The following is a 144,179-nucleotide window of genomic DNA, read 5'->3' as shown; positions in this document are numbered from 1 at the left end:
AAGGGCTACACTTATAGACCATGTCGTGAACCATGGTCTCTCATTGAGAGAGGCAGGGTTGAGGGTGCAACCCAATCTGCAAAGATCCACAGTGGCATCTGTAATGCGAATTTTCCATCATGCAAACAGGTGATAGTTACATCCTTACAGTAAATGAAAACATTACAGGAATCTATTTTGTATTGCAATTATATAATATTTACACAGATATATATTACAGTAAGTTTGACTGTAAAATATATTTTTTACAACAGGACCCAAAGGCTGCCCCCAACAGGGGAAAGAGGAAAAATATTTTCAGATGCGCAGGAAAATGCTATTGTTGACATGGTTGTTGTCAACAATGCAATAAAACTGCGGGAGATTCAAGATAGAGTGCTGGCTGATAATGATATATTTGAAAATGTTAATTCTGTCAGCACAACAACTATTGCTCGAGTCCTAAAGAAACACAAAGTTACAATGAAACAGTTATACACTGTACCGTTCGAGAGAAACAGTGAACGGGTAAAAGAGCAAAGATACCAATATGTCCAGGTAAGACGTCTGAGGTTACGTACACAGCTATACAAAATATTTACAGTAAAAAAAACACTAGCATTTCTACAGTACAACTGTGCACTTACTGTTTTACAGAGAGTAATGGAGGTGGAAGCACTGGAAAGACCACATTCATTTGTATTTATCGATGAAGCTGGATTTAACCTTGCCAAAACACGGCGCAGAGGAAGGAATGTTATAGGTCAAAGGGCCACTGTGGAGGTTCCAGGCCAAAGGGGGGGAAATATCACCATGTGTGCTGCAATGGCCAATGATGGTTTGCTTCTCAACACACCACTCATTGGCCCATACAACACAGAAAGGCTTATAGCTTTCCTATAACTGCTCTATGCTCAGCTAGTGACAGCAGAACAGGGGGAGCCAGTAAGAAACCCCCAAGTTTTTGTCATAGTTTGCGATAACGTTGCTTTTCACCACTCTGCAGCTGTCACAGATTGGTTTGCAGCACATCACAGATTTATGGTTTTGTATCTGCCTGCATATTCACCCTTCCTCAACCCAATAGAGGAGTTTTTCTCTGCCTGGAGGTGGAAAGTGTTTGGTCACCACCCACATGACCAAATGTCTCTTTTGGAAGCCATGCGTGCCGGATGTGAGGACACGAGTCCAGAGGACTGCCAGGGATGGATAAGGCACTCCAGAAGGTTCTTCCCCAGGTGCATGGCAAGAGAAAACATTAGATGTGATGTTGAAGAAAACCTGTGGCCTGATGCTAGAGAGAGGCAGGATATGCCCCTCATCTATTTGTTTGAATTACAGTATGTACTTTTAGTTTCTACCTTTTTTTTCTCATTACTGTAATTCCGTAAATTACAACATACTATTGAAGCAAACTGCTAATTTTCATTTACCTTAAAGAATTGTTATGTTCTAAAAAAATATATAAATCATGTGAACGAATGTCACTCTTTTCTTTGAAGAAAATATTACTTTGTATGAAGTCACTGAAATTGTTCAAACTATAAAGATGAAAAGTTTGTATTTTCTGTATTGGTGTTTGATGCTAGTGTTTTTACTCTCAGTGTGTTCTGAGTGACAGTGTGTGTTATCTCAGTGAGGGTTGTGCATAGTGTTTGGCTGCACTGAGCGTGTTTTGAGCCATGTGTTAAGAGTTGTGTTGCTTGGAATGAGTTTTGCAGGTGATGTGAACTGTTTAGCTCAGGTGACTGTTGGTAGTGCAGACTGTAGTTAGAGTTTTGCACATGTGACTCCAGTTGTGCCCACTGTCGTTTAGCAATCGAAAAAAACTGTAAATTATTCCCCAGAGTAAGAGTTACACTCTTCATTTCATAGCTTTCCTCTTGGTTGCACTGCTTCCAGCCCCAGGTTGAGATTTGGAGGGCTGGTCTTTATGTTAGATCTTTTATCCAATCATATTCAGCCATCATGAGTTGCCAGGGGTCTAAAATCTGCCCTCAGGCCTTCAGAATCAGAATCGCTTGTAGCTTGAAGTGAATGGAAATGAAAATTTAGTGTCAACCAATCAGCTTTAGAGTTGGCTATTGTACGCTTTGCTGGCTGGCTCCAGTGTTACACAGGGGCCAGCTAGCAGGCGTAGTGCGTGCACGTCTTTTGATTGGATAACCAATATTGAGAGGCAGGTCCTATGGGCAGGTCTATGCAGAACCTCAGAACTAGGAAACTGAATTTGATAAACAAATTAATTTGCGTACTACTAAGCTGTTTTTTCAACCCACAATGGCGGAAGGAGGAGAAGATATCGATTTGGTCAAGGATATAATTTAACGCCATTCTCAAGACGAACTTTTCAAGAAAAGTTAGACATTGTAAGGAGAGGTCGCCCGACGCCGACGCTACAAAGCCTGTCACAGGCGGGAAAGGGGTTCGTTCGCCAATTTCAAAGTTCCAACTACGAGCGCTATCAATGGCTCACAGGCTCCAAGAAGCACTGTAAACTGTACTGCTGGGAAGGCCTATTATTTGCAAGTGATGAATTTGGTGTTTGGAGCCACACTGGCTTTGCAAACTTGAGTTGTCTAACCAAGGCAGCAACGAGACACCAAAGTACGGCTGGGCACTTACAAGCAATGGTGCTTTTGAAAACTTTTGGGGACACCCGAGTGGATCTACAGCTCAACGAACAAGCGCTCAGGGCAACGGAGCCGCACAATGATTGTGTCATGTTTTTGGGTGACGCCTGGTTATATTTTTGGGTGACGCCTGGTTATACTGCGTTTCTGTCTAAATGTATAGTGTCTAGAGCCATGGCATCATAATGATGGTAATAAGAGGTGGATTAATTCGGGTGGGACTGGGTAGGACCTCACTGAAGGCCCAGGCCTCAGGCCCACGGCACGCCACTGCCCAAGTGGGACCGTATGGGCCCCTGGTCAAAAGTAGTGTCCTAGAAAGGGGAATGGGTTGCATTAAGGAAGCTGGTACTGTTGTGTTCTGGGGACAATAATAACGGTGTTATTGTCCAGTGGAAGGTGTTCCCGTGACTTCTCTGGTTACAGGACTGACCGTTAGATCCTCTCAGGACGGTTGAAGGTGTTCCCGTGACTTCTCTGGTTACAGGACTGACCGTTAGATCCTCTCAGGACGGTTGAAGGTGTTCCCCTGACTTCTCTGGTTACAGGACTGACCGTTAGATCCTCTCAGGACGGTTGAAGGTGTTCCCGTGACTTCTCTGGTTGCAGGACTGACCATTAGATCCTCTCAGGACGGTTGAAGGTGTTGCCGTGACATCTCTGGACCATTAGATCCTCTCAGGACGGTTGTAAACCATACCTCTCCAGTGGCAGGCTATTAGCATATTCTGAAAAGCTATTTTCTCCTCTCCAACTGACATCTGTCAGTCTACTGTAGTACTGTGTATTGAGTCCATCTGCCAGTCTCCTGCAGTACTGTGTATTGAGTCAATCTGCCAGTCTAATGTAGTACTGTGTATTGAGTCCGTCTGCCAGACTAATGCATTGAGTCCATCTGCCAGTCTCCTGCAGTACTGTGTATTGAGTCAATCTGCCAGTCTAATGTAGTACTGTGTATTGAGTCCATCTGCCAGTCTACTGCAGTACTGTGTATTGAGTCCATCTGCCAGTCTAATGCAGTACTGTGTATTGAGTCCATCTGCCAGTCTACTGTGTATTGAGTCCATCTGCCAGTCTACTGCAGTACTGTGTATTGAGTCCATCTGCCAGTCTACTGCAGTACTGTGTATTGAGTCCATCTGCCAGTCTACTGCAGTACTGTGTATTGAGTCCATCTGCCAGTCTACTGTAGTACTGTGTATTGAGTCCATCTGCCAGTCTAATGCAGTACTGTGTATTGAGTCCATCTGCCAGTCTAATGCAGTACTGTGTATTGAGTCCATCTGCCAGTCTACTGCAGTACTGTGTATTGAGTCCATCTGCCAGTCTACTGTAGTACTGTGTATTGAGTCCATCTGCCAGTCTAATGCAGTACTGCGTATTGAGTCCATCTGCCAGTCTAATGCAGTACTGTGTATTGAGTCCATCTGCCAGTCTACTGCAGTACTGTGTATTGAGTCCATCTGCCAGTCTAATGCAGTACTGTGTATTGAGTCCATCTGCCAGTCTAATGCAGTACTGTGTATTGAGTCCATCTGCCAGTCTACTGCAGTACTGTGTATTGAGTTCATCTGCCAGTCTACTGCAGTACTGTGTATTGAGTGTTGTGTATAATACTATTGGATTATGGAGAGCAATGGACAGGGATATGATTGTTTAAAAAAAAAATATTTTACCTTTATTTAACTAGGAACAAATTCTTATTGACAATGAGGGCCTAGGAACAGTGGGTTAACTGCCTTATTCAGGGGAAGAACGACAGTCTACCTTGTCAGCTCGGGGATTCGATCTTGCAACCTTTCGGTTACAAGGCCAAACGCTCTAACCACTAGACTACCTGCTGCCCCAATTGATGGGGTGAGTGACAACATTCGCCTATGATGGGGTTTAGGGTGCCACTGGATTCAACTAAAGGGACGAACTAATGATCTTTTATTCACCCATTACTCTGTTGGTTGGTGTCATTACCTTTATTCTCCTGTCTCTGTTGGTTGGTGTCATTACCTTTATTCTTCTGTCTCTGTTGGTTGGTGTCATTATCTTTATTCTTCTGTCTCTGTTGGTTGGTGTCATTACCTATATTCTTCTGTCTCTGTTGGTTGGTGTCATTACCTTTATTCTCCCATTACTCTGTTGGTTGGTGTCATTACCTTTATTCTTCTGTCTCTGTTGGTTGGTGTCATTATCTTTATTCTTCTGTCTCTGTTGGTTGGTGTCATTACCTTTATTCTTCTGTCTCTGTTGGTTGGTGTCATTACCTTTATTCTTCTGTCTCTGTTGGTTGGTGTCATTATCTTTATTCTTCTGTCTCTGTTGGTTGGTGTCATTATCTTTATTCTTCTGTCTCTGTTGGTTGATGTCATTATCTTTATTCTCCCATTACTCTGTTGGTTGATGTCATTACCTTTATTCTTCTGTCTCTGTTGGTTGGTGTCATTACCTTTATTCTCCCATTACTCTGTTGGTTGGTGTCATTACCTTTATTCTTCTGTCTCTGTTGGTTGGTGTCATTACCTTTATTCTTCTGTCTCTGTTGGTTGGTGTCATTACCTTTATTCTTCTGTCTCTGTTGGTTGGTGTCATTACCTTTATTCTTCTGTCTCTGTTGGTTGGTGTCATTACCTTTATTCTTCTGTCTCTGTTGGTTGGTGTCATTATCTTTATTATCCTGTCTCTGTTGGTTGGTGTCATTACCTTTATTCTCCTGTCTCTGTTGGTTGGTGTCATTATCTTTATTCTCCTGTCTCTGTTGGTTGGTGTCATTACCTTTATTCTCCTGTCTCTGTTGGTTGGTGTCATTATCTTTATTCTTCTGTCTCTATTGGTTGGTGTCATTACCTTTATTCTCCCATTACTCTGTTGGTTGGTGTCATTACCTTTATTCTCCCATTACTCTGTTGGTTGGTGTCATTATCTTTATTCTCCCATTACTCTGTTGGTTGGTGTCATTACCTTTATTCTCCCATTACTTTGTTGGTTGGTGTCATTATCTTTATTCTTCTGTCTCTGTTGGTTGGTGTCATTACCTTTATTCTCCCATTACTTTGTTGGTTGGTGTCATTATCTTTATTCTTCTGTCTCTGTTGGTTGGTGTCATTACCTTTATTCTCCCATTACTTTGTTGGTTGGTGTCATTATCTTTATTCTTCTGTCTCTGTTGGTTGGTGTCATTACCTTTATTCTCCCATTACTCTGTTGGTTGGTGTCATTATCTTTATTCTTCTGTCTCTGTTGGTTGGTGTCATTACCTTTATTCTCCCATTACTCTGTTGGTTGGTGGCATTACCTTTATTCTCCCATTACTATGTTGGTTGGTGTCATTACCTTTATTCTCCCATTACTCTGTTGGTTGGTGGCATTACCTTTATTCTTCTGTCTCTGTTGGTTGGTGTCATTATCTTTATTCTTCTGTCTCTGTTGGTTGGTGTCATTACCTTTATTCTTCTGTCTCTGTTGGTTGGTGTCATTATCTTTATTCTTCTGTCTCTGTTGGTTGGTGTCATTACCTTTATTCTTCTGTCTCTGTTGGTTGGTGTCATTACCTTTATTCTTCTGTCTCTGTTGGTTGGTGTCATTATCTTTATTCTTCTGTCTCTGTTGGTTGGTGTCATTATCTTTATTCTTCTGTCTCTGTTGGTTGGTGTCATTATCTTTATTCTTCTGTCTCTGTTGGTTGGTGTCATTACCTTTATTCTCCCATTATTCTGTTGGTTGGTGTCATTACCTTTATTCTCCTGTCTCTGTTGGTTGGTGTCATTATCTTTATTCTCCCATTACTCTGTTGGTTGATGTCATTACCTTTATTCTTCTGTCTCTGTTGGTTGGTGTCATTATCTTTATTCTCCTGTCTCTGTTGGTTGGTGTCATTATCTTTATTCTTCTGTCTCTGTTGGTTGGTGTCATTACCTTTATTCTCCCATTACTCTGTTGGTTGGTGTCATTATCTTTATTCTTCTGTCTCTGTTGGTTGGTGTCATTACCTTTATTCTTCTGTCTCTGTTGGTTGGTGTCATTACCTTTATTCTCCCATTACTCTGTTGGTTGGTGTCATTACCTTTATTCTTCTGTCTCTGTTGGTTGGTGTCATCCGTCAACGTCTCGGTTTAAGTTGTGTCAAATGTTATGTTGGCATGGTTACGGTAATATTATGGGATACTGATACACTGACTACCTAGTGTCACAAGCAGCAGGGTCTGTAACAATGAAGACCATGCAGGTTATCTCCCCTCTCATTGGTCTGTAACAATGAAGTCCATGCAGGTTATCGCCCCTCTCATTGGTCTGTAACAATGAAGTCCATGCAGGTTATCTCCCCTCTCATTGGCCTGTAACAATGAAGTCCATGCAGATTAACTCTCTGTCTCCCCTCTCATTGGTCTGTAACAATGAAGTCCATGCAGGTTATCTCCCCTCTCATTGGTCTGTAACAATGAAGCCCATGCAGATTAACTCTCTGTCTCCCCTCTCATTGGTCTGTAACAATGAAGTCTATGCAGGTTAACTCTCTCTCTCCCTTCTCATTGGTCTGTAACAATGTAGTCCATGCAGGTTATCTCCCCTCTCATTGGCAGTGACTGTATGGACATGTGGGAGGTGTGAGGAGACAGCTCTTTATTTAGCAGCAGTGACTGTATGGACATGTGGGAGGTGTGAGGAGACAGCTCTTTATTTAGCAGCAGTGAAAAGTTGCACTCACTGAATGCTAGAGGTCGGAGGTCAGAGGGGTATTTCAAGACTTGCTTGATAGTGATTCCTTTTTATAAGAATAGCCGGTTATTACCTCTCTCTAGCATCTGACACCATCTTGGAGAATAGACAGCTATTACTTATCTCTCTATCATCTGACACCATCTGGGAGAATAGGTGGTTATTACCTCTCTCTCTAGCATCTGACACCATCTTGGAGAATAGACAGCTATTACCTCTCTCTCTATCATCTGACACCATCTGGGAGAATAGGTGGTTATTACCTCTCTCTAGCATCTGACACCATCTGGGAGAATAGACAGCTATTACCTCTCTCTCTATCATCTGACACCATCTGGGAGAATAGGTGGTTATTACCTCTCTCTCTATCATCTGACACCATCTTGGAGAATAGACAGCTATTACCTCTCTCTCTATCATCTGACACCATCTGGGAGAATAGGTGGTTATTACCTCTCTCTAGCATCTGACACCATCTGGGAGAATAGACAGCTATTACTTCTCTCTCTATCATCTGACACCATCTGGGAGAATAGGTGGTTATTACCTCTCTCTCTAGCATCTGACACCATTTTGGAGAATAGACAGCTATTACCTCTCTCTCTATCATCTGACACCATCTGGGAGAATAGGTGGTTATTACCTCTCTCTAGCATCTGACACCATCTGGGAGAATAGACAGCTATTACCTCTCTCTCTATCATCTGACACCATCTGGGAGAATAGGTGGTTATTACCTCTCTCTCTGGCATCTGACACCATCTTGGAGAATAGACAGCTATTACCTCTCTCTCTATCATCTGACACCATCTGGGAGAATAGGTGGTTATTACCTCTCTCTAGCATCTGACACCATCTGGGAGAATAGGTGGTTATTACCTCTCTCTCTAGCATCTGACACCATCTTGGAGAATAGACAGCAATTACCTCTCTCTCTATCATCTGACACCATCTGGGAGAATAGGTGGTTATTACCTCTCTCTAGCATCTGACACCATCTGGGAGAATAGGTGGTTATTACCTCTCTCTCTAGCATCTGACACCATCTTGGAGAATAGACAGCTATTATCTCTCTCTCTAGCATCTGACACCATCTGGGAGAATAGGTGGTTATTACCTCTCTCTAGCATCTGACACCATCTGGGAGAATATGTGGTTATTACCTCTCTCTCTAGCATCTGACACCATCTTGGAGAATAGACAGCTATTACCTCTCTCTCTAGCATCTGACACCATCTGGGAGAATAGGTGGTTATTACCTCTCTCTAGCATCTGACACCATCTTGGAGAATAGGTGGTTATTACCTCTCTCTAACATCTGACACCATCTGGGAGAATAGGTGGTTATTACCTCTCTCTAGCATCTGACACCATCTTGGAGAATAGGTGGTTATTACCACTCTCTATCATCTGACACCATCTTGGAGAATAGGTAGTTATTACCTTTCTCTCTATCATCTGACACCATCTTGGAGAATAGGTGGTTATTACCTCTCTCTCTATCATCTGACACCATCTGGGAGAATAGGTGGTCATTACCTCTCTATCTATCATCTGACACCATCTGGGAGAATATGTGGTTATTACCTCTCTTTAGCCTCTGACACCATCTTGGAGAATAGGTGGTTATTACCTCTCTCTAGCATCTGACACCATCTTGGAGAATTGGTGGTTATTACCTCTCTCTAACATCTGACACCATCTGGGAAAATAGGTGGTTATTACCTCTCTCTAGCATCTGACACCATCTTGGAGAATAGGTGGTTATTACCTCTCTCTCTATCATCTGACACCATCTTGGAGAATAGGTAGTTATTACCTTTCTCTCTATCATCTGACACCATCTTGGAGAATAGGTGATTATTACCTCTCTCTAGCATCTGGCACCATCTGGGACATTTCCACAGGTGTCCAGGCAGCAAAGGCTGCCATTTATTTAGCAGTAATTATAATTAGCATCAGGGCTTGTTGGTTTCAGTATGCCAGAGTGCCAGTCAGGACAATAATATCCAAGATATTTGTTGGATGGGTTTGTTTGGGGTTTCACACATTGCAGTCTGGGATTTAAAAGCACCACAGCTTGGTTTTAGCTCAGTGCTTAGTTGACACCAGTTATTTTCCTTCATAAACTCATCTCCAGTGGAGCTGTGCTGTGCACTCAGAGGAATGCATTTGAAATATATGATCTCTCCCAGAATAGACAGGACAACCAGAGAGAGGTAGGCTGGAATAGAGAGACAGCCAGAGAGAGGTAGGGTGGAATAGAGAGACAGACAGAGAGAGGTAGGGTGGAATAGAGAGACAGACAGAGAGAGGTGGGGTGGAATAGAGAGGTAGGGTGGAATAGAGAGACAGCCAGAGAGAGGTAGGCTGGAATAGAGAGGTAGGGTGGAATAGAGAGGTAGGCTGGAATAGAGAGGTATGGTGGAATAGAGAGGTAGGGTGGAATAGAGAGAGTTAGGGTGGAATAGAGAGGTAGGGTGGAATAGAGAGGTATGGTGGAATAGAGAGGTAGGGTGGAATAGAGAGGTAAGGTGGAATAGAGAGGTAGGCTGGAATAGAGAGGTGGAATAGAGAGGTAGGGTGGAATAGAGAGGTAGGGTGGAATAGAGAGGTAGGGTGGAATAGAGAGGTAAGGTGGAATAGAGAGACAGCCAGAGAGAGGTAGGGTGGAATAGAGAGACAGACAGAGAGAGGTAGGGTGGAATAGAAAGACAACCAGAGAGAGGTAGGGTGAATAGAGAGACAACAAGAGAGAGGTAGGGTGGAATAGAGAGACAACCAGAGAGAGGTAGGGTGAATAGAGAGACAACCAGAGAGAGGTAGGGTGGAATAGAGAGACATACAGAGAGAGGTAGGCTGGAATAGAGAGACAGACAAAGAGAGGTAGGGTGGAATAGAGAGACAACCAGAGAGAGGTAGGGTGGAATAGAGAGACATACAGAGAGAGGTAGGCTGGAATAGAGAGACAGCCAGAGAGAGGTAGGCTGGAATAGAGAGGTAGGGTGGAATATAGAGACAGCCAGAGAGAGGTAGGGTGGAATAGAGAGACAGCCAGAGAGAGGTAGGGTGGAATAGAGAGACAACCAGAGAGAGGTAGGGTGGAATAGAGAGACAGACAGAGAGAGGTAGGGTGGAATAGAGAGACAGCCAGAGAGAGGTAGGCTGGAATAGAGAGGTAGGGTGGAATAGAGAGACAGACAGAGAGAGGTAGGCTGGAATAGAGAGGTAGGGTGGAATAGAGAGACAACCAGAGAGAGGTAGGGTGGAATAGAGAGACAGACAGAGAGAGGTAGGGTGGAATAGAGAGACAGACAGAGAGAGGTAGGGTGAAATAGAGAGAGGTAGGGTGGAATAGAGAGACAGACAGAGAGAGGTAGGCTGGAATAGAGAGGTAGGGTGGAATATAGAGACAGACAGAGAGAGGTAGGGTGGAATAGAGAGACAGACAGAGAGAGGTAGGCTGGAATAGAGAGGTAGGGTGGAATATAGAGACAGACAGAGAGAGGTAGGGTGGAATAGAGAGACAGCCAGAGAGAGGTAGGGTGGAATAAAGAGACAGCCAGAGAGAGGTAGGGTGAAATAGAGAGGTAGGGTGGAATAGAGAGACAACCAGAGAGAGGTTGGGTGGAATAGAGAGGTAGGGTGGAATAGTGAGGTAGGGTGGAATAGAGAGGTAGGGTGGAATAGAGAGGTAGGGTGAAATAGAGAGGTAGGGTGAAATAGAGAGGTAGGGTGGAATAGAGAGGTATGGTGGAATAGAGAGGTAGGGTGGAATAGAGAGACAGCCAGAGAGAGGTTGGGTGGAATAGAGAGGTAGGGTGGAATAGAGAGGTATGGTGGAATAGAGAGGTAGGGTGGAATAGAGAGGTAGGGTGGAATAGAGAGGTAGGGTGGAATAGAGAGGTAGGGTGGAATAGAGAGGTAGGGTGGAATAGAGAGGTAGGGTGGAATAGAGAGGTGGGGTGGAATAGAGAGGTAGGGTGGAATAGAGAGGTAGGGTGGAATAGAGAGGTAGGGTGGAATAGAGAGGTAGGGTGGAATAGAGAGGTAGGGTGGAATAGAGAGGTAGGGTGGAATAGAGAGGTGGGGTGGAATAGAGAGGTAAGGTGGAATAGAGAGACAGCCAGAGAGAGGTAAGGTGGAATAGAGAGGTAGGGTGGAATAGAGAGGTAGGGTGGAATAGAGAGGTAGGGTGGAATAGAGAGGTAGGGTGGAATAGAGAGGTAGGGTGGAATAGAGAGACAGCCAGAGAGAGGTTGGGTGGAATAGAGAGGTAGGGTGGAATAGAGAGGTTGGGTGGAAGAGAGAGGTAGGGTGGAATAGAGAGGTAGGGTGGAATAGAGAGGTAGGGTGGAATAGAGAGGTAGGGTGGAATAGAGAGACAGCCAGAGAGAGGTAGGGTGGAATAGAGAGACAGCCAGAGAGAGGTAGGGTGGAATAGAGAGGTTGGGTGGAATAGAGAGGTAGGGTGGAATAGAGAGGTATGGTGGAATAGAGAGGTAGGGTGGAATAGAGAGGTAGGGTGGAATAGAGAGGTAGGGTGGAATAGAGAGACAGCCAGAGAGAGGTAGGGTGGAATAGAGAGACAGCCAGAGAGAGGTTGGGTGGAATAGAGAGGTAGGGTGGAATAGAGAGGTAGGGTGGAATAGAGAGGTAGGGTGGAATAGAGAGGTAGGGTGGAATAGAGAGACAGTCAGAGAGAGGTAGGGTGGAATAGAGAGACAGCCAGAGAGAGGTAGGGTGGAATAGAGAGACAGCCAGAGAGAGGTTGGGTGGAATAGAGAGGTAGGGTGGAATAGAGAGGTAGGGTGGAATAGAGAGGTAGGGTGGAATAGAGAGGTAGGGTGGAATAGAGAGGTAGGGTGGAATAGAGAGGTGGAATAGAGAGGTAGGGTGGAATAGAGAGGTAGGGTGGAATAGAGAGGTAGGGTGGAATAGAGAGGTAGGGTGGAATAGAGAGGTAGGGTGGAATAGAGAGGTAGGGTGGAATAGAGAGGTAAGGTGGAATAGAGAGGTAGGGTGGAATAGAGAGGTGGAATAGAGAGGTAGGGTGGAATAGAGAGGTAGGGTGGAATAGAGAGGTAAGGTGAAATAGAGAGGTAGGGTGGAATAGAGAGGTAAGGTGGAAAACATACTGTAGAGCAACACGGTGAAACACCCTCCTCAACCGGGTCCTTCTGTCTCTCTCAGTTCAATTCAATTCAAGGGGCTTTATTGGCATGGGAAACATGTGTTAACATTGCCAAAGCAAGTGAGGTAGATAATATATAAAGTGAATATATAAAGTGAACTAAACAATAAAAATTAACAGTAAACATTACACATACAGAAGTTTCAAAACAATAAAGACATTACAAATGTCATATTATACATATGTATATATACAGTGTTGTAACAATGTACAAATGGTTAAAGTACACAAGGGAAAATAAATAAACATAAATATGGGTTGTATTTACAATGGTGTTTGTTCTTCACTGGTTGCCCTTTTCTTGTGGCATCAGGTCACAAATCTTGCTGCTGTGATGGCACACTGTGGTATTTCACCCAGTAGATCTTTGTGGGTCTGTGTAATCTGAGGGAAATATGTATCTCTAATATGGTCATACATTGGGCAGGAGGTTAGGAAGTGCAGCTCAGTTTCCACCTCATTTTGTGCCTGTCTTCTCTTGAGAGCCAGGTCGGTCTACGGCGGCCTTTCTCAATAGCAAGGCTATGCTCACACTCTCTCTCTCTCTCTCTCTCTGTCTCTGTCTCTGTCTCTGTCTCTGTCTCTGTCTCTGTCTCTGTCTCTGTCTCTGTCTCTGTCTCTGTCTCTCTCTCTCTCTCTCTCTCTCTCTCTCTCTCTCTCTCTCTCTCTCTCTGTCTCTGTCTCTGTCTCTCTCTCTCTCTCTCTCTCTCTCTCTCTCTCTCTCTCTCTCTCTCTCTCTCTCTGTCTCTGTCTCTGTCTCTGTCTCTGTCTCTGTCTCTGTCTCTGTCTCTCTCTCTCTCTCTCTCTCTCTCTCTCTCTCTCTCTGTCTCTCTCTCTCTCTCTCTCTCTCTCTCTCTCTCTCTCTCTCTCTCTCTCTCTCTCTCTCTCTCTCTCTCTCAATTCAGTTTAAGGGCTTTATTGAAACACAGGTTTTCATTGCCAAAGCAAGTGAAATAGATAATAAACCAAAGTTAATTAAACATTTTTTAAAAATTCAGTAAACATTACACTCACACAAGATCCAAAAGAATAAAGACATTTCAATGTCATATTACGTATATATACAGTGTTGTATTACGTATATATACAGTGTTGTTCTGACCTTAGTTCCTTTGTTTTGTCTTTGTTTTAGTATGGTCAGGGCGTGAGTTGGGGTGGGTGCTCCCGCCTGTCCAGTGCTGTCAGAGCCTTCCTCCTCTCCAGCGCTGCCAGAGTCTCCCGTCTGTCCTGAGCTGCCAGAGTCTCCCGTCTGTCCTGAGCTGCCAGAGTCTCCCGTCTGTCCTGAGCTGCCAGAGTCTCCCGTCTGTCCTGAGCTGCCAGAGCCGCCAGTCTGTCCTGAGCTGCCAGAGTCTCCCGTCTGTCCTGAGCTGCCAGAGCCGCCAGTCTGTCCTGAGCTGCCAGAGTCTCCCGTCTGTCCTGAGCTGCCAGAGTCTCCCGTCTGTCCTGAGCTGCCAGAGTCTCCCGTCTGTCCTGAGCTGCCAGAGTCTCCCGTCTGTCCTGAGCTGCCAGAGCCGCCAGTCTGTCCTGAGCTGCCAGAGTCTCCCGTCTGTCCTGAGCTGCCAGAGCCGCCAGTCTGTCCTGAGCTGCCAGAGTCTCCCGTCTGTCCTGAGCTGCCAGAGTCTCCCGTCTGTCCTGAGCTGCCAGAGCCGCCAGTCTGTCCTGAGCTGCCAGAGCCGCCAGTCTGTCCTGAGCTGCCAGAGCCGCCAGTCTGTCCTGAGCTGCCAGAGCCGTCAGTCTCTCCTGAGCCGTCAGTCTGTCCTGAGCCGTCAGTCTGTCCTGAGCCGTCAGTCTGTCCTGAGCCGTCAGTCTGTCCTGAACATTATGGACACTTACCACGCTGCGTTTTGGTCCTCCGATCCTTCTCACTTCTCCTCCTCAGAAGAGGAGGACGAGGTTCGTTACATTGTAACAATGTACAAATGGTTAAAGTACAAAAGGGAAAATAAATAAACATAAATATGGGTTGTATTTACAATGGTGTTTGTTCTTCATTGGTTGACCTTTTGTTGTGGCAACAGGTCTCTCTCTCGGTCTCTCTCTCTCTCTCGGTCTCTCTCTCTCTATCGGTCTCTCTCTCTATCGGTCTCTCTCTCTATCGGTCTCTCTCTCTATCGGTCTCTCTCTCTCTCGGTCTCTCTCTCTCGCTATCAGTCTCTCTCTATCGGTCTCTCTCTCTCTCTATTGGTCTCTCTCTCTCTATCGGTCTCTCTCTCTCTATCGGTCTCTCTCTCTCTCTATCGGTCTCTCTCTCTCTATCGGTCTCTCTCTCTCTATCGGTCTCTCTCGCTCTATCGGTCTCTCTCTCTCTCTCTATCGGTCTCTCTCTCTCTCTATCGGTCTCTCTATCGGTCTCTCTCTCTCTCTATCGGTCTCTCTCTATCGGTCTCTCTCGCTCTATCGGTCTCTTTCTATCCCTATCGATCTCTCTCTCTCTCTCTCTCTCTATCGGTCTCTCTCTCTCTCTCTATCGGTCTCTCTCTCTATCGGTCTCTCTCTCTATCGGTCTCTCTCTCTATCGGTCTCTCTCTCTATCGGTCTCTCTCTCTATCCTGTGTTTACGGAGCGGTGGCTGGCATGGACACTGCATATCTGTACCTTGTCAAGGATGCTCCCCTCAATATCCCCTTTCAGGATGGGGTTTCAAGAGGGAACAGCTGGTAACGGGTCAGACAGACAGACGGACCGGATGGGTTGGAGACATTCGGCCACAGCAATGCCTGTGGGACAGTGACAACGGCAGGATTAGGGACGAGGACACAGGACACAGGATGCTGCCACCGTCCGAACCGGGTTGGATTGACAGTTTGGGAGGGGGGAGGTAGGGGTCAGCTGTGACCGGCTCCATCCTCAGGGGACTGTCTGTTACTTCAGCCCGGTGTTGTTCAGGAGGGTTTAGTCCAAGCAGAGGACCGGCGTGTCTGTGGTCTGTGTCTGTGGTCCGTGGTCTGTGGTCTGTGTCCATGGTCTGTGTCTGTGGTCTGTGGTCTGTGTCTGTGGTCTGTGTCTGTGGTCTGTGGTCTGTGGTCTGTGTCTGTGGTCTGTGTCTGTGGTCTGTGTCTGTGGTCTGTGTCTGTGGTCTGTGGTCTGTGGTCTGTGGTCTGTGGTATGTGGTCTGTGGTCTGTGTCTGTGGTCTGTGGTCTGTGTCTGTGGTCTGTGTCTGTGGTCTGTGGTCTGTGGTCTGTGTCTGTGGTCTGTGGTCTGTGGTCTGTGTCTGTGGTCTGTGTCTGTGGTCTGTGTCTGTGGTCTGTGTCTGTGGTCTGTGGTCTGTGGTCTGTGGTCTGTGGTCTGTGGTCTGTGTCTGTGTCTGTGGTCTGTGGTCTGTGTCTGTGTCTGTGGTCTGTGTCTGTAGTCTGTGGTCTGTGTCTGCAGTCTGTGTCTGTGGTCTGTGTCTGTGGTCTGTGTCTGTGGTCTGTGTCTGTGGTCTGTGTCTGTGGTCTGTGGTCTGTGTCTGTGGTCTGTGTCTGTGGTCTGTGTCTGTGTCTGTGGTCTGTGGTCTGTGGTCTGTGTCTGTGGTCTGTGGTCTGTGTCTGTGGTCTGTGTCTGTGGTCTGTGTCTGTGGTCTGTGTCTGTGGTCTGTGGTCTGTGGTCTGTGTCTGTGGTCTGTGGTCTGTGATCTGTGGTCTGTGTCTGTGGTCTGTGTCTGTGGTCTGTGTCTGTGGTCTGTGTCTGCGGTCTGTGTCTGCGGTTGTGTCTGCGGTCTGTGTCTGCGGTCTGCCAGGCTCAGTGCTTGGCTCAGTCAGTCGTAGTCACAGAGAGAGAGAGGGAGGCTAAAACAAGGCAGCTACTTCCTCCAACCTCCCAACAACCAAACCACAGACACACAAACACACACGCTGGGCAGCATCCCATCCCATATCAGTGGTTAGCAGGGTAACATGGGCAGGCAGCTGCCAGTAGCCTAGACAGGAGCTGTCAGTCAATAAACACGCCTCCATTCTGCCAACACTCATTAAGACTGGGGCTCATGTTCACCCTTCACAACAAACCACAAACCTCGGTCCACAGACTCACACACACACACACACACACACACACACATCTTCTCATGTACCTCGAGCCGTGGCACAGGCCAGACAGGCCCCGTGTGACATGTTTTTCCTGGTATCCATCCACCACGTTACAATCTGACTCAGAGCGGTGGATAGATGGGCGTGTCCAGACCTCAGAGCGGTGGATGGATGGGGGCGAGAGCAGACCTCAGAGCGGTGGATAGATGGGGGCGTGTCCAGACCTCAGAGCGGTGGATAGATGGGCGTGTCCAGACCTCAGAGCGGTGGATAGATGGGCATGTCCAGACCTCAGAGCGGTGGATAGATGGGCGTGTCCAGACCTCAGAGCGGTGGATAGATGGGCGTGTCCAGACCTCAGAGAGGTGGATAGATGGGGAGCGTGTTCAGACCTCAGAGAGGTGGATAGATGGGCGTGTCCAGACCTCAGAGAGGTGGATAGATGGGGCGAGTCCAGACCTCAGAGCGGTGGATAGATGGGGGCGTGTCCAGACCTCAGAGCGGTGGATAGATGGGCGTGTCCAGACCTCAGAGCGGTGGATAGATGGGCGTGTTCAGACCTCAGAGCGGTGGATAGATGGGCGTGTCCAGACTTCAGAGCAGTGGATAGATGGGCGTGTCCAGACCTCAGAGAGGTGGATAGATGGGGAGCGTGTTCAGACCTCAGAGAGGTGGATAGATGGGCGTGTCCAGACCTCAGAGCGGTGGATAGATGGGGAGGCGTGTCCAGACCTCAGAGCGGTGGATAGATGGGGGGGCGTGTCCAGACCTCAAAGCGGTGGATAGATGGGCGTGTCCAGATAGATGGGCGTGTTCAGATAGATGGGCGTGTCCAGACCTCTGAGAGGTGGATAGATGGGCGTGTCCAGACCTGATGTTTTTCCTGGTATCCATCCACCACGTTACAATCTGACTAAGAGCGGTGGATAGATGGGGCGAGTCCAGACCTCAGAGCGGTGAATAGATGGGCGTGTCCAGACCTCAGAGCGGTGGATAGATGGGCGTGTCCAGACCTCAGAGCGGTGGATAGATGGGCGTGTCCAGACTTCAGAGCAGTGGATAGATGGGCGTGTCCAGACCTCAGAGAGGTGGATAGATGGGGAGCGTGTTCAGACCTCAGAGAGGTGGATAGATGGGCGTGTCCAGACCTCAGAGCGGTGGATAGATGGGGAGGCGTGTCCAGACCTCAGAGCGGTGGATAGATGGGGGGGCGTGTCCAGACCTCAGAGCGGTGGATAGATGGGCGTGTCCAGATATATGGGCGTGTTCAGATAGATGGGCGTGTTCAGATAGATGGGCGTGTCCAGACCTCTGAGAGGTGGATAGATGGGCGTGTCCAGACCTCAGAGCGGTGGATAGATGGGCGTGTCCAGACCTCAGAGAGGTGGATAGATGGGCGTATCCAGACCTCAGAGCGGTGGATAGATGGGGGCGTGTCCAGACCTCAGAGCGGTGGATAGATGGGCGTGTCCAGACCTCAGAGCGGTGGATAGATGGGCATGTCCAGACCACAGAGCGGTGGATAGATGGGCGTGTCCAGACTTCAGAGCGGTGGATAGATGGGCGTGTCCAGACCTCAGAGAGGTGGATAGATGGGGAGCGTGTTCAGACCTCAGAGAGGTGGATAGATGGGCGTGTCCAGACCTCAGAGCGGTGGATAGATGGGGAGGCGTGTCCAGACCTCAGAGCGGTGGATAGATGGGGGGGCGTGTCCAGACCTCAAAGCGGTGGATAGATGGGCGTGTCCAGATAGATGGGCGTGTTCAGATAGATGGGCGTGTTCAGATAGATGGGCGTGTCCAGACCTCTGAGAGGTGGATAGATGGGCGTGTCCAGACCTGATGTTTTTCCTGGTATCCATCCACCACGTTACAATCTGACTCAGAGCGGTGGATAGATGGGGCGAGTCCAGACCTCAGAGCGGTGGATAGATGGGGGCGTGTCCAGACCTCAGAGCGGTGAATAGATGGGCGTGTCCAGACCTCAGAGCGGTGGATAGATGGGCGTGTCCAGACCTCAGAGCGGTGGATAGATGGGCGTGTCCAGACTTCAGAGCAGTGGATAGATGGGCGTGTCCAGACCTCAGAGAGGTGGATAGATGGGGAGCGTGTTCAGACCTCAGAGAGGTGGATAGATGGGCGTGTCCAGACCTCAGAGCGGTGGATAGATGGGGAGGCGTGTCCAGACCTCAGAGCGGTGGATAGATGGGGGGGCGTGTCCAGACCTCAGAGCGGTGGACAGATGGGCGTGTCCAGATATATGGGCGTGTTCAGATAGATGGGCGTGTTCAGATAGATGGGCGTGTCCAGACCTCTGAGAGGTGGATAGATGGGCGTGTCCAGACCTCAGAGCGGTGGATAGATGGGCGTGTCCAGACCTCAGAGAGGTGGATAGATGGGCGTATCCAGACCTCAGAGAGGTGGATAGATGGGCGTGTTCAGATAGATGGGCGTGTCCAGACCTCAGAGCGGTGGATAGATGGGCGTGTCCAGACCTGAGAGCGGTGGATAGATGGGCGTGTTCAGATAGATGGACGTGTTCAGACCTCAGAGAGGTGGATAGATGGGCGTGTCCAGACCTCAGAGAGGTGGATAGATGGGCGTGTCCAGACCTCAGAGAGGTGGATAGATGGGCGTGTTCAGATAGATGGGCGTGTCCAGACCTCAGAGCGGTGGATAGATGGGCGTGTCCAGACCTGAGAGAGGTGGATAGATGGGCGTGATTGGTCCACACTGTAACACTGTCTCCTCCGTCCCCCCCGGTCTGACTGGTCCACACTGTAACACTGTCTCATCTGTCCCCTCTGGTCTGATTGGTCCACACTGTAACACTGTCTCCTCTGTCCCCCCCAGTCTGACTGGTCCACACTAACACTGTCTCCTCTGTCCCCCCCAGAGCGGTGGATAGATGGGCGTGTCTCTAGTAGTTCCTGAAGGTGTTTTGAGTGTATGTGATTCCTCTATAGAATAGAACACGCTGGGGGGGTTTATATATTATTGGCCTGGTTGAAATCCCACCATGTGATGGACACAATCATCAGAGGTGTGTATGGTGGATCAATCAGACCAGGGGGACAGAGGAGACAGTGTGGACCAATCAGACTGGGGGGGACAGAGGAGACAGTGTGGACCAATCAGACTGGGGGGGGAGAGAGGAGACAATGTGGACCAATCAGACCGGGGGGGACAGAGGAGACAGTGTGGACCAATCTGACCAGGGGGGACAGAGGAGACAGTGTTAGTGTGGACCAATCAGACCAGGGGGGACAGAGGAGACAGTGTTAGTGTGGACCAGTCAGACTGGGGGGGACAGAGGAGACAGTTTGGACCAATCAGTCCAGGGGGACAGAGGGGACAGTGTGGACCAATCAGACCAGGGGGACAGAGGAGACAGTGTGGACCAATCAGACTAGGGGGACAGAGGAAACAGTGTGGACCAATCAGATGGGGGGACAGAGGAGACAGTGTTAGTGTGGACCAGTCAGACTGGGGGGGACAGAGGAGACAGTGTTACAGTGTGGACCAATCAGACCAGAGGGGACAGATGAGACAGTGTTACAGTGTGGACCAGTCAGACCGGGGGGGTCGGAGGAGACAGTGTTACAGTGTGGAAAAATCATACCAGGGGGGACAGAGGAGCCAGTGTGGACCAATCAGACCGATGGGGTCAGAGGAGACAGTGTGGACCAATCAGACTGGGGGGGACAGAGGAGACAGTGTGGACCAATCAGACCGGGGGGGGCAGAGGAGACAGTGTGGACCAATCAGACCGGGGGGGGGGGGGCAGAGGAGACAGTGTTACAGTGTGGACCAATCAGACCAGCGGGACAGAGGAGACAGTGTGGACCAATCAGACCAGGGGGGACAGAGGAGACAGTGTGGACCAGTCAGACCAGGGGGGACAGAGGAGACAGTATAGACCAATCAGACCAGGGGGGACAGAGGAGACGGTATAGACCAATCAGACCAAGGGGGACAGAGGAGACAGTATAGACCAATCAGACCAGGGGGGACAGAGGAGACAGTGTTAGTGTGGACCAATCAGACCAGGGGGGACAGAGGAGACAGTGTTAGTGTGGACCAGTCAGACTGGGGGGGACAGAGGAGACAGTGTGGACCAATCAGACCAGGGGGACAGAGGAGACAGTGTGGACCAATCAGACCATGGGGACAGAGGAGACAGTGTGGACCAATCAGACCAGGGGGGGACGGAGGAGACAGTGTTACAGTGTGGACCAATCTGACCAGGGAGGACAGAGGAGACAGTGTGGACCAATCAGACCAGCGGGACAGAGGAGGAAGTGTGGACCAATCAGACCAGGGGGGACAGAGGAGACAGTGTGGACCAATCAGACCAGGGGGGACAGAGGAGACAGTGTAGACCAATCAGACCATGGGGGACAGAGGAGACAGTATAGACCAATCAGACCAGGGGGGACAGAGGAGACGGTATAGACCAATCAGACCAGGGGGGACAGAGGAGACAGTATAGACCAATCAGACCAGGGGGGACAGAGGAGACAGTGTTAGTGTGGACCAATCAGACCAGGGGGGACAGAGGAGACAGTGTTAGTGTGGACCAGTCAGACTGGGGGGGACAGAGGAGACAGTGTGGACCAATCAGTCCAGGGGGACAGAGGAGACAGTGTGGACCAATCAGACCAGGGGGACAGAGGAGAAAGTGTGGACCAATCAGACCAGGGGGACAGAGGAGACAGTGTGGACCAATCAGACCAGGGGGGACAGAGGAGACAGTGTAGACCAATCAGACCATGGGGGACAGAGGAGACAGTATAGACCAATCAGACCAGGGGGGACAGAGGAGACGGTATAGACCAATCAGACCAGGGGGGACAGAGGAGACAGTATAGACCAATCAGACCAGGGGGGACAGAGGAGACAGTGTTAGTGTGGACCAATCAGACCAGGGGGGACAGAGGAGACAGTGTTAGTGTGGACCAGTCAGACTGGGGGGGACAGAGGAGACAGTGTGGACCAATCAGTCCAGGGGGACAGAGGAGACAGTGTGGACCAATCAGACCAGGGGGACAGAGGAGACAGTGTGGACCAATCAGACCAGGGGACAGAGGAGACAGTGTGGACCAATCAGACCAGGGGGGACAGAGGAGACAGTGTTAGTGTGGACCAATCAGACCAGGGGGGACAGAGGAGACAGTGTTAGTGTGGACCAGTCAGACTGGGGGGGACAGAGGAGACAGTGTTACAGTGTGGACCAATCAGACAAGAGGGGACAGATGAGACAGTGTTACAGTGTGGACCAGTCAGACCGGGGGGACGGAGGAGACAGTGTTACAGTGTGGACCAATCAGACCGGGGGGGACAGAGGAGACAGTGTGAACCAGTTAGACCGGGGGGGACAGAAGAGACAGTGTTACAGTGTGGACCAATCAGACCGGGGGGGACAGAGGAGACAGTGTGGACCAATCAGACTTGGGGGGACAGAGGAGACAGTGTGGACCAATCAGACTTGGGGGGACAGAGGAGACAGTGTGGACCAATCAGACCGGGGGGAGGCAGAGGAGACAGTGTTACAGTGTGGACCAATCAGACCAGCGGGACAGAGGAGACAGTGTGGATCAATCAGACCAGGGGGGACAGAGGAGACAGTGTGGACCAGTCAGACCAGGGGAGACAGAGGAGACAGTATAGACCAATCAGACAAGGGGGGACAGAGGAGACAGTATAGACCAATCAGACCAGGGGGGACAGAGGAGGCAGTGTTAGTGTGGACCAATCAGACCAGGGGGGACAGAGGAGACAGTGTTAGTGTGGACCAGTCAGACTGGGGGGGACAGAGGAGACAGTGTGGACCAATCAGTCCAGGGGGAAAGAGGAGACAGTGTGGACCAATCAGACCAGGGGGACAGAGGAGACAGTGTGGACCAATCAGACCAGGGGGACAGAGGAGACAGTGTGGACCAATCAGACCAGGGGGGACAGAGGAGACAGTGTTACAGTGTGGACCAATCAGACCAGAGGGGAGAGATGAGACAGTGTTACAGTGTGGACCAGTCAGACCGGGGGGGACGGAGGAGACAGTGTTAGTGTGGACCAATCAGACCAGGGGGGACAGAGGAGACAGTGTTAGTGTGGACCAGTCAGACTCGGGGGGACAGAGGAGACAGTGTTACAGTGTGGACCAATCAGACCAGAGGGGACAGATGAGACAGTGTTACAGTGTGGACCAGTCAGACCGGGGGGGACGGAGGAGACAGTGTTACAGTGTGGACCAATCAGACCGGGGGGGACAGAGGAGACAGTGTGGACCAGTTAGACCGGGGGGGACAGAAGAGACAGTGTTACAGTGTGGACCAATCAGACCGGGGGGGACAGAGGAGACAGTGTGGACCAATCAGACTGGGGGGGACAGAGGAGACAGTGTGGACCAATCAGACCGGGGGGGACTGAGGAGACAGTGTTACAGTGTGGACCAATCTGATCAGGGGGGACAGAGGAGACAGTGTGGACCAATCAGACCAGCAGGACAGAGGAGACAGTGTGGACCAATCAGACCAGGGGGGACAGAGGAGACAGTGTGGACCAGTCAGACCAGGGGGGACAGAGGAGACAGTATAGACCAATCAGACCAGGGGGGACAGAGGAGACGGTATAGACCAATCAGACCAGGGGGACAGAGGAGACTGTGTTACAGTGTGATAGAAGATCCTCCTCTTGTTATGACCAGTGTGATAGAAGATCATCCTCTTTCTATGACCAGTGTGATAGAAGATCCTCCTCTTACTATGACCAGTGTTACAGTGTGATAGAAGATCCTCCTCTTGCTATGACCAGTATTACAGAAGATCCTCCTCTTGCTATGACCAGTGTTACAGAAGATCCTCCTCTTGCTATGACCAGTGTTACAGAAGATCCTCCTCTTGCTATGACCAGTGTTACAGTGTGATAGAAGAACCTCCTCTTGCTATGACCAGTCTGATAGAAGATCCTCCTCTTGCTATGACCAGTCTGATAGAAGATCCTCCTCTTGCTATGACCAGTGTTACAGAAGATCCTCCTCTTGCTATGACCAGTGTTACAGTGTGATAGAAGAACCTCCTCTTGCTATGACCAGTCTGATAGAAGATCCTCCTCTTGCTATGACCAGTATTACAGAAGATCCTCCTCTTGCTATGACCAGTGTTACAGTGTGATAGAAGAACCTCCTCTTGCTATGACCAGTCTGATAGAAGAACCTCCTCTTGCTATGACCAGTATTACAGAAGATCCTCCTCTTGCTATGACCAGTGTTACAGAAGATCCTCCTCTTGCTATGACCAGTGTTACAGAAGATCCTCCTCTTGCTATGACCAGTATTACAGAAGATCCTCCTCTTGCTATGACCAGTGTTACAGAAGATCATCATCTTGCTATGACCAGTCTGATAGAAGATCCTCCTATGACCAGTGTTACAGTCTGATAGAAGATCCTCCTCTTGCTATGACCAGTGTGATAGAAGATCCTCCTCTTGCTATGACCAGTGTGATAGAAGATCCTCCTCTTGCTATGATCAGTGTGATAGAAGATCCTCCTCTTGCTATGACCAGTGTGATAGAAGATCCTCCTCTTGCTATGACCAGTATTACAGAAGATCCTCCTCTTGCTATGACCAGTGTTATAGTGTGATAGAAGATCCTCCTCTTGCTATGACCAGTGTGATAGAAGATCCTCCTCTTGCTATGACCAGTATTACAGAAGATCCTCCTCTTGCTATGACCAGTGTTATAGTGTGATAGAAGAACCTCCTCTTGCTATGACCAGTCTGATAGAAGATCCTCCTATGACCAGTCTGATAGAAGATCCTCCTCTTGCTATGACCAGTGTTACAGTGTGATAGAAGAACCTCCTCTTGCTATGACCAGTGTGATAGAAGATCCTCCTCTTGCTATGACCAGTGTTATAGTGTGATAGAAGAACCTCCTCTTGCTATGACCAGTGTTATAGTGTGATAGAAGAACCTCCTCTTGCTATGACCAGTGTTATAGTGTGATAGAAGAACCTCCTCTTGCTATGACCAGTGTTATAGTGTGATAGAAGAACCTCCTCTTGTTATGACCAGTCTGATAGAAGATCCTCCTATGACCGGTGTTTTATTTTTGCGGTGACATTTTTTTGGGTGGCTTGAATTACACATCAACAGACTCTGAAAACGGACTTCATTTAACTGTGTCGGCTACAGACTGGAAGCAGAGAGAGCTACCTTTGAATAATGCATGACGGTGTTCTGACCAGGAAAGGGGTTTTTTCAACCTCTACTTTACCCACCCACCCAGAAACACTCAGAAATGGTCTGATTTTGCTGGAACAATGTTGAGAGCACATCAACACACAACTAATGTAAAACTGAAGGGCTTTATGATTGCATGTCAAGTAGTTGTTGAGAAGGATACTTCATTATGACATCAGCTGTGAGGGAAATGAAGAGACTATAAGGAACCACTTAGAGTACAGAGAGAAAGAGAGAGAGAGATTTCGAAAACAAACCCAATTTTGATAAACTCCCATATCTATTAGGTGAAATACAACAGTGTTGCATCACAGCAGCAAGATTTGTGACCTGTTGAGACAAGAAAAGGCCAACCAGTGAAGAATAAAACACCATTGTAAACACAACCCATATTTATGTTTATTTATTTTCTCCCTTTTGAAAATATTTGCACAATCAGAACAACGTTTACTCACCACGAAATGGTAGAAGCATTTTCCTTTAACGAGTCCGACGAGTCCCAGGTGAAGGATATACTGCTTCCCCGGGAAGAGGCCCACATTCCCGTCATTTGCTTGAAGAGAAAAAGGTGGGTAGGAGGGTCTGCCTTCTGAGAATTAGTAGGCGAGCGAGTAAACCCCCACTGCCATCCGTTCTATTGGCAAACGTGCAATCATTGGAAAATAAAATCTTTAACCTACGAGCAAGATTAAACTACCAACAAGACATTAAAAACTGTAATATCTTATGTTTCACTGAGTCGTGGCTGAACGACGACATGAACAACATACAGCTGGCGGGTTTTACACTGCCTCGGCAAGATAGAACAGCAGCCTCTGGTAAGACAAGGGGTGGAGGCCTATGTATATTTGTAAACAACAGCGTCTTGAGGTTTTTGCTCACCTGAGGAAGAGTATCTCATGATAAGCTGTAGACCACACTATCTACCTAGAGAGTTTTCACCTGTATTTTTCATAGCTGTCTATATACCACCACAGACTGATGCTGGCACTAAGACCGCACTCAATGAGCTGTATTCCGCCATGAGCAAACAGGAAACCGCTCATCCAGAGGTGGCGCTCCTAGTGGCCGGGACTTTAATGCAGGGAAACTTTAATCAGTTTTACCAAATTTCCACCAGCATGTTCAATGTGTAATTGAAGGGAGAGAAAGACTCTAGACCACCTTTACTCCACACACAGAGACACGTTCAAAGCTCTCCCTCGCCATCCATTTGGCGAATCTGACAATAATTCTATCCTCCTGATTCCTGCTTACAAACAAAAATTAAAGCAGGAAGCACCAGTGACTCGGTCAATAAAAACGTGGTCAGATGCTAAACTACTTTTTGCTGTTTTGCTATCACAGACTGGAATATGTTCCGGAATTCTTCCAATGACATTGAGGAGTACACCACATCAGTCACTGGCTTCATCAACAAGTGCAATGATGACGTCGTCCCCACAGTGACTGTACGTACATACCCCAACCAGAAGCCATGGATTACAGGCAACATCCGCATTGAGCTAAAGGGTAGAGCTTCCGCTTTCAAGGAGCGGGACTTTAACCCAGAAGCTTATAAAAAAATCCCGCTATGCCCTCCGACGAACCATCAAACAGGCAAAGCGTCAGTACAGGACTAAGATCGAATCGTACTACCCGGCAAGTAACTCTGAAACATGCATGAGAGCATCAGCTGTCCCGGGTGACTGTGTGATCACGCTCTCTGCAGTCGATGTGAGTAAGACCTTTAAACAGGTCAACATTCACAAGGCCGCTGGACCAGAAGGATTACCAGGAAGTGTACTGCGAGCATGCGCTGACCAACTGGCAAGTGTCTTCACTGACATTTTCAACCTCTCCCTGTCCGAGTCTGTAATACCAACATGTTTTAAGCATACCACCATAGTCCCTATGCCCAAGAACACTAAGGTAACCTGCCTAAATCACTACCGACCCGTAGCACTCACGTCTGTAGCCATGAAGTGCTTTGAAAGGCTGGTCATGGCTCACATCAACACCATTATCCCAGAAACCCTAGACCCACTCCAATTTGCATACCGCCCTAACAGATCCAAAGATGATGCAATCTCTGTTGTACTCCACACTGCCCTTTCCCACCTGGACAAAAGGAACACCTACGTGAGAATACTATTAATTGACTACAGCTCAGCGTTCAACACCAAAGTGCCCTCAAAGCTCATCACTAAGCTAAGGACCCTGGAACTAAACACCTCCCTCTGCAACTGGATCCTGGACTTCATGACGGGCCGCCCCCAGGTGGTGAGGGTAGATAACAGCACATCCGCCACGCTGATCCGCAACAGAAAAAGTTCTGCAGCTGCACCATGCTACTCTCTGTTATTATCTATGCATGGACACTTTAATAACTCTACCTACATGTACATATTACCCTCAATTTACATAGAGAGAGAGAGAGAGAGAGAGAGAGAGAGAGAGAGAGAGAGACAGAGAGAGAGAGAGAGAGAGAGAGACTATTACAGTTGGATCAATCAACACCTCAGTGCGTCTTGGGCTGGTGTGTTTTGATTAAAACCCAGAATGCAGTTGGGTTGGGGGGGGGGTCAACCATGGTAGGTGGTGGGGGTTATGAGGTTGTAATGGTGGTGATGTTAGATGTAAATCACATGGGTTTGTCTCTCAGTGTAACTCCCAAGCAGAGTGAGTGGGAGGGATGTGTTCTGTTGTTATGACTGTTGTCACGCCAACCTGCATGTTGGCAGGGGCCTCTGTTGTCACGCCAACCTGCCTGGTGGAAGGGACCTATGAGGGGCAGGGAACTCCCAACATCAAAAGGAACAGCAGAACTGGTTAGCATCCCAAATGCCACACTCTTCCCTGTACAGAGTGCACTACTTATGACTAGGTCCCATATGGTTTTAGCCTAAACTATTGCACTATGTAAGGAATAGGGTGCGATTTGGGGCAAAGACCTGATGATCTCTGTGTGGTATTTTACAGAACAGAATCCAACAGAATCCAACTGATGGGCCTGCTTCACGAACTGAGAAACATCTCTGTGTGGTATTGTTGTGACAGACAACAATATCAGTGTCACATATCTCTACACCTGTCATCATTCAGCATTTTGTCTCTGTAGAAATGAATGGGAAGAATTCTCCCCGAGGACATCTCTGTCAACCACATTATAATAACACACTGTACCAGGAAGATCCAGAAACGATTTATAATAGACCAGCTAGCGACCTCAAACTCCTTATTGCAACACGGTGACAAGGACAAGGTTTTTACAACACAGTAACAGTAACTGTATCAGTGCCTAAACAGACTACCACTCTCCGAGAAATAGATTCCATAGAATTGAAATAGATTCCATTGAATTTGGATTTATTTATTCCTTATTTTTCCAGGTAAAATGACTGAGAACATATTCTCGTTTACGGCAACAACCTGGGGATTAGTTACAGGGGAGAGGAGATATATTAGCCAATTGGAAGCTGGGGATGATTAGGTGATGAGGGTCAAATTAGGAATTTAGTCAGGACACCGGGGTTAAAACCACTTCTCTTATGATAAATACCATGGTATCTTTAGTGACCACAGAGTCAGGACACCCGTTTAACATCCCATCTGAATGGAAGCAACCTACACAGGGCAATGTCCCGAATCATTGCCCTGGGATATTTCTTTTTTTTAGACCAGAGGAAAGAGTGCCTCTCTTCCAGCAGCATCTGGTCTCCCCCATCCGTGGACTGACCAGGACCAACCCTGCATAGCTGCAAGCCAGCAGTGGGATGCAGGATAGTGTGCTGCTGGCAGAGAACTAAAATAGATTCCATAGAACTGAAATAGATTTCATAGAACTGAAATAGATTCCATAGAACTGAAATAGATTCCATAGAACTGAAATAGATTCCATAGACCTGAAATAGATTTCATAGAACTGAAATAGATTCCATAGACCGGAAATAGATTCCATAGAACTGAAATAGATTCCATAGAACTGAAATAGATTCCATAGAACTGAAATAGATTCCATAACTGAAATAGATTCCATAGAACTGAAATATATTCCATAGAACTGAAATAGATTCCATAACTGAAATAGATTCCATAGAACTGAAATAGATTCCATAGAATTGAAATAGATTCCATAGAACTGAAATAGATTCCATAGAACTGAAATAGATTCCATAGAACTGAAATAGATTCCATAGAACTGAAATAGATTTCAATGAATTGAAATAGATTCCATAGAACTGAAATAGATTCCATAGAACTGAAATAGATTTCAATGAATTGAAATAGATTCCATAGAACTGAAATAGATTCCATAGAACTGTAATAGATTCCATAGAACTGAAATAGATTCCATAGAACTGAAATAGATTCCATAGAACTGAAATAGATTCCATAGAACTGAAATAGATTTCAATAAATTGAAATAGATTCCATAACTGAAATAGATTCCATAGAACTGAAATAGATTCCATAACTGAAATAGATTCCATAGAACTGAAATAGATTCCATAGAACTGAAATAGATTCCATAGAACTGAAATAGATTCCATAACTGAAATAGATTCCATAGACCGGAAATAGATTCCATAGAACTGAAATAGATTCCATAGAACTGAAATAGATTCCATAGAACTGAAATATATTCCATAGAACTGAAATAGATTCCATAACTGAAATAGATTCCATAGAACTGAAATAGATTCCATAGAATTGAAATAGATTCCATAGAACTGAAATAGATTCCATAGAACTGAAATAGATTCCATAGAATTGAAATAGATTCCATAGAACTTAAATAGATTTCAATGAATTGAAATAGATTCCATAGAACTGAAATAGATTCCATAGAACTGAAATAGATTTCAATGAATTGAAATAGATTCCATAGAACTGAAATAGATTCCATAGAACTGAAATAGATTCCATAGAACTGAAATAGATTCCATAGAACTGAAATAGATTCCATAGAACTGAAATAGATTTCAATGAATTGAAATAGATTCCATAACTGAAATAGATTCCATAGAACTGAAATAGATTCCATAACTGAAATAGATTCCATAGAACTGAAATAGATTCCATAGAACTGAAATAGATTCCATAACTGAAATAGATTCCATAGAACTGAAATAGATTCCATAGAACTGAAATAGATTCCATAGAACTGAAATAGATTCCATAACTGAAATAGATTCCATAGAATTACTCCCCTCAAACACAGCATTGCATATACATGATGTACTGAAGAAGCATGGAACTGACCCATTTCCCTGAAGATCAGGTTTAGAATAGTGCCCGTTGAATCAGAAGCATTTCCTCTCCTCTGCCAATGATTTGTTTTGTTGGGAGAGTTATTTCTGCTCCCCAGACGGGATTATTTCTCCTTTCCTGTGATGATTCAGACAGAGAGAGTGGGAGAGAAACTCTGTTTCTGCATCTCTCTCCTCCCCCTCTCTCCTAATCTGGTGATGGATGGTCCCTCACATGTGTTGACTAATCACTGCAGAAGCCTGCAGCGCAGCACAGGGAGAAGATTAAGAGCCCCGATGAGATCAATACAGACAGACTTCAGTCCTTCTCTCTGATAGAGAACCAACCTGAACCAACCACTGTGTGTGTGTGTGTGTGTGTGTGTGTGTGTGGGGGGGGGGGGGGGGGGGGTGTGTGTGTGTGTGTGTGTGTGTGTGTGTGTGTGTGTGTGTGTATATCTATTGTGTCTACATGTGTCTCATATTGGAAGATCCCTCTATTTAAGTCCTTACACATTTTAACTGGACTGTGGAAGTTGAGCGCTGCCTGATCACGGGGCGCCCCGCCAGACCTGCATGGCCCTGACAGAGATCATTGTGACACGGTCAGCATTTTTTCATGCTGCGGGCGGGAGCGGGGCGGTCAGACAGACTACTTTAGGACGGAAATAGTTTTGTTGTCCCGCATATTATTTGGAAAGGTGATCTTTCTGCTTAGTATGCGTTAGCCTACATATGGTATTAAAATCACATGTTTTGTCGCATTATTCACACGCTCAGAATTCGCTTGTTTCAACTTCAGTAGCCTACCTCTCCTCTCCTAGTTGGACGTGTGGTCTCATTGAAATAGAGTAGGCTGCATACACGGGCGGAGAATCACGTAGCAGTTAACTTCAATATGGAATTAACTTAAATATGATTCGACTGTAGTGTACTACTCTGTAAATAAATATTGATAATGGAAAGATGTGGAGGGCGATCAAACAACGTGAGTCAAAGTGCAATCCCAAATATATATCATAATTGAAAAGGAAAAAGGCACAACGTGCACATAGGTTAGCTTACTATGGTGAGCTAGCTTTGTGCCTTTTCATTTTCAATAAGAACTGATTACCCATTTATTTTTTCTCTTCCTGCAAATCGTCCTCCTATATCCTATATGCAAAACGTCATTTTTCTAGATGATTAAAGTTCACTAGTCATATCTGCGATATCAGGTGTGAGTGTCGTCTGAATCGAATAGAGCTGGCTATAGAGTAGAGTAGACTACAGACAGACCCCTTTCTGTGTTTGCAAACATTATAGGACGAGGGCGATGCGCGCCAGTTGGTGGCACTCTTAAAAGGTAGGCTATAAAAATAGCTCAAGAGAAAGTCTCTCCAACTTTGCTCTCTTCAAAATACTATTCATCTACCATATTGGCTGACGTAGCCCAGTAATACAGATAACCTAATGTGGCCACGCGAGAATCTCTGGTGGTTTAACCCATTTCTGAACGTATTTTTCCCCGTTTGATATTGCCTGTAGGGCACAAAATTGCTGGGACCATGGCTGGCAACTGAGCTGTGTCACATAAGCCTAAAATAACATTGCTGGGACTGCGGTTCGGTTTGGGACCAGTTCTTGTGGTAGAGGGGGGGGAATCGGACAGAAAGCCAGCTGGGCCTGGGAGGTGTGCAGGGAGAGGGACCAGTTCTTGTGGTAGAAGGGGGGGAATCGGACAGAAAGCCAGCTGGGCCTGGGAGGTGTGCAGGGAGAGGGACCAGTTCTTGTGGTAGAAGGGGGGGAATCGGACAGAAAGCCAGCGGGCCGGGGAGGTGTGCAAGAAGAGGGACCAGTTCTTGTGGTAGAAGGGGGGAATCGGACAGAAAGCCAGCTGGGCCTGGGAGGTGTGCAGGGAGAGGGACCAGTTCTTGTGGTAGAAGCGGGGAATCGGACAGAAAGCCAGCGGCCGGGGAGGTGTGCAAGGAGAGGGACCAGTTCTTGTGGTAGAAGGGGGGGAATCGGACAGAAAGCCAGCGGGCCGGGGAGGTGTGCAAGAAGAGGGACCAGTTCTTGTGGTAGAAGGGGGGGAATCGGACAGAAAGCCAGCGGGCCGGCGGGCCGAGGAGGTGTGCAGGGAGAGGGACCAGTTCTTGTGGTAGAAGGGGGGAATCGGACAGAAAGCCAGCAGGGAGGAAGACACCAGTCCTGCCCAGACCTCCATCTGGAAAGTCATTATAACTGATGGTGATCTGTTTTGATGCTGCTATGTGATGTGATTGTTCTTGTACATCTGGACTCATTACAATATGTCACAGTGCAGTGGAAGAAATCAAATCAAACAGCCACCGCAGAAACATTCACTCCTTCACTGAAGACAACACAGTGGCATTACTGGGATGGTACCTCTGCTGGGAAAAATGCTTAGGCTGGTCACCAGCACTCACTGTGTTTTAGGCACTGGTGACCAGCATTTATTGTGTTTTGGAAACTGGTGACCAGCTTTCGTTGTGTTTTGGACCACATGGTGAACCATCTGTTTTGGACACTGGTCACCAGCGGAGCAGTGTTTTTGCTGGTTACCAGCCTTCGCTTTGGACAATGGTGACCAGCATACCGAAATGTGTTTTGGACAATGGTCACCAGCATACCGAAATGTGTTTTGGACAATGGTGACCAGCATACCGAAATGTGTTTTGGACAATGGTGACTATGTATCAAGACTCAGGATGACCCAGATGCAGACACAGGAGGCGGATAGCACAGTTCTCAGATAATTTATTATAAACACGGGGCAGGTAAAGGACAGGTCGAGGAGGACAGGCAGAGGTTCGTGATCAGGTCAGAGTCAGGTAGGCAGGCAGGTCAGAACCAGGAATAACTAGGAAACAGAACTTGAGAAACAGGAAGACGGGAAAGCATGCTGGTAAGACCTGACAAAACGAACTGGCCACGGACAAACAGAGAACACAGGTATAAATACACAGGGGATAAATGGGCAGATGGGTGACACCCGGAGGGAGGGGGGGGGGGGGGGGGGGTGGGTGGAGACAAGCACAAAGACAGGTGAAACAGATCAGGGTGTGACAGTATGAAATAAATAAACTACTGAGCTATATTGTATGCAAAAAAAAAAGAAAACTGGGAACATTTTATACCAATACAATTTCTCATTGAAAGAGAATTTGTAATCAAGTACTAAAAAAAGCTAAAGATGTTTGCTAGCTTGACCAGCAACCCCAAAATGACTCAGTATATATGTCTGTTCTCAGAGCAGCATTAAAACCAGTTGATACAAACTGGTCAACATCTTTAGCTGGCTAGTTTTTTAACCTAAGGCTTGTTAAACTGTTGGCTGGCTAACATGATAGACTTAGAGAAACTAATTGCTAGCCAACTAAGGTTCGTTTAGCTAGCTAACACCCCAGATCATAATTTACTCAGTAGCCTCCTCCTTTACACTCCGCATGCAAAGGCTCCCCAATAACTTTACCCAGTTGCACAGCATGACTGCGCAGTTTACCTCAACATAATTAAGGATTGTTTTTTTGTGAACCACAGCAACGTTTTTATGACCTGTCTTGCCTGTGCCAAACTGAGCCTCGTCTGGGCCTCGTTTGGTTCATGCACTTCTAAAATCAGCCACTAGATGGCGTCCTAAACCACCTGATGTCCCCAAAACATCTCTGTGAAAAAGTGCCACTTAACGTGATACCATAGAGCGGCCTTTCTTTAAAGCATGGGTCGCAACGTGTGAGAGTAAATTAATATTTTTGTTGATTAATTACTGCAATTGATTTGGTCAAGTGCAATTAAACTCTCTGCTCAGTTTGGCAGCTGCACGAGTTTCGGCAGTTTCCTTCACTCCGCGACTCTCAGGCTGCAGTACTGTCGTTCTGCAGCAGATGAAGCGCTGCCAGTCATTTGTCGCGTTCAAAACAACTGGGAACTCGGAAAAATACGAGGTCAGTAAACAATACATTTGAAGAGGAAACATGATCAGACCTACTGTGCATTTTACTGTAGAAATTACTGTTGAAAACACGTCTTGGTGGGAACTGTTGCTCTTAAAATACTCGTAATATGTTTTGTTCTGAACTGGAATAAATTGATTGAAGCAAGATTATTTTTGAGGAAAACACTCACACAGTTCTGGGTAGCTCCTCTACAGCAGGAAGCGGTCTCCTGCCTGACTGAGAAAGCAGTAGATGTTCTGGTCCAGTTTGGCAACACATACCTATGTGAGTCGGGGTTCTCAACTCGGTTGTACTTGAAAAACAAGTTTAAAAAAAAACTTCAACCAGTCACACACCTCTCATTAGGACTGTGTGTGTGTGTGTGTGTGTGTGTGTGTGTGTGTGTGTGTGTGTGTGTGTGTGTGTGTGTGTGTGTGTGTGTGTGTGTGTGTGTGTGTGTGTAATGCCTCAAAAAGCATCTTGCTATAATCAGTTTATTCCAGTTCAGAATGAACATGATTTATTGTATTTTAGCAGCAACATTTCCAACCTAGACAGATATGTAAGAGTGTTTTTAATGGGGGGGGAAATAAACATGAATAGCTATTTATATGGGTATTTAATTTCATCGTTATTTGTCTGTATTGTATTTGGTTTAGGTACAAGGGAAATTAAATGTACTGATGTTTCCATAAGCTTGAGTCCCAGGAAAACACAGAATTTCTCATTTGGGTCCCAGGCTGAAAACGTTTAAGAACCCCTGCCAGAGAGATTAGAGGAGTCCTCTGTGCATCTGTCCCATTAGGGCGTCTGGGAGCGCTTTGGGTAGCGTCATGAGCCCATCTCCATTCTGAAGTAGCCCATTTTCTTCTTCTACTACTTCTATGAGTTGGTAAACAAACTGAAAGGGTGCACACTGCCCCCTGGAGGGTGTTGTTGGAACAGGTGTAAAGCCAAGGTTGGAGATTTACTGCCACCTGCTGTTATGGAATGTTTGCTCACGACTATAATTCATTGGCTGATCCTGATGACCTGGATGGAATCATGTGATCCTTCCTTAACCAATAGGAAGTCCCACCCAGTTGACTATTACTCATGGGCTGACTAAAATTCATTGGCTGATCCTGATGACCTGGATGGAATCATGTGATCCTTCCTTAACCAATAGGAAGTCCCACCCAGTTGACTATTACTCATGGGCTGACTATAATTCATTGGCTGATCCAGATGACCTGGATGGAATCATGTGATCCTTCCTTAACCAATAGGAAGTCCCACCCAGTTGACTATTACTCATGGGCTGTTTATAATTCATTGGCTGGTCCTGATGACCTGGATGGAATCATAAGACCCATAGGAAGTCCCGCCCAGTTGACTACTTCAAAATGGTGGAAGCTTTCAATGGCAATATCCATGCACAAATTGGTTTAATCCATCTTGAGGCAGCTATAATTCTCTATGTGCAATACAGAAGACCAGTGGTTCATGTATTTCTAACAAAGATGGTGGATAAATCAAGATAATTCACTCAGGCCGTTGCCCATTGAAAATAATGGTCAGTTCCGTTCTGCTTAATCGGGCGTGGGGGACTCTCCCAAAGACACCAATGTGATAGCAGCTGGGTCTGGTCTGCTTAGTTCACGGACTTCCATTGAACCAGAAAGAAATGAGGGAGTGGGATGTCTGGCTTCCTCTTCCGTCTCGGCCTCCAATAACATTTTGCTCTGCCCGCAGCACCTCCTTATGTGTTAGTTCAACCAATCATTTGGCCTATGTTCTTATGAGGCTTCCCTATTGGACAGGTAGGACCTTTCAGAGGAACATCACTAAGTACCAGTCATCAATCTGTCTGTTGCCCATGGAGATGGAAAGATGTCGTAACCTTATATCCATCCAATTATGGCCTCCGTGAGCACATGGGCAGCGCCATTGAGCGCCATCTCCATTTTGAAGTAGTCCATTTTCATCTTCACGATTGGCTGAACCCTCCTGATGACCAGGTTGGACATGATGACTCCAACAGGGTCACCAGGAGGGCTCAGCCAATGGGGTTGGAAGTCCCACCCAGTTGATTACATTCAAAATGGTGGAAGCCCTCAATGGTAATGTCCATGCAAAACCAGGTTATTTCCCAGATATGACCTCTTTCCATCTCTGTGCTGTCAGCCCATAAAAGAGCAAACCAAACACCCAGGTGGGAAGACTGCCTTGACTGGGGTCCTGTGCGCCATGTGCTGAGATTTTCACTAAAAAAAGGATATAGCTTTAAATCAGATTTGACATTTCATTAGCAGGTTAGGATCATTAACGTGTCAGGCTAAAACAAATACTTTAAGGTCAGGAAAAGAGTTTGGGTTAGCTAAAATGCAAATAAAAAAATAAAAAATTACCTTCTGATTTAAATTTGACAAAAGCTGTATCCATTCTAGCCATGGCCATGTGCTGTTTGAAGGGTGCATGTGCTGTTTATTCCCAGTGTTTAATCAAAGGTATTCCTTGTTTTAACTGCTATTTGCAATTCAACAACAACAGATAATGAAACAAACCAAATGAATGTAATGTTCGTTTTTATTATTTCTACATGCTACATTCTATTCCGGTGTACTTTGGAAAAACATGAAGCTGATGAGAACTAATTGTTACACACAATGGCTGTATTAACACCGGCAGCCCAATTCGGATCTTTTTGCAATTGGGGGATTGTCGTCTAACATCGCAACACTTCAACACTTGGAGAAGTAGCTGGAGGCCACCGTGGCGACACATTCCTTCTGGAAGAGCAGGTTGATCCTACAAGATAATTAAAATGTCCATATTCAGTTACAGCCCTAGAGGTGCTCGCATACATTCACTAAAAGGACATCCTAAATAAGCTAAAATACATTCTAAATTCACTGAAGAACATTCTAAATTCACTGAAGAACATTCTAAATTCACTGAAGAACATTCTAAATTCACTGAAGAACATTCTAAATTCACTGAAGGACATTCTAAATTCACCGAAGAACATTCTAAATTCACCGAAGAACATTCTAAATTCACTGAAGGACATTCTAAATTCACTGAAGGACATTCTAAATTCACTGAAGAACATTCTAAATTCACTGAAGAACATTCTAAATTCACTGAAGAACATTCTAAATTCACTGAAGAACATTCTAAAATCACTGAAGGACATTCTAAATTCACTGAAGGACATTCTAAATTCACTAAATTCACTGAAGAACATTCTAAATTCTTTAAATTCACTAAAGTACATTCTAAATTCACTAAAGGGCATTCTAAATTCACTAAAGGACATTCTAAATTCACTGAAGAACATTCTAAATTCTCTAAATTCACTAAAGGGCATTCTAAATTCACTAAAGGACATTCTAAATTCACTAAAGGACATTCTGAATTCACTAAAGGACATTCTGAATTCACTAAAGGACATTCTGAATTCACTAAAGGACATTCTAAAGTGACATTCTCATAGAATGTTTCACTCATTTAAAAACATTGAATGCGAACCAATAAACTCCCGTTGATAAGATGGAAATAAAATGCATTTACAAAATGTAAAATACAAATTTTTTATTTGCACACTTACATTCTCTTTCGAGCCTTTGTTTGTTGACCGCGACCACTTTCCCTGTTTGAATGGAGAGAGAAAAACACAGTGTAAAAGTGAATAAGAATTGCTGCGCTGAAACACAGTATGTTAACACAATAAGAAACTGGAGGGAGTACATTCACCTCAAAACACCAAAACACTTACATTGTCTGTTTGATAGTCTTCACACAGTTAAAGTCATCACTTATGTCGTCGTCAATCAAAGCTTGAGAGAAACAAAAAGCCCAACAGAGATCAATAACTGACACTGTCACACAGCCATTTTAGAGATGCATAACTGACACTGTCACACAGCCGTTTTAGAGATGCATAACTGACACAGCCATTTTAGAGATGCATAACTGACACTTTCACACAAGCCATTTTAGAGATGCATAACTGACACAGCCATTTAGAGGTGCATAACTGACAGCCATTTTAGAGATGCATAACTGACACAGCCATTTAGAGGTGCATAACTGACAGCCATTTTAGAGATGCATAACTGACAGCCATTTTAGAGATGCATAACTGACACTGTCACACAGCCATTTTAGAGATGCATAACTGACACAGCCATTTAGAGGTGCATAACTGACAGCCATTTTAGAGATGCATAACTGACACTGTCACACAGCCATTTTAGAGATGCATAACTGACACAGCCATTTTAGAGATGCATAACTGACAGCCATTTTAGAGATGCATAACTGACACAGCCATTTAGAGGTGCATAACTGACAGCCATTTTAGAGATGCATAACTGACACTGTCACACAGCCATTTTAGAGATGCATAACTGACACAGCCATTTTAGAGATGCATAACTGACACAGCCATTTTAGAGATGCATAACTGACACTTTCACACAAGCCATTTTAGAGATGCATAACTGACAGCCATTTTAGAGATGCATAACTGACACTGTCACACAGCCATTTTAGAGATGCATAACTGACACAGCCATTTAGAGGTGCATAACTGACAGCCATTTTAGAGATGCATAACTGACACTGTCACACAAGCCATTTTAATCTAACATCCACCTACTCTATCAATGATCCTGTTGTGCATCTTTAGCACGTTAATACATAGAGTTTTTCCGACAGGTCAAACACATTGAACTCACCACTGCAGTTCATCTGGCAAAGGTTCAACGATGGAGTTGAGCCTGAGGAACAAATCACACGATCGCTCAGCTGGAACAAGCCGTAAAGGGTCCCCATGGTCTCTTCTTCGCTGGAGCTTTCCTCTCCTGAGGTAAAGTGATTCCCAGCGTGTCTCTTACCTCTCTTAGGAGGCTGCTCAGGGCGGGTAGGAAGGGTAAGGCGGGTAGGGTTGTTAGGGCGGGGAGGACGGGTAGGATGGTTATCATTGTTAGCAGGGTGGGTAGGGTCAACATCATCCCCAGCGTGTCTCTTACCTCTCTTAGGAGGCTGCTCAGGGCGGTTAGGAAGGGTAAGGCGGGTAGGGTAGTTAGTGCGGGGAGGACGGGTAGGGTGGTTATCATTGTTAGCAGGGTGGGTAGGGTCAACATCATCCCCAGCGTGTCTCTTACCCCTCCTAGGAGGGGGCTCAGGGCGATGGCGGTCATTAACCTTGGCAGGGCGGGTAGGGAGTACATCAGGGCCGTCATCATCCCTCCAAGCAGTCACAAAACTGGTGTTGAAACCGGAGGCCTTCTCCACGTGGCAGACGACTGGAAGAGGCAACAAACACATAGTGTTACTTCAATCCCACACAGATTTAGACGAGTCTTGGAATAAAAAGTAATTTCAATTGAGAATCTCGATAAAAACAATTTTTTAAAGTAATTCTTAGTCCAGGATTAGGCTTAATCTGTGTTCTGGGAAACCAATCCACATCATTTAAGAAATAATTCCTATTTTTTTAAGGAAAAAAAAACCCATTGGGTTTATGTAATGTAACTTACTTTTAGCCACAAAATCGTTGTTTGTCAGGTTCTTCACTCCGGCTCCCCCAGTCATGTTGAATTTGAGGGCCTCCTTCTCCAACAAGTTCTTCAGCTCACATTTGGAAAGGATCCGTCCCTCAGACAGACTCGGGACCAAGGCTGCTACAGCCAACACCACCAACATCTGCATCTTCATGTTGTCTCTGTCCGGCTTGTCTTTCCTCGATTGAGACGAGAAGATTACAGTGCACAGTAAATATACTCTTGGTGCCCCAAGAGCATCTTGGGAGTGACGTGACCAAGACTCGTACTTACCTTTTGTTTTCTTTCTCTCTAAAGTAAGGCTGGCTCTCTGAAATATGTCAAAGGACTACGTCAATGTAACAAAACTCCACCCAATATTTTGTTTCACCACTCAGTTCAGACCCTCCAAGGGAAATGCTTTAAAAACGGCCTTGTGATGGTACAACAAAGGGTTTTCCTTTGTTAAAGAAGTTACACCGTGACCTACTGAAAACGGAGGTTAGGCTTTAGCTTAGACTTTAGACACACAATAAGGACAAACAACTCTCACGGGTATCTCACGACCACACGACTGCAATCACCAGGTAACTTCAATCGCAGTGAGCCACACCTAATAACACCACTTATGTGTCCAGAGGTAATCTCTCGAAACGGAGAGAAAACCCGAAACAAGAGCTAAAAATAGCATTCTTTTCATTGTCCTGTTCTGACATGACGTATAGAGTAACGTGAGGCCCATCAATGCGGTTGGGTTGCATGCATTGTATTCCTCTGTACTGTTCATGTCAGGGAACACCGTGTTTGCAGATGGATAACACGTCTGGAATGGAGCGACACAAAAGGTACCATGTCAATGACAGAAACGTCCCTTTTTCAGGACCCCGTCTTTCAAAGATAATCTGTAAAAATCCAAATAACTTCACAGATCTTCATTGTAAAGGGTTTAAACAACGTTTCCCATGCTTGTTCAATGAACCATAAACAATTAATGAACACGCACCTGTGGAACGGTCGTTATGACACTAACAGCTTACAGACGGTAGGCAATTAAGGTCACAGTTATGACAACTTAGGACACTAAAGAGGCCTTTCTACTGACTCTGAAAAACACCAAAAGAAAGATGCCCAGGGTCCCTGCTCATCTGCGTGAACGTGCCTTAGGCATGCAGCTAGGAGGCATGAGGACTGCAGATGTGGCCAAGGAAATAAATTGCAATGTCCGTACTGTGAGACGCCTAAGACAGGAAGACAGGACGAACAGCTGATCGTAAGGCAGGTCCTCACCAGACATCACCGGCAACAACGTCCTCTATGGGCACAAACCCACCAGTGCTCTTCACTGACAAGTCGCGGTTTTGTCTCACCAGGGGTGATGGTCGGATTCGTGTTTATCGTCAAAGGAATGAGCATTACACCGAGGCCTGTACTCTGGAGCGGGAGCCTTTAACTCTGGGTAGTTGTAGGAGAGGATGTTGTCTCTAGGAAGCCTTTAACTCTGGGTAGTTGTAGGAGAGGATGTTGTCTCTAGGAGGCCTTTAACTCTGGGTAGCTGTAGGAGAGAATGTTGTCTCTAGGAGGCCTTTAACTCTGGGTAGCTGTAGGAGAGGATGTTGTCTCTAGGAGGCCTTTAACTCTGGGTAGCTGTAGGAGAGGATGTTGTCTCTAGGAGGCCTTTAACTCTGGGTAGCTGTAGGAGAGGATGTTGTCTCTAGGAGGCCTTTAACTCTGGGTAGTTGTAGGAGAGGATTCCTTTTCTAGGATAGGTTTATTTTTGTTTGAAATTTTGTTTCTGCAGCCTCCCTCAAGGTCTTCCCCTCCACCCCTGATGCAGCCTCCCTCAAGGTCTTCCCCTGATGCAGCCTCCCTCAAGGTCTTCCCCTCCACCCCCGATGCAGCCTCCCTCAAGGTCTTCCCCTCCACCCCTGATACAGCCTCCCTCAAGGTCTTCCCCTCCACCCCTGATGCAGCCTCCATCAAGGTCTTCCCCTCCACCCCTGATGCAGCCTCCCTCAAGGTCTTCCCCTCCACCCCTGATGCAGCCTCCCTCAAGGTCTTCCCCTCCACCCCCGATGCAGCCTCCCTCAAGGTCTTCCCCTCCACCCCCGATGCAGCCTCCCTCAAGGTCTTCCCCTCCACCCCCGATGCAGCCTCCCTCAAGGTCTTCCCCTCCACCCCTGATACAGCCTCCCTCAAGGTCTTCCCCTCCACCCCTGATGCAGCCTCCATCAAGGTCTTCCCCTCCACCCCTGATGCAGCCTCCATCAAGGTCTTCCCCTCCACCCCTGATGCAGCCTCCCTCGAGGTCTTACAACATATAAACGTGGTGTCACTGTGCTTCATCTAATAACCTAATGACCTGGGTTGTAGTTGAGATTACATTAACAAGTACACAATGCAAGTGATCAATGCTGTTGTAGATTCCTGACGGATAATTAGAGCCCATTGTGAAGATCTCCACAGACCTGTGATGACCTCTGACCTGCCACCTGGAACGAGCACGCTCTATAAGATTACACACGAAGAAACGTATCCAGGTAGTTACTGTAGGCTCAAAATGTGACCATGGATGTTATTCATTTAAAGGTTGAATGTTACATTAGTTTGTAAAACTTAACTTTAGTCTATTTGCTGGATTACAAAAGTAATATTGATTTCTGTTTGGCTGCAGACGTAACCAGATATTAACATTTATAGGAGATGTATCTACTGGTTGGATAGTTCCATCTGAACCACTGGCTTCATCCCATTCTTTATCTTCTGGTTGGATAGTTCCATCTGAACCACTGGCTTCATCTCATTCTTTATCTTCTGGTTGGATAGTTCCATCTGAGACACTGGCTTCATCCCATTCTTTATCTTCTGGTTGGATAGTTCCATCTGAACCACTGGCTTCATCTCATTCTTTATCTTCTGGTTGGATAGTTCCATCTGAGACACTGGCTTCATCCCATTCTTTATCTTCTGGTTGGATAGTTCCATCTGAGACACTGGATTCATCCCATTCTTTATCTTCTGGTTGGATAGTCCCATCTGAACCACTGGCTTCATCCCATTCTTTATCTTCTGCTTGGATAGTTCCATCTGAACCACTGGCTTCATCCCATTCTTTATCTACTGGTTGGATAGTTCCATCTGAGACACTGGCTTCATCCCATTCTTTAACTTCTGCTTGGATAGTTCCATCTGAACCACTGGCTTCATCCCATTCTTTATCTTCTGCTTGAGCAGGAGGCAGGTTATAATGCTATTTATTCTATTTCAAAAGTGATATTGAATTGTTTTTGGTTCATTAATTTAAATACAGGAAAGTATTCATGTGACCTTTGCCACATTTTTTACGTTACAACCCTTTTCTAAAACGGATCCCCTAAATCTACCCACAATGCCCCATAATGACAATGCAACACACAGGTACTTATAAAAATATAACATTTACGTAAGAATTCAGACTCTTTACTCAGTACTTTGTTGTAGCACCTTTCACAGCGATTACAGCCTCGAGTCTTCTTGGGTATGATGAAACACGCTTGGCACATCTGTATTTGGGGAGTTTCTCCCATTCTTCTCTGCAGATCCTCTCAAGCTCTGTCAGATTGGATGGAGGGCGTTGAGATATTCGTTCGTTCGGGTTCAAGTCTGGGCTCTGGCTGGGCCAACAGTCTGATGGCCTTGAGATAGAAGCTGTTTTTCAGTCTCGGTCCCAGCTTTGATGCACCTGTACTGATCTCGCCTTCTGGATGATAGCGGGGTGAACAGGCAGTGGCTCGGGTGGTTGTTGTCCTTGATGATCTTTATGGCCTTCCTGTAACATCGGGTGGTGTAGGTGTCCTGGAGGGCAGGTAGTTTGCCCCCGGTGATGCGTTGTGCAGACCTCACTACCCTCTGGAGAGCCTTACGGTTGCCGTACCAGGCGGTGATACAGCCCGCCAGGATGCTCTCGATTGTGCATCTGTAGAAGTTTGTGAGTGCTTTTGGTGACAAGCCGAATTTCTTCAGCCTCCTGAGGATGAAGAGGCGCTGCTGCGCCTTCTTCACGGTGCTGTCTGTGTGGGTGGACCAATTCAGTTTGTCTGTGATGTGTACGCCGAGGAACTTAAAACTTGCTTCACCGTATGAATGCACTGTATAAGGGGGAAATGCTCCATATCCCATGGAATGAAACAACATTTGACCTTATTTTTCAGTGCATCCCGCAACACCATAGAATTACTGATAACGGTCTTGTCCAAATGTTGTTGTATTGTGTGTCTGTCTGGTTAAGTATCGTCCTGTCAATCATCCTCCATTTGTTATGGTCTTGTCACTGTCATTATCATGTTGTTGTATTGTGTCTGTGTCTGGTTAAGTATTGTCCTGTCAATCATCCTCCATTTGTTATGGTTGTCTTGTCACTGTCATTATCATGTTGTTGTATTGTGTCTGTCTGTCTGGTTGAGTATTGTCCTGTCAATCATCCTCCATTTGTTATGGTTGTCTTGTCACTGTCATTATAATGTTGTTGTATTGTGTCTGTCTGTCTGGTTGAGTATTGTCCTGTCAATCATCCTCCATTTGTTGTGGTTGTCTTGTCACTGTCATTATCATGTTGTTTTATGGTTGTTTTATGGTTTATTTTGGTAAATATTTTTCTTAACACTTCTTGAACTGCATTGTTGGTTAAGGGCTGGTCAGTCAGCGTTTCCATGGTAAAGTCTACACTGTTGGTTAAGGGTTGGTCAGTCAGCGTTTCCATGGTAAAGTCTACACTGTTGGTTAAGGGCTGGTCAGTCAGCGTTTCCATGGTAAAGTCTACACTGTTGGTTAAGGGCTGGTCAGTCAGCGTTTCCATGGTAAAGTCTACACTGTTGGTTAAGGGCTGGTCAGTCAGCGTTTCCATGGTAAAGTCTACACTGTTGGTTAAGGGCTTGTAAGTCAGCGTTTCCATGGTAAAGTCTACACTGTTGGTTAAGGGCTTGTAAGTCAGCGTTTCCATGGTAAAGTCTACACTGTTGGTTAAGGGCTGGTCAGTCAGCATTTCCATGGTAAAGTCTACACTGTTGGTTAAGGGCTTGTAAGTCAGCGTTTCCATGGTAAAGTCTACACTGTTGATTAAGGGCTGGTCAGTCAGCGTTTCCATGGTAAAGTCTACACTGTTGGTTAAGGGCTGGTCAGTCAGCGTTTCCATGGTAAAGTCTACACTGTTGGTTAAGGGTTGGTCAGTCAGCGTTTCCATGGTAAAGTCTACACTGTTGGTTAAGGGCTGGTCAGTCAGCGTTTCCATGGTAAAGTCTACACTGTTGGTTAAGGGCTTGTAAGTCAGCGTTTCCATGGTAAAGTCTACACTGTTGGTTAAGGGCTTGTAAGTCAGCGTTTCCATGGTAAAGTCTACACTGTTGGTTAAGGGCTGGTCAGTCAGCGTTTCCATGGTAAAGTCTACACTGTTGGTTAAGGGCTGGTCAGTCAGCGTTTCCATGGTAAAGTCTATACTGTTGGTTAAGGGCTGGTCAGTCAGCGTTTCCATGGTAAAGTCTACACTGTTTGTTAAGGGTTGGTCAGTCAGCGTTTCCATGGTAAAGTCTACACTGTTGGTTAAGGGTTGGTCAGTCAGCGTTTCCATGGTAAAGTCTACACTGTTGGTTAAGGGCTGGTCAGTCAGCGTTTCCATGGTAAAGTCTACACTGTTGGTTAAGGGCTGGTCAGTCAGCGTTTCCATGGTAAAGTCTACACTGTTGGTTAAGGGCTGGTCAGTCAGCGTTTCAATGGTAAAGTCTACACTGTTGGTTAAGGGTTGGTCAGTCAGCGTTTCCATGGTAAAGTCTACACTGTTGGTTAAGGGTTGGTCAGTCAGCGTTTCCATGGTAAAGTCTACACTGTTGGTTAAGGGCTGGTCAGTCAGCGTTTCCATGGTAAAGTCTACACTGTTGGTTAAGGGCTTGTAAGTCAGCGTTTCCATGGTAAAGTCTACACTGTTGGTTAAGGGCTGGTCAGTCAGCGTTTCCATGGTAAAGTCTACACTGTTGGTTAAGGGCTGGTCAGTCAGCGTTTCCACTGTAAAGTCTACACTGTTGGTTAAGGGCTGGTCAGTCAGCGTTTCCATGGTAAAGTCTACACTGTTGGTTAAGGGCTTGTAAGTCAGCGTTTCCATGGTAAAGTCTACACTTGTTGTATTTGGCCACAAATAAAAGTTTGATTTGATTTTGAAGTCGATAAACAATAAAAATGTAACAGTAAACATGATACTCACAACAGTTCCAAAAGAATAAAGACATTTCAACATTTTTGGGTTGGAGGATTTGTATTTTGTCCTGTAATTCATTCAAGGTAATTGGATAATCCAGTGGGTTCAGTGGGTATTTGTATTTTGTCCTGTAATTCATTCAAGGTAATTGGAGAATCCAGTGGGTTCAGTGGGTATTTGTATTTTGTCCTGTAATTCATTCAAGGTAATTGGAGAATCCAGTGGGTTCAGTGGGATTTGTATTTTGTCCTGTAATTCATTCAAGGTAATTGGAGAATCCAGTGGGTTCAGTGGGATTTGTATTTTGTCCTGTAATCCATTCAAGGTAATTGGAGAATCCAGTGGGTTCAGTGGGATTTGTATTTTGTCCTGTAATCCATTCAAGGTAATTGGAGAATCCAGTGGGTTCAGTGGGATTTGTATTTTGTCCTGTAATCCATTCAAGGTAATTGGAGAATCCAGTGGGTTCAGTGGGATTTGTATTTTGTCCTGTAATCCATTCAAGGTAATTGGAGAATCCAGTGGGTTCAGTGGGATTTGTATTTTGTCCTGTAATCCATTCAAGGTAATTGGAGAATCCAGTGGGTTCAGTGGGATTTGTATTTTGTCCTGTAATCCATTCAAGGTAATTGGAGAATCCAGTGGGTTCAGTGGGATTTGTATTTTGTCCTGTAATTCATTCAAGGTAATTGGAGAATCCAGTGGGTTCAGTGGGATTTGTATTTTGTCCTGTAATCCATTCAAGGTAATTGGAGAATCCAGTGGGTTCAGTGGGTATTTGTATTTTGTCCTGTAATTCATTCAAGGTAATTGGAGAATCCAGTGGGTTCAGTGGGTATTTGTATTTTGTCCTGTAATTCATTCAAGGTAATTGGATAATCCAGTGGGTTCAGTGGGTATTTGTATTTTGTCCTGTAATTCATTCAAGGTAATTGGAGAATCCAGTGGGTTCAGTGGGTATTTGTATTTTGTCCTGTAATTCATTCAAGGTAATTGGAGAATCCAGTGGGTTCAGTGGGATTTGTATTTTGTCCTGTAATTCATTCAAGGTAATTGGAGAATCCAGTGGGTTCAGTGGGTATTTGTATTTTGTCCTGTAATTCATTCAAGGTAATTGGAGAATCCAGTGGGTTCAGTGGGATTTGTATTTTGTCCTGTAATCCATTCAAGGTAATTGGAGAATCCAGTGGGTTCAGTGGGATTTGTATTTTGTCCTGTAATCCATTCAAGGTAATTGGAGAATCCAGTGGGTTCAGTGGGATTTGTATTTTGTCCTGTAATTCATTCAAGGTAATTGGAGAATCCAGTGGGTTCAGTGGGTATTTGATCCTATATTTGTTTTTACAGTTTGTTCTTTTTTTTCTTCTTTTTTTTTTAGAGCCAAAAAGAGAAGTGGTTTATACATCTCTGTTTGTCTTGTTTGTTTAGGGTTTTCCAGAAGGAAAAAGAAAGAAAGAAAGTCAGTCAGTCAGTCTGTCCGTCCCTCACTCTCTCTCTCTCTCTCTCTCTCTCTCTCTCTCTCTCTCTCTCTCTCTCTCTCTCTCCCTCACCCTCTCTGTCTCTCTCTCTCTCCCTCTCTGTCACTGTCCCTCTGTCTCTCTGTCACTGTCCCTCTGTCTCTCTGTCACTGTCCCTCTGTCTCTCTGTCACTGTCCCTCTGTCTCTCTGTCACTGTCCCTCTGTCTCTCTCCCTCACCCTCTCTGTCTCTCCCTCTCCCTCACCCTCTCTCCCTCACCCTCTCTGTCTCTCTCCCTCACCCTCTCTGTCTCTCTCCCTCACCCTCTCTGTCTCTCTCCCTCACCCTCTCTGTCTCTCTCCCTCTCCCTCTCTGTCTCTCTGTCACTGTCCCTCTGTCTCTCTGTCACTGTCCCTCTGTCTCTCTCCCTCTGTCTCTCTCCCTCACCCTCTCTGTCTCTCTCCCTCTCCCTCACCCTCTCTCCCTCACCCTCTGTCTCTCTCCCTCACCCTCTCTGTCTCTCTCCCTCACCCTCCTCTCTGTCTCTCTCCCTCACCCACTCTGTCTCTCTCCCTCACCCACTCTGTCTCTCTCCCTCACCCACTCTGTCTCTCTCCCTCACCCACTCTGTCTCTCTCCCTCACCCACTCTGTCTCTCTCCCTCACCCTCTCTGTCTCTCTCCCTCACCCACTCTGTCTCTCTCCCTCACCCACTCTGTCTCTCTCCCTCACCCACTCTGTCTCTCTCCCTCACCCACTCTGTCTCTCTCCCTCACCCACTCTGTCTCTCTCCCTCACCCACTCTGTCTCTCTCCCTCACGCACTCTGTCTCTCTCCCTCACCCTCTCTGTCTCTCTCCCTCACCCTCTCTGTCTCTCTCCCTCACCCTCTCTGTCTCTCTCCCTCACCCTCTCTGTCTCTCTCCCTCACCCTCTCTGTCTCTCTCCCTCACCCTCTCTCTCCCTCACCCTCTCTGTCTCTCTCCCTCACCCTCTCGGTCTCTCTCCCTCACCCTCTCTCTCCCTCACCCTCTCTGTCTCTCTCCCTCACCCACTCTGTCTCTCTCCCTCACCCTCTCTGTCTCTCTCCCTCACCCTCTCTGTCTCTCTCCCTCACCCTCTCTCTCCCTCACCCTCTCTGTCTCTCTCCCTCACCCACTCTGTCTCTCTCCCTCACCCTCTCTGTCTCTCTCCCTCACCCTCTCTGTCTCTCTCCCTCACCCTCTCTGTCTCTCTCCCTCACCCTCTCTGTCTGTCCCTCACCCTCACCCTCTCTGTCTCTGTCTCTCTCCCTCTCTGTCTCGCTCCCTCTATAGGATGCACAGTCACAAACACAGACGCACGCACGAGCACACACACACACAGTGGTTGTTTGAGGTTCATTAGAGGTGTGTTGTGCCTGGTCTAGCAGACATCCCAGTTCACAGTAGTCCAGTAGCGCCCTCTAGTGGTGTTCAGTTGAATCTCATGACATGACGCTGGTGTTTCCACCACTACTGTCCTGGTAGTTCTAGTTAGGGACCTTTAACATGGATTCATCCCAGTTAACCACTATTAGACCATGGTTACATCTCAAAAGGAACCCTATATAGTGCACTACATTAGACCAGAGCCCTATTCCCTATATAGTACACTACTATAGACCAGGGCCCTATTCCCTATATAGTGCACTACTTTAGACCAGGGCCCTATTCCCTATATAGTACCCTACTTTAGACCAGAGCCCTATTCCCTATATAGTGCACTACTTTAGACCAGAGCCCTATTCCCTATATAGTGCACTACTTTAGACCAGAGCCCTATTCCCTATATAGTGCACTACTTTAGACCAGAGCCCTATTCCCTATATAGTGCACTACTTTAGACCAGAGCCCTATTCCCTATATAGTGCACTACTTTAGACCAGAGCCCTATTCCCTATATAGTGCACTACTTTAGACCAGAGCCCTATTCCCTATATAGTGCACTACTATAGACCAGAGCCCTATTCCCTATATAGTGCACTACTTTAGACCAGAGCCCTATTCCCTATATAGTGCACTACTTTAAACCAGAGCCCTATTCCCTATATAGTGCACTACTTTAAACCAGAGCCCTATTCCCTATATAGTGCACTACTTTAAACCAGAGCCCTATTCCCTATATAGTGCACTACTTTAGACCAGAGCCCTATTCCCTATATAGTGCACTACTTTAGACCAGAGCCCTATTCCCTATATAGTGTACTACTTTAGACCAGAGCCCTATTCCCTATATAGTGCACTACTTTAGACCAGAGCCCTATTCCCTATATAGTGCACTACTTTAGACCAGAGCCCTATTCCCTATATAGTGCACTACTTTAGACCAGAGCCCTATTCCCTATATAGTGCACTACTTTAGACCAGAGCCCTATTCCCTATATAGTGCACTACTTTAGTCCAGAGCCCTATTCCCTATATAGTGCACTACTTTAGTCCAGAGCCCTATTCCCTATATAGTGCACTACTTTAGACCAGAGCCCTATTCCCTATATAGTGCACTACTTTAGTCCAGAGCCCTATTCCCTATATAGTGCACTACTTTAGACCAGCCCTATTCCCTATATAGTGCACTACTTTAGACCAGAGCCCTATTCCCTATATAGTACACTACTTTAGACCAGGGCCCTATTCCCTATATAGTGCACTACTTTAGACCAGAGTCCTATTCCCTATATAGTGCACTACTTTAGACCAGAGTCCTATTCCCTATATAGTGCACTACTTTAGACCAGAGCCCTATTCCCTGTATAGTGCACTATTTTAAACCAGAGCCCTATTCCCTATATAGTACACTACTTTAGACCAGAGCCCTATTCCCTATATAGTGCACTACTTTAGACCAGAGCCCTATTCCCTATATAGTGCACTACTTTAGACCAGAGCCCTATTCCCTGTATAGTGCACTACTTTAGACCAGAGCCCTATTCCCTATATAGTGCACTACTTTAGACCAGAGCCCTATTCCCTGTATAGTGCACTAATTTAGACCAGAGCCCTATTCCCTATATAGTGCACTACTTTAGACCAGAGCCCTATTCCCTATATAGTGCACTACTATAGACCAGGGCCCTATTCCCTATATAGTGCACTACTTTAAACCAGAGCCCTATTCCCTATATAGTGCACTACTTTAGACCAGAGCCCTATTCCCTATATAGTGCACTTTAGACCAGAGCCCTATTCCCTATATAGTGCACTACTTTAGACCAGAGCCCTATTCCCTATATAGTGCACTACTTTAAACCAGAGCCCTATTCCTTATATAGTGCACTACTTTAGACCAGAGCCCTATTCCCTATATAGTACACTACTTTAGACCAGAGCCCTATTCCCTATATAGTGCACTACTTTAAACCAGAACCCTATTCCCTATATAGTGCACTACTTTAGACCAGAGCCCTATTCCCTATATAGTGCACTACTTTAGACCAGAGCCCTATTCCCTATATAGTGCACTTTAGACCAGAGCCCTATTCCCTATATAGTGCACTACTTTAGACCAGGGCCCTATTCCCTATATAGTGCACTACTTTAGACCAGAGCCCTATTCCCTATATAGTGCACTTTAGACCAGAGCTCATAAGGCCTACCCTGCTCCATACACTCCCAACCTAGCCCTGTTGAAGGGGCCCACCATACACCCTACACCTCCCACCCTAGCCCTGTTGAAGGGGCCCACCCTACACCTCCCACCCTAGCCCTGTTGTAGGGGCCCACCCTACACCTCCCACCCTAGCCCTGTTGTAGGGGCCCACCCTACACCTCCCACTCTAGCCCTGTTGTAGGGGCCTACCCTACACCTCCCACTCTAGCCCTGTTGTAGGGGCCTACCCTACACCTCCCACTCTAGACCTGTTGTAGGGGCCCACCCTACACCTCCCACTCTAGCCCTGTTGTAGGGGCCCACCCTACACCTCCCACCCTAGCCCTGTTGTAGGGGCCCACCCTACACCTCCCACCCTAGCCCTGTTGTAGGGGCCCACCCTACACCTCCCACTCTAGCCCTGTTGTAGGGGCCTACCCTACACCTCCCACCCTAGCCCTGTTGTAGGGGCCCACCCTACACCTCCCACTCTAGCCCTGTTGTAGGGGCCTACCCTACACCTCCCACCCTAGCCCTGTTGTAGGGGCCCACACCCTGTCCCTGTTTTAGTCAGGAATGTAGAGAATGTTGTGTCCGCAGTAGGGGGCCTTTCTCCCAGGCCCCGGGAGACCGGTCTGCTGGCTAATGACTGACCAGACTATCAGAGTGTTAAACCTGGGATTGACTCCAGGGTCTGTGTTGCTGAAAACCCAGCTCATTCTCCCTCCCTCCCCCCCTCCCTCCCTCACTCCCTCCCTCCCGAATTATTGCTTATATTGCCAACATATAATGTCCATTTTAGTCCATTGAAGTGAATGTTTATTTCTTCAATAGAGAAAATCGTAAAGACACATTTTAGTGAATGCTGGTTAAGAAACCGTTGTCGCAATTCAACACATGGAAATATAAGGGGGGGGGGGGGTACATATTACAATGGTAATATAATAATCAGCATACAGAATAAGATGGTGCTCTCCAAAATATAGGATTTGTCGAGAAAACAACAACTACAAAAACATCATGCATTGACAGAGTGATCTTCACAAGCCAACTTGTCAGAGAGAGAACAGAATGTAGCAGCTAACTACACAGGACATAGAGAACAGAATGTAGCAGCTAACTACACAGGACAGAGAGAACAGAATGTAGCAGCTAACTACACAGGACAGAGAGAACAGAATGTAGCAGCTAACTACACAGGACAGAGAGAACAGAATGTAGCAGCTAACTACACAGGACATAGAGAACAGAATGTAGCAGCTAACTACACAGGACAGAGAGAACAGAATGTAGCAGCTAACTACACAGGACATAGAGAACAGACATAGAGAACAGAATGTAGCAGCTAACTACACAGGACAGAGAGAACAGAATGTAGCAGCTAACTACACAGGACAGAGAGAACAGAATGTAGCAGCTAACTACACAGGACAGAGAGAACAGACAGAGAACAGAATGTAGCAGCTAACTACACAGGACATAGAGAACAGAATGTAGCAGCTAACTACACAGGACAGAAAGAACAGAATGTAGCAGCTAACTACGCAGGACAGAGAGAACAGAATGTAGCAGCTAACTACACAGGACAGAGAGAACAGAATGTAGCAGCTAACTACACAGGACAGAGAGAACAGAATGTAGCAGCTAACTACACAGGACAGAGAGAACAGAATGTAGCAGCTAACTACACAGGACAGAGAGAACAGAATGTAGCAGCTAACTACACAGGACAGAGAGAACAGAATGTAGCAGCTAACTACACAGGACATAGAGAACAGAATGTAGCAGCTAACTACACAGGACAGAGAGAACAGAATGTAGCAGCTAACTACACAGGACATAGAGAACAGAATGTAGCAGCTAACTACACAGGACAGAGAGAACAGAATGTAGCAGCTAACTACACAGGACATAGAGAACAGACATAGAGAACAGAATGTAGCAGCTAACTACACAGGACAGAGAGAACAGAATGTAGCAGCTAACTACACAGGACAGAGAGAACAGAATGTAGCAGCTAACTACACAGGACAGAGAGAACAGACAGAGAACAGAATGTAGCAGCTAACTACACAGGACATAGAGAACAGAATGTAGCAGCTAACTACACAGGACAGAAAGAACAGAATGTAGCAGCTAACTACGCAGGACAGAGAGAACAGAATGTAGCAGCTAACTACACAGGACAGAGAGAACAGAATGTAGCAGCTAACTACACAGGACAGAGAGAACAGAATGTAGCAGCTAACTACACAGGACAGAGAGAACAGAATGTAGCAGCTAACTACACAGGACAGAGAGAACAGAATGTAGCAGCTAACTACACAGGACAGAGAGAACAGAATGTAGCAGCTAACTACACAGGACATAGAGAACAGAATGTAGCAGCTAACTACACAGGACAGAGAGAACAGAATGTAGCAGCTAACTACACAGGACAGAGAGAACAGAATGTAGCAGCTAACTACACGGGACAGAGAGAACAGAATGTAGCAGCTAACTACACAGGACATAGAGAACAGAATGTAGCAGCTAACTACACGGGACATAGAGAACAGAATGTAGCAGCTAACTACACGGGACAGAGAGAACAGAATGTAGCAGCTAACTACACAGGACAGAGAGAACAGAATGTAGCAGCTAACTACACAGGACAGAGAGAACAGAATGTAGCAGCTAACTACACAGGACAGAGAGAACAGAATGTAGCAGCTAACTACACAGGACAGAGAGAACAGAATGTAGCAGCTAACTACACAGGGCATAGAGAACAGAATGTAGCAGCTAACTACACAGGACATAGAGAACAGAATGTAGCAGCTAACTACACAGGACATAGAGAACAGACAGAGAACAGAATGTAGCAGCTAACTACACAGGACATAGAGAACAGAATGTAGCAGCTAACTACACAGGACATAGAGAACAGACAGAGAACAGAATGTAGCAGCTAACTACACAGGACATAGAGAAAAGAATGTCACAGCTAACTACACAGGACATATATTTTTACAGACATTACAGTCTTGTCACAGCTAACAAACAACTCTCACACCACTACAACCAACGTCAATGACTATAGATCCGGCCATGACTGAGTCCCTATTTCGTGTAGAGTTGCATTACCTCTGACAAGAGCCCTATGGGCCCTGTATAAGGATAGTGTTCTATTTAGGAGGCATGCCTTGTCTCTGTGGTGTCTGGACTGACCATGCTGTGTGTTTTCGGATGGTGCTCGTCTCAGCAGACCAGGCCGTAGCAATCCTCTGTATAGCTAAAACAATTATCCTCCTTATTAGCAGTGCTGAAGGCAGAGTCCCCCAGGGCTGTGTCTCGGCGCCCCTAAAGATTGACGGTTCCGTGGTAGAACAGGCCTGTAGAGTGACGGTTCCGTGGTAGAACAGGCCTGTAGAGTGACGGTTCCGTGGTAGAACAGGCCTGTAGAGTGACGGTTCCGTGGTAGAACAGGCCTGTAGAGTGACGGTTCCGTGGTAGAACAGGCCTGTAGAGTGACGGTTCCGTGTTAGAACAGGTCTGTAGAGTGACGGTTCCGTGGTAGAACAGGCCTGTAGAGTGACGGTTCCGTGGTAGAACAGGCCTGTAGAGTGACGGTTCCGTGGTAGAACAGGCCTGTAGAGTGACGGTTCCGTGTTAGAACAGGTCTGTAGAGTGACGGTTCCGTGGTAGAACAGGCCTGTAGAGTGACGGTTCCGTGGTAGAACAGGCCTGTAGATTGACGGTTCCGTGGTAGAACAGGCCTGTAGAGTGACGGTTCCGTGGTAGAACAGGCCTGTAGATTGACGGTTCCGTGGTAGAACAGGCCTGTAGATTGACGGTTCCGTGGTAGAACAGGCCTGTAGATTGACGGTTCCGAGTTAGAACAGGCCTGTAGATTGACGGTTCCGTGGTAGAACAGGCCTGTAGATTGACGGTTCCGTGGTAGAACAGGCCTGTAGAGTGACGGTTCCGTGGTAGAACAGGCCTGTAGAGTGACAGTTCCATGTAAAACAGACCATCTATCTATGCTGAATGTCTGTTCTTACTGTGTGAGTGAAGGAGGGGGAGCTTGGGGGAAGGAGTTGGTCTGGTCATGGGGATTCTGGGTAGAGCCCCTCCTGGACCCTGAGATCCAGACAGCTGCACGGTATGGGCTGGCAGAGTACTGCAGGGGGTCTGGAGGGTATGCACCTGAGGAACCTGGGACATTACCTGTCTGGCTGCGGGTCTGTCTACCTGTCTGTCTATACTGTCTATCTACCGGTCTGTCTACCTGTCTGTCTACCTGTCTGTCTACCTGTCTGTCTACCGGTCTGTCTACCTGTCTGTCTATACTGTCTGTCTACTGTTCTGTCTGTCGGTCGGTCTGCCTGTGTGTCTATATGGTCTCCCTCTGAGGCCTTCTCCAGGAGCTGAGCCAGGGGGGTGGGGGGGTGGAGAAGCTGGCGACAGAGGTGCTCTTTGAACCCTGTAAAGGATTCCAGTAACTGAGGCTGGACTGGGACCGGGGGTGGGACACACCCCTCCTCCTCCTCCCACAGACACCCCAACGTCGTCCCCCGTCTCCCCCAGTCCCTCAGCCTCCTTGTGTTGGAGATGGGTAGTCTCAGGGCTGGTTTCAGGGGACAGATGGGGTAACGCTGGAGCTGAGACTGGGACTGTCTCAGGTTGCTGCTGTTCTCAGCCTTGGACCATGTGATGCTCAGTCTGATCAACAGCATCTCTCCCCTCCCCTGGGTTGGAGCCCTTGGTTCAGTCCACTCAGTCCTTCCTTGGGTTAAAGCCTTTGGATCGGTCCACTCAGAGGAGTATGGAGGGGGGTTATCTCTCAGAAGGTGTGGCTGGAATCTGTATACTTTCTCAGGACCGATGGTGTTAGATATAGCGCAGGTGGATGTAGAAGAGAGGACTCTGGGATACGGGGGTTTTCTATCTTCCACTGGCTTCCTGGTTTGCGTTTCGTTGTCAGGGGTTATCGGGTACATGGCCTGCAGCGCGGGGCTGTGGAACGTGATGCGTTGGGTCTCAGTTGGAGGTGGATCAGAAATTATCTTGGACATGGTCACAACAGGTACTTTGAGGAGGTCCTCATTATTAAAACTCTTCTTCAGACCAACAGTCTTCTTCTCTGGTAGTCCAGAGGGAACATCTCCCTGCTTCTTCAGACCAACAGTCTTCTTCTCTGGTAGTCCAGAGGGAATATCTCCCTGCTTCTTCAGACCAACAGTCTTCTTCTCTGGTAGTCCAGAGGGAACATCTCCCTGCTTCTTCAGACCAACAGTCTTCTTCTCTGGTAGTCCAGAGGGAACATCTCCCTTCTTCTCAGGCCTACAACAACAGGTGATAGACAAAATGTGAATAGAGACTGAGAATTCAGTCTTACCATCATGCAAAGCAGAGACATACAGAGACATGTAGGTGCTCTGATTTCTAACATGTTTTAAAAGGGATTTCATGTTTACTCTTTCTCTCTGTGAAAAATGGCTGGCATTTCGAGTATAATATGTTGTACATTGACATGAACACAGCAGCACGGTGTATTCTCCTGAACAAGCTCGTGTTTTATACCCCTGGAGAGATCCATCCTCGGTTTTAGGACTTGTTCTGAATCTTCTCATTATCGTGTCAGGGGTGGATAATCTCAATTCAATAAAACACCAATTCAATAGTTGAATTGCAGTTTGCAGTTTGTTCGTTCCACTAATGATGCTTTGACATTTTAACTTTATCCAAAAAAGAACACCGAAACTCCAATATCACTTATAGTAAATTGATTATTTGGGGCAAATATGGAAACACAATGAAATTTACTCAGGTAAATCCGAGGTGGTGTAGATAGTATTAAATGAAGAACCTAATTTCAGGCTGTTTAACAAAAAGCTAGCCCTCCTATTGGCTGTTTGACAGAAAGCTAGCCCTCCTATTGGCTGTATTCGACAGAAAGCTAGCCCTCCTATTGGCTGTATTCGACAGAAAGCTAGCCCTCCGTATTGGCTGTTGGACAGAAAGCTAGCCCTCCGTATTGGCTGTTTGACAGAAAGCTAGCCCTCCTATTGGCTGTTTAACAGAAAGCTAGCCCTCCGTATTGGCTGTTTGACAGAAAGCTAGCCCTCCGTATTGGCTGTTGGACAGAAAGCTAGCCCTCCGTATTGGCTGTTGGACAGAAAGCTAGCCCTCCGTATTGGCTGTTGGACAGAAAGCTAGCCCTCCGTATTGGCTGTTGGACAGAAAGCTAGCCCTCCTATTGGCTGTTTAACAGAAAGCTAGCCCTCCGTGTTGGCTGTTCAACAGAAAGCTAGCCCTCCTATTGGCTGTTTGACAGAAAGCTAGCCCTGCGTATTGGCTGTTTGACAGAAAGCTAGCCCTCCGTGTTGGCTGTTCAACAGAAAGCTAGCCCTCCTATTGGCTGTTTAACAGAAAGCTAGCCCTCCTATTGGCTGTTGGACAGAAAGCTAGCCCTCCTATTGGCTGTATTCGACAGAAAGCTAGCCCTCCGTATTGGCTATATTCGGCAGAAAGCTAGCCCTCCGTATTGGCTGTTGGACAGAAAGCTAGCCCTCCGTATTGGCTGTTTGACAGAAAGCTAGCCCTCCTATTGGCTGTTTAACAGGAAGCTAGCCCTCCGTATTGGCTGTTTGACAGAAAGCTAGCCCTCCGTATTGGCTGTTGGACAGAAAGCTAGCCCTCCGTATTGGCTGTTGGACAGAAAGCTAGCCCTCCGTATTGGCTGTTGGACAGAAAGCTAGCCCTCCTATTGGCTGTTTGACAGAAAGCTAGCCCTCCGTGTTGGCTGTTCAACAGAAAGCTAGCCCTCCTATTGGCTGTTTGACAGAAAGCTAGCCCTCCGTATTGGCTGTTGGACAGAAAGCTAGCCCTCCTATTGGCTGTTTGACAGAAAGCTAGCCCTCCGTAATGGCTGTTTGACAGAAAGCTAGCCCTCCGTATTGGCTGTATTCGACAGAAAGCTAGCCCTCCTATTGGCTGTTGGACAGAAAGCTAGCCCTCCTATTGGCTGTTTGACAGAAAGCTAGCCCTCCTATTGGCTGTTTGACAGAAAGCTAGCCCTGCGTATTGGCTGTTTGACAGAAAGCTAGCCCTCCGTGTTGGCTGTTCAACAGAAAGCTAGCCCTCCTATTGGCTGTTTAACAGAAAGCTAGCCCTCCTATTGGCTGTTGGACAGAAAGCTAGCCCTCCTATTGGCTGTATTCGACAGAAAGCTAGCCCTCCGTATTGGCTGTATTCGACAGAAAGCTAGCCCTCCGTATTGGCTGTTGGACAGAAAGCTAGCCCTCCGTATTGGCTGTTTGACAGAAAGCTAGCCCTCCTATTGGCTGTTTAACAGGGAGCTAGCCCTCCGTATTGGCTGTTTGACAGAAAGCTAGCCCTCCGTATTGGCTGTTGGACAGAAAGTTAGCCCTCCGTATTGGCTGTTGGACAGAAAGCTAGCCCTCCGTATTGGCTGTTGGACAGAAAGCTAGCCCTCCTATTGGCTGTTTGACAGAAAGCTAGCCCTCCGTGTTGGCTGTTCAACAGAAAGCTAGCCCTCCTATTGGCTGTTTGACAGAAAGCTAGCCCTCCGTATTGGCTGTTGGACAGAAAGCTAGCCCTCCTATTGGCTGTTTGACAGAAAGCTAGCCCTCCGTAATGGCTGTTTGACAGAAAGCTAGCCCTCCGTATTGGCTGTATTCGACAGAAAGCTAGCCCTCTGTATTGGCTGTTGGACAGAAAGCTAGCCCTCCGTATTGGCTGTTTGACAGAAAGCTAGCCCTCCTATTGGCTGTTTAACAGAAAGCTAGCCCTCCGTATTGGCTGTTTGACAGAAAGCTAGCCCTCCGTGTTGGCTGTTCAACAGAAAGCTAGCCCTCCTATTGGCTGTTTGACAGAAAGCTAGCCCTCCGTATTGGCTGTTTGACAGAAAGCTAGCCCTCCGTGTTGGCGGTTTGACAGAAAGCTAGCCCTCCGTGTTGGCGGTTTGACAGAAAGCTAGCCCTCCGTGTTGGCGGTTTGACAGAAAGCTAGCCCTCCGTGTTGGCGGTTTGACAGAAAGCTAGCCCTCCGTATTGGCTGTTGGACAGAAAGCTAGCCCTCCTATTGGCTGTTGGACAGAAAGCTAGCCCTCCTATTGGCTGTTTGACAGAAAGCTAGCCCTCCGTGTTGGCGGTTTGACAGAAAGCTAGCCCTCCGTGTTGGCGGTTTGACAGAAAGCTAGCCCTCCGTGTTGGCGGTTTGACAGAAAGCTAGCCCTCCGTGTTGGCTGTTTGACAGAAAGCTAGCCCTCCTAATGGCTGTTTGACAGAAAGCTAGCCCTCCGTGTTGGCGGTTTGACAGAAAGCTAGCCCTCCGTGTTGGCGGTTTGACAGAAAGCTAGCCCTCCGTGTTGGCGGTTTGACAGAAAGCTAGCCCTCCGTGTTGGCTGTTTGACAGAAAGCTAGCCCTCCGTATTGGCTGTTGGACAGAAAGCTAGCTCTCCTATTGGCTGTTTGACAGAAAGCTAGCCCTCCTATTGGCTGTTTGACAGAAAGCTAGCCCTCCGTATTGGCTGTTGGACAGAAAGCTAGCCCTCCATGTTGGCTGTTCAACAGAAAGCTAGCTCTCCTATTGGCTGTTTGACAGAAAGCTAGCCCTCCTATTGGCTGTTTGACAGAAAGCTAGCCCTCCTATTGGCTGTTTGCATTCCAGAAGCACTTCTTCCTTTTTATTTCATACATATTGAGCCACTTTACGCCCATTTTACTAGTCCACCTGCGTTCCATGCTAGGGGTGATTGTGGTGTGTGTGTGTGTGTGTGTGTGTGTGTGTGTGTGTGTGTGTGTGTGTGTGTGTGTGTGTGTGTGTGTGTGTTTGTATGAGTGTGTAATCTGCATGGCCCTCACAACTCTCCAGTTCAGCTCAGGCTCTTAACCTCTCTCTCCAACTGCTCTCTCCCTCTCTCCAACTGCTCTCGTACCAGATAGTTAAATGAATGTCTCAGAGTTCCTCTCCTCCTGCCTCCCCCCCGTTCTCCTCCTGCCTCAGGCAGCAGACTAACCAGCCTTTAAATCATTAATAAGCAGAAAATGAGACCGCGTGTGTCTGCTGCCGGAGATATTGACGAGGCACTTCTTTCTCCTCTTCACCTCTCTTTTCATTTGTTGCCATGAATTTAACGAACAAGACACTCATATTTAGAGTAGCTAAAGCTGTGAAAATAGATTACTGTACGTAGACTACACCTGGGGAGGGATGATTGTTGTGTGAATATAGACTATGATTGCTGTATGTAGACTATACCTGGGGAGGGATGATTGCTGTATGTAGACAATACCTGGGGAGGGATGATTTCTGTATGTAGACAATACCTGGGGAGAGATGATTGCTGTATGTAGACTATACCTGGGGAGGGATGATTGCTGTATGTAGACTATACCTGGGGAGGGATGATTTCTGTATGTAGACAATACCTGGGGAGAGATGATTGCTGTATGTAGACTACACCTGGGGAGGGATGATTGCTGTATGTAGACTATACCTGGGGAGGGATGATTGCTGTATATAGACTACACCTGGGGGGGAGAAGCGTGAGACTCCATTATTAGCAGTACTGTGGCGGGGTCTCCCAGGGGTGTGTCCTGACGCCCCTGTAGAGTTACTGTGTGAGTAGCTTCTCTTCCTCACATTGGGCCGTGAGTAATTAGTTAGAACCTACATTGAGAAAGGTACCTGTACCCAGCTGGACCTGGGGGTCTTTCCTGGTGCAGAGGCTCATGGGTTCTGGTAGATTTGATGATGGGTGGAAGTCTGGAACATCTCAGGTAGCCAGTACCCCTCAATTCCAGACTGGCTCTATGACAAACATAAAGACACATGTACTGAGTGATAAAATATTAGGAACACCTGCTCTTTCCATGACATACTACAGACTGACCAGGTGAAAGTTATGATCCCTTATTGATGTCACCTGTTAAATCCACTTCAATCAGTGTAGATGAAGGGGAGGAGACAGGTTAAAGAAGGAGTTTTAAGCCTTGAGACAATTGAGACATGGATTGTGTATGTGAGCCATTCAGAGGGTGAATGGGCAAGATAAAATATTTAAGTGCCTTTGAACAGGGTATGGTAGTAGGTGCCAGGCGCACTGGTTTTTGTCAAGAACTGCAAAGCTGCTGGGTTTTTCACTCTCAGTAGTTTCCTGTGTGTATCGAGAGCGGTCCACCACCCGAAGGACATCCAGCCAACTTGACACAACTGTGGGAAGCATTGGAGTCAACATGGGTCAGCATCCCTGTGGAATGCTTTCAACACCTTGTAGAGTCCCTGACGAATTGACGCTGTTCTGAGTGCGAAAGGGGGGGTTGCAACTCAATATTAGGTTCCTAATGTTTGGTGTACTCTGTGTATACACATGGGGTCGTATTGACTCATACAGACATGGGGTCATATTGACTCATATAGACATGGGGTTATATTGACTCGTACAGACATGGGGTTATATTGACTCGTATAGGCATGGGGTTATATTGACTCATACAGACATGGGGTTATATTGACTCATACAGACATGGGGTTATATTGACTCATACAGACATGGGGTTATATTGACTCATACAGACATGGGGTTATATTGACTCATACAGACATGGGGTCATATTGACTCATACAGACATGGGGTCATATTGACTCATATAGACATGGGGTCATATTGACTCATATAGACATGGGGTCATATTGACTCATATAGACATGGGGTTATATTGACTCATATAGACATGGGGTTTTATTGACTCCAGTTCAATCCAAAGCATTTTCCCTCAGGGACAGGAAGTGTTGCATGTTGAGGAGTGGCCTTGATCGAAACATGTCAATGAAAGAAGTGAGGAAGTACCTGGGGTCAGGATGAATCTTAGTAACATGGGGCAGTCTGAGCTCGGGGATGGTGTGTCTCTTCGGGAAGCCCCGTGACCTTTTCACCTTTGAGGCGTGACTCAGGGTGCTTCTCATACTGGGCATGCTCCGTAGGCTCAGCGTCTCTTCCTGGTCTTCCTCATCCAGGGCTCCTCTTCTCGTTGCACCAGGCAGCGGGGCCAGATCTCTAGTCACATCCTGAACCAAATGAAAACACAGAGGGGGGTTGTGTTCATATGATGCTCTGTCTGAAACCCCTATCTGATCTTTCCAGATCTACAGGAAGGGCGTAGAGGGTCGAAGACAGGGGGGGGGGGGGGGTCAATTTGGGATCTAACAAATCAACCACTGTGTATTGATCATTTCAAGAAGCCTGTGCTTTCCCTAAACCCTATTCCAGAGTGTTAGAAGAGAGGATAGCATCTGTATGAAGATGCCTTACTAACTGCTGTTCCTGTACTCTACCTTACGGTGCTGCAGGTAGGCTGGCTCTGAGTAGTATGGGTGTTAGGAGAGAGGATAGCATCTGTATGAAGATGCCTTACTAACTGCTGTTCCTGTACTCTACCTTACGGTGCTGCAGGTAGGCCGGCTCTGAGTAGTATGGGTGTTAGGAGAGAGGATAGCATCTGTATGAAGATGCCTTACTAACTGCTGTTCCTGTACTCTACCTTACGGTGCTGCAGGTAGGCCGGCTCTGAGTAGTATGAGAGGACAGGGGAAACGGTCTCTCTGTGGGGTGACTGGGTTCTCTTCGTGATCCTGGGGAGGTGCATCATCTTAAGGAAGTGCTGCTGATCCGAGGGCCTGTCCACAAGACACATGGATGTTTCCTCACAATGGACGAGGAAACAGGGTTATATAGATCGTTGGTACCTATGAAGCTATACGTTGTACCAGTTTTATAGAGAAAAACAATGTCAATAAACAACTTGAAACTATCTGCAGCATCAAGGAATATCCAATCCTGATATTGTGTAGTATGTGTTCAACTTCCCTAGAGATAAAGAAACGTTGTTTATCCTCAACGTATATACAATCCTGATATTGAACAATTTCTTTAGAGACATAAAAACTCATAACTTAAAAAGCATCAATATATTGTAAACCCACTCACCAGCCTCTTGTTCCTTTCCATGAAGTGTTTCTTTGTCAGCTCAGGATGCTGCTGTTGTCCTCATATCTACTGTAGAAGAGCCGGGAGACAGAAAATAGCTTTTAAAAACCTTTAAATGACGTTTCCAAACTGAGAATGAATCTAAACATTCCTATTCATTAGAATGAGTCTTTCTGTTGTTATGGTAATTATTCAGTCTTTCAGCCAGCAGCACCGGTAAGATTCTATTAGTGCGGGAAGCTATTTATTTATTTATTATTTATATTTGCATATAAATAGCATTTTGCTGCTTTAATTCCAGCTCTGGGCGGAGGAAAACCATGTTTAATGATTGCTTGGATGGTAATCTGACAAAACTGATTCAAGAGAAGTCTTTTAAAATTAACCCGCTTAGTGTTTTTAAGGTTAAATTGTTGATTAAGTTTAAAATTTGCCATGAAATAACCTGGTTGTATCGGGTCCACTCCTGTCTCTCTGCCAAAACACAACCTCTGAAATACTCAAGTCATTTCAAGTGGTCCTTAACCCTCACATGAACTCGGGAATGCTGCCTATAACATCGTGGTAATGATGAGTATTCGGACAAAATCAAAATCACTTCATCACACGTCAGACCTTTCTTGAGTTGAAGAACAAACTCAAACGTGTTTAGTGTTTCTGCAGAATAAAACTTATAGCGTACATCTTACCTCAAAAGACACGGAGTTACGTGATCGTGTAAAGTTCAGTAGTGAGTCGTACCTGAGTGCTGGTCATGTCGGCCGTCGAGCAGGGTGGCTAGTGGGAGGTAGAGTGTTGAGGAGGCTCCTGAGTGCCTGCCTCTGCCCCCTCCTACCTCTTGCAGAGGGACACCGGGAACTAACACGGGGGGGATAGGTCAGCTCTAAAGTCCCAGTTAAGCCAGCCCACTGCTGCTGATGGGTTCTTCTATGGGGACGGACAAAGAAAACTTCCGGAACCTGTTTTTTTTTTATTTCTAAGAATGTAGCTGTCTATGACATCATAAGCTTCTTAGAACCTGTTTTTTTTCTTCCTAAGAGTGTAGCTGTCTATGACATCATAAGCTTCTTAGAACCTGTTTTTTTTCTTTCTAAGAGTGTAGCTGTCTATGACATCATAAGCTTCTTAGAACCTGTTTTCTTTATTTCTAAAGAGTGTAGCTGTCTGACATCATAAGCTTCTTAGAACCTGTTTTCTTTCTTCCTAAGAGTGTAGCTGTCTATGACATCATAAGCTTCTTAGAACCTGTTTTCTTTATTTCTAAAGAGTGTAGCTGTCTGACATCATAAGCTTCTTAGAACCTGTTTTCTTTCTTCCTAAGAGTGTAGCTGTCTATGACATCATAAGCTTCTTAGAACCTGTTTTTTTTATTTCTAAAGAGTGTAGCTGTCTGACATCATAAGCTTCTTAGAACCTGTTTTCTTTCTTCCTAAGAGTGTAGCTGTCTATGACATCATAAGCTTCTTAGAACCTGTTTTCTTTATTTCTAAGAGTGTAGCTGTCTATGACATCATAAGCTTCTTAGAACCTGTTTTTTTTCTTTCTAAAGAGTGTAGCTGTCTGACATCATAAGCTTCTTAGAACCTGTTTTTTTTCTTCCTAAGAGTGTAGCTGTCTATGACATCATAAGCTTCTTAGAACCTGTTTTCTTTCTTTCTAAGAATGTAGCTGTCTATGACATCATAAGCTTCTTAGAACCTGTTTTCTTTCTTTCTAAGAGTGTAGCTGTCTATGACATCATAAGCTTCTTAGAACCTGTTTTTTTTCTTCCTAAGAGTGTAGCTGTCTATGACATCATAAGCTTCTTAGAACCTGTTTTCTTTCTTTCTAAGAATGTAGCTGTCTATGACATCATAAGCTTCTTAGAACCTGTTTTTTTTCTTTCTAAGAGTGTAGCTGTCTATGACATCATAAGCTTCTTAGAACCTGTTTTTTTTCTTCCTAAGAGTGTAGCTGTCTATGACATCATAAGCTTCTTAGAACCTGTTTTCTTTCTTTCTAAGAATGTAGCTGTCTATGACATCATAAGCTTCTTAGAACCTGTTTTTTTTCTTTCTAAGAGTGTAGCTGTCTATGACATCATAAGCTTCTTAGAACCTGTTTTTTTTCTTCCTAAGAGTGTAGCTGTCTATGACATCATAAGCTTCTTAGAACCTGTTTTCTTTCTTTCTAAGAATGTAGCTGTCTATGACATCATAAGCTTCTTAGAACCTGTTTTTTTTCTTTCTAAGAGTGTAGCTGTCTATGACATCATAAGCTTCTTAGAACCTGTTTTTTTTCTTCCTAAGAGTGTAGCTGTCTATGACATCATAAGCTTCTTAGAACCTGTTTTCTTTCTTTCTAAGAATGTAGCTGTCTATGACATCATAAGCTTCTTAGAACCTGTTTTTTTTCTTTCTAAGAGTGTAGCTGTCTATGACATCATAAGCTTCTTAGAACCTGTTTTTTTTCTTCCTAAGAGTGTAGCTGTCTATGACACCATAAGCTAACCATATCAGGGCTATGGGCTGGCCGTACTCCTTCAATAAGACCCCACACAAAACAGGGACTACTCAGTCTGAAGGAACAGGGACTACTCAGTCTAAAGGAAGAGGGACTACTCAGTCTAAAGGAACAGGGACTACTCAGTCTAAAGGAACAGGGACTACTCAGTCTGAAGGACCAGGGACTACTCAGTCTAAAGGACCAGGGACTACTCAGTCTAAAGGACCAGGGACTACTCAGTCTAAAGGACCACTCAGTCTGAAGGACCAGGGACTACTCAGTCTGAAGGACCAGGGACTACTCAGTCTGAAGGACCAGGAACTACTCAGTCTGAAGGACCACTCAGTCTGAAGGACCAGGAACTACTCAGTCTGAAGGAACAGGGACAGTTGATTGCATCAGAATAGATTTAGGCTACCATCATCTAGATTTATAGGATTTTACCTTGAGGTTTGAAATGATTTTGCCCTTACAGTATGTGTTTTTTCCCTCCAGGTAGACCATTATCACTGATTAACAGAACAGAACATTACCTTAGACTATGAACTGATTTCCTCTGACTGGTATCCAAAGCCAACCTGAGTTGAGCACTATGTTTATGACATCTGTGTTTGAGAGATCTGTGAGTTGAGCCCTGTGTTTGAGAGATATGTATTTGAGAGATCTATGAGTTTACCCCTGGGGGTGAGAGAATTGTGAGTTGAGCCCTGTGTTTGAGAGGAGACATGTGAGTTGAGACTTGTTTGAGAGATCTGTGACCTGAGCCCTGTGTTTGAAAGATATTTGAGTTGCGCCCTTTGTTTAAGAGGAGACCTGTGAGTTGAGCCTTGTGTTTGTGAGAGCTGAGTTTGAGAGATCTGTGTTTGAGATGAGATCTGTGATTTGAGCCCTGTGTTTGAGAGATATGTAAGTTGAGCCCTGTGTTTGAGAGATATGTAAGTTGAGCCCTGTGTTTGAGAGATATGTAAGTTGAGCCCTGTGTTTTAGAGATATGTAAGTTGAGCCCTGTGTTTGAGAGATATGTAAGTTGAGCCCTGTGTTTGAGAGATATGTGGGGAGCCCTTGTGTTTGTGATTAGATATTAAAAACTCTAGCTGCGTCGGGGACCCCCACCTGATTCAACTTGTCAACTAATCACCAAGCCCTTGAATAGGTGAATCAGGTGAGCTAGTTGAGAGCTACAACAACAATGTGAAACGTCTGGGGGACCCCGAAGGGAGGGTTGAGAAACACGGCTTTAGAGGTGGCTCAGTGGACTGTGAACATTCCTATCAGCAAAAACACAGAGGAGATAACAGAGAGGACCAGCCTGGATACTTTCTACATTGTCCCGGCTGGTCCTCTCGGTTACTTCCTCTTCTACTAGAAAGGAGGTAACAGAGAGGACCAGCCTGGTAGGTAACAGAGAGGAGAGCTCTCCTATCAGACCACACCAGAGGGACTAAGCCCCACCTACAGTGTTCTCTCAGAGTAGAGCTCTCCTATCAAGCCACACCAGAGGGACTAAGCCCCACCTACAGTGTTCTCCCAGAGGAGAGCTCTCCTATCAGGCCACACCAGAGGGACTAAGCCCCGCCTACAGTGTTCTCCCAGAGGAGAGCTCTCCTATCAGGCCACACCAGAGGGACTAAGCCCCGCCTACAGTGTTCTCCCAGAGGAGAGCTCTCCTATCAGGCCACACCAGAGGGACTAAGCCCCACCTACAGTGTTCTCCCAGAGGAGAGCTCTCCTATCAGGCCACACCAGCATCACACATTCCAGACACTACAATCATTAGCTCCCTCACATAATCCACACAGAGCACACACTCACCAAGCATAGAGCTGCTGCTGCTAGTTCCAGCATATATAGACCATTTACAAGGACTATACAATGAAGTGGGACCTAAATACCTGATAGTCTTTATCATTGTTTGGTTTTAGTTGCAGTTTCAGAGATAAGTTCATGTTGTTTGGAGAGACAGAACACCAGTTCAGTTCATGTTGTTTGGAGAGAGAGAATACCAGTTCAGTTGATGTTGTTTGGAGAGAGAGAATACCAGTTCAGTTGATGTTGTTTGGAGAGATAGAATACCAGTTCAGTTGATGTTGTTTGGAGAGATAGAATACCAGTTCAGTTGATGTTGTTTGGAGAGATAGAATACCAGTTCAGTTGATGTTGTTTGGAGAGAGAGAATACCAGTTCAGTTGATGTTGTTTGGAGAGATAGAATACCAGTTCAGTTGATGTTGTTTGGAGAGAGAGAATACCAGTTCAGTTGATGTTGTTTGGAGAGATAGAATACCAGTTCAGTTGATGTTGTTTGGAGAGAGAGAATACCAGTTCAGTTGATGTTGTTTGGAGAGAGAGAATACCAGTTCAGTTGATGTTGTTTGGAGAGATAGAATACCAGTTCAGTTGATGTTGTTTGGAGAGATAGAATACCAGTTCAGTTGATGTTGTTTGGAGAGAGAGAATACCAGTTCAGTACATGTTGGAGAGAAGTCATTTTTACCTTTATTTCACTAGGCGAGTCAGTTAAGAACAAATTCTTATTTACAATGACGGCCTAGGAACAGTGGGTTAACTGGTCTAGGAACAGTGGGTTAACTGCCTTGTTCAGGGGAACAGTGGGTTAACTGCCTTGTTCAGGGGAACAGTGGGTTAATTGCCTTGTTCAGGGGAACAGTGGGTTAACTGCCTTGTTCAGGGGAACAGTGGGTTAACTGCCTTGTTCAGGGGAACAGTGGGTTAACTGCCTTGTTCAGGGGAACAGTGGGTTAACTGCCTTGTTCAGGGGAACAGTGGGTTAACTGGTCTAGGAACAGTGGGTTAACTGGTCTAGGAACAGTGGGTTAACTGGTCTAGGAACAGTGGGTTAACTGGTCTAGGAACAGTGGGTTAACTGCCTATTCAGGGGCGGAACGACAGATTCTATTTGATGCAGCAACCTTCCAGTTACTGGGCCCGATGCTCTAACCACCTGCCACCCCACGTAGCCTAGTGGTTAAATAAAACCAGTTCCCTTCCAGTTACTGGCCCCGATGCTCTAACCACCTGCCACCCCACGTAGCCTAGTGGTTAAATAAAACCAGTTCAGAAATATTGTTTGGCTTGAATCTATAATATTTACTGGTGACCACTGCTCCCTACTGGTCAATGGCAGAGTGAAGTCAGTCCAAGGACCTCAACGGAGTCAAAGGCTGCATCCCAATTGACCTTCCTTCCCCTGGAAGTGTGTACACACCAGTGTAAACATGCATACTTCAGGGGAAGGGTGGAGAATGGGGACACAACCTGAGGTAAAGATGTCCACTCCACTTCTCCTCCTTAATGAGCTAATTAAATGATCCTTCAAACCTTCCAAAGCTTATTATCAGCCCTCTAATTGGCCCTCCACGTTAATTAATTAATTAGCTTACTTGCTCGCGTGGAACATTAGATTCCCCCCTTTTCATCTGATCAGCAACAAATTGGGGACAAGTGAGACATACGTTGAGGAACTTTACAAAAGTTACATTCTGATTCTGAAGTGACATGTAACCTAGCGGTTAAAGAGCTGGTCCAGTAACTCAAAAAGTAGCCGGTTCGAAGACTTGAGCAGACGATGTGAGAAAAATCTGTCGATGTGCCCTTGAGCAAGGCACTTCGTCTCAATTTGATCTAGGTGTGCCGTACTACTATGGCTACACCCTGTGAAACCGTTTCACTGACCTATCCTGGTGTGTGTGTGTGACAATAAAACATTTTTTTATTTTGATGATCTGGCATGTCCCTGCCATCTTTGGCGCGTATACAATGCTGATAGGTGTACTTGTTAGGACTATAAAACTGAACAGACATGGACCAGTCGTTTAGCGTCGAGTATCTAGTGACCTTTACAGAGATAGATTTTCTATGATGAACGTCATCTTTAAAAGGTTTGGGTTTTCATCAACTGGACGTATTATCTATGTTGGGTTATGAGGCTCGCTGCAGTCAGCTAACACAGAAAAGGTTTGGGTTTTCATCAACTGGACGTATTATCTACGTTGGGTTATGAGGCTCGATGCAGTCAGCTAACACAGAAAAGGTTTGGGTTTTCATCAACTGGACGTATTATCTACGTTGGGTTATGAGGCTCGATGCAGTCAGCTAACACAGAAAAGGTTTGGGTTTTCATCAACTGGACGTATTATCTACGTTGGGTTATGAGGCTCGCTGCAGTCAGCTAACACAGAAAAGGTTTGGGTTTTCATCAACTGGACGTATTATCTACGTTGGGTTATGAGGCTCGATGCAGTCAGCTAACACAGAAAAGGTTTGGGTTTTCATCAACACAAAGCATTATGGAACTGGCCTGCTGCTTGGAGGGTAGCATTATGGAACTGGCCTGCTGCTTGGAGGGTAGCTTTATGGCACTGGCCTGCTGCTTGGAGGGTAGCATTATGGAACTGGCCTGCTGCTTGGAGGGTAGCTTTATGGCACTGGCCTGCTGCTTGGAGGGTAGCATTATGGAACTGGCCTGCTGCTTGGAGGGTAGCATTATGGTACTGGCCTGCTGCTTGGAGGGTAGCATTATGGCACTGGCCTGCTGCTTGGAGGGTAGCATTATGGCACTGGCCTGCTGCTTGGAGGGTAGCATTATGGAACTGGCCTGCTGCTTGGAGGGTAGCATTATGGAACTGGCCTGCTGCCTGGAGGGTAGCATTATGGTACTGGCCTGCTGCTTGGAGGGAAGCATTATGGCACTGGCCTGCTGCTTGGAGGGTAGCATTATGGAACTGGCCTGCTGCTTGGAGAGTAGCATTATGGCACTGGCCTGCTGCTTGGAGGGTAGCATTATGGCACTGGCCTGCTGCTTGGAAGGTAGCATTATGGCACTGGCCTGCTGCTTGGAGGGTAGCATTATGGAACTGGCCTGCTGCTTGGAGAGTAGCATTATTGAACTGGCCTGCTGCTTGGAGGGTAGCATTATGGAACTGGCCTGCTGCTTGGAGGGTAGCATTATGGCACTGGCCTGCTGCTTGGAGGGTAGCATTATGGCACTGGTCTGCTGCTTAGAGGGTAGCATTATGGAACTGGCCTGCTGCTTGGAGGGTAGCATTATGGCACTGGCATGCTGCTTGGAGGGTAGCATTATGGAACTGGTCTGCTGCTTGGAGGGAAGCATTATGGCACTGGCCTGCTGCTTGGAGGGTAGCATTATGGCACTGGCCTGCTGCTTGGAGGGTAGCATTATGGAACTGGCCTGCTGCTTGGAGAGTAGCATTATTGAACTGGCCTACTGCTGCCTGCTGCTTGGAGAGTAGCATTATTGAACTGGCCTGCTGCTTGGAGGGTAGCATTATGGAACTGGCCTGCTGCTTGGAGGGTAGCATTATGGCACTGGCATGCTGCTTGGAGGGTAGCATTATGGCACTGGCATGCTGCTTAGAGGGTAGCATTATGGCACTGGCCTGCTGCTTAGAGGGTAGCATTATGGAACTGGCCTGCTGCTTGGAGGGTAGCATTATGGCATGAATTACATGTTTACATAGGCAGACCAATTATGCATGTTTCTTTCTCACTCACTGGTCTTTTGACCAATTGGATCAGCTCTGAAAAAGATCTGTGATTGGTCAAAAGACCAATTAGTAGAAAAAAAATATCAGAATTGTTCTTCCAAACACAACCATGTTTTCACACTTGTAACTGCAACAACATTTTTGCTCAGGGCCCCGAAAAGGCTAGAGCCGGCTCAGTTTGCATTTCTGGGTATGATTAGGGCCCCTAAAAGGCGAGGGCCGGCTCTGGCTGGATATGGATAGGGCCTCGAAAAGGCCAGGGCCGGCTCTGGGTGCATGTCTGGGTATGGATAGGGCCCCTAAAAGGCCAGGGCCGGCTCTGGGTGCATGTCTGGATATGCACGTGGGTACGCAAACCCACGAGCCACTGCGGGCTTTCATGTTATGTTCAGATGTTTTGTGGCCCCCATCAAATGTGCCTATCCCTGCACTAGAGGGATCATGAATGACAGCATTAATTCAGGCAGAAATGGACCTCTTTATTTGGGCATTGTTCCATAGATGGATTTATTTACCTCATAACACCTGAACTCTCAAGAGCAAGAAATACTGAGCTTTACATACAGCTGAAGTCAGAAGTTTACATACACTTAGGTTGGAGTCATTAAAACTTGTTTTTCAACCACTCCACACATTTCTTGTTAACAAACTATAGTTTTGGCAAGTTGGTTAGGACATCTACTTTGTGCATGACACAAGTCATTATTCCAACAATTGTTTACAGATTATTTCACTGTATTACAATTCCAGTGGGTCAGAAGTTTCCATACACTAAGTTGACTGTGCATTTAAACAGCTTAGAAAATTCCAGAAAATTATGTCATTGCTTTAGAAGCTTCTGATAGGCTAATTGACATCATTTGAGTCAATTGGAGGTGTACCTGTGGATGTATTTCAAGGCCTATCTTCAAACTCAGTGCCTCTTTCCCATGACATCATGGGAAAATCAAAAGAAATCAGTCAAAAATGGTAGACCTCCACAAGTCTGGTTCATCCTTGGGAGCAATTTCCGAACCCCTGAAGGTACCACGTTCATCTGTACAAACAATAGTACACAAGTATAAACACCATTGGACCACTCAGCCGTCATACTGCTCAGGAAGGAGATGTGTTCTGTCTCCTGGAGATGAACGTACTTTGGAGCGAAAGGTGCAAATCAATCCCAGAACAACAGCAAAGGACCTTGTGAAGATGCTGGAGGAAACAGGTACAAAAGATTCTATATCCACATAACCTGAAAGGCCGCTCAGCAAGGAAGCCGCCACTGCTCCAAAACCGCCATAAAAAAGCCAGACTACGGTTTGCAGCTGCACATGGGGACAAAGATCGTACTTTTTGGAGAAATGTCCTCTGGTCTGATGAAACAAAAATAGAACTGTTTGGCCATAATGACCATCGTTATGTTTGAAGGGAAAGGGGGGAGGCTTGCTAGCCGAAGAACACCATCCCAACCGTGAAGCACGGGGGTGGCAGCATCATGTTGTGGGGGTGCTTTGCTGCAGGAGAGACTGGTGCACTTCACAAAATAGATGACATCATGAAAAGGAAAATTATGTGGATATATTGAAGCAACATCTCAAGACATCAGTCAGGAAGTTAAAACTTGGTCACAAATGGACAATGACCCCAAGCATACTTCCAAAGTTGTGGCAAAATGGCCTAAGGACAACAAAGTCAAGGGATTGGAGTGGCCATCACAAAGCCCTGACCTCAATCCTATAGCAAATATGTGGGCAGAACTGAAAAGGCGTGTGTGAGCAAGGAGGCCTACAAACCTGACTCAGTTACACCAGCTCTGTCAGGAGGAATGGGCCAAAATTCACCCAACTTATTGTGGGAAGCTTGTTGAAGGCTACCCGAAACGTTTGACCCAAGTTAAACAATTTAAAGGCAATGCTACCAAATCAAATTGAGTGTATGTAAACTTCAGACCCACTGGGAATGTGATGAAAGAAATAAAAGCTGAAATAAATAATTCTCTCTACTATTATTTGACATTTCACATTCTTAAAATAAAGTAGTGATCCTAACTGACCTAAGACAGGACATTTTTACACAGATTAAATGTCAGGAATTGTGAAAAACTGAGTTTAAATGTATTTGGCTAAGGTGTATGTAAACTTCCAACTTCAACTGTATCTATACATGTAAACCTATAGCTTCTTATATCTACACATATAAACCTGTAGTCAGTGTATAAGCTATACTCCTGCACCTTCCTCTGTCGTGCACATGGAGCTCACATCAACAGCAGCCACGTCGGAGCCCTTACTGTTACGGTTCCCTTTCTCAGTTCCTCCAGGAAGGACTGTCTCTCAGTGGGGGATATCAGACTGATGGAAGGACTGCCTCTCAGTGGGGGGACATCAGACTGTCTCTCAGTGGGGGGATATCAGACTGATGGAAGGACTGCCTCTCAGGGGGGGGACATCAGACTGCCTCTCAGTGGGGGGGACATCAGACTGATGGAAGGACTGCCTCTCAGTGGGGGGACATCAGACTGCCTCTCAGTGGGGGGACATCAGACTGATGGAAGGACTGCCTCTCAGTGGGGGGACATCAGACTGCCTCTCAGTGGGGGGACATCAGACTGATGGAAGGACTGCCTCTCAGTGGGGGGGACATCAGACTGTCTCTCAGTGGGGGGACATCAGACTGATGGGACTGAGCTCTCAGTGGGGGACATCAGACTGATTGATCATTTTGTTGAAACAGATAAGAGAGCATCCTGAAAAAGGTTAACCTTTCTTCCCCCTCCAAAGCAGTGCACTATATAGGGAAGAGGGAGGCATTTGTGACTCACCTGACAGGATAAGGAATAGAGCAGTAACATCGGCTCCAGGTCCCCCCCCACCCCCCCCAAAAAAAAATAATGTAATGAGATGTTTCACTATTGGCTGTTTTAACTTCTGTGTTTACTCATAACCTCTGTACATTAGTGAGGGTAGAGACCAAGGAATACATAACGTGAGGCTTGTCAGTTTAAACTGTAAGGTCTACAGCCGTTGTATTGGGCGCGTGGGACAAATACAATTTGCTGTTGCTGGATCGGGAGGCTAAGAAATCAGTTCACGCTTTTTATTCACAAAATGTACTTCTGTCCACATACAGAGAGGTCTGTTCCTAATGCTGGGCTTTCACCCAAGGTACGTTGCTGCCCTGTCGAAGACACACTCCTTCCCTTATCGGGTTGTTTTGAACATGCTAATGGAGTCAAAAGGTCAAATGACCTCTGCTCAACCAACCACCAGTCGACGCAAGAGACATGTACGAATTAAAAATGAGGCCCCCCCCCCAAAAAAAATGTCTAAATATTTATCCACTTATTCAACAGAACACCCTGTCCTGACCATGTCTCTCACACCTCTTTAATAGAAGATTTCTGAACACAATTTTAAACATCACCTCTTCTGATTGTGTGAATCTCCCCCCCACCAACCAAGCTTGGTTCTAACCAACAGCCGACAAGACAAATAAAACACAGATAATGACATTCAATTCTTGCAATAACAAAAACAAAATAAACCCCCCCCCCCCCCCCCCATTAAATTCAACCCAATCTGATCCGGTAAGAACCATGGTAACAAACTCAAAAAATAAACCCTCCCCCATTCAATTCAACCCAATCTGATCTGGTAAGAACCATGGTAACAAAAACCCCAAAAAAGTGAACGTCCAGAAACCATAGAACTCAATATGCTGTAATTTTATTGATTTAACCCCTGTAGATCCCATGTTAGTCAAGCCTCCTGTCTTGTATGTTAGGAGCCGTGTGTATGTATATGTATATATATATATATATATCCCATCGTTCGTAGAGTGAAGCTGTAGGCAAGTCAGTCCGTTTCCATTTAAGTCAGTTCATATGTCATCATCTCAGCATTAAACAGTCACTCTGCAGCAGCATCCAAAATCTGCATGGAGGAGGTACCTGTGGAATTCAGGAATTATTATAAAACCCAAAACAAAAACTAAAAATAAGGAACGATGGAACAAACCAAAAACTGATTTATTTCGTGTTTGTTTAAAGATAAACTTTCTTCTACTTGTATTTTTTGTTTGACATTTTGTTGTGTTTTAAAAGTTCAATTAATTTTTATTTTCTCCTATAACTGTTGCTGATTCAGTGCAATGCATCATGGAACGATTGATAAAAGGGTCCCCCCCCCCCCCCCTCCCAGGTATTTTTTGTTGCTGTTGCGGCATCATGTTTTGGGAATGAAAGGAAGAAGAGGGGGATTGTGGGAGAGTCATAGTTTAGCTGGTGTCCATGGACTCCATGTTAGCGGAGGACGAGTCTCTCTGGATGTTTTCAAAGATGGCAGCCAGCTCGGGGTTGGAGGAGATCTGGGACTGGAACTCGCTCATCAGGGGACTCTTCTCCGCCTCGGGGATGGTGAGGAGGGCGACCACCGCCCGCATGGCTGAACGCTTCAACTCATCCTGCTTCTCAAACTCCTGCTTCACTGAGTTGGCCTTCACCTGGGGCAGAGAGACAGAGGGAGATAGAGAGACAGAGAGAGAGAGAGACAGAGAGAGACAGAGAGAGAGACAGAGAGAGAGACAGAGAGAGAGGGGTTGACATACTGTATGTAGGTGATTGTTGGAGAGAGATGGGACTCTAACACATCCCTGAATGGTACTATACCAGGGACCGTGTGTCTGGTCTCTGTGAATGGTACTATACCAGGGACAGCGTGTCTGGTCTCTGTGAATGGTACGATACCAGGGACCGTGTGTCTGGTCTCACCTTGGTGGTGCAGGTGGCACGTAGCGGCTCAACCAGTCTGTCCAGCCTCTGTAGCACAGCACTGGGACACAGAGTGGAGAGTCTAGCCAGCATCAGGAACGTCAGCATCTGATAAACAACAACATCCCCATTATCTTCCAACCCCATAAACCAACACTCCTCAATACAGGCCCTGTGATGCATTATACAGCCTGCCCTTTAAATCATACAGACCTCCCTCTCTCCTGTTGTCTGATCTACCTCCCTCTCTCCTGTTGTCGGATCTACCTCCCTCTCTCCTGTTGTCGGATCTACCTCCCTCTCTCCTGTTGTCGGATCTACCTCCCTCTCTCCTGTTGTCGGATCTACCTCCCTCTCTCCTGTTGTCTGATCTACCTCCCTCTCTCCTGTTGTCGGATCTACCTCCCTCTCTCCTGTTGTCGGATCTACCTCCCTCTCTCCTGTTGTCGGATCTACCTCCCTCTCTCCTGTTGTCTGATCTACCTCCCTCTCTCCTGTTGTCTGATCTACCTCCCTCTCTCCTGTTGTCTGATCTACCTCCCTCTCTCCTGTTGTCTGATCTACCTCCCTCTCTCCTGTTGTCTGATCTACCTCCCTCTCTCCTGTTGTCTGATCTACCTCCCTCTCTCCTGTTGTCTGATCTACCTCCCTCTCTCCTGTTGTCTGATCTACCTCCCTCTCTCCTGTTGTCGGATCTACCTCCCTCTCTCCTGTTGTCTGATCTACCTCCCTGTCTCCTGTTGTCTGATCTACCCCTCTCTCTCCTGTTGTCTGATCTACATACAGACTACCCCTCTCTCTCCTGTTGTGTGATCTACATACAGACTACCCCTCTCTCTCCTGTTGTGTGATCTACATACAGACTACCTCTCTCTCTCTCTCTCTCTCTCTCTCTCTCCTGTTGTCTGATCTACATACAGACTACCTCTCTCTCTCTCTCTCTCCTGTTGTCTGATCTACCTCCCTCTCTCCTGTTGTGTGATCTACATACAGACTACCTCTCTCTCTCTCTCTCTCTCTCTCCTGTTGTCTGATCTACATACAGACTACCTCGCTCTCTCCTGTTGTCTGATCTACATACAGACTACCTCTCTCTCTCCAGTTGTCTGATCTACATACAGACTACCTCTCTCTCCTGTTGTCTGATCTACATACAGACTACCTCTCTCTCCAGGCAGGCTATTGTTGAAACATAACGGAGTCCTGTCAGGAAGCTGTTCAGGATACCTTGATGTCGTAATGGTCCTTGAGTCCGTCTTCTACGTGGTTGAGGAACTCAAAGATGTCTAGTCTGTCTAGACAGCTGTCCAAGAGTGTGTACATGCACTCAAACGCTGCCTTCCTTATGTCCAGACCATCATCCACTGTGTGTTTAAAGGGACCCATCTCAACCTGGGGGGAGAAGACAGGTCATTAAGAAGACCATCGTCCACTGTGTGTTTAAAGGGACCCATCTCAACCTGGGGGGAGAAGACAGGTCATTAAGAAGACCATCTTATCTAAAGTAACTCAACCTGGGGGGAGAAGACAACACATTTAGAAGACCCTCTTATCTAAAGTAACTCAACCTGGGGGGAGAAGACAACACATTTAGAAGACCCTCTTATCTAAAGTAACTCAACCTGGGGGGAGAAGACCCTCTTATCTAAAGTAACTCAACCTGGGGGGAGAAGACAACACATTTAGAAGACCCTCTTATCTAAAGTAACTCAACCTGGGGGGAGAAGACAACACATTTAGAAGACCCTCTTATCTAAAGTAACTCAACCTGGGGGGAGAAGACAACACATTTAGAAGACCCTCTTATCTAAAGTAACTCAACCTGGGGGGAGAAGACAACACATTTAGAAGACCCTCTTATCTAAAGTAACTCAACCTGGGGGGAGAAGACAACACATTAAGAAGACCATTGTCCACTGTGTGTTTAAAGGGACCCATCTCAACCTGGGGGGAGAAGACAGGACATTAAGAAGACCATCTTATCTAAAGTAACTCAACTAAAAGGAACGATGACAGAGGACAAGAATTGCAAGTAAATCTTTTGTCAATAAAACTTTAAACTTAAAAAAAAACATTTAAAAAAGGAAGGATAATAGACGAAGGAAGGAAGGAAGGAAGGAAGGAAGGAAGGAAGGAAGGAAGGAAGAAAAAGGGGGTGAAGCACCAATGAAAGCCATGTCAACCTAGGGAAGAGTAGATGAAGAATGACAGAAGGATAACAGACAAAGGAAGGAAGGAAGGAAGGAAGGAAGGAAGGAAGGAAGGAAGGAAGGAAGGGAAGCACCAATGAAAGCCAAGTCAACCTAGGGATAACCGAAAACAAGGGAAGAGTAGATGAAGAACGACAGAAGGTGAACAACTGAAGCAGAAAAGGAGAGGGAACATCAGCTTGGTTCGTCCCGTACCTCTCTGATGAGTTCCTTGCGGACTTTGGTCTCGTTGTAGAGGTGTGGCAGGACCGTATCCAGTAGGTCTCTGATGAGAGAGGGCTTATTATGGGCTGCGGAGTTGAAGGTTACCAGGGCAACCCGCCGCACGTTCAGGTCCGGGTCCTCCAACGTCTTCAAGAAGTCACCTGGAATACAGAACAACACAGTCGGTCACAATGAACCTTTCACATATACAATGAACATCAGTATACGACAAGTCAAATGAAAAGCTCCTCTCGTCTATATTTCCTCAGTGTGTCTCAGTAAAAACATCAGTCTCGGTCTCCAGTACAGTGAATTATGAAACTATTCAGACCCCTTCCCCTTGTTCCACATTTTGTTACATTACAGCCTTATTCTAAAATGTATTAAATAAATATCCCCTCATCAATCTACACACAATACCCCATAATGACATCACAATACCCCATCATGACATCACAATACCCCATCATGGCAAAGTGAAAACGGGTTTACAATTAATAAACAGAAATACCTTATTTACATAAGTATTCAGACCCTTTGTTATGAGACTAAGAGACATTGAGCTCAGTTACATCCTGTTTCCATTGATCATCCTTGATATGTTTCTACAACTTGAATGGAGTCCACCTGGGATAAATTCAATTGATTGGACATGATTTGGAAAGGCACACGCCTGTCTTTATAAGGTCCTACAGTTGACAGTGCATGTCAGAGCAAAAACCAAGCCATGGAGGTCGAAGGAATTGTTCGTAAAGCTCCGAGAGACGATCGTGTCGAGGCACAGATCTGGGAAAGGGTACTATTTCTGCATCATTCTGAAATGGAAGAAGTTTGGAACCACCAAGACTCTTCCTTAAGCTGGCCACCCGGCCCAACTGAGCAATCGGGGGAGAAGGGCCTTGGTCAGGGAGAAGACCAAGAACCCGAAGGTCACTCTGACAGAGCTCCACAGTTCCAGAAGAACAACCATCTCTGCAGCACTCCACCAACCAGGCCTTTAGGGTAGAGTGGTCAGACGGAAGTCACTCCTCAGTAAAAGGCACATGGCGGCCTGCTTGAAGTTTCCCAAAAGGCACCTAAAGACTCTCAGACCTTGAGAAACAAGATTTGTCTGGTCTGATGAAACCAAGATTGAACTCTTTGGCCTGAATGCCAAGCGTCACGTCTGGAGGAAACCTGGCACCATCCCTACGGTGAAGCATGGTGGTGGCAGCATCACGTCTGGAGGAAACCTGGCACCATCCCTACAGTGAAGCACGGTGGTGGCAGCATCATGCTGTGGGGGTGTTTTTCAGCGGCAGGGACTGGGAGACTAATCAGGATCGAGGGAAAAATGTACAGAGATATCCCTGATGAAAACCTGCTCCAGAGCGCTCAGGACCTCAAACTACGGAGAAGGTTCACCTTCCAACAGGACAACGACCCTAAGCACACAGCCAAGACAACGCAGGAGTGGCTTCGGGACAAGTCTCTGAATGTCCTTTAGTGGCCCAGCCAGAGCCCGGACTTGAACCCGATCGAACATCTCTGGAGAAACCTGAAAATAGCTGTGCAGCAACACTTCCCATCCAACCTGACAGAGCTTGAGAGGATCTGCAGAGAAGAATGGGAGAAACTCCCAAAATACAGGTGTGTCAAGCTTGTAGCATCATACCCAAGAAGACTGAAGGCTGTAATCACTGCCAACAGTGCTTCAACAAAGTACTGAGTAAAGGGTCTGAATACTTATGTAAATGTTATATTTCCAGTTGTAATTTTTTTATACATTTGTAAACATGTCTAAAAACCTGTTTTTGCTTTATCATTATGGGGTATTGTGATGTCATTATGGGGTATTGTGATGTCATTATGGGGTATTGTGATGTCATTATGGGGTATTGTGATGTCATTATGGGGTATTGTGTGTAGATTGATGAGGGGGAAAAAAACTACAATTGAATCCATATTAGAATAAGGCTGTAACGTAACAAAATGTGGAAAAAGTCAAGGGGTCTGAATAGTTTCTGAATGTACTGTATTTATGCTGTAATAGTCTGTGCCGGAGGCTAGGGTCAGTTTGTCATTAGATACAGTCTGCCTGTCTCAGTAACAACATTCAGATATAGATACCATAGCAGTCTGCCTGTCTCAGTAACAACATTCAGATATAGATACCATAGCAGTCTGCCTGTCTCAGTAACAACATTCAGATATAGATAACATAGCAGTCTGCCTGTCTCAGTAACAACATTCAGATATAGATACCATAGCAGTCTGCCTGTCTCAGTAACAACATTCAGATATAGATACCATAGCAGTCTGCCTGTCTCAGTAACAACATTCAGATATAGATACCATAGCAGTCTGCCTGTCTCAGTAGCAACATTCAGATATAGATACCATAGCAGTCTGCCTGTCTCAGTAACACCATTCAGATATAGATAGCATAGCAGTAGTCAAAGAGGACAGGTTAGCAGTAGATAGCGATGGGATAGATGACATAGTAGAGATGAGACACACCTATACAGTTTTTCAGGAGAGGGTCTATTGTCTGTGGGTGGTCTGAGATGGTGAACTTCACTGCTGTCACGACTGAGCTTCTGGCATAAGATGATCCTGGAGACAGAAAACATTAATATTTCACATGACATACCTGCAATATCATAGTAAACTAATACCCATGTCATATTTCTTCACATGAAATGATTCATATCATGCACAATGAACCACCCGTATTTAAATATTATTATATATATTTTTTTGAATCAAGTCTTGCCAATGAAAACCAGCAGGGCGTTCCTGTCCCCCACCTGAGAGCAGGTATCCTTTAAGTCTGGGCAGCAGGGTTTCTGGGTCTATGAGGGTGAGTTTCCCCAGACATTCTGCTACCACGTTCCTGTTCCTCACCTGAGAGCAGGTATCCTTTAAGTCTGGGCAGCAGGGTTTCTGGGTCTATGAGGGTGAGTTTCCCCAGACATTCTGCTACCACGTTCCTGGTGCCCTCCTCGGCACACTCACAGTGCTTCAACAGCAGGGTCCACACGCCCTCGACGTAAAGTTTCAGACCCGTCACGGACGCAGAGCTGGAGAGAACAGAACAGAGATGCTATGTTGGTCACAAGGTGAAAACAGCAACCCCGCGCAATTAGCCAGTTCAGTCACCCCGACCCCGGGACTTGAACCAGCGACCTTTCGGGTGGGTTCCACACCTCTCTAACCCGCCGGACTGTCCTACCTGATGATCTCTTTGAGCGAGTGAAGCAGCAGATACTGCCTCTTGGGCTGTCCCGAGATCTCCCCCAGAACGAAGGGCAGGTATTCCGGCAGGTTGCCCACGGCGATGGATCCCAGGGCGTAGGATGCGGCAGACTTGACCTCTTCGGAGGAGGAAGAGAAGGCGTCCAGGATGACCGTCTTGAGCTCCGGTTGGCCGCTCAGGTCTACGTGGTGTCCCACCTACCACAGAGACATTGTGAATGATTCCTTCACTACTGATACTAGTCACGACATCTGATACCAGCCCACTACAGTTAAACACCACTATTAGTCCCACTACCATCAAACCAACTATTAGTCCCACTACCATCAAACCCACTATTAGTCCCACTACCATCAAACCCACTATTAGTCCCACTACCATCAAACCCACTATTAGTCCCACTACCATCAAACCCACTATTAGTCCCACTACCAGCAAACCCACTATTAGTCCCACTACCATCAAACCCACTATTAGTCCCACTACCATCAAACCCACTATTAGTCCCACTACCATCAAACCCACTATTAGTCCCACTACCAGCAAACCCACTATTAGTCCCACTACCATCAAACCCACTATTAGTCCCACTACCATCAAACCCACTATTAGTCCCACTACCATCAAACCCACTATTAGTCCCACTACCATCAAACCCACTATTAGTCCCACTACCATCAAACCCACTATTAGTCCCACTACCATCAAGCCCACTATTAGTCCCACTACCATCAAACCCACTATTAGTCCCACTACCATCAAACCCACTATTAGTCCCACTACCATCAAACCCACTATTAGTCCCACTACCATCAAACCCACTATTAGTCCCACTACCAGCAGCAGTAAAACTCAACATTTTGTACCCCTTTTTCTTCCCAATTTCGTGGTATCCAATTGATAGTTACAGTCTTGTCTCATCGCTGCAACTCCCGTACGGACTCGGGAGAGGCGAAGGTCAGGGGCCGTGCGTCCTCCCGAAACACAACCCAACCAAGCCGCACTGCTTCTTCACACAACGCCTACTTAACCCCGGAACTGCCAACTGCACCAATGTGTCAGAGAAAACACCGTACACCTGGCGACCGGGTCAACGTGCACTGCACCCGGCCCGCCACAGGAGTCGCTAGTGCACGATGGGACAAGGACATCCCTGCCGGCGAAACCCTCCCCGTAACCCGGACGACCCTGGGCCGATTGTGCGCCGCCCCATGGGTCTCCCGGTCGCGGCCGGGCTGCGACAGAGCCTGGACTCGAACCCAGAATCTCTAGTGACACAGCTACTTAGACCACTGCGCCACTCGGGAGGCCCACAACCGTAAAATGCCTTGGACATGCACACACACACTTTGTTAATGTTGAGTATTTGTATTTTTAAAAAGTGTGACCCACCTCTCCCAGTGACAGCAGGGCCAGCAGCCTGATGGAGTCTGTCGACCGAGAGTTCTTCACATCCTGGATGAACTGGCCTACCACGGCAGGACCCTCCTACAAATACAAATAAAACTTTATTTAAAATGCATTAAATATGGAAAAAAGCTTTAGGGCAGTGATCACATTATAAAACATTATGTTAAGATGATGAACAAACAAAAAGAAACAAAACAAAGAGGAAATAATCAAACCAAAAAATCTGAGATTGAAAAAAAAACACCAATACAAAAAAGGCAATAAAAGTCCTTCAGGAGAACAGAACACAGGAAGGAGGTCTGAATGTCCTTCAGGAGAACAGAACACAGGAAGGAGGTCTGAATGTCCTTCAGGGGAACAGAACACAGGAAGGAGGTCTGAATGTCCTTCAGGAGAACAGAACACAGGAAGGAGGTCTGAATGTCCTTCAGGAGAACAGAACACAGGAAGGAGGTCTGAATGTCCTTCAGGGGAACAGAACACAGGAAGGAGGTCTGAATGTCCTTCAGGGGAACAGAACACAGGAAGGAGGTCTGAATGTCCTTCAGGGGAACAGAACACAGGAAGGAGGTCTGAATGTCCTTCAGGAGAACAGAACACAGGAAGGAGGTCTGAATGTCCTTCAGGAGAACAGAACACAGGAAGGAGGTCTGAATGTCCTTCAGGAGAACAGAACACAGGAAGGAGGTCTGAATGTCCTTCAGGAGAACAGAACACAGGAAGGAGGTCTGAATGTCCTTCAGGAGAACAGAACACAGGAAGGAGGTCTGAAAGTGCTTCAGGAGAACAGAACACAGGAAGGAGGTCTGAATGTCCTTCAAGAGAACAGAACACAGGAAGGGGGTCTGAATGTCCTTCAGGAGAACAGAACACAGGAAGGAGGTCTGAATGTCCTTCAGGAGAACAGAACACAGGAAGGAGGTCTGAATGTCCTTCAGGAGAACAGAACACAGGAAGGAGGTCTGAATGTCCTTCAGGAGAACAGAACACAGGAAGGAGGTCTGAATGTCCTTCAGGAGAACAGAACACAGGAAGGAGGTCTGAATGTCCTTCAGGAGAACAGAACACAGGAAGGAGGTCTGAATGTCCTTCAGGAGAACAGAACACAGGAAGGAGGTCTGAATGTCCTTCAGGAGAACAGAACACAGGAAGGAGGTCTGAATGTCCTTCAGGAGAACAGAACACAGGAAGGAGGTCTGAATGTCCTTCAGGAGAACAGAACACAGGAAGGAGGTCTGAATGTCCTTCAGGAGAACAGAACACAGGAAGGAGGTCTGAATGTCCTTCAGGGGAACAGAACACAGGAAGGAGGTCTGAATGTCCTTCAGGGGAACAGAACACAGGAAGGAGGTCTGAATGTCCTTCAGGAGAACAGAACACAGGAAGGAGGTCTGAATGTCCTTCAGGAGAACAGAACACAGGAAGGAGGTCTGAATGTCCTTCAGGAGAACAGAACACAGGAAGGAGGTCTGAATGTCCTTCAGGAGAACAGAACACAGGAAGGAGGTCTGAAAGTGCTTCAGGAGAACAGAACACAGGAAGGAGGTCTGAATGTCCTTCAAGAGAACAGAACACAGGAAGGAGGTCTGAATGTTCTTCAGGAGAACAGAACACAGGAAGGAGGTCTGAATGTCCTTCAGGAGAACAGAACACAGGAAGGAGGTCTGAATGTCCTTCAGGAGAACAGAACACAGGAAGGAGGTCTGAATGTCCTTCAGGAGAACAGAACACAGGAAGGAGGTCTGAATGTCCTTCAGGAGAACAGAACACAGGAAGGAGGTCTGAATGTCCTTCAGGAGAACAGAACACAGGAAGGAGGTCTGAATGTCCTTCAGGAGAACAGAACACAGGAAGGAGGTCTGAATGTCCTTCAGGAGAACAGAACACAGGAAGGAGGTCTGAATGTCCTTCAGGAGAACAGAACACAGGAAGGAGGTCTGAATGTCCTTCAGGAGAACAGAACACAGGAAGGAGGTCTGAATGTCCTTCAGGAGAACAGAACACAGGAAGGAGGTCTGAATGTCCTTCAGGAGAACAGAACACAGGAAGGAGGTCTGAATGTCCTTCAGGAGAACAGAACACAGGAAGGAGGTCTGAATGTCCTTCAGGGGAACAGAACACAGGAAGGAGGTCTGAATGTCCTTCAGGGGAACAGAACACAGGAAGGAGGTCTGAATGTCCTTCAGGAGAACAGAACACAGGAAGGAGGTCTGAATGTCCTTCAGGAGAACAGAACACAGGAAGGAGGTCTGAATGTCCTTCAGGAGAACAGAACACAGGAAGGAGGTCTGAATGTCCTTCAGGAGAACAGAACACAGGAAGGAGGTCTGAAAGTGCTTCAGGAGAACAGAACACAGGAAGGAGGTCTGAATGTCCTTCAAGAGAACAGAACACAGGAAGGAGGTCTGAATGTTCTTCAGGAGAACAGAACACAGGAAGGAGGTCTGAATGTCCTTCAGGAGAACAGAACACAGGAAGGAGGTCTGAATGTCCTTCAGGGGAACAGAACACAGGAAGGAGGTCTGAATGTCCTTCAGGAGAACAGAACACAGGAAGGAGGTCTGAATGTCCTTCAGGAGAACAGAACACAGGAAGGAGGTCTGAATGTCCTTCAGGAGAACAGAACACAGGAAGGAGATCTGAAAGTCCTTCAGGAGAACAGAACACAGGAAGGAGGTCTGAATGTCCTTCAGGAGAACAGAACACAGGAAGGAGGTCTGAATGTCCTTCAGGGGAACAGAACACAGGAAGGAGGTCTGAATGTCCTTCAGGGGAACAGAACACAGGAAGGAGGTCTGAATGTCCTTCAGGAGAACAGAACACAGGAAGGAGGTCTGAATGTCCTTCAGGAGAACAGAACACAGGAAGGAGGTCTGAATGTCCTTCAGGAGAACAGAACACAGGAAGGAGGTCTGAATGTCCTTCAGGAGAACAGAACACAGGAAGGAGGTCTGAAAGTGCTTCAGGAGAACAGCACACAGGAAGGAGGTCTAAATGTCCTTCAAGAGAACAGAACACAGGAAGGAGGTCTGAATGTTCTTCAGGAGAACAGAACACAGGAAGGAGGTCTGAATGTCCTTCAGGAGAACAGAACACAGGAAGGAGGTCTGAATGTCCTTCAGGGGAACAGAACACAGGAAGGAGGTCTGAATGTCCTTCAGGAGAACAGAACACAGGAAGGAGGTCTGAATGTCCTTCAGGAGAACAGAACACAGGAAGGAGGTCTGAATGTCCTTCAGGAGAACATAACACAGGAAGGAGATCTGAAAGTCCTTCAGGAGAACAGAACACAGGAAGGAGGTCTGAAAGTCCTCCAGGAGAACAGAACACAGGAAGGAGGTCTGAAAGTCCTCCAGGAGAACAGAACACAGGAAGGAGGTCTGAAAGTCCTCCAGGAGAACAGAACACAGGAAGGAGGTTTGAAAGTCCAGGAGAACATAAATACAAACATAACACAGGAAGGTCAGCAGAACAGTGAACCTACATCAGGACAGGCGCGGGTCAGGGCGGCCACACATTTAGCGATAGAGTAGTAGGACTGTTTGTGTGTTAGAGCAGCACTCTGGGCGTAGACTGGACCGGTCAGCATACGGAGCAGGTCCATGTAACCCAGAGAGGATGTCCCGGTACCCACCAGAGCCTGGGAGAGGACACAGTAAAACAGCTTTTAATACAACCCTAACCCAGAGAGGATGTCCCTGTACCCACCAGAGCCTGGGAGAGGACACAGTAATACAACCCTAACCCAGAGAGGATGTCCCTGTACCCACCAGAGCCCGAAGAACAGAATACAATTTACTGAGTGCTACAATACTGCTTGGTCGGAGAGGGGTGTTTAATAAATTAACATTGAGCAGTGACACTTCTAGATATGAAGTTGACAGTTTGAGAATCTATAGATCTATTAGGGACAAGGTAAGCCCTAACTACCTGATCATCTATTAGGGACAAGGTAAGCCCTAACTACCTGATCATCTATTAGGGACAAGGTAATCCCTAACTACCTGATCATCTATTAGGGACAAGGTAAGCCCTAACTACCTGATCATCTATTAGGGACAAGGTAAGCCCTAACTACCTGATCATCTATTAGGGACAAGGTAAGCCCTAACTACCTGATCATCTATTAGGGACAAGGTAAGCCCTAACTACCTGATCATCTATTAGGGACAAGGTAAGCCCTAACTACCTGATCATCTATTAGGGACAAGGTAAGCCCTAACTACCTGATCATCTATTAGGGACAAAGTAGAACCTGATCATCTTTTAGCTGATTTTACAAGCAGTTCTCAAACTATTTTACGAACACAGTACCTCAATTGAACTCATTTACCCGCTGTCCTAGACGTTTAGATATCATTCCCTTATCTGTTCAAACCGGAACTGGTAACCATAGGTACCTGGAAGAACTCTAGCATGGCACTGAGGGCCCCTCCCTGCAGCAGAGGAGACCTGACCAGAGAGATGAGCTCCGAGAGGATGGACGACCCCCCGATCTTAGCCAGGGAGAGAGGGTGGACCCGGGCCAGGGTGGTCAGGAAGCTGATGACCATCTGGGACACGTGCATGTCGCTCTCGCTGATCAGCGGCGGCAGCTCGGCCAGCACGGCGTCGATCATGGCCGGAGTCACGCTGTCGCTGTAGTTCTTCACCAGGATGTCCAGCGCGGCCAGGGTGCTCAGTTTCAGCGCCCGCTGGTTCTTACGCAGGAACGACGCCAGGATGGGCACCGCCTCGTCGAGGATAGGTCGAAGGTCGATCTTCAACGTGGAGCCTGTGATTAGGGAGGAGAGCAAGTATGAAAAGTGTATACACACACACACACTTATCTAGCAGGGAAACTGATTTATTAGTAAACAAACAGCCCTCAACAGATTCTGAAAATTCGCCATATGGACTTCTCAACATCATCCCCTCCCGACCTGCGATGAGCGTGAGGGCCTTGACCGTGGTCAGTCTGGTAATCTCATTCTTCAGTCGCTCCAGGAAGATGTGCAGCGTCCCAGGGAGGTCGTCCCCCAGGCTGTCTCCTAGGTTACAGATGATCTGACCCATACAGGAAATGGCCCTCTCTTTCACTTCCTGGTCGATGTCGGCAGCCTTGAGGCGTTTGATGGTGCAGGTGAAGAGGTCAGTGATGTAGGGAGAAGCATCGAAGGTGTCCCTCTCCGGCTGGTCCAGAGGTCTGAGAAGTATCACATTGACAAAAGATTCATTGTCCCATACTGGGCCACGAGGTTGCATCAGATTAAAACAGAATTTTAATTAAAAAAACGTACAGACGGAACGAAAAAAAACAGCAACACTCACCTGAAGTTACCTCTGGTAAACCGTGTAGTTATTCTACTAAACAAGAGAACACATCAATACACACGTGTATTATTACAATAGATAACCTTACCTGATGACCTTGACCAGCTGTTGGCTGACCAGCAGGGCCTCGGAGGTGATCTTATAGAAGGGGTCTCCTACACACGCCACCACGGGCGGCACCAGGGCCTGTGGAGGTCAAAGGTTAGACAAGTTTATTCAAGTGTCACTTCACAATTGACAAAGACATTTGACAGATAAATAAAACATTGTGGGTGGACCCCGTCAGTGAGAGTTCTGAGACTATTTCAAGATAATCCATGATGTGATCAACATCAGTCCTATTACCCCACCTGGACATGAGGGTGGAAGACTTGGGGCTGGTGGTTACACAGGACCACATACAGACAGGACAGGGCATCGATCTTCAGGTTGGACGAGCTGGACTTGTCGTTGAGAGAGAAGATGATTCCTGTTAGGAGAGAGAGAGAGAGAGAGAGGAGATTAGGTTAGTTTAGTCAATATGCACATTGAAGGGAGGGTTTCTCAGACACAGATGAAGTCTATTCCTAGACTTGTTCCTCCATTGAAAGTGCGTTTTAGTCCAGGACTGGGTGGAACGCGTGTCTGGGAAACTGGCCCAATGAATTAGAATATTAAAAAGGAAAGAAGAGAAACAGCAGAGAGAAGAGGTGCTGGTGAGGTCAGAAACCTGAACCGTGTATCAGGGAACAGAAAATAAAACAGAGCTGATTTACTAAAAATAAAAAGGTTCCCAGTGAGAGAGTCAATACGGCCAGGTTCCCCCTGAGAGAGAGTCAATACGGCCAGGGGAAGGTTCCCAGTGAGAGAGAGTCAATACGGCCAGGGGAAGGTTCCCAGTGAGAGAGAGTCAATACGGCCAGGGGAAGATTCCCAGTGAGAGAGAGTCAATACGGCCAGGGGAAGGTTCCCAGTGAGAGAGAGTCAATGCGACCAGGGGAAGGTTCCCAGTGAGAGAGAGTCAATACGGCCAGGGGAAGGTTCCCAGTGAGAGAGTCAATGCGACCAGGGGAAGGTTCCCAGTGAGAGAGAGTCAATGCGACCAGGGGAAGGTTCCCAGTGAGAGAGCCAATACGACCAGGGGAAGGTTCCCAGTGAGAGTCAATACGACCAGGGGAAGGTTCCCAGTGAGAGTCAATATGACCAGGGGAAGGTTCCCAGTGAGCGTCAATACGACCAGGGGAAGGTTTCCAGTGAGCGTCAATACGACCAGGGGAAGGTTCCCAGTGAGAGAGTCAATACGACCACAGGAAAGGTTCCCAGTGAGAGTCAATACAACAGGCTGATGACCGGCCTCTTTCAGATCCTCCACTCCCCTGGTGAATTCAGGGAAGGAGAAAACACAAAATAACCAGAAAGCTTCTCGTTGTCTTTGATCCTAAATAATCCCATTGTATCAGCGGTGGGGTACTGAAGTAGTGCACTGGTACTATTGGGGAGGAGGAGCATATTGGGGGAAACGAGAAAAACGTGTTTCTCCCCAAAAAAGGTCATTTAGAAAGGACAGAACAAGTTATTAAAACTTCTCTGTTGCCTTTTGACGTATGCCATTTACCTCTGAACCAGCCGTGATAAATCACCTGTGTTTGTCTAAAGGGAAAGACACTATGGCTGCAGCCTACAATAACAACATGCAAAACTACCAATCTATCTAATCCTCTGAACCAGCCGTGATAAATCACTTGTGTTTGTCTAAAGGGAAAGACACTATGGCTGCAGCCTACAATAACAACATGCAAAACTACCAATCTATCTAATCCTCTAGGGTCCCAAGAAACAAAGAGATCTTCTGTTGAATCTGACAATTAATCTTAATGGTTGTACAGTTGTCTCAAATAAAACTGTGAAGGACCTCGGCGTTACTCTGGACCCTGATCTCTCTTTTGACGAACATATCAAAACTGTTTCAAGGACAGCTTTTTTTTCCATCTACGTAACATTGCAAAAATCTGAAACTTTCTGTCCAAAAATGATGCAGAAAAATTAATCCATGCTTTTGTTACTGCTAGGTTAGACTACTGCAATGCTCTACTTTCCTGCTACCTGGATAAAGCACTAAATAAACTTCAGTTAGTGCTAAATACGGCTGCTAGAATCCTGACTAGAACCAAACAATTTGATCATATTACTCCAGTGCTAGCCTCTCTACACTGGCTTCCTGTCAAAGCAAGGGCTGATTTCAAGGTTTTACTGCTAACCTACAAAGCATTACATGGGCTTGCTCCTACCTATCTCTCTGATTTGGTCCTGCCGTACATACCTACACGTACGCTACGGTCACAAGACGCCTCCTAATTGTCCCTAGAATTTCTAAGCAAACAGCTGGAGGCAGGGCTTTCTCCTATAGAGCTCCATTTTTATGGAACGGTCTGCCTACCCATGTCAGAGACGCAAACTGTCTCAACCTTTAAGTCTTTACTGAAGACTCATCTCTTCAGTGGGTCATATGATTGAGTGTTGTCTGGCCCAGGAATGTGGAGGTGAACAGAAAGGCTCTGGAGCAACGAACCACCCTTGCTGTCTCTGCCTGGCCGGTTCCGCTCTCTCCACTGGGATTCGCTGCCTCTAACCCTATAACAGGGGCTGAGTCACTGGCTTACTAGGGCTATTTCATACTCGGCCTTGTCTCAGGATGGTAAGTTGGTGGTTGAAGCTATCCCTCTAGTGGTGTGGGGGCTGTGCTTTGGCAAAGTGGGTGGGGTTATATCCCTCCTGTTTGGCCCTGTTCCAGGGGTATCATCGGATGGGGCCACAGTGTCTCCTGATCCCTCCAGTCTCAGCCTCCAGTATTTATGCTGCAGTAGTTCATGTGTCGGGGGGCTAGGGTCAGTTTGTTATATCTGGAGTACTTCTCCTGTCTTATCCGGTGTCCTGTGTGAATTTAAGTATGCTCGCTCTAATTCCTTCTTTCTTTCTTTCTCTCTCTCGGAGGACCTGAGCCCTAGAACCATGCCTCAGGACTTTGTTAGATATCAATCAATCTATTCCTCTAGTGTAACACGTCGGTCAAATAATTCACTTTCTACTTCAGCATATTTCTTGTCAACTCAATAACTCTCATTCCACTAAGACGTGAAAGGCATTGAATGTCATTGCTTCATAAGAACCCAAAAACAGTCTGAGTCGGTCAGCCTCCGTCAGAGAGAGAGTGACCTCCAGACCAGATGGATGAGGCTGAAGAACATGCCCAGGGCAGGAGCTTTGTTCCTGGGACCAGCACAGAGATGTTGGGTGAGAGCCCAGGCTAGCCTGGGGTAAAAGTCTGGCAGGAGTGAGATCAGAATCTCGGGGTGCCAACTACTGCCATTGTGCCCTTGAGCAAGAGATCCTGCAGGGCAAATGTAGCTCTGTAGCTGATCCAACGCTGCTTCCAGCCTCGTGTGTGTGTGTGTGTGTGTGTGTGTGTGTGTGTGTGTGTGTGTGGGGGGGGGTGTCTGGGGGACAAATTTCAGATTCACATTCAGTAGACCCATCTAGTACCGAGTCAGACCCCCCTTTGCCTCCAGAACAGCCTGAATTCTTCAGGGCACTGAAACATTGCTCAAATTGGTGTTTTTTCCACTCTTCAATTGTCCAGTGTTGGTGATGGCCTGCCCAATGGAGCAGCTTATTCTTGTTTTTAGCTGATAGGAACCCAGGGTGATCGTCTGCTGCAATAGCCAATCGGTGACAAGGACCGACAAGTTGTGAGTTCTGAGCCGTTATTTTCCTGTTTGCCTGTTAGCTTGCATGATTCTTGTAATCCTCCTTGGACATCTCATCAACGAGCTGTTCCCACCCACAGGACTGCCGCTGACTGGATGTTTTCGTTTGTCGCACCGTTTTCTGTAAACCCTAGACACTGACGTGCGTGAAAATTCCAGGGGGCCATTTGAGATACTAGAACCGTCACACCTTAGGTTATTCTAATGGAACAGTAACTGAATGCCCTGATGCCTGCCTGCTTTGTATAGTAGGTTACCCATTCTAATGGAACAGTAACTGAATGCCCTGATGCCTGCCTGCTTTATATAGTAGGTTACCCATTCTAATGGAACAGTAACTCAAATCAAAATCAAATCAAATGTATTTATATAGCCCTTCGTACATCAGCTGATATCTCAAAGTGCTGTACAGAAACCCAGCCTAAAACCCCAAACAGCAAGCAATGCAGGTGTAGAAGCATAACTGAATGCCTCGATGCCTGTCTGCTTTATATAGTAGGTTACCTATTCTAATGGAACAGTAACTGAATGTCTTGATGCCTGTCTGCTTTATATAGTAGGTTACCCATTCTAATGGAACAGTAACTGAATGCCTCGATGCCTGCCTGCTTTATATAGGAAGCCACGCCCACATGACTCACTGTCTAAAAGCAAAACATTTTTATGAACGGGGTGGTGTAGCTAATAAACTTGCCACTGAGTGCAAGTTATATTGTACATAACTGGTACGAGGACAGGGATATGTTGTGTAAGGCTCCAGGGTTTGGGTAGTATCCTACTTGGTACGAGGACAGGGATATGTTGTGTGAGGGCTCCAGGGTTAGGGTAGTATCCTACCTGGTACGCGGACAGGGATATGTTGTGTGAGGGCTCCAGGGTTAGGGTAGTATCCTACCTGGTACGAGGACAGGGATATGTTGTGTGAGGGCTCCAGGGTTAGGGTAGTAACCTACCTGGCACGAGGACAGGGATATGTTGTGTGAGGGCTCCAGGGTTAGGGTAGTAACCTACCTGGTACGAGGACAGGGATATGTTGTGTGAGGGCTCCAGGGTTAGGGTAGTAACCTACCTGGTACGAGGACAGGGATATGTTGTGTGAGGGCTCCAGGGTTAGGGTAGTATCCTACCTGGTACGAGGACAGGGATATGTTGTGTGAGGGCTCCAGGCAGCACGTTGACCAGCTCCGTCAGCATGTTGAAGCAGCACTGTCGTGTCTTGACACTTTTCTCCTTCATCTGCTTATGCAGGGCCTTAACGATCATTGGCACCTGCAGCAGCACCCGGTGGGAGGGAGAAATATCAGACATACCACTGACTAATACATACTGACTAATACATACTGACTAATACATACTGACTAATACATACTACAACTACCGCTAGGAGATATATACATACTGACTAATACATACTGACTAATACATACTGACTAATACATACTACCACTAGGAGATATATACATACTGACTAATACATACTACCACTAGGAGATATATACATACTGACTAATACATACTACCACTAGGAGATATATACATACTGACTAATACATACTACAACTACCACTAGGAGATATATACATACTGACTAATACATACTGACTAATACATACTACAACTACCACTAGGAGATATATACATACTGACTAATACATACTGACTAATACATACTGACTAATACATACTACAACTACCACTAGGAGATATATACATACTGACTAATACATACTGACTAATACATACTGACTAATACATACTGACTAATACATACTGACTAATACATACTACAACTAGGAGATATATACATACTGACTAATACATACTACAACTACCACTAGGATATATATACATACTGACTAATACATACTGACTAATACATACTGACTAATACATACTACAACTAGGAGATATATACATACTGACTAATACATACTACAACTACCACTAGGAGATATATACATACTGACTAATACATACTGACTAATACATACTACAACTACCACTAGGAGATATAGACATACTGACTAATACATACTGACTAATACATACTACAACTAGGAGATATATACATACTGACTAATACATACTGACTAATACATACTAGAACTACCACTAGGAGATATAGACATACTACTGACTAATACATACTAGAACTACCACTAGGAGATATATACATACTGACTAATACATACTGACTAATACATACTACAACTAGGAGATATATACATACTGACTAATACATACTGACTAATACATACTAGAACTACCACTAGGAGATATAGACATACTACTGACTAATACATACTAGAAATACCACTAGGAGATATAGATATACTAGAAATACCACTAGGAGATATAGATATACTAGAACTACCACTAGGAGATATAGATATACTAGAAATACCACTAGGAGATATAGATTTACTAGAAATACCACTAGGAGATATAGATATACTGACTAATACATACTAGAACTACCACTAGGAGATATATACATACTGACTAATACATACTGACTAATACATACTACAACTAGGAGATATATACATACTGACTAATACATACTGACTAATACATACTAGAACTACCACTAGGAGATATAGACATACTACTGACTAATACATACTAGAACTACCACTAGGAGATATAGATATACTAGAAATACCACTAGGAGATATAGATATACTAGAACTACCACTAGGAGATATAGATATACTAGAACTACCACTAGGAGATATAGATATACTAGAACTACCACTAGGAGATATAGATATACTAGAACTACCACTAGGAGATATAGATATACTAGAAATACCACTAGGAGATATAGATATACTAGAAATACCACTAGGAGATATAGATATACTGACTAATACATACTAGAACTACCACTAGGAGATATAGACATACTACTGACTAATACATACTAGAACTACCACTAGGAGATATAGATATACTAGAAATACCACTAGGAGATATAGATATACTAGAACTACCACTAGGAGATATAGATATACTAGAACTACCACTAGGAGATATAGATATACTAGAACTACCACTAGGAGATATAGATATACTAGAACTACCACTAGGAGATATAGATATACTAGAAATACCACTAGGAGATATAGATATACTAGAAATACCACTAGGAGATATAGATATACTGACTAATACATACTAGAACTACCACTAGGAGATATAAACATACAACTCTTTCGACCCTCTCTGTGTGTGTGTGAGATAGGTGTGTGGTGTGTGTGTGGGGTGTGGTGTGTGTGTATTAACATAGGAGTATGACATTGGTGTGATGCATCAATACAGGTAACCAGGTAGTACCTTTAATACAGGTAACCAGGTAGTACCATTAATACAGGTAACCAGGTAGTACCTTTAATACAGGTAACCAGGTAGTACCTTTAATACAGGTAACCAGGTAGTACCTTTAATACAGGTAACCAGGTAGTACCATTAATACAGGTAACCAGGTAGTACCTTTAATACAGGTAACCAGGTAGTACCATTAATACAGGTAACCAGGTAGTACCATTAATACAGGTAACCAGGTAGTACCATTAACACAGGTAACCAGGTAGTACCATTAACACAGGTAACCAGGTAGTACCATTAATACAGGTAACCAGGTAGTACCATTAATACAGGTAACCAGGTAGTACCATTAATACAGGTAACCAGGTAGTACCATTAATACAGGTAACCAGGTAGTACCATTAATACAGGTAACCAGGTAGTACCATTAATACAGGTAACCAGGTAGTACCATTAATACAGGTAACCAGGTAGTACCTTTAATACAGGTAACCAGGTAGTACCATTAATACAGGTAACCAGGTAGTACCTTTAATACAGGTAACCAGGTAGTACCATTAATACAGGTAACCAGGTAGTACCATTAATACAGGTAACCAGGTAGTACCATTAATACAGGTAACCAGGTAGTACCTTTAATACAGGTAACCAGGTAGTACCATTAATACAGGTAACCAGGTAGTACCATTAATACAGGTAACCAGGTAGTACCATTAATACAGGTAACCAGGTAGTACCATTAATACAGGTAACCAGGTAGTACCATTAATACAGGTAACCAGGTAGTACCATTAATACAGGTAACCAGGTAGTATCTTTAAGCCCAGGCTAGTAGGGAACGTGCCAAAACAGCCCGAAAATGTGTATTTTTGAAATATCACACGGCACATATTTTCGATCCTTGGCTAAAAGAACATCACCCACCATTGGCTTGTAGAACTTAAGGTCTGGGCGGTGCCTCTCGCTCTCTCTGTGTGTTTTACCTGGTTCTGCAGCATGGTGAGCGGAGTCTCTCCCTGTTCCATGGCATCTGGGTCACACAGCCAGCTCTGAGCAGGACGTGTCTGCTTCAGCAACGACAGGTAGGCATGGAACACGTCAGCCTTCACGTTCTCCTCCCGCTCCTACAATCAATACATCAGTCAATACATCAGCCTTCACGTTCTCCTCCCGCTCCTACAATCAATACATCAGTCAATACATCAGCCTTCACGTTCTCCTCCCGCTCCTACAATCAATACATCAGCCTTCACGTTCTCCTCCCGCTCCTACAATCAATACATCAGTCAATACATCAGCCTTCACGTTCTCCTCCCGCTCCTACAATCAATACATCAGTCAATACATCAGCCTTCACATTCTCCTCCCGCTCCTACAATCAATACATCAGCCTTCACGTTCTCCTCCCGCTCCTATAATCAATACATCAGCCTTCACGTTCTCCTCCCGCTCCTACAATCAATACATCAGCCTTCACGTTCTCCTCCCGCTCCTACAATCCACCAATCAATACATCAGCCTTCACGTTCTCCTCCCGCTCCTACAATCAATACATCAGCCTTCACGTTCTCCTCCCGCTCCTACAATCAATACATCAGCCAATACATCAGCCTTCACGTTCTCCTCCCGCTCCTACAATCAATACATCAGTCAATACATCAGCCTTCACGTTCTCCTCCCGCTCCTACAGTCAATACATCAGCCAATCAAATTGTATTGATAAAATCCCTTTTTGTGACAACTGTTGATATCAAAGTGCTTTTACTCTTTGTAGTAACGCGGCCTCGACTCAGAGAGCAAACAAACAACAGATGCCCAACGGCTAGGTAAAACTCCCTGGAAGATGTAGCCCTAGAGGAGCACAGAGGTAGTGTGTGTGTGTGTGTGTGTGTGTGTGTGTGTGTGTGTGTGTGTGTGTGTGTGTGTGTGTGTGTGTGTGTGTGTGTGTGCCTTGAAGCGGGCGATGAGCGCGGGCGACACGGTCCGGTAGAACTCAGGCAGCATCTCGTGGCGTGTGCTGACCACGGCATCCAGACACTTGGCGGCCGCACGGCGAACCTTCCAGCTCATGTCGTCGTCGTCGCTGTACTCGTCATCACTTCCTGTAAAAAAAAAAAAAAGGTCAGAGGTCAAAGGGCGGTGGGAATGTGAGGTTAGATAATAACTGCTGCTAGACTGTGTTAGGTATTAGAGCGGATGACAATAGTTACATTAGCTGGTAGAAAACACCAACATCTTAAACACAGGTTACACACAGCACATCTACTAGTCTAGAGCGACCACCTGACTACCACATCTCAAACACAGGTTACACACAGCACAGCTACTAGTCTAGAGAGACCACCTGACTACCACCCGACTACCACATCTCAAACACAGGTTACACACAGCACAGCTACTAGTCTAGAGAGACCACCTGACTACCACCTGACTACCACCTGACTACCACATCTCAAACACAGGTTACACACAGCACATCTACTAGTCTAGAGAGACCACCTGACTACCACATCTCAAACACAGGTTACACACAGCACAGCTACTAGTCTAGAGAGACCACCTGACTACCACCCGACTACCACATCTCAAACACAGGTTACACACAGCACAGCTACTAGTCTAGAGAGACCATCTGACTACCACCTGACTACCACATCTCAAACACAGGTTACACACAGCACAGCTACTAGTCTAGAGAGACCACCTGACTACCACCCGACTACCACATCTCAAACACAGGTTACACACAGCACAGCTACTAGTCTAGAGAGACCACCTGACTACCACCCGACTACCACCTGACTACCACATCTCAAACACAGGTTACACACAGCACAGCTACTAGTCTAGAGAGACCACCTGACTACCACCCGACTACCACATCTCAAACACAGGTTACACACAGCACATCTACTAGTCTAGAGAGACCACCTGACTACCACCTGACTACCACCTGACTACCACATCGCAAACACAGGTTACACACAGCACAGCTACTAGTCTAGAGAGACCACCTGACGACCACCTGACGACCACCTGACGACCACATCTCAAACACAGGTTACACACAGCACATCTACTAGTCTAGAGAGACCACCTGACGACCACCTGACGACCACATCTCAAACACAGGTTACACACAGCACAGCACATTTAGTCTAGAGAGACCACCTGGCTACCACCCGACTACCACCTGACTACCATCCTGACTACCACCTCACGACCACCTGGCTACCACCTGACGACCACCTGGCTACCACCTGACTACCACATCTCAAACACAGGTTACACACAGCACAGCTACTAGTCTAGAGAGACCGCCTGACTACCACCTGACGACCACCTGACTACCACCTGACGACCACCTGGCGACCACATCTCAAAACACAGGTTACACACAGCACAGCTACTAGTCTAGAGCGACCACCTGACTACCACCTGACTACCACCTGACTACCACCTGACGACCACATCTCAAACACAGGTTACACACAGCACAGCTACTAGTCTAGAGAGACCACCTGACGACCACCTGGCGACCACATCTCAAAACACAGGTTACACACAGCACAGCTACTAGTCTAGAGAGACCACCTGACTACCACCTGACTACCACATCTCAAACACAGGTTACACACAGCAGATCTACTAGTCTAGAGCGACCACCTGACGACCACCTGGCGACCACCTGACTACCACCTGACTACCACCTGACTACCACATCTCAAACACAGATTACACACAGCACATCTACTAGTCTAGAGCGACCACCTGACTACCACCTGACGACCACAAACAATACGGTCATCACATGGTTGTTCCAGGGCCTAACCTCAAATCCTTCCAATGAGATTTGACCTGTGAAGTTTGACAGAGATACACTCAATCATCACAGACTAGGAGGCTAGTCCCAACACTGTACTGCCCTGGGCCTGATGAGGCTAGTCCCAACACTGTGCTGCCCTGGGCCTGATGAGGCTAGTCCCAACACTGTGCTGCCCTGGGCCTGATGAGACCACAAGGCTAGTCCCAGCACTGTGCTGCCCTGGGCCTGATAAGACCAGGAGGCTAGTCCCAACACTGTGCTGCCCTGGGCCTGATTAGGCTAGTCCCAACACAGTGCTACCCTGGGCCTGATGAGGCTAGTCCCAACACAGTGCTGCCCTGGGCCTGATGAGACTAGTCCCAACACTGTGCTGCCCTGGGCCTGATGAGGCTAGTCCCAGCACTGTGCTGCACTGGGCCTGATGAGACTAGTCCCAGCACTGTGCTGCACTGGGCCTGATGAGACCATTCCCAACACTGTGCTGCACTGGGCCTGATGAGACCATTCCCAACACTGTGCTGCCCTGGGCCTGATGAGGCTAGTCCCAACACTGTGCTGCCCTGGGCCTGATGAGGCTAGTCCCAGCACTGTGCTGCCCTGGGCCTGATGAGACTAGTCCCAGCACTGTGCTGCACTGGGCCTGATGAGACCATTCCCAACACTGTGCTGCACTGGGCCTGATGAGACCATTCCCAACACTCTGCTGCCCTGGGCCTGATGAGGCTAGTCCCAGCACTGTGCTGCCCTGGGCCTGATGAGACCAGCCCCAACACTGTGCTGCCCTGGGCCTGATGAGACCAGTCCCAACACTGTGCTGCCCTGGGCCTGATGAGACCAGCCCCAACACTGTGCTGCCCTGGGCCTGATGAGACCAGTCCCAACACTGTGCTGCCCTGGGCCTGATGAGACCAGTCCCAACACTGTGCTGCCCTGGGCCTGATGAGACTAGGAGGCTAGTCCCAACACTGTGCTGCCCTGGGCCTGATGAGGCTAGGAGGCTAGTCCCAACACTGTGCTGCCCTGGGCCTGATGAGACTAGGAGGCTAGTCCCAACACTGTGCTGCCCTGGGCCTGATGAGGCTAGGAGGCTAGTCCCAACACTGTGCTGCCCTGGGCCTGATGAGACTAGGAGGCTAGTCCCAACACTGTGCTGCCCTGGGCATGATGAGACTAGGAGGCTAGTCCCAACACTGTGCTGCCCTGGGCCTGATGAGACTAGGAGGCTAGTCCCAACACTGTGCTGCCCTGGGCCTGATGAGACTAGGAGGCTAGTCCCAACACTGTGCTGCCCTGGGCCTGTTTACAAGCTAGCTACACACAGCCAGTCAGTCAGCACCATTCATTATTAAAGGAAGCAGCCAATAGGAATAAGTAGGAATATGATTTATGGATGACTGGCAAACTGTGCTAAAGCTTAGTGCTGTAGAAGATACGAGCAACACTCCAGGCTCCAAAAAACACTCGTTGTCAAGAGCCACTTTATAAATGAAATACTTCAGCATTCTGGGAGCATACACTATGGTTGGTGGAGAGACACGACAACCAGAGAGTGTGTGAGTCAGGGAAGAGAGGAGGAAGGGGACAGAGAGGAGAGAGAGGAGGAAGGGGACAGAGAGGAGGAAGGGGACAGAGAGGAGGAAGGGGACAGAGAGGAGAGATATGACAACCAGAGAGTGTGTGAGTCAGGGAAGAGAGGAGGAAGGGGACAGAGAGGACGGAGAGGAGGGAGAGGACAGAGAGGAGGGAGAGGACAGAGAGGAGGGAGAGGACAGAGAGGAGGGAGAGGACAGAGAGGAGGGAGAGGACAGAGAGGAGGGAGAGGACAGAGAGGGAGAGGACAGAGAGGAGGGAGGGGACAGAGAGGAGGGAGGGGACAGAGAGGAGAAAGGGGACAGAGAGGAGAAAGGGGACAGAGAGGAGAAAGGGGACAGAGAGGAGAAAGGGGACAGAGAGGAGAAAGGGGACAGAGAGGAGAGATATGACAACCAGAGAGTGTGTGAGTCAGGGAAGAGAGGAGGAAGGGGGACAGAGAGGAGAGAGAGGAGGGAGAGGACAGAGAGGAGGGAGGGGACAGAGAGGAGGGAGGGGACAGAGAGGAGGAAGGGGACAGAGAGGAGGAAGGGGACAGAGAGGAGAAAGGGGACAGAGAGGAGAAAGGGGACAGAGAGGAGAAAGGGGACAGAGAGGAGAAAGGGGACAGAGAGGAGAAAGGGGACAGAGAGGAGAAAGGGGACAGAGAGGACAAAGGGGACAGAGAGGACAAAGGGGACAGAGAGGACAAAGGGGACAGAGAGGACAAAGGGGACAGAGAGGAGAAAGGGGACAGAGAGGAGAGATATGACAACCAGAGAGTGTGTGAGTCAGGGAAGAGAGGAGGAAGGGGACAGAGAGGAGGAAGGGGACAGAGAAGAGGAAGGGGACAGAGAAGAGGAAGGGGACAGAGAAGAGGAAGGGGACAGAGAAGAGGAAGGGGACAGAGAAGAGGAAGGGGACAGAGAAGAGGAAGGGGACAGAGAGGAGGAAGGGGAGAGACTCAGCAACACAGTATAAGATGCACCCGCCTGGGAGGAACAGTGTTACAGGAGAAGACTCAGGTGAAAGCTTCAACAAGGTGACATCACAAAAGCCTGTCTGGTCCTCAGTCCTCACACACTGCTAGTAATGACAAGGACAGAGAGCCATCTCTATCAGCTATAGTAGATGTAATGACAGGAGGCCTGCTGAAAACAGCTAGCATTACCTGCTCCAATAGCAGTCCTCCATTCAGACTGTAGATAATAACATTCAGTCTCATAACAAGGCAAGGAGAGAGACAGAGGGAGAGAGAGAGGGAGAGAGACAGAGAGAGGGAGAGAGACAGAGAGAGGGAGAGAGACAGAGAGAGGGAGAGAGACAGAGGGAGGGAGAGAGACAGAGGGAGGGAGAGAGACAGAGGGAGGGAGAGAGACAGAGGGAGGGAGAGAGACAGAGGGAGGGAGAGGGAGGGAGAGGGAGGGAGAGAGACAGAGAGGAGACAGAGGGAGGGAGAGAGACAGAGAGGAGACAGAGGGAGGGAGAGAGACAGAGAGGAGACAGAGGGAGGGAGGGAGAGAGGGAGGCTGGCTGGCTGCCTGCCTTCAATATTTAGTCCATTATTCTATGTTTATTTCACAGTGCTCATGCGTGGCCAAGCAACAGATTGTCTTTCTGGCTGAGCTCTTACAGTCAAAGCAACAAACGACACACTAACCGTGTCAGTGCAGTGGGGACTTACAACTGGGGGTTATTCTGCACACAGTAAGACTCCTGAAAATGGAAGACACATTTAATAGATAGAACTAGTTCTAACTTCTCTCACACGGAGGCAGATCGCTGAAGAGACGAGTCCTATAGGTCTCTCCTGAAGTGATGAAGAGTCCTATAGGTCTCTTCTGAAGTGGTGAAGAGTCTAGCTATAAATATAAATAAACACACACATATATATATATATATATATATATATATATATATATATATATATAGAGGAGACACACGCATCTCCTGAAGTGATGAAGAGTCCTATATTCCTCTTCTTAACAAGTGGAGGAGGTTATTATTAGAGAGGTGGCAATACCTTTCTTGATTGTCCCTGAGGGGGATGTAAATAAAGGTGTAAAGCCTTGAGAGCAGGCTGAGAGTAGGCTGAGAGCAGGCTGAGAGCAGGCTGAGAGCAGGCTGAGAGCAGGCTGAGAGCAGGCTGAGAGTAGGCTGAGAGCAGGCTGAGAGCAGGCTGAGAGCAGGCTGAGAGCAGGCTGAGAGCAGGCTGAGAGCAGGCTGAGAGTAGGCTGAGAGTAGGCTGAGAGCAGGCTGAGAGCAGGCTGAGAGCAGGCTGAGAGTAGGCTGAGAGCAGGCTGAGAGCAGGCTGAGAGTAGGCTGAGAGTAGGCTGATAGCAGGCTGAGAGCAGGCTGATAGTAGGCTGAGAGCAGGCTGAGAGCAGGCTGAGAGCAGGCTGAGAGCAGGCTGATAGTAGGCTGAGAGCAGGCTGAGAGTAGGCTGATAGTAGGCTGATAGTAGGCTGATAGCAGGCTGATAGTAGGCTGAGAGCAGGCTTGGGTGAGAGCAGGCTTGGGTGAGAGCAGGCTTGGGTGAGAGCAGGCTTGGGTGAGAGCAGGCTTGGGTGAGAGCAGGCTTGGGTGAGAGCAGGCTTGGGTGAGAGCAGGCTTGGGTGAGAGCAGGCTTGGGTGAGAGCAGGCTTGGGTGAGAGCAGGCTTGGGTGAGAGCAGGCTGAGAGCAGGCTGAGAGCAGGCTGATAGCAGGCTTGGGCGGTATACAGATTTCCATACAGTCATATCGTTCATCTGCCATCCCGGGATTTACACTATTACCAGCATAGCACACAAGGGGGCGCTAAAAAGAAACGCCCATTGGGTCTCTGCTACCAGAATGCTAACAGAATTAGGACAAGTAATAGCGAAATCACATCGCTAAATGCTAAGGAGCGCAAACGAGCATAAACTAAATTGCGAAGACGGGCAAACCCAGCTCATAAAAGTTATACAAGCATAGCTAGTAGCTACCCAATGTAAAGTTACACAAGCATAGCTAGTAGCTACCGGATGTAAAGTTACACAAGCATAGCTAGTAGCTACCGGATGTAAAGTAACAAGCATAGCTAGTAGCTACCGGATGTAAAGTAACACAAGCATAGCTAGTAGCTACCGGATGTAAAGTAACAAGCATAGCTAGTAGCTACCCAATGTAAAGTTACACAAGCATAGCTAGTAGCTACCGGATGTAAAGTAACACAAGCATAGCTAGTAGCTACCGGATGTAAAGTTACACAAGCATAGCTAGTAGCTACCGGATGTAAAGTTACACAAGCATAGCTAGTAGCTACCGGATGTAAAGTAACACAAGCATAGCTAGTAGCTACCGGATGTAAAGTTATACAAGCATAGCTAGTAGCTACCCGATGTAAAGTTATACAAGCATAGCTAGTAGCTACCCGATGTAAAGTAACACAAGCATAGCTAATAGCTACCCGATGTAAAGTAACACAAGCATAGCTAATAGCTACCCGATGTAAAGTAACACAAGCATAGCTAGTAGCTACCGGATGTAAAGTAACACAAGCATAGCTGGTAGCTACCGGATGTAAAGTTATACAAGCATAGCTAGTAGCTACCCAATGTAAAGTTACACAAGCATAGCTAGTAGCTACCCAATGTAGCAAGCATAGCTAGTAGCTAGCTACCCAATGTAGCAAGCATAGCTTGTAGCTAACAGATGTAAAGTTATACAAGCATAGCTAGTAGCTACCGGATGTAAAGTTACAAGCATAGCTAGTAGCTACCGGATGTAAAGTAACAGAAACCTCTAGAGCTCTGTGACTTCTGGCAGAAAGACATTAGAAGATATCTGATGGTAAACATCTAGTAGTGAATTCCATCTAGTAGTGAATTCCATCTAGTAGTGAATTCCATCTAGTAGTGAACTCCATCTAGTAGTGAATTCCATCTAGTAGTGAATTCCATCTAGTAGTGAATTCCATCTAGTAGTGAATTCCATCTAGTAGTGAATTCCATCTAGTAGTGAATTCCATCTAGTAGTGAATTCCATCTAGTAGTGAATTCCATCTAGTAGTGAATTCCATCTAGTAGTGAATTCCATCTAGTAGTGAATTCCATCTAGTAGTGAATTCCATCTAGTAGTGAATTCCATCTAGTAGTGAATTCCATCTAGTACTGAATTCCGTCTAGTAGTGAATTCCATTTAGTAGTGAATTCCATCCCAAGTGTAACTTCATCACCTGACGTGCTGCACAACAGAGACTCGGAGACTCAAAACACAGAACTCTACGGACTCAACCGGCTCCCTCTTTCTCCTGTTGTGCCTTTTTTTTTTTACAAAAACACCGGACTGGTTTAACTGTTCTGGGGAACGAATGGAAAACAGTGTGTCAGGTGAAATGAAGAAGGACATCTGCTTGATCTCCTAACGCCCTGAACAAGTTGACTGTAGGTGTTAACTAGCAGCTACAGATAATCAAAACACATTTTTTTAAAGAAAGAATTGACTGTATTGAAAAAACTATCCTGTGGCTATTTACAAATACGATATACCACCAAAAAACTAGTTGATAATCTGAACGAGACTAACCTGGATAAATAAATAAACCTGAGATAGAATGACCATGAGCTCTCACAGTACCTTGAGTGTGTGTGAGAGAGTGTGTGAGAGAGTGTGTGAGAGAGTGTGTGAGAGAGTGTGTGAGAGAGTGTGTGAGAGAGTGTGTGAGAGAGTGTGTGAGAGAGTGTGTGTGGTGTGTGAGAGAGTGTGTGTGGTGTGTGAGAGAGTGTGTGTGGTGTGTGAGAGAGTGTGTGTGGTGTGTGAGAGAATGTGTGTGTGTGTGTGTGGTGTGTGTGTGGTGTGTGGTGTGTGTGTGGTGTGTGGTGTGTGTGTGTGTGTGGTGTGTGAGAGAGTGTGGTGTGTGAGAGAGTGTGGTGTGTGTGAGAGAGTGTGGTGTGTGTGTGAGAGAGTGTGGTGTGTGTGACAGAGTGTGTGGTGTGTGTGACAGAGTGTGTGGTGTGTGACAGAGTGTGTGGTGTGTGAGAGAGAGTGTGGTGTGTGAGAGAGAGTGTGGTGTGTGAGAGAGAGTGTGGTGTGTGAGAGAGAGTGTGGTGTGTGAGAGAGAGTGTGGTGTGTGAGAGAGAGTGTGGTGTGTGAGAGAGAGTGTGGTGTGTGAGAGAGAGTGTGGTGTGTGAGAGAGAGTGTGGTGTGTGAGAGAGAGTGTGGTGTGTGAGAGAGAGTGTGGTGTGTGAGAGAGAGTGTGTGTGGTGTGTGAGAGAGAGTGTGTGTGGTGTGTGAGAGAGTGTGTGTGGTGTGTGAGAGAGTGTGTGTGGTGTGTGAGAGAGTGTGTGTGGTGTGTGAGAGAGTGTGGTGTGTGTGAGAGAGTGTGGTGTGTGTGAGAGAGTGTGGTGTGTGTGAGAGAGTGTGGTGTGTGTGAGAGAGTGTGGTGTGTGTGAGAGAGTGTGGTGTGTGTGAGAGAGTGTGGTGTGTGTGAGAGAGTGTGGTGTGTGTGAGAGAGTGTGGTGTGTGTGAGAGAGTGTGGTGTGTGTGAGAGAGTGTGGTGTGTGTGAGAGAGTGTGGTGTGTGTGAGAGAGTGTGGTGTGTGTGAGAGAGTGTGGTGTGTGTGAGAGAGTGTGGTGTGTGTGACAGAGTGTGGTGTGTGTGACAGAGTGTGGTGTGTGTGACAGAGTGTGGTGTGTGTGACAGAGTGTGGTGTGTGTGACAGAGTGTGGTGTGTGTGACAGAGTGTGTGGTGTGTGTGACAGAGTGTGTGGTGTGTGAGAGAGTGTGTGGTGTGTGTGAGAGAGTGTGGTGTGTGTGAGAGAGTGTGGTGTGTGTGAGAGAGTGTGGTGTGTGAGAGAGAGTGTGGTGTGTGAGAGAGAGTGTGGTGTGTGAGAGAGAGTGTGGTGTGTGAGAGAGAGTGTGGTGTGTGAGAGTGAGTTTGGTGTGTGTGAGTGTGTGTGGTGTGTGAGAGAGTGTGTGGTGTGTGAGAGAGAGTGTGGTGTGTGAGAGAGAGTGTGGTGTGTGAGAGAGAGTGTGGTGTGTGAGAGAGAGTGTGTGTGTGAGAGAGTGTGGTGTGTGTGAGAGAGTGTGGTGTGTGTGAGAGAGTGTGGTGTGTGTGAGAGAGTGTGGTGTGTGTGAGAGAGTGTGGTGTGTGTGAGAGAGTGTGGTGTGTGTGACAGAGTGTGGTGTGTGTGACAGAGTGTGGTGTGTGTGACAGAGTGTGGTGTGTGTGACAGAGTGTGGTGTGTGTGACAGAGTGTGGTGTGTGTGACAGAGTGTGGTGTGTGTGACAGAGTGTGTGGTGTGTGTGACAGAGTGTGTGGTGTGTGTGACAGAGTGTGTGGTGTGTGTGACAGAGTGTGTGGTGTGTGTGAGAGTGTGGTGTGTGTGAGAGAGTGGTGTGTGTGAGAGAGTGGTGTGTGTGAGAGAGTGTGGTGTGTGTGAGAGAGTGTGGTGTGTGTGAGAGAGGGTTTACCTTGATAGTCTTCGTCTGCTCCGTCGGCATCCATGGCATTCTCATCTTCATCCTCGTCATCGTAGTTATAGTTGGGGTCGTAGGTCAAATACTTCAGACAGATGCTAATGACAGTGCCCACATGTGGATAAACCTCCTTTGGACACCTGGGGAGGGAGAGAGAGAGAGAGAGAGAGAGAGAGAGAGAGAGATTGAAAAGTCCTTCATGGTTGAGTTGCGTTTAGTTTCCACTAATAAAGACTCCCATCTCTCAGCCTTTCTTCTCCTCGTGGTAATCTGGGGAGGACAGAGAGCACCACAGTCATCTCCCAACACTAGTTCTCCCTCTCTCCCATCTCTCAGCCTTTCTTCTCCTCGTGGTAATCTGGGGAGGACAGAGAGCACCACAGTCATCTCCCAACACTAGTTCTCCCTCTCTACCATCTCTCAGCCTTTCTTCTCCTCGTGGTAATCTGGGGAGGACAGACAGCACCACAGTCATCTCCCAACACTAGTTCTCCCTCTCTACCATCTCTCAGCCTTTCTTCTCCTCGTGGTAATCTGGGGAGGACAGACAGCACCACAGTCATCTCCCAACACTAGTTCTCCCTCTCTACCATCTCTCAGCCTTTCTTCTCCTCGTGGTAATCTGGGGAGGACAGACAGCACCACAGTCATCTCCCAACACTAGTTCTCCCTCTCTCCCATCTCTCAGCCTTTCTTCTCCTCGTGGTAATCTGGGGAGGACAGACAGCAGCACAGTCATCTCCCAACACTAGTTCTCCCTCTCTACCATCTCTCAGCCTTTCTTCTCCTCGTGGTAATCTGGGGAGGACAGACAGCACCACAGTCATCTCCCAACACTAGTTCTCCCTCTCTACCATCTCTCAGCCTTTCTTCTCCTCATGGTAATCTGGGAGGACAGACAGCACCACAGTCATCTCCCAACACTAGTTCTCCCTCTCTACCATCTCTCAGCCTTTCTTCTCCTCGTGGTAATCTGGGGAGGACAGACAGCACCACAGTCATCTCCCAACACTAGTTCTCCCTCTCTACCATCTCTCAGCCTTTCTTCTCCTCGTGGTAATCTGGGGAGGACAGACAGCACCACAGTCATCTCCCAACACTAGTTCTCCCTCTCTACCATCTCTCAGCCTTTCTTCTCCTCGTGGTAATCTGGGGAGGACAGACAGCACCACAGTCATCTCCCAACACTAGTTCTCCCTCTCTACCATCTCTCAGCCTTTCTTCTCCTCGTGGTAATCTGGGGAGGACAGACAGCACCACAGTCATCTCCCAACACTAGTTCTCCCTCTCTACCATCTCTCAGCCTTTCTTCTCCTCGTGGTAATCTGGGGAGGACAGACAGCACCACAGTCATCTCCCAACACTAGTTCTCCCTCTCTACCATCTCTCAGCCTTTCTTCTCCTCGTGGTAATCTGGGGAGGACAGACAGCACCACAGTCATCTCCCAACACTAGTTCTCCCTCTCTACCATCTCTCAGCCTTTCTTCTCCTCGTGGTAATCTGGGGAGGACAGACAGCACCACAGTCATCTCCCAACACTAGTTCTCCCTCTCTACCATCTCTCAGCCTTTCTTCTCCTCGTGGTAATCTGGGGAGGACAGACAGCACCACAGTCATCTCCCAACACTAGTTCTCCCTCTCTCCCAAACACTTGTTTGATGTAATCCATAAAAGGCACCAGATAAACCGGATGAAAGGGCTTCTCATCACAGAAACAGTGGGAGGCTAAACGTAGACGAGGAGAGAGACGAGAGCATCCAATCACAACACAGGTCAACCCACTTTAGGGTGAATAAATTACCCACGTTCACTGAGAATTCCGGGATTCATTATTTTTCCTGCCGTTCTGTGTTTCTCTGGACATAAAAACAAATACCCCTTGGCTAACTCTGAAGACGTTTAAAAAAATAGGACGCGTGTCTCTCTCTCTCTCACCTCCTGACGAAGGACTCGAAGGCCTGGATGCAGTATTCTCTCAGCTCATCGTCGTCTATGTTACAGAACTTCACCACCAGAGGAATGATCTTCTCCAAGTACTCACCTGAGGACACACACGGACACACACACACATTAATAATTCCATTCAAACTGAATGTTAGCTGTCACTCCATTAGTAACAGCTTCATATTCTTTCATCTAAAAATGGGACATGAAGGGAAGTAAGCCTCAGACTTTAAAAAGAAGCCCAGAACCCACTGAGAAGAGCAAATTACAAGTTACAGCTAGATAAAGGCTTTTGTGTTTTTTTTAAGCAAAATTGTAGAGCGAGCTCTTTCAAGATGACAAGAAAAGTTAATTAAAAACAGGGGATGGCAGGATATGGAGAGAGACCGGCGGGAGAGCGAGGAGACAAATAGTTTTGGGAGTGCTGCTCTTCACTGAAGTAATCTTGCACATCTTAAATCACTGCCGTCCCTGGCTCATCAAACACAGCGTGTGATTGGTTGATGGGGTGGGAGAAAAGAGAGAGAAAAAGAGGAGCTAGGCTAGCCTCAACGACTTCTCTCTCTCTCTCTCCATTTCCCTCCACAAAAACACTCTCCTTCCTCCACTCTTCCAGAGAGAGGAGAAAGTGACAGATTGACAGGTAAATAAGGACAGAAAGAGGAGACTCTCCCGTCTCCTGTCAAACTGTCACGTCCCAGACCAGAAGTAATGGCTTCTCTCAAACATCAAGGAGACAATGACTTCCTTCGGGGGTTATTCTTTAAAAAAAAGAAGAAGTCAAATGGAAATGGCTACCTTCCTCTAAACACTAGGCTACCCTGTCTCTAAGTTATTTTACCTTTATTTAACTAGTCAGTTAAGAACAAGGCCACCACCCGCCTCCGACCGCCAGGCCACTAACCGCTAGGCTACCCCGCCTCTAACCACTAGGCCACCCCCCGCCTCCGACCACCAGGCAACTAACCGCTAGGCTACCCCGCTTCTAACCACTAGGCCACCCCCCGCCTCCGACCGCCAGGCCACTAACCGCTAGGCTACCCCGCCTCTAACCACTAGGCCACCCCCCGCCTCCGACCACCAGGCCACTAACAGCTAGGCTACCCCGCCTCTAACCACTAGGCCACCCCCCGCCTCCGACCGCCAGGCCACTAACCGCTAGGCTACCCCGCCTCTAACCACTAGGCCACCCCCCGCCTCTGACCGCCAGGCCACTAACCGCTAGGCTACCCCGCCTCTAACCACTAGGCTACCCCGCCTCTAACCACTAGGCCACCCCCCGCCTCCGACCGCCAGGGCACTAACCGCTAGGCTACCCCGCCTCTAACCACTAGGCCACCCCACGCCTCCGACCGCCAGGCCACTAACCGCTAGGCTACCCCGCCTCTAACCACTAGGCTACCCCGCCTCTAACCACTAGGCCACCCCCCGCCTCCGACCGCCAGGCCACTAACCGTTAGGCTACCCCGCCTCTAACCACTAGGCCACCCCCCGCCTCCGACCGCCAGGACACTAACCGCTAGGCTACCCCGCCTCTAACCACTAGGCCACCCCCCGCCTCCGACCGCCAGGCCACTAACCGCTAGGCTACCCCGCCTCTAACCGCTAGGCCACCCCCCGCCTCCGACCGCCAGGCCACTAACCGCTAGGCTACCCCGCCTCTGACCGCTAGGCCACCCCCCGCCTCCGACAGCCAGGCCACTAACCGCTAGGCCACCCCGCCTCTAACCGCTAGGCCACCTTCCTCTAACCGCTAGGCTACCCCGCCTCTAACCGCTAGGCTACCCCGCCTCTAACCGCTAGGCTACCCCGCCTCTAACCGCTAGGCTACCCCGCCTCTAACCGCTAGGCTACCCCGCCTCTAACCGCTAGGCTACCCCGCCTCTAACCGCTAGGCTACCCCGCCTCTAACCACTAGGCTACCCCGCCTCTAACCACTAGGCTACCCCGCCTCTAACCACTAGGCTACCCCGCCTCTAACCACTAGGCTACCCCGCCTCTAACCACTAGGCTACCCCGCCTCTAAACACTAGGCTACCCCGCCTCTAACCACTAGGCTACCCCGCCTCTAACCACTAGGCTACCCCGCCTCTAACCACTAGGCTACCCCGCCTCTAACCACTAGGCTACCCCGCCTCTAACCTCTAGGCTACCCCGCCTCTAACCCCTAGGCTACCCCGCCTCTAACCACTAGGCTACCCCTCCTCTAACCACTAGGCTACCCTGTTTCTAACCACTAGGCTACCCTGTCTCTAACCACTAGGCTACCCCTCCTCTAACCACTAGGCTACCTTCCTCTAACCACTAGGCTACCCTGCCTCTAACCACTAGGCTACCCTGCCTCTAACCACTAGGCTACCCTGCCTCTAACCACTAGGCTACCCTGCCTCTAACCACAAGGCTACCCTGCCTCTAACCACTAGGCTACCCTGCCTCTAACCACTAGGCTACCCTGCCTCTAACCACTAGGCTACCCTGCCTCTAACCACTAGGCTACCCTGCCTCTAACCACTAGGCTACCCTGCCTCTAACCACTAGGCTACCCTGCCTCTAACCACTAGGCTACCCTGCCTCTAACCACTAGGCTACCCTGCCTCTAACCACTAGGCTACCCTGCCTCTAACCACTAGGCTACCCTGCCTCTAACCACTAGGCTACCCTGCCTCTAACCACTAGGCTACCCTGCCTCTAACCACTAGGCTACCCTGCCTCTAACCACTAGGCTACCCTGCCTCTAACCACTAGGCTACCCTGCCTCTAACCACTAGGCTACCCTGCCTCTAACCACTAGGCTACCCTGCCTCTAACCACTAGGCTACCCTGCCTCTAACCACTAGGCTACCCTGCCTCTAACCACTAGGCTACCCTGCCTCTAACCACTAGGCTACCCTGCCTCTAACCACTAGGCTACCCTGCCTCTAACCACTAGGCTACCCTGCCTCTAACCACTAGGCTACCCTGCCTCTAACCACTAGGCTACCCTGCCTCTAACCACTAGGCCACCCTGCCTCTAACCACTAGGCCACCCTGCCTCTAACCACTAGGCCACCCTGCCTCTAACCACTAGGCCACCCTGCCTCTAACCACTAGGCCACCCTGCCTCTAACCACTAGGCCACCCTGCCTCTAACCACTAGGCTACCCTGCCTCTAACCACTAGGCTACCCTGCCTCTAACCACTAGGCTACCCTGCCACCTAAAGAAGGGGTAATTAACTGGGAAAATGTTGGCTAAATTGTTTGACATTTCCAAATATAAAAAAAAAAAGATCCAAAATGTCCTGAAATTGAAATACTAATTACAGCAGGGTTTCTGTGTCAACCGTTCAACTAGAAAAATGAAAGATACTCCACTACGTTATCAGCATTGACTTCTATCGCCTCCCCAGTGTGTCTCCGTGAAACTCACCGATCCTGTGTCCGGCCTGTCTGCTGATGGCTGCGATACACTGGATGTAGGTACGGGTGGTGGACATGGAGTCGTTACGAGACAACTCTGACAGCAGGTGTTCAATCAGGTCCACAAACACCAGGTTCCCACAGGACATGACCAGGTGACCCAGAGCGATGATGGTCCTCTTCCTCACCGCCAGGCGGGGGCTGGTCAGCTGAGGGAGCAGGCAGGACAGGATGGAGGGGTGAAAGTTCACCAGGAGACCACCCTGTCTGTTAGAGGAGAGGGAGAGAGGTTAGCACTATGTTAAGTAGTGTTATGTAGTGTCATCAGGCGGTATGATAGACTACGTAGGGTCTGGTCAGCTGAGGAAGCAGGCAGGACAGGATGGAGGGGTGAAAGTTCACCAGCAGACTAGAGGTTGGCACCAGGAGTGAAAATTAATTCCTGTCCCGTCTTGTCAAATATACTGTACCGTCCTGGTCCAGAAACAGTTACATAACTCCAGAACATTCCTGGACCGTCCCAAACTCATTTTTACAGGCAGAAATCAGAAATACATTTAGATATCCAACTGACTAATAAAGTAATCCAATGACAAAGGGCCATCTATAGTCTATAATGGGTCCAGACCAGCGGTCAGACAGTGGAGAACACACACACACACACCTGGGTTCAGACCAGCGGTCAGACAGTGGAGAACACACACACCAACCTGGGTCCAGACCAGCGGTCAGACAGTGGAGAACACACACACACCTGGGTCCAGACCAGCGGTCAGACAGTGGAGAACACACACACACACACACACATACACCTGGGTCCAGACCACCTGGGTTCAGACCAGCGGTCAGAGAGTGGAGAACACACACACACCTGGGTCCAGACCAGCGGTCAGACAGTGGAGAACACACACACCAACCTGGGTCCAGACCAGCGGTCAGACAGTGGAGAACACACACACACCTGGGTCCAGACCAGCGGTCAGACAGTGGAGAACACACACACACCTGGGTTCAGACCAGCGGTCAGACAGTGGAGAACACACACACACCTGGGTCCAGACCAGCGGTCAGACAGTGGAGAACACACACACACCTGGGTCCAGACCAGCGGTCAGACAGTGGAGAACACACACACCAACCTGGGTTCAGACCAGCGGTCAGACAGTGGAGAACACACACACACACCTGGGTCCAGACCAGCGGTCAGAGAGTGGAGAACACACACACACACACACACACCAGCCTGGGTCCAGACCAACAGTCAGACAGTGGAGAACACACACACACCAGTAGTCAGACAGTGGAGAACACACACACACCAACAGTCAGACAGTGGAGAACACACCCCAATCGTCAGACAGTGGAGAACACACACCAACCTGCAGAGCATGTCAGCCATGATGTCCAGAGCCTCCAGCTGAACTGACACATCCTCCTGCTTGGCGATGGCACTGGTCAGACGGCCTGTGATCTTTTTACACACACTGGCAGCCAGGGCCGAGCCTGGGGGCGAGGAGAGGAGAGGTGGAGGAGAGACGGAGGGGTGGAGGAGAGGTGAGACGGAGGGGTAGAGGAGAGAGGGAGAGAGAGGGGGTGGAGAGGAGAGAGAGAAACAGGGGGAGGAGGTTGGAGAGGAGGGAGAGAAACAGCGGGGGGGGGGGTTGGAGAGGAGGGAGAGAAACAGGGGGAGGAGGTTGGAGAGGAGAGAGAGGAAGAGAAACAGGGGGAGGGGGTTGGAGAGGAGAGGAGAAAGACAGAGAGCGACAGAAAGAGGCTGAGTGAGCTAAATGAGTCATACTGCTGTCAGCCAAGATGGCTGATGCCTGAAGGTGATGGGGAAGCTAGGCTGTTAACAGATGCTCTCTTCTCCATGTCTCCCTCCACATGACTGGGAAAGGCCTGAACACAGCTGGAGATTAACCAGGATGTAAGGAGGACATCCAGCAAGAGGGGAGAGTCCGTCAGTTCATTACCTATAACACCGTCACTAGAGGGGATAGTCCATCAGATCATTACCTATAAAACCATCACTAGAGGGGATAGTCCATCAGATCATTCATTACCTATAACACCATCACTAGAGGGGATAGTCCATCAGATCATTACCTAACACACTACAACACCATCACTAGGGATAGTCCATCAGTTCATTACCTAACACACTACAACACCATCACTAGAGGGGATAGTCCGTCAGTTTATTACCTATAACACCATCACTAGAGGGGATAGTCCATCAGTTCATTACCTATAACACCATCACTAGAGGGGATAGTCCATCAGTTCATTACCTATAACACCATCACTAGAGGGGATAGTCCATCAGATCATTACCTATAACACCATCACTAGAGGGGATAGTCCATCAGATCATTACCTAACACACTACAACACCATCACTAGAGGGGAGAGTCCGTCAGTTCATTACCTAACACACTACAACACCATCACTAGAGGGGATGGTCCGTCAGTTCATTAGCTATAACACCATCACTAGAGGGGATAGTCCATCAGTTCATTACCTATAACACCATCACTAGAGGGGAGAGTCCATCAGATCATTACCTAACACACTACAACACCATCACTAGAGGGGATGGTCCGTCAGTTCATTACCTATAACACCATCACTAGAGGGGAATAGTCCATCAGATCATTACCTAACACACTACAACACCATCACTAGAGGGGAGAGTCCGTCAGTTCATTACCTAACACACTACAACACCATCACTAGAGGGGATAGTCCATCAGATCATTACCTATAACACCATCACTATACCTAACACACTACAACACTATCACTAGAGGGGATAGTCCATCAGTCCATTACCTAACACACTACAACACCATCACTAGAGGGGATAGTCCGTCAGATCATTACCTAACACACTACAACACCATCACTAGAGGGGAGAGTCCGTCAGTTCATTACCTAACACACTACAACGCCATCACTAGAGGGGATAGTCCGTCAGATCATTACCTAACACACTACAACACCATCACTAGAGGGGAGAGTCCGTCAGTTCATTACCTAACACACTACAACGCCATCACTAGAGGGGATAGTCCATCAGTTCATTACCTAACACACTACAACACCATCACTAGAGGGGATAGTCCGTCAGTTCATTACCTATAACACCATCACTAGAGGGGAGAGTCCGTCAGTTCCTTACCTATAACACCATCACTAGAGGGGATAGTCCATCAGATCATTACCTAACACACTACAACACCATCACTAGAGGGGATAGTCCATCAGATCATTACCTACAACACCATCACTAGAGGGGATAGTCCGTCAGATCATTACCTAACACACTACAACACCATCACTAGAGGGGATAGTCCATAAGTTCATGGATCGGGCCCTCTGGTCCACGAAACCTTACTCATCATGAACTAAAAAAAGAAGGAAAATCTGATCCAAGATCAGCTTTGTGAAGGCCCGTGTCTAGTGGAAAAGTGATCGGGGTACAGAGGTCAGAGGTCAGGGGTCAGGGTGGTACTTACCGCTGGACGCCGGGGGCAGTTCTCCTATGACCGTCTTCAGTCCGATGCTGGAGATGTCTCGGAGCTGCTCCTTGTCTGCCAGCATGTTGGTACACAGTGTGTCCACTATAGTCTCCACCTGGTACTCCTTCACCTTACTGACCAACGGGCCCAGGCTGGAACACAATATATATATCAATATAAACTACCTGGTACTCCTTCACCTTACTGACCAACGGGCCCAGGCTGGAACACAATGTAACTGGTTCTCTTGTTTCAACAGAAGCTAGTCCAGAGTTAATCGAATGTCATGATAACACCACGTTGTGACCCCACTCTGAGCCATGTGAAGTGGGTCCCTTGTTTAAACAGGGCTGTCGTTTGATCAAAACACACTGAGTAACAACACTACCATGTTACCAGTCAGGCCGAGAGCGGCTCAACCAGACAGATTTAGGGCCTCTTGTCGTCAGCAGTAGAGAGAAGAAGAGACCTGTTTATTAAACACACTGAGTAACACACTACCATGTTACCAGTTAGGCCGAGAGCGGCTCAACCAGACAGTTTTAGGGCCTCTTGTCGTCAGCAGCAGAGAGAGGAAGAGACCTGTTTATTAAACACACTGAGTAACACACTACCATGTTACCAGTTAGGCCGAGAGCGGCTCAAACAGACAGTTTTAGGGCCTCTTGTCGTCAGCAGCAGAGAGAGGAAGAGACCTGTTTATTAAAGCAGTACATCAGTTGAACTTACTTGTTCTGGCCATCCATCAGTCAGTGTCGCCTGAACCGTCATCTCTCTAACGACAGATCTTTGCGGGGTGTTTTTTTTAAACACCTGTAAGTGTCATTTAATGCAATCTAGAGCAACAAAAATACTAAAAAAGGCCTTAAAATGATAATATCTTTGTTTCCTTACATAGTGGTGCAGCCAGAACACAAAGAGACACAAAGCCTTTCTGGCAGTCTGCGTTCACGACACACAACAGAGTAGATTACTACTTCAAAATGGCAGCGATACGAAAGCAGGCAAACTTGCAGTGTGACTGTATCCTATATTAAACATTGGAGATGTGAGAGAAATACAGCCTAGAGAGAGAAGAGATTCATTTTTAATTCATCTTCTTATTGATCACATAATCCCTTAAAAGCCTAATTCTAAATGAGTTGGTTGAGCGTGAGAGCCGAGACGATCACACTGACGCTGGCTCATAAGCACAGAGACATGTCCCCCTAGCTGGGGCAAGGAAGATAAAAATCAATGCTGCTCTGACATGAAATATCCACAGACAAAAAATGTCAAATATGCAATAAGACAAAACTGAAGCAAACACAGAGTTATTCAATAACACTGTCCAATACTCAGTGTTGTGAAACGATATGAATGAGAGAGAGAAACGGAGGCAGAGAGAAAGAGGCAGAGTGACTGACAGAAGCAGAGAGAAAGAGGCAGAAAGACATAGCGACAGAGACAGACAGTGACAGAGGCAGAGACAGAAAGACATAGCGACAGAGGCAGAGACAGAAAGACATAGCGACAGAGGCAGAGACAGAAAGACATAGCGACAGAGGCAGAGACATAGCATCAGAGAGACAGAAAGACATAGCAACAGACAGACAGACAGTGGCAGAGAGACACAGTGGCAGACAGATGGTTCGGGACTAGACAGTCTCCCACAGGGCCCAAGCCAGTCAGTCAGGTGATTCAGCCCCTCTCTCAGTCTCTGTGTTTGACAGCCATGTTTTGAACCTCTCTATAGCGGTGCCTTAAGTTCAATCAGACACACCAGGGTTTTCGTTGTAGAAAAACATGAAAAGCTAAAAAAATAAATAAAATAAAAACATTTAAACTGCTGCCGGCCAAAGTGTCCAGGAGAAAAAAACAATCCCATTACTAAATAATAAAATAATGACCAACGTGCTTATTGGTCTATAGGTTCATTTGCATAGTTTTGTGCAATTAAAATTGGCCTGTGTGTATTTTGGTTGGCCCTCTTATGTATCCAACACAACCTACAGAGTGGTGTTTCCCCTTCAGCTCCTCAGCGTGTTCCTGCCAGAGTAAAACATGTGCTTCTATACGCCCGTTCATTTTAAAATGCTATTCGTTTGTGTTCAAAACAGTTTTGGTGCTCGATTAAGAAGAGCTACTATTTTTATTTCTCAACTGGTAATTGAAGCGTGTCTCCTATTCACCATTCAAGTGCAGGAATAAAAGCTGTCAGCGCGTCTCCCACCACTTTACAATGGGAGCTTTAGGCCGTATGCATTTCGATAACATACTTCATTGTTTGAAACCGGAATATTTTATTTCATATTATGAGGCATGTTTTTCCTTTCTTCAGAGTTACCTAAAGGCTAAATCCAACCATGGAAAGAGTAACCTAAAGTCTAAATCCAACCATGGAAAGAGTAACCTAAAGTCTAAATCCAACCATGGAAAGAGTAACCTAAAGTCTAAATCCAACCATGGAAATAGTAACCTAAAGTCTAAATCCAACCATGGAAAGAGTGACCTAAAGGCTAAATCCAACCATGGAAAGAGTAACCTAAAGTCTAAATCCAACCATGGAAAGAGTAACCTAAAGTCTAAATCCAACCATGGAAATAGTAACCTAAAGTCTAAATCCAACCATGGAAAGAGTGACCTAAAGGCTAAATCCAACCATGGAAAGAGTAACCTAAAGTCTAAATCCAACCATGGAAAGAGTAACCTAAAGTCTAAATCCAACCATGGAAAGAGTAACCTAAAGGCTAAATCCAACCATGGAAAGAGTAACCTAAAGTCTAAATCCAACCATGGAAAGAGTAACCTAAAGTCTAAATCCAACCATGGAAAGGTGGAGGCAATTATTTTACACCGAACAAAAATATAAACTCAACATGTAACAAGTGTTTCATGAGCTGAAATTAAAAATCCCATAAATTCAGTTTTAAAAAAAAAAAGCTTTGTAGTGTAAACAAAAGAGTTTACATCTGTTAGTGAGCATTTCTCCTTTGCCAAGACAATCCAGCCACCTGACAGGTGTGACCTATCAAGAAGCTGATTAAAAAAAAGCAAGATCATTACATAGGTGCACCTTGTGCTGGGGACAACAAAAGGCCACAAAAATGTGCAATTTTTCACCACACAATGCCACAGATGTCTCTAGTTGAGGGAGCGTGCAATTGGCGTGCTGAATGCAGGAATATCCACCAGAGCTGTTGCTAGAGAATTGAATGTTCATTGCTCTACCATAAGCCTCCTCCAACATTGTTTAAGATAATTTGGCAGTACATCTAACCGGTCTCGCCACTACAGGCCACGTGTAACCACACCAGCCCAGGACCTTCATACCTGGCTTCTTCACCTGCGGGATCGTCTGAGACCAGCCACCCGGGCAGCTGATGAAACTGAGGAGTATTTCTGTCTGTAATAACACCCTTTTGTGGGGTTAAAAAACTAATTCTGATTGGCTGGGCCTGGCTCCCCAGTGGCTGGGCCTGGCTCCCCAGTGGCTGGGCCTGGGGCTGGGCCTGGCTCCCCAGTGGCTGGGCCTGGCTCCCCAGTGGCTGGCCCTATGCCCTCCCAGGCCCACCCATTGCTGCACCCCTGTCTAGTCATGTGAAATCCATAGATTAGTACCTAATGAATTTATTTCAATTGACCGTTTTCCTTATATGAACTGTAACTCAGTAAAATTGTTGTGTTTACATTTTTGTTCAGTGTTTGAAGACTTCATAGGCAGCACGTTGAGTTTCAAGTTTGGGGAAGCATACAATTTATCCCACTATTCTGCATGTCAGTTATGATTTTCATATGCGCATATTTTGTGGAACAGGTAAAAAACAATTTAAATAACGTTTGTTTCTCAAAATCACAACAATCTGAATTAAAATTATAAAAATTTAAAAAGTAAATTCATGCGAGATCAACCAGCCTCTCTGTCATATGGACACATTGATACACTGTGGTCCATTGGTGGCTAAAGAAAGGAGCGCATGGAACTCACAGCCTATTGGCCAATGCAGCAGTAGACCTATAACTTCCATCGCTCTTTCACACCGAGGACTGGTGATTATTATCGAGGGGGAGACTGTTGGAAAGATGTTTCAAGTTGCTTACTGTGAGGACTTTAATATATCATTCGCAATTAATGTTTAAAAAAAACAACACTTTCCTACATTTCGGCGCAGCAGGCCCGGTTCCTCTATATGCTCCCTCAACATTACCAGGACAGAAAACACAGACTCATTGGTCACATGGAGCATTCCAAACACAAAACACATTTTTTTGTAAAATGTACAATCTCATACATGATGGTTATGAAGTAAAAAAAAAAAAAAAAACTTGTTTCTCACAAGTGTAGCAGGTTGTGAACTTCTATGTTTCAACTCTGACGACGGTAAATGACTAATTAATACATACATTAACCTTTTAAGGTATAGGGGGCAGCATTTTCACTTTTGGATAAATAGCGTGCCCAATTTCAACTTCCTGCTACTCATGCCAAGAATATAAGATATGCATATTATTAGTAGATGGGAAAAAAATAGTGTTTTCTATCCACAAGTGGGACGCAAGCGTCCTCTATACCATTAGAAGTTAACGGACATTAATGTAACCAAATGACGGGGATTAACGGTACATTTACTAATGAGGACGTAAATGGGGGATCTGATTTTTTGATTTATTTTTAAATCGAAGGGTCAACAAAATTTACACTATGAAACACTGAATGCTCAAGACTTGGCGCGGGAGGCAGCGGAGACATTCTGGACAGAGACTTTACCTTCTCGTCTCTACGCTATAAAAATACACTCAAGACATAATAGTTTTCACAAATATTTTAAAAATGCTTTTCACTGACAGTCGCAACTCAATAATCAGCTAGGTCCATTGACACAAGCGCTGCCCAGATTCGCGGGATCCCCAAATATGCATAGGCCTACGAGCTAGTGATCTGAAACAATCCACAGCAACATAAAAAAAAATATAAAGAAACCAATGATCCTCAATTCCTCTATAACCAAGTCCTGCTTTTTGGTTAAGTATTTTTACATTGTTTATATTCATAGCAATTATATCATTTCGGCAAATGTATTTCCATTAATTTCCCAATTGATGCACCACTATGCCGTTTCTCTCCTGTTCTATTGGATCCACCACTATGTCATCTCTCTCCTGTTCTATTGGATCCACCTGTTCTATTGGATCCCCCACTATGCCGTTTCTCTCCTGTTCTATTGGATCCACCACTATGCCATTTCTCTCCTGTTCTATTGGATCCACCACTATGCCATTTCTCTCCTGTTCTATTGGATCCACCACTATGTCATCTCTCTCCTGTTCTATTGGATCCACCACTATGCCATTTCTCTCCTGTTCTATTGGATCCACCACTATGCCATTTCTCTCCTGTTCTATTGGATCCACCACTATGTCATCTCTCTCCTGTTCTATTGGATCCACCTGTTCTATTGGATCCCCCACTATGCCATTTCTCTCCTGTTCTATTGGATCCCCCACTATGCCATTTCTCTCCTGTTCTATTGGATCCACCACTATGCCATTTCTCTCCTGTTCTATTGGATCCCCCACTATGCCATTTCTCTCCTGTTCTATTGGATCCCCCACTATGCCATTTCTCTCCTGTTCTATTGGATCCCCCACTATGCCATTTCTCACCTGTTCTATTGGATCCCCCACTATGCCATTTCTCTCCTGTTCTATTGGATCCCCCACTATGCCATTTCTCTCCTGTTCTATTGGATCCCCCACTATGCCATTTCTCTCCTGTTCTATTGGATCCCCCACTATGCCATTTCTCTCCTGTTCTATTGGATCCACCACTATGCCATTTCTCTCCTGTTCTATTGGATCCCCCACTATGCCATTTCTCTCCTGTTCTATTGGATCCCCCACTATGCCATTTCTCTCCTGTTCTATTGGATCCCCCACTATGCCATTTCTCTCCTGTTCTATTGGATCCACCACTATGCCATTTCTCATATTAACAACCCATGATAGTTGTTGCATCATTAGATCTCCCCTTTTTCTAAGTTTCTAACAGAGGTGTACAGTTCTGTCACATATGGAACAGCTATCAGTGTGAGCTGTTTAGAACGGTGTTTTCGCCCCCCCCCCCGAATTGCATTTTGACAAATATTTTTTAAATGACGTTTTATTGGACTGCTTTATTACACGAGATGCATGTTAAGATGAATTACCATCATCTAAAAAGGTGATTTCTGTCATTCAGAGCACCATGGGTGGACTGGGTGGATGCCCTAAGGGGATTTATACACCTCAATGCAGCAGGTAAATGGTCAGGTAAAGGTAAATGGGTCAGGTAAATGTCTGAAATAATAGCTTCCCAGGCCACGTTGTCCGGTGCCACATTTTCCTAAAGGAAACCCTCACACACACACACACACACAGATCTCTCACCATTTGACGGCCAGATTCTGAACCTCTCCGTTTTTGTCTTCCAGTAGCTTGAGGATCATCTTGACCACCTTGCGTTCACTGTCATCGTCCAGCTTGATGGAGTCTTTCTGCAGCTCTGACATCAGGTCGTTGGTGGCCATGAATCTACAGGAACACACAGGGAGAAAGAAGACCCAGTTAGACCAACAGGGTTATGATGTTATATTTATTTACCTTCATTTAACTAGGCAAGTCCGTTAAGAACAAATTCTTATTTTCAATGACGGCCGAGGAACAGTGGGTTAACTGCCTGTTCAAGGGCAGAATGACAGATTTGTACCTTGTCAGCTCGGGGATTTGAACTTGCAACCTTCCGGTTACTAGTCCAACACTCTAACCACTAGGCTACCCTACCCTAGTAATCCTAGTAAAAATTCCCTGTCTTAGGTCAAATATGATCACCACTTGATTTTAGGAATGTGAAATGTCAGAATAAAAGTTGAGAGAATTATTTATTTCAGCTTTTATTTCTTTCATCACATTCCCAGTGGGTCAGAAGTTTACATACACTCAATTAGTAATTGTTAGCAATGCCTTAGAATTGTTTAACTTGGGTTAAACATTTTGGGTAGCCTTCCACAAGCTTCCCACAATACGTTGGGTGAATTTTGGCCCATTCCTCCTGACAGAGCTGGTGTAACTGAGTCAGGCTTGTCAAATCAAATCAAATTTATTTATATAGCCCTTCGTACATCAGCTGATATCTCAAAGTGCTGTACAGAAACCCAGCCTAAAACCCCAAACAGCAAGCAATGCAGGTGTAGAAGCACGGTGGCTAGGAAAAACTCCCTAGCTTGTAGAGTCAGGTTTGATGGCCTCCTTCCTTGCTCGCACACACTTTTTCAGTTCTGCCCACACATATAGGATTGAGGTCAGGGCTTTGTGATGGCCACGCCAATACCTTGACTTTGTTGTCCTTAATGCCATTTTGCCACAACTTGGAAGTATGCTTGGGGTCATTGTCCATTTGGAAGACCCATTTGCAACCAAGCTATAACTTCAGCTATAACCAGCAAGCTTGACTGGTGTCTTGAGAAGTTGCTTCAATATAGCCACATCATTTTCCTTTCCTCATGATGCCATCTATTTTGTGAAGTGCACCAGTTTCTCCTGCAGCAAAGCACCCCCACAACATCATGCTGCCACCCCCGTGCTTCACGGTTGGGATGGTGTTGTTCAGCTTGCAAGCTTCCCCCTTTTCCTCCAAACATAACGATGGTCATTATGGCCAAACAGTTTTATTTTTGTTTCATCAGACCAGAGGACATTTTTCCAAAAAGTATGATCTTCGTCCCCATGTGCAGTTGCAAACCGTAGTCTGGCTTTTTTATGGCAGTTTTGGAGCAGTGGCTTCTTCCTTGCTGAGCGGCCTTTCAGGTTATGTCGATATAGGACTCGTTTTACTGTGGATATAAATACTTTTGTACCGGTTTCCTCCAGCATCTTCACAAGGTCCTTTGCTGTTGCTCTGGGATTGATTTGCACTTTTCGCACAAAGTACGTTCATCTCTAGGAGACAGAACGCGTCTCCTTCCTGAGCAGTATGACGGCTGCGTGGTCCCATGGTGTTTATACCTGCGTACTATCGTTTGTACAGATGAACGTGGTACCTTCAGGCGATTGGAAATTTCTCCCAAGGATGAACCAGACTTGGAGGTCTACAATTTGTTTTCTGAGGTCTTGGCAGATTTCTTCACATGATGCCAAGCAAAGAGGCATTGAGTTTGAAGGTAGGCCTTGAAATACATCCATAGGTACACCTCCAATTGACTCAAATGATGTCACTTAGCCTACCAGAAGCATCTAAAGCCATGACATTTTCTGGAATTTTCCAATCTTTTTTAAGGCACAGTCAACTTAATGTATGTAAACTTCTGACCCACTGGAATTGTGAACCAGTGAATTATAAGTGAAATAATCTGTCTGTAAACAACTGTTGGAAAAATTACTTGCGTCATGCACAAAGTAGATGTCCTAACCGACTTGCCAAAACTATATTGTGTTAACAAGAAATTTGTGGAGTGGTTGAAAAACTAGTCCATGAATCTACAGGTACAAACCGGGAGAAAGAAGACCCAGTTAGACTAACAGGGTAATGATGTCATACGTTCATAAGACATCCAACTAAATAATCTTCTAGAGCAGAGCCCCCCCCTTCCAGCATTAGGGAACACTATTTCTATGTTGTTATTTTATATAGCTTACAGCACCTGGTATTCTCCCAGGTGCTCTCCCTTCCCAGTGCTAATCAGGCCCGACCCTGAACATGCGTGTTCAGGGTGGTATGGCCACGAGCACCCCCCACCCCACATTATCCTCTGAACAACGTCCCTTGGCTCATCTATGCAACTACTCAAAGGGCTCAGGAGAGGCAAAGTCATGTGTCCTCCAAAAACATGACCCACCTACGCCACCTACCTATTTATCACACCGCCTGCTTAACCCGGATGTCAGCCGCACCAACGTGTCGCAGGAAACACAGACAAGGAGTCACAAGAGCACAATGAGCCAAGGAAAGCCCCACCGGTCAAACCCTCCGAGGGTTAACACCACTGAGCTAAGAGAAGGAAACCTTCCAAAGGGTTTTAACACCACTGAGCTAAGAGAAGGAAACCGACCGTCCGAGGGTTAACACCACTGAGCTAAGAGAAGGAAACCTTCCAAAGGGTTTTAACACCACTGAGCTAAGAGAAGGAAACCCTCCGAAGGGTTTTAACACCACTGAGCTGAGAGAAGGAAACCCTCCGAAGGGTTTTAACACCACTGAGCTGAGAGAAGGAAACCCTCCGAAGGGTTTTAACACCACTGAGCTGAGAGAAGTTAACAAGTCAAGTGCTCTGACATTAGAAACCAAAGCAAATCAACACTAGTGCAAAGATCAAGCTAATATCTCCGAGGAGAGGAACGCTTGAAGCCTAAAGCATTGGAAGATACCAGACAGACCAGCTCTGATCTCTTGGGGGGGGGTTAACTTATCATATCCAATTTAATACATCACACACGATCAGCTTTAAGACAACATCTTGTCTCCATCTTAACACATCACAGAACTCCTGGTGTGATTCAACAAAGACCTTTTCCTAAATACTATGCTTCTCAACACTAGGCTCGTTGATCATCTCTGACGTGTCCCCCCCCTCATCGGAACGCAAGAAGCTTTTTAAACAAGAGGGACAGCGAGAAGGAAGAGAGGAAAGACAATGAATAATGCATCAGGTCCATGGCCCACACTCACTGAGTGGCAGCCCCACAGCATGAGGTAATGGACTGGAGCACCCACACTCACTGAGAGGCAGCCCCACGGCATGAGGTAATGGGCTGGAGCACCCACACTCACTGAGAGACAGCCCCACTGCATGAGATAATGGAAGGGAGCACCCACACTCACTGAGAGGCAACCCCACGGCATGAGGTAATGGGCTGGAGCACCCACACTCACTGAGAGGCAGCCCCACAGCATGAGGTAATGGAAGGGAGCAACCACACTCACTGAGAGGCAGCCCCACAGCATAAGGTATGGAAGGGAGCACCCGCACTCACTGAGAGGCAGCCCCACAGCATGAGGTAATGGACTGGAGCACCCACACTCACTGAGCGGCAGCCACACGGCATGAGGTAATGGGCTGGAGCACCAACACTCACTGAGAGGCAGCCCCACGGCATGAGGTAATGGACTGGAGCACCCACACTCACTGAGAGGCAGCCCCACAGCATGAGGTAATGGGCTGGAGCATCCACACTCACTGAGAGGCAGCCCCACAGCATGAGGTAATGGGCTGGAGCATACACACTCACTGAGAGGCAGCCCCACAGCATGAGGTAATGGACTGGAGCACCCACACTCACTGAGAGGCAGCTCCACGGCATGAGGTAATGGAAGGGAGCGCCCACACTCACTGAGCGGCAGCCCCAAGGCATGAGGTAATGGGCTGGAGCACCCACACTCACTGAGAGGCAGCCCCACAGCATGAGGTAATGGGCTGGAGCATCCACACTCACTGAGAGGCAGCCCCACAGCATGAGGTAATGGGCTGGAGCATCCACACTCACTGAGAGGCAGCCCCACAGCATGAGGTAATGGGCTGGAGCATCCACACTCATTGAGAGGCAGCCCCACAGCATGAGGTAATGGGCTGGAGCATACACACTCACTGAGAGGCAGCCCCACAGCATGAGGTAATGGGCTGGAGCATCCACACTCACTGAGAGGCAGCTCCACAGCATGAGGTAATGGGCTGGAGCATCCACACTCACTGAGAGGCAGCTCCACAGCATGAGGTAATGGGCTGGAGCATCCACACTCACTGAGAGGCAGCCACACGGCATGAGGTAATGGGCTGGAGCACCAACACTCACTGAGTGGCAGCCCCACAGCATGAGGTAATGGACTGGAGCACCCACACTCACTGAGAGGCAGCTCCACGGCATGAGGTAATGGAAGGGAGCGCCCACACTCACTGAGCGGCAGCCCCAAGGCATGAGGTAATGGGCTGGAGCACCCACACTCACTGAGAGATAGCCCCACAGCATAAGGTAATGGACTGGAGCACCCACACTCCTCTCTCTCTAAACTGGTGCGTGGGAAAACACTTTCTACCAGTGATCTTCTTTAGTGGAAATCAATCTTCACTTCCACGGTACCACCACCGCACTAGATAAACATCAATAGAACCTTTAAAACATACAGTATTTTATTTTTTCCCCAAATTCCATTTTCTCTGTTTAGTTGTTTTCCAGGTTTTCCTATCAAATATCACACGTACAAATTGTTTAATGTGATGTTCTAAGTCCACAACAATGGTTAAACCACGGATATGGGTAAAATCTAAGAAATGCTAATTTTGGGGTGTAGATACCCTTTAACTCTGTGGCGCCAGCAAGAGACTTGTTTGGTTAGCGGTGTTTCTGTAGTACACGTGATTGTTAATAATTTATGCAAATCATCATTATACACTGCTCAAAAAAATAAAAGGGAACACTTAAACAACACAATGTAACTCGCAAGTCAATCACACTTCTGTGAAATCAAACTGTCCACTTAGGAAGCAACACTGATTGACAATAAATGTCACATGCTGTTGTGCAAATGGAATAGACAACAGGTGGAAATTATAGGTAATTAGCAAGACACCCCCAATAAAGGAGTGGTTCTGCAGGTGGTGACCACAGACCACTTCTCAGTTGCTATGCTTCCTGGGTGATGTTTTGGTCACTTTTGAATGCTGACGTTGCTTTCACTCTAGTGGTAGCATGAGACGGAGTCTACAACCCACACAAGTGGCTCAGGTAGTGCAGCTCATCCAGGATGGAACATCAATGCGAGCTGTGGCAAGAAGGTTTGCTGTGTCTGTCAGCGTAGTGTCCGTCAGCGTAGTGTCCAGAGCATGGAGGCGCTACCAGGAGACAAGCCAGTACATCAGGAGACGTGGAGGAGGCCGTAGGAGGGCAACAATCCAGCAGCAGGACCACTACCTCTGCCTTTGTGCATGGAGGAGCAGGCGGAGCACTGCCAGAGCCCTGCAAAATGACCTCCAGCAGGCCACAAATGTGCATATGTCTGCTCAAACGGTCAGAAACAGACTCCATTAGGGTGGTATGAGGGCCCGACATCCACAGGTGGGGGTTGTGCTTACAGCCCAACACCGTGCAGGACGTTTGGCATTTGCCAGAGAACACCAAGATTGGCAAATTCGCCACCGGCGCCCTGTGCTCTTCACAGATGAAAGCAGGTTCACATTGAGCACGTGACAGACGTGACAGTCTGGAGACGCCGTGGAGAACGTTCTGCTGCCTGCAACATCCTCCAGCATGACCGGTTTGGCAGTGGGTCAGTCATGGTGTGGGGTGGCATTTCTTTGGGGGGCCGCACAGCCCTCCATGTGCTCGCCAGAGGTAGCCTGACCGCCATTAGGTACCGGGATGAGATCCTCAGACCCCTTGTGAGACCATATGCTGGTGCGGTTGGCCCATGTGGCTGGAGTGTGTCAGCAGTTCCTGCAAGAGGAAGGCATTGATGCTATGGACTGTCCCGCCCGTTCCCCAGACCTGAATCCAATTGAGCACATCTGGGACATCATGTCTCGCTCCATCTACCAACGCCACGTTGCGCCACAGACTGTCCAGGAGTTGGCGGATGCTTTAGTCCAGGTCTGGGAGGAGATCCCTCATGAGACCATCCGCCACCTCATCAGGAGCATGCCCAGGCATTGTAGGGAGGTCATACAGGCACGTGGAGGCCACACACACTACTGAGCCTCATTTTGACTTGTTTTAAGGACATTACATCAAAGTTGGATCAGCCTGTAGTGTGGTTTTCCACTTTAATTTTGAGTGACTCCAAATCCAGACCTCCATGGGTTGATAAATTTGATTTCCATTGATCATTTTTGTGTGATTTTGTTGTCAGCACATTCAACTATGTAAAGAAAAAAGTATTTAATAAGAATATTTCATTCATTCAGATCTAGGATGTGTTATTTTAGTGTTCCCTTTATTTTTTTGAGCAGTGTATATAATTTTGCCAGATAAGCTACTTTGTAGTTAACATTTAATTGAGAAGGTGTTTGTGAAAGCCTTTCCATCTACCAGAAGACTGTTGTCATTATTAGCATCGTCACTAACGGCTACACTTAGTGGTAGACAATACATGTACACACAGACAGGGGTATTTCCGAGCTGATGGAAAATACAAATCACCGATACATTTTGTTCATATTTTATGATAATCTTGTGCAAATGAACCCATTTAATGTCTGGATTCTGTCCTCGTTCTCCACCACCCTCATTTTATAGGGCCCTAAATTAGACGAGGACAACAAGACTCACACCTACACAAACATGACAGTGGATAACATTAGACCTCCCACTCAAATGTGAAAGGCCATTGATTTCCCCTGCTAATAATGTCATCATGCAAACGTGCAGAAGCAAGGAGCACCTCTTTACTCCCTCTATAATGTGATGTTAGAACTCAAATAGGCCTACCTCTGACTCAACCCCCCATCTCCAGACTCAACCCCCCATCTCCAGACTCAACCCCCATCTCCAGACTCAACCCCCATCTCCAGACTCAACCCCCATCTCCAGACTCAACCCCCATCTCCAGACTCAACCCCCATCTCCAGACTCAACCCCCATCTCCAGACTCAACCCCCCCATCTCCAGACTCAACCCCCCCATCTCCAGACTCAACCCCCCCATCTCCAGACTCAACCCCCCCATCTCCAGACTCAACCCCCATCTCCAGACTCAACCCCCATCTCCAGACTCAACCCCCATCTCCAGACTCAACCCCCATCTCCAGACTCAACCCCCATCTCCAGACTCAACCCCCATCTCCAGACTCAACCCCCATCTCCAGACTCAACCCCCATCTCCAGACTCAACCCCCATCTCCAGACTCAACCCCCATCTCCAGACTCAACCCCCATCTCCAGACTCAACCCCCATCTCCAGACTCAACCCCCATCTCCAGACTCAGAGGTTAGGCCTAAACTCTCAACAGCTACTTCTTGACTGACTCAATTCAGAGTTTAGAATCTAGAGGTGGATGTAAAATATTACTCAACCATGATGGATAATCCAGTGCTGGTGTCAAGTCGTGCTTTTGGCAGCTGCATAGGCAATCCCTCAAAACTACAAGGCAATGGGGGCACACAGTGGAACAGGCTCGCTGTACAATAGTCCTGTACCATTTCTCACCGTTCCACCCCAGGTACCACAGAACACAAGCCACCGTCAGTCATTGTTATGAACCTGAAATAGTCTGGGATCTGTAGAGTTATTGGCAAGACTGAGAATCTGGGAAGCAGCGTAAATTGATAAGAAGAGATGCTAGGAGTTCCCACACGTACATAGGAAATCTCATCCAACCAGACGGTTCACTCTAGCTCACTCTAATTGAGCCTGGGGGTGGGGTTAATGCATGGTTATGGTAAACCGTTTCAGAGACGGAGAGGACAGATATTACATATTATTGAGGCACACTCAGTATGTCAGGGGACTGGTTACATTCCATATGTTTTATAGTTGTAACATCTGACATTTCAGAGCAAATGTCAGTGACAAATTAATTTGTGTCTACCTCTCTCTCTCTACAGGTGTGAGAAACACTGGAAAACACCAGAACAAGACTACAGGAACGCAGCACTGGACACCCACAGGTGCACACATCTAAGATGATAGTGGAAAAAAACTGCAACATTTATTAGGTGGTAGATTACCACTCTGTAGTTAGTTATACATGTAAATTCATGACAACTGTAACAGAATTGTGAAGAGCAGAATGCTGGCTTACATCATCATATTTTCTGGAAAAAACAACTTTCTCTAATGAGGAGTTGATATGGCTGCAGACTAAATTCACGGTTTGGGTTGGAAGTCAATCACGTTGTTTATGATTGTGTGTTTGGTATGGTTAATATAAAACACCTGACAGTGAGGTAGTGGTATGCTTCAAAGCTAACTAAATGAACTACATTTTGACTCCCCGGTCAGCCAACAACAAACATGCAGGCTGAATTATGTTATGGGATGTACTGTAGTTAGCTAACGTTAGCTAAGCAATCATTCATATGGCATCTGTAGACTGCTAGGATATGTGCAATGCCTTTCTAGCTAACTACTTAGTTAACAACCTAGCTAACTAGTGTAGTCCACTTACTTGAGTTAGCTAGCCAAATTCGATAACTTTTGCTACCTCAAAACGTTAGCTAGTTTCCTAGCTTGTTAGCGTTGACAGTAACGACTGTCAGAGCGAGTTAGCCAGCTAGCTAGCAACATGACAGTGTTAAATGTAACTAGCTAGCTATATATACACTTTGCAAAACTGACAAATTAGAAATATAATGTCAACATGTTAATCTGGGTTCCTCGCAAGAATGTGTTTATAGCGAGTGGCTAATATTGTTAGCTAGCTAGCTAGCTAGCTAGCGAACGTTAGCAGACTAGCCAAACGACAGAATTGATTTGAGGCCTAAACTAGCTAACTTGCAGGGTTTTCATACGGGACGATATACCGGTTTGAGTCAAAGTGTAGAATCACAGCGTCATTTCAAATGCATAGATTGTTAGAATATTGTATTTACCTGAAATCCTTGTCGCTTGATGTCATTTTTTCCAATAGATTAGAGATATGGTACGAGGCGCTCGCCATGTTTGCAGTCTGTTGGAGTAGCCTGCTAGCAACCACCAGTCGGTATCACGGAGCGGAAATTCTTATCCACTTTATTTAGCTATTTGCTTCTCTTAAACGATTGAAATCGATTCAGTTTCCACTGTCACTTTCCTTTCGATGGAGCGAAGTGATGATCAGCGGCGGAATAGCAGAGAATTTAGTCTCATCCTGCGGAGTGTTTGGATGTGTTTGAATGGAGATCTCACTTTGCTCTGCAGAGAGGAGGAGCTGCAGAACCAGATGAGTTCGCTACTGGGGGGGGGGTCAAAGTTCAGAGTTTGTTATAGTGGGGAAGGACCAGACTAGTGAGTTTGTCTGTGTTGTCACTAGTTACCACAGCCATAAAGTAAAACTTGGCTATATCGTAAAAAACAACATTTTAATATGAAAACAAACATTTACTTTTTTTGGTCTTCATTTAAGGTTTAAGGCCATAATGAAGACTTTGTGGATGTGGTAACTAGTGATGACCGTGTAACGGTGGTGGTCGTCTGAGAAACCTCAAATCAAAGATAGTACCAGAGAAGATGGACTAAAACTGCTTATCCAACAGAAATATTCGATCACACTTTGTGGGTGATGTCATGGCGGCGTTGGCTAGCTCAACTCATGCGGAGAAACAAGTCAATCGGGGTGGTCGTCTCCTGCCGAACTGCGCATGTGCAGTCCGTCAACTCAAAGGCACTCCTTCGATATAAAGTTGTTTTTGACGAAAATTAAAACGGGTCAGTTTGTCCCTTTAATTAGGTTGGAGTAATGACATGTTCAACTACTTAAGAACGTGGCTTGAATCTACGTTGTGCTTTTAGATTTCGAGAAAATGTACAACTAATGAAGAATTTGTCACTTCTCTCATTGACTCCTCAAATCCCGGCCTGGTCTGTTTCTCAGGCGTTTCGTCAAGTCTCGCGATGTATTTGTATTTATTGAGGCTCCCCATGACCTGCTACCTCAACCTGTGGACCAAACACATTAAGACACTTTACATATAAAACACAATATAAAACAGTACATCATATAAACATTTTTAGACCACTACATATCTACAATACAAAATAAATAATACCACCATACAACAATATTACACTGTACGTGTGTTGAATGCGTGTTCTAGCGTTTGTGTGTGTCTCTTCACAGTCCCCACTGTTCCACAAGGTGTAGTTTTACCTTGTGTTTACCTTGTGCTGCTGATGTGGAAGAGCTCCATGTAGACATGGTCCTATGTGGTACTGTGGGCCTCACATAGAATGTTCTGGACTTGGGGATTGTGAAAAGAACTCTGGTGGCATGTCTTGTCGGGTATGCATGGGTGTCCAAGCAGTGTGCAAGTAGTTTAAACAGACAACTCGTTATATTCAGCTAGTCAATGGTTCTTACAAAAACAAGTAGTGACAAGTCAATCTCTCCCACTTTGAGCCATGTTGCACCTCTAGGTTTAGAAACTCTGATAGTACCGTACGAAGATAGGCAGAAACTGCTTCTTCACACAGACAGCACGTAATTGCATACTTTTCATGATCAGTAAAAGAGCAATTGATTATGTATTTTCAGATAGGGTGATGGAAGGCAGATCTGAATATTGTTGTATGGTGGTATTAGTTTTTCCTAGCCACCGTGCTTCTACACCTGCATTGCTTGCTGTTTGGGGTTTTAGGCTGGGTTTCTGAACAGCACTTTGAGATATCAGCTGATGTACGAAGGGCTATATAAGTAAATTAGGTCGGCATACCACTATGTTTAGTCAACTGTACACAGTTTCTACCCGTAACTTGCAAAGTAAACATGATCCGTTTACAAACAGTAACGTTACATCGGCAAATGCGCCCTTCAGCTGCTTGACAGGCAGAGCCCACGAAGGATGCTAAATTAACCTAAACCACACATACTTTTCAGGTATAGTTCACTTTTATTTTATACCACTCATATCCAATTAATGGTCAATCAATCAATCAAATGTATTTATAAAGCCCTTTTTACATCAGCAGATGTCTCAAAGTGCTGTACAGTAGAAACCCAGACTAAAACCCCAAACAGCAAGCAATGCAGGTGTAGAATATGTGGCCAATATTGAGACATTATGGTGAGGCAACCTTCACCTATCTGAAATTGCAAGATCAATGGATGTTTACTGATCACGAAAAGCATATAGTTTACTTGCTGTAGGCCTATAACGCTAGATGTGCGCAATTGTTTTGCATATAATAATAATAGGACATTTGTAGTTATATGTTCTTCAGTGATGATATTACATTCAAATAGCCTAGTTAACATTTATTTAACAATTCCTTGAAAACGGCACATAGTTTTCTGGGTGCATGAAGCCAAACTGCTTGCACCGAGGACCCGGATCAGAACGACGGGGGACCGTGCATTTTACACCACGCCGCTGGATGTAAAAACGCTTTACAAATGCAATAAATAATTGTTATTATTAATAGTTTTAGCGGAGCTGTTGGTCTCCTTGCTCCCCAGCAGCCAAATCGAACACTCTGCAATGTATTGTAACGTTTTATTGATAAGGACCAAACCCCCGATCACCCTTGCTGGTGATGTCATGGCAACGTTGGCTAGCTAAACTTCATATAATATATTTTTTTAAATAGCTAAACCGAAGACGGATAAACGGATAATATTTCCTGACAACACCGGTCTCTCTCCGTCCAAACAATGGGAGTTGTTGTCCACAAAGCGGCATGGCGGGTTAATTATTTATGCATATTTCAATACTCAATGAGGGTTGTTGACGTCAACCGCCTGTAATTCAAATGTAGAAAAATGATATGCTAATAGCCTTCAGATCATGAATATGCATAGCCATCTCCAGACATCTCCGATAGGGTGTGTTCGTAAATTCAATCTGGAGTGTCAGAGTGCACTCAGAATTCAGGGCGTTGTCAGATTGTTCTACATTCAGACGTTTCGCTCTCGGAGCGCACACCGGATGCTCTGGCCGAGGAGTAAGGTTGATCCGGTCGTTCGGACTTCACAAAGGCAGTCAAGCACCCAAGCTATCTGGCTAGCTACTTCCAGACACAAATGAGAGAAAATCTCACTCTGACCATTTTACTCACCCTGGTAGAGATGGTTATGGTGTTTTCATGTTATCCAGAGTGTTGGTGACTGTAACTGTGCTGCTGGCAATACTTTCATTACGCTTTTTTTCTGCCGATGTTTACTGACACTGGCCATTTTCAACGGGTGTTGAGTGTTCGTAAATTCATCAGTTATTCTGCGCTCTGGCACACTCAGACAAGAGTGCTCTGAAATCAGAGTAAATAGCCAGCGTGAATTTACGAACGCACCCAAAAGTGTTTTTCACAAAGTTCGAAACGTATATTCTATCAAATAAACCTCACATAGCAAATAAGCCATTGCAGTTTTTTGTTGACCAAATTCGACACTCTCACTAAACAGGTTTACATCCAACCTTTTTATGTAAGTAAAGTACGGATGTCGGATCATTTTTCTTCACAAACAGGCCTAATGGCCTGATGGAAACCACAAGCTCTCCAAATGTCAACAAAACTAAATATGCTAGTAACGGATGTGAAACTGCTAGTTTAGTTAGCGGTGTGCGCTAAATAGCGTTTCAATCAGTGACGTCACTTGCTCTGAGACCTTGAAGTAGTTGTTCCCCTTGCTCTACAAGGGCCGTGGCTTTTGTGGAGCGATGGGTAACAACGCTTCGTGGGTGACTGTTGTTGATGTGTGCAGAAGGTCCCTGGTTCGCGCCCGGGTATGGGCGAGGGGACGGTCTAAATTTGAACTGTTACACTAGACAAGGTGGGATCTTTTTGTGTTGGTAAAATGAATTATGTGAGAAATGCCTTTATGTGCAAATATTAATATACTAAATCAAATCAAACTATTTGTCACATGTGCCAAATACACAAGTGTAGACCTTACTGTGAAACTGTGAAACGCTTAACCAACAGTGTAGACCTTACTGTGAAATGCTGACTGACCAGCCCTTAACCAACAGTGTAGATCTTACTGTGAAATGCTGACTTTACAAGCCCTTAACCAACAGTGTAGACCTTACTGTGAAACGCTGACTGACCAGCCCTTAACCAACAGTGTAGATCTTACTGTGAAATGCTGACTTTACAAGCCCTTAACCAACAGTGTAGACCTTACTGTGAAACGCTGACTGACCAGCCCTTAACCAACAGTGTAGACCTTACTGTGAAACGCTGACTGACCAGCCCTTAACTAACAGTGTAGATCTTACTGTGAAATGTTTACTTTACAAGCCCTTAACCAACAGTGTAGACCTTACTGTGAAACGCTGACTGACCAGCCCTTAACTAACAGTGTAGACCTTACTGTGAAACGCTGACTGACCAGCCCTTAACTAACAGTGTAGACCTTACTGTGAAACGCTGACTTTACAAGCCCTTAACCAACAGTGTAGACCTTACTGTGAAACGCTGACTGACCAGCCCTTAACCAACAGTGTAGATCTTACTGTGAAACGCTGACTGACCAGCCCTTAACCAACAGTGTAGACCTTACTGTGAAACGCTGACTGACCAGCCCTTAACCAACAGTGTAGACCTTACTGTGAAACGCTGACTGACCAGTGCAGTTCAAGAAGAGTTAAGAAAATATTTACTAAATAGACTAAAGTAAAAAAAATAATAAAAAGTAACACAATAACGAGGTTATATAGAGGAGGTACCGGTACAGAGTCAATGTGGAGGCTATATACACAGGGTACCAGTACAGAGTCAATGTGGAGGCTATATACAGGGGGTACCGGTACAGAGTCAGTGTGGAGGCTATATACAGGGGGTACTGGTACCGAGTCAGTGTGGAGGCTCTATAGAGGAGGTACCGGTACAGAGTCAGTGTGGAGGCTATATAGAGGAGGTACCGGTACAGAGTCAATGTGGAGGCTATATACAGGAGGTACCGGTACAGAGTCAATGTGGAGGCTATATACAGGGGGTACTGGTACAGAGTCAATGTGGAGGCTATATACAGGGGGTACCGGTACAGAGTCAATGTGGAGGCTATATACAGGGGGTACCGGTACAGAGTCAATGTGGAGGCTATATACAGGGGGTACCGGTACAGAGTCAATGTGGAGGCTATATACAGGGGGTACCGGTACAGAGTCAATGTGGAGGCTATATACAGGGGGTACTGGTACAGAGTCAGTGTGGAGGCTATATACAGGAGGTACTGGTACAGAGTCAGTGTGGAGGCTATATAGAGGAGGTACCGGTACAGAGTCAGTGTGGAGGCTATATACAGGGGGTACCGGTACAGAGTCAGTGTGGAGGCTATATACAGGAGGTACCGGTACAGAGTCAGTGTGAAGACTCTATAGAGGAGGTACTGGTACAGAGTCAGTGTGGAGGCTATATACAGGAGGTACCGGTACAGAGTCAGTGTGGAGGCTATATACAGGTGGTACCGGTACAGAGTCAGTGTGGAGGCTATATACAGGTGGTACCGGTACAGAGTCAATGTGGAGGCTATATACAGGGGGTACTGGTACAGAGTCAGTGTGGAGGCTATATAGAGGAGGTACCGGTACAGAGTCCATGTGGAGGCTGTATACAGGGGGTACCGGTACAGAGTCAGTGTGGAGGCTATATACAGGAGGTACCGGTACAGAGTCAGTGTGGAGACTCTATAGAGGAGGTACTGGTACAGAGTCAGTGTGGAGGCTATATACAGGGGTTACCGGTACAGAGTCAGTGTGGAGGCTATATAGAGGAGGTACCGGTACAGAGTCAGTGTGGAGGCTATATAGAGGAGGTACCGGTACAGAGTCCGTGTGGAGGCTGTATACAGGGGGTACCGGTACAGAGTCAGTGTGGAGGCTATATACAGGAGGTACCGGTACAGAGTCAGTGTGGAGACTCTATAGAGGAGGTACTGGTACAGAGTCAGTGTGGAGGCTATATACAGGGGGTACCGGTACGGAGTCAGTGTGGAAGCTATATACAAGAGGTACCGGTACAGAGTCCATGTGGAGGCTATATACAGGGGGTACCGGTACAGAGTCAGTGTGGAGGCTATATACAGGGGTTACCGGTACAGAGTCAGTGTGGAGGCTATATAGAGGAGGTACCGGTACAGAGTCAGTGTGGAGGCTATATACAGGAGGTACCGGTACAGAGTCAATGTGGAGGCTATATACAGGGGGTACCGGTACAGAGTCAATGTGGAGGCTATATACAGGGGGTACCGGTACAGAGTCAGTGTGGAGGCTATATACAGGGGGTACTGGAACAGAGTCAATGTGGAGGCTATATACAGGAGGTACCGGTACAGAGTCAGTGTGGAGGCTATATACAGGGGGTACCGGTACAGAGTCAGTGTGGAGGCTATATAGAGGAGGTACCGGTACAGAGTCAGTGTGGAGGCTATATACAGGGGGTACTGGTACAGAGTCAATGTGGAGGCTATATACAGGAGGTACTGGTACAGAGTCAGTGTGGAGGCTATATAGAGGAGGTACCGGTACAGAGTCAGTGTGGAGGCTATATACAGGAGGTACCGGTACAGAGTCAGTGTGGAGACTCTATAGAGGAGGTACTGGTACAGAGTCAGTGTGGAGGCTATATACAGGGGTTACCGGTACAGAGTCAGTGTGGAGGCTATATAGAGGAGGTACCGGTACAGAGTCAGTGTGGAGGCTATATAGAGGAGGTACCGGTACAGAGTCCGTGTGGAGGCTGTATACAGGGGGTACCGGTACAGAGTCAGTGTGGAGGCTATATACAGGGGGTACTGGAACAGAGTCAATGTGGAGGCTATATACAGGAGGTACCGGTACAGAGTCAGTGTGGAGGCTATATACAGGGGGTACCGGTACAGAGTCAGTGTGGAGGCTATATAGAGGAGGTACCGGTACAGAGTCAGTGTGGAGGCTATATACAGGGGGTACTGGTACAGAGTCAATGTGGAGGCTATATACAGGAGGTACTGGTACAGAGTCAGTGTGGAGGCTATATAGAGGAGGTACCGGTACAGAGTCAGTGTGGAGGCTATATACAGGAGGTACCGGTACAGAGTCAGTGTGGAGACTCTATAGAGGAGGTACTGGTACAGAGTCAGTGTGGAGGCTATATACAGGGGTTACCGGTACAGAGTCAGTGTGGAGGCTATATAGAGGAGGTACCGGTACAGAGTCAGTGTGGAGGCTATATAGAGGAGGTACCGGTACAGAGTCCGTGTGGAGGCTGTATACAGGGGGTACCGGTACAGAGTCAGTGTGGAGGCTATATACAGGAGGTACCGGTACAGAGTCAGTGTGGAGACTCTATAGAGGAGGTACTGGTACAGAGTCAGTGTGGAGGCTATATACAGGGGGTACCGGTACGGAGTCAGTGTGGAAGCTATATACAAGAGGTACCGGTACAGAGTCCTTGTGGAGGCTATATACAGGGGGTACCGGTACAGAGTCAGTGTGGAGGCTATATACAGGGGTTACCGGTACAGAGTCAGTGTGGAGGCTATATAGAGGAGGTACCGGTACAGAGTCAGTGTGGAGGCTATATACAGGAGGTACCGGTACAGAGTCAATGTGGAGGCTATATACAGGGGGTACCGGTACAGAGTCAATGTGGAGGCTATATACAGGGGGTACCGGTACAGAGTCAGTGTGGAGGCTATATACAGGGGGTACTGGAACAGAGTCAATGTGGAGGCTATATACAGGAGGTACCGGTACAGAGTCAGTGTGGAGGCTATATACAGGGGGTACCGGTACAGAGTCAGTGTGGAGGCTATATAGAGGAGGTACCGGTACAGAGTCAGTGTGGAGGCTATATACAGGGGGTACTGGTACAGAGTCAATGTGGAGGCTCTATAGAGGAGGTACCGGTACAGAGTCAATGTGGAGGCTCTATAGAGGAGGTACCGGTACAGAGTCAGTGTGGAGGCTATATACAGGGGGTACCGGTACAGAGTCAGTGTGGAGGCTATATACAGGGGGTACCGGTACAGAGTCAGTGTGGAGGCTATATACAGGAGGTACTGGTACAGAGTCAGTGTGGAGGCTATATAGAGGAGGTACCGGTACAGAGTCAGTGTGGAGGCTATATACAGGGGGTACCGGTACAGAGTCAGTGTGGAGGCTATATACAGGTGGTACCGGTACAGAGTCAATGTGGAGGCTATATACAGGGGTTACCGGTACAGAGTCAGTGTGGAGGCTATATAGAGGAGGTACCGGTACAGAGTCAGTGTGGAGACTATATACAGGAGGTACCGGTACAGAGTCAATGTGGAGGCTATATACAGGGGGTACCGGTACAGAGTCAATGTGGAGGCTATATACAGGGGGTACCGGTACAGAGTCAGTGTGGAGGCTATATACAGGGGGTACTGGAACAGAGTCAATGTGGAGGCTATATACAGGAGGTACCGGTACAGAGTCAGTGTGGAGGCTATATACAGGGGGTACCGGTACAGAGTCAGTGTGGAGGCTATATAGAGGAGGTACCGGTACAGAGTCAGTGTGGAGGCTATATACAGGGGGTACTGGTACAGAGTCAATGTGGAGGCTCTATAGAGGAGGTACCGGTACAGAGTCAATGTGGAGGCTCTATAGAGGAGGTACCGGTACAGAGTCAGTGTGGAGGCTATATACAGGGGGTACCGGTACACAGTCAGTGTGGAGGCTATATACAGGGGGTACCGGTACAGAGTCAGTGTGGAGGCTATATACAGGAGGTACTTGTACAGTGTGGAGGCTATATAGAGGAGGTACCGGTACAGAGTCAGTGTGGAGGCTATATACAGGGGGTACCGGTACAGAGTCAGTGTGGAGGCTATATACAGGAGGTGCCGGTACAGAGTCAGTGTGGAGACTCTATAGAGGAGGTACTGGTACAGAGTCAGTGTGGAGGCTATATACAGGGGGTACCGGTACAGAGTCAATGTGGAGACTATATACAGGGGGTACCGGTACAGAGTCAGTGTGGAGGCTATATACAGGAGGTACCGGTACAGAGTCAGTGTGGAGGCTATATACAGGGGGTACCGGTACAGAGTCAGTGTGGAGGCTATATACAGGGGGTACTGGTACCGAGTCAGTGTGGAGGCTATATACAGGGGGTACCGGTACAGAGTCAGTGTGGAGGCTCTATAGAGGAGGTACCGGTACAGAGTCAATGTGGAGACTATATACAGGGGGTACCGGTACAGAGTCAACGTGGAGGCTATATACAGGGGGCACTGGTACAGAGTCAATGTGGAGGCTCTATAGAGGAGGTACCGGTACAGAGTCAGTGTGGAGGCTATATACAGGGGGTACTGGTACCGAGTCAGTGTGGAGGCTATATACAGGGGGTACTGGTACAGAGTCAGTGTGGAGGCTATATACAGGAGGTACCGGTACAGAGTCAGTGTGGAGGCTATATACAGGGGGTACTGGTACCGAGTCAGTGTGGAGGCTATATACAGGGGGTACCGGTACAGAGTCAGTGTGGAGGCTATATACAGGGGGTACCGGTACAGAGTCAGTGTGGAGGCTATATAGAGGAGGTACCGGTACAGAGTCAGTGTGGAGGCTATATACAGGAGGTACCGGTACAGAGTCAATGTGGAGGCTATATACAGGGGGTACCGGTACAGAGTCAATGTGGAGGCTATATACAGGGGGTACCGGTACAGAGTCAGTGTGGAGGCGATATACAGGGGGTACTGGAACAGAGTCAATGTGGAGGCTATATACAGGAGGTACCGGTACAGAGTCAGTGTGGAGGCTATATACAGGTGGTACCCGGTACAGAGTCAATGTGGAGGCTATATACAGGGGGTACTGGTACAGAGTCAGTGTGGAGGCTATATACAGGAGGTACTGGTACAGAGTCAGTGTGGAGGCTATATAGAGGAGGTACCGGTACAGAGTCAGTGTGGAGGCTATATAGAGGAGGTACCGGTACAGAGTCAGTGTGGAGGCTATATACAGGGGGTACCGGTACAGAGTCAGTGTGGAGGCTATATACAGGAGGTACCGGTACAGAGTCAGTGTGGAGACTCTATAGAGGAGGTACTGGTACAGAGTCAGTGTGGAGGCTATATACAGGAGGTACCGGTACAGAGTCAGTGTGGAGGCTATATACAGGGGGTACCGGTACAGAGTCAGTGTGGAGGCTATATACAGGGGGTTCTGGTACCGAGTCAGTGTGGAGGCTATATACAGGGGGTACCGGTACAGAGTCAGTGTGGAGGCTCTATAGAGGAGGTACCGGTACAGAGTCAATGTGGAGACTATATACAGGGGGTACCGGTACAGAGTCAATGTGGAGGCTATATACAGGGGGCACCGGTACAGAGTCAGTGTGGAGGTTATATACAGGGGGTACCGGTACAGAGTCAGTGTGGAGGCTATATACAGGGGGTACCGGTACAGAGTCAGTGTGGAGGCTATATAGAGGAGGTACCGGTACAGAGTCAGTGTGGAGGCTATATACAGGGGGTACCGGTACAGAGTCAGTGTGGAGGCTATATACAGGAGGTACCGGTACAGAGTCAGTGTGGAGACTCTATAGAGGAGGTACTGGTACCGAGTCAGTGTGGAGGCTATATACAGGGGGTACCGGTACAGAGTCAGTGTGGAGGCTCTATACAGGGGGTACCGGTACAGAGTCAGTGTGGAGGCTCTATAGAGGAGGTACCGGTACAGAGTCAATGTGGAGACTATATACAGGGGGTACCGGTACAGAGTCAATGTGGAGGCTATATACAGGGGGTACCGGTACAGAGTCAGTGTGGAGGCTATATACAGGAGGTACCGGTACAGAGTCAATGTGGAGGCTATATACAGGGGGTACCGGTACAGAGTCAGTGTGGAGGCTATATACAGGGGGTACCGGTACAGAGTCAGTGTGGAGGCTATATAGAGGAGGTACCGGTACAGAGTCAATGTGGAGGCTATATACAGGGGGTACCGGTACAGAGTCAGTGTGGAGGCTATATACAGGGGGTACTGGAACAGAGTCAATGTGGAGGCTATATACAGGAGGTACCGGTACAGAGTCAGTGTGGAGGCTATATACAGGGGGTACCGGTACAGAGTCAGTGTGGAGGCTATATAGAGGAGGTACCGGTACAGAGTCAGTGTGGAGGCTATATACAGGGGGTACTGGTACAGAGTCAATGTGGAGGCTCTATAGAGGAGGTACCGGTACAGAGTCAATGTGGAGGCTCTATAGAGGAGGTACCGGTACAGAGTCAGTGTGGAGGCTATATACAGGGGGTACCGGTACAGAGTCAGTGTGGAGGCTATATACAGGAGGTACTGGTACCGAGTCAGTGTGGAGGCTCTATAGAGGAGGTACCGGTACAGAGTCAGTGTGGAGGCTATATACAGGAGGTACTGGTACAGAGTCAGTGTGGAGGCTATATACAGGGGGTACCGGTACAGAGTCAATGTGGAGACTATATACAGGGGGTACCGGTACAGAGTCAGTGTGGAGGCTATATACAGGAGGTACCGGTACAGAGTCAGTGTGGAGGCTATATACAGGGGGTACCGGTACAGAGTCAGTGTGGAGGCTATATACAGGGGGTACCGGTACCGAGTCAGTGTGGAGGCTATATACAGGGGGTACCGGTACAGAGTCAGTGTGGAGGCTCTATAGAGGAGGTACCGGTACAGAGTCAATGTGGAGACTATATACAGGGGGTACCGGTACAGAGTCAATGTGGAGGCTATATACAGGGGGCACCGGTACAGAGTCAATGTGGAGGCTCTATAGAGGAGGTACCGGTACAGAGTCAGTGTGGAGGCTATATAGAGGAGGTACCGGTACAGAGTCAGTGTGGAGGCTATATACAGGAGGTACCGGTACAGAGTCAATGTGGAGGCTATATACAGGGGGTACCGGTACAGAGTCAATGTGGAGGCTATATACAGGGGGTACCGGTACAGAGTCAGTGTGGAGGCTATATACAGGGGGTACTGGAACAGAGTCAATGTGGAGGCTATATACAGGAGGTACCGGTACAGAGTCAGTGTGGAGGCTATATACAGGGGGTACCGGTACAGAGTCAGTGTGGAGGCTATATAGAGGAGGTACCGGTACAGAGTCAGTGTGGAGGCTATATACAGGGGGTACTGGTACAGAGTCAATGTGGAGGCTCTATAGAGGAGGTACCGGTACAGAGTCAATGTGGAGGCTCTATAGAGGAGGTACCGGTACAGAGTCAGTGTGGAGGCTATATAGAGGAGGTACCGGTACAGAGTCAGTGTGGAGGCTACATAGAGGAGGTACCGGTACAGAGTCAGTGTGGAGGCTATATACAGGGGGTACTGGTACCGAGTCAGTGTGGAGGCTCTATAGAGGAGGTACCGGTACAGAGTCAGTGTGGAGGCAATATACAGGAGGTACTGGTACAGAGTTAGTGTGGAGGCTATATACAGGAGGTACCGGTACAGAGTCAGTGTGGAGGCTATATACAGGGGGTACCGGTACAGAGTCAGTGTGGAGGCTATATACAGGGGGTACTGGTACCGAGTCAGTGTGGAGGCTATATACAGGGGGTACCGGTACAGAGTCAGTGTGGAGGCTCTATAGAGGAGGTACCGGTACAGAGTCAATGTGGAGACTATATACAGGGGGTACCGGTACAGAGTCAATGTGGAGGCTATATACAGGGGGCACCGGTACAGAGTCAATGTGGAGGCTCTATAGAGGAGGTACCGGTACAGAGTCAGTGTGGAGGCTATATACAGGAGGTACCGGTACAGAGTCAGTGTGGAGGCTATATACAGGGGGTACCGGTACAGAGTCAGTGTGGAGGCTATATACAGGAGGTACCGGTACAGAGTCAATGTGGAGGCTATATACAGGGGGTACCGGTACAGAGTCAGTGTGGAGGCTATATACAGGGGGTACCGGTACAGAGTCAGTGTGGAGGCTATATACAGGGGGTACCGGTA

The 144,179-nt window shown here is 46.9% G+C and overlaps 2 protein-coding genes across 3 annotated transcripts; both read right to left on the bottom strand.

Moving 5' to 3' along the window:
* Window positions 1-36,657: 36,657 nt before the first annotated feature.
* LOC139379551 (uncharacterized) lies at window positions 36,658-39,780 on the bottom strand. The gene is made up of 5 exons (XM_071122367.1): window positions 39,463-39,780; window positions 38,659-39,228; window positions 37,695-37,755; window positions 37,527-37,568; window positions 36,658-36,724 (listed from the first exon to the last, which is right to left on the bottom strand). Exons 1-5 carry the CDS (start codon window positions 39,638-39,640, stop codon window positions 36,658-36,660), a joined length of 918 nt encoding a protein of 305 aa, XP_070978468.1. The 5' UTR covers window positions 39,641-39,780.
* A 34,034-nt stretch (window positions 39,781-73,814) lies between these two features.
* On the bottom strand, window positions 73,815-131,523 carry LOC139379608 (cullin-associated and neddylation-dissociated 1). Of its 2 annotated transcripts, none has more exons than XM_071122402.1 (23): window positions 131,181-131,523; window positions 122,056-122,199; window positions 115,648-115,802; window positions 113,508-113,631; window positions 112,139-112,395; window positions 108,723-108,828; window positions 106,781-106,926; window positions 96,899-97,050; window positions 95,932-96,072; window positions 92,746-92,887; window positions 88,226-88,344; window positions 87,964-88,061; window positions 87,485-87,747; window positions 86,963-87,336; window positions 86,047-86,202; window positions 82,545-82,640; window positions 81,129-81,349; window positions 80,801-80,976; window positions 80,414-80,509; window positions 77,906-78,075; window positions 76,728-76,892; window positions 75,501-75,608; window positions 73,815-75,232 (listed from the first exon to the last, which is right to left on the bottom strand). In XM_071122402.1, exons 1-23 carry the CDS (start codon window positions 131,246-131,248, stop codon window positions 75,008-75,010), a joined length of 3,702 nt encoding a protein of 1,233 aa, XP_070978503.1. In that variant the 5' UTR covers window positions 131,249-131,523; the 3' UTR covers window positions 73,815-75,007. The 2 variants fall into 2 exon arrangements, with proteins under 2 accessions (XP_070978503.1, XP_070978502.1); XM_071122401.1 differs by having other exon boundaries at window positions 74,774-75,232; window positions 92,746-92,891; window positions 95,933-96,072; window positions 131,181-131,491.
* Between the last annotated feature and the right edge of the window lie 12,656 nt (window positions 131,524-144,179).

The sequence above is a fragment of the Oncorhynchus clarkii genome, chromosome 21 (genome assembly GCF_045791955.1).
Source record: "Oncorhynchus clarkii lewisi isolate Uvic-CL-2024 chromosome 21, UVic_Ocla_1.0, whole genome shotgun sequence".
Taxonomy (NCBI): Eukaryota; Metazoa; Chordata; class Actinopteri; order Salmoniformes; family Salmonidae; genus Oncorhynchus; species Oncorhynchus clarkii.
This window is presented reverse-complemented; position numbering and strand designations above follow the sequence as displayed.

Excerpts from the sequence above, each read along its gene's own strand:
- LOC139379551 (XM_071122367.1), bottom strand. The coding sequence starts at position 39,640 with ATGAAGATGCAGATGTTGGTGGTGTTGGCTGTAGCAGCCTTGGTCCCG. Across the intron at positions 37,569-37,694 it reads AAGACTATCAAACAGACAAT|GGAAAGTGGTCGCGGTCAAC; the intron begins GTAAGTGTTTTG and ends CCATTCAAACAG. Across the intron at positions 36,725-37,526 it reads ACAAAGGCTCGAAAGAGAAT|GATCAACCTGCTCTTCCAGA; the intron begins GTAAGTGTGCAA and ends ATTATCTTGTAG.
- LOC139379608 (XM_071122401.1), bottom strand. The coding sequence starts at position 131,248 with ATGGCGAGCGCCTCGTACCATATCTCTAATCTATTGGAAAAAATGACA. Across the intron at positions 113,632-115,647 it reads ACTGCCCCCGGCGTCCAGCG|GCTCGGCCCTGGCTGCCAGT; the intron begins GTAAGTACCACC and ends CCTCGCCCCCAG. Across the intron at positions 76,893-77,905 it reads GCAAGGAACTCATCAGAGAG|GTTGAGATGGGTCCCTTTAA; the intron begins GTACGGGACGAA and ends TTCTCCCCCCAG.